The 130,446-nt window shown below is 45.3% G+C and overlaps 2 protein-coding genes across 2 annotated transcripts; one reads left to right on the forward strand and one right to left on the reverse strand.

Moving 5' to 3' along the window:
* Window positions 1-17,344: 17,344 nt before the first annotated feature.
* Window positions 17,345-116,234, forward strand: PIGU (phosphatidylinositol glycan anchor biosynthesis class U; the record flags this gene model as incomplete). The annotated part of the gene is made up of 12 exons (XM_080716412.1): window positions 17,345-17,474; window positions 28,931-28,995; window positions 34,470-34,529; window positions 36,631-36,693; window positions 47,572-47,681; window positions 50,852-50,952; window positions 60,301-60,398; window positions 70,632-70,786; window positions 74,124-74,267; window positions 76,031-76,155; window positions 93,075-93,217; window positions 116,121-116,234. 12 exons carry the CDS (start codon window positions 17,345-17,347, stop codon window positions 116,232-116,234), a joined length of 1,308 nt encoding a protein of 435 aa, XP_080572538.1.
* An 893-nt stretch (window positions 116,235-117,127) lies between these two features.
* Window positions 117,128-117,917, reverse strand: MAP1LC3A (microtubule associated protein 1 light chain 3 alpha; the record flags this gene model as incomplete). The annotated part of the gene is made up of 4 exons (XM_080716647.1): window positions 117,128-117,290; window positions 117,471-117,577; window positions 117,646-117,701; window positions 117,878-117,917. The coding sequence occupies 4 exons, from the start codon at window positions 117,915-117,917 to the stop codon at window positions 117,128-117,130; spliced, it is 366 nt and encodes a 121-aa protein (XP_080572773.1).
* Between the last annotated feature and the right edge of the window lie 12,529 nt (window positions 117,918-130,446).

Consider the following 130,446-nt stretch of genomic DNA (forward strand, 5'->3'; position numbering starts at 1 on the left):
ATAAAAATAAAATTAAACCGGGGATGGTGGCACACTCTTATAATCCCAGTTCTTGGGAGGCTGAGACAGGAGAATCACAGGTTCCTAGCCAGCCTCAGAAACTTAGTGAGGCTCTTCAAAACTTAGTGAGACACTGTTTCCAAATAAGAAGGGCTGGGAGTTCAACTCAGAGGTAGAAGGCCTCTGTATCAATCCCCAGTGCCACACACGAAAAATAAAAAATAAAATAGAGTTGGGAGTATAGCTTAGAAGTTCCCTGGGTTCCATCCCCAGTGTTTAATAATAATAATAATAATAATAATAATAATAATAATAAATAAATAAAAATAAGCCCTGCACGGTGGTGCACACTTGTAATCCCCACACTTGGGAGGCGGAGACAGGAGGATCGCACAGGATCAAAGCCAGCCATGCGTGCACTGGCTTAAGAGACCCTGTTTCCAAATAAAAAGTATAAAAATAGGTCTGGGAGTGTAGCCTGGAGGTAGAAGGGTTTCCAGGAACTCCAGTACCACCAAAAAAAAAAAAAAAAAAAAAAATTAAATTAAAATAAAATTGGGCTGGGGGTGTACCTCAGAGATAGAATGCCCCTGGGTTCAATGCCTGGTAGCACACACACACATAAAAGCAAACGCTCTACTACTGAACTACACCTTTAGTCCACCTTGCCCTCTTTAATTAACTAGTTAATTTATTTTTTCAGTGTGTATGTGTATACTGGGGATTGAACCCAGGGTTATTCTACCTCCAAACTACATCCCCAGTCCTATTTTATTATTTTATTTAGAAACATGTGTCACTAAGCTGGGCGTGGTGGCACACGCTTGTAATCCCCGCGCTTGGGAGGCGGAGACAGGAGGATCGCGCAGGTTCAAAGCCAGCTGTGCTGGCTTAAGAGACCCTGATATATATATATATATATATATATATATATATATATATATATATATATAAAAATAGGTCTGGGAGTGTAGCCCAGAGGTAGAAGGGCTTCCAGGAACCCCAGTACCACCAAAAAAAAAAAAAAAAAAAAGAAAGAAACATGTATCACTAAGTTGCTGAGAGCTTTTCACTAATTTATTCACACTGCTCTTGAATCTGTGATTCTCCTATTTCAGCCTCCCAAGTACTGGGATTACAGTCATGCACCACTACACCTGGCTCAGTTTGGATTTTAATATGTCCCACAGACCTCATGTGGCAGACAAGGTAGCCATGTTGGAGGAAAGACTTGACTGCTGAGGAAGAGTCCCTGAGAGCATGTTTCTTTGACCCTTTCCTCTCTGTCCCCCACCAGGATTATCTGAGGACCTGCGGCCCCAGCTCCTGCTTGGTATAAAATGGACTGAAATCTCCAGACTGTGAGCAAATAAACTTCTTCCAAGCTTTGCTTGTCAGGCGTTTGAGTCACAGTATTGCAAATGCTGACTAAAACAACAGCCTCTCTAAGGCGAAAGGCCACCTAGGAGGAGGTGGGGTCCTCCCCACAGCCAGAAGTATCCAAGTGGACGGATGTTCAGTATCAACAAATATGTTCAACATTTACTCTGTGCCGGGTCTTGGGCCCAGTGTTTCATCCGAGAGATGAGTCAGCCTCAGTCCCTGCCCTCCCGATGCTTGATAGGGTGAAAAGAGACAAGTAAACAGACGTGACAACCAAGTCCACCAAGGATTAAGTTGAACTTCCTTTTCTGATATTATCTGGAACTTCCTGCTTCATAATGCAGGGAAATGCTGGAAACAAAAGCAACAAATATCCTTTTAAATGTACAGCTGAGCCGGGCGTGGTGGCGCACACTTGTCATCCCAGCATTTGGGAGGCTGAGACAGGAGGATCACATGGCCAACCTCCGCTACTTAATGAGGCCCTCCATGATGTAGTAATATCCTATTTCAAAATAAAAGAATAAAACATGGGGCTGGAGGTGGAGGTGTAGCTCAGAGGTAGAATACCTCTGGGTTCCATTCCCAGTACTGCAAATAAGATATAGGGCTGGGAGTTTAGCTCAGGTACAATGCCCCTGGGTTCCATCCCTAGTACTGCGAAAAAAACAAAACAACAACAAAAAAAGCACGACTGGGCCAGCAACATTTTGGGTTTTAGCAGGCATCTGGGAAGATGAAATCTTGAGCTTGCAGAAAGTTAGGGATTGGAACTAAGACCCTTCGTCAGTCCGGGATCTTTGCGAGATCATGGCGGAATGCCTGTCACCCTCCCAGAACATGAGCGGATGGGAGTCAACGCTGAGGCCATCTCCCACTCTCCTCCCATCTCCTCTGGGAGGCTGACTTGAGCACTTTATGGCTTCCCGGGTTCTGATGCGGCATGAGGTTTTCTATTCCACCCTATTTGGGATGTAGCCCGGAGAATATGAAATTTAGCCAGGTGTTGTGTCGCACGCTTGTAATCCCGGTACTTGGGAGGCTGAGACAGGAGGATCGCAGGTTCGAGGACAGCCTCAGCAAGCAGTGAGACTCTTATCAACCTAGTGAGACCCTGTTTCCAAATAAAAATAAAATAGGGCCGGGAGCGTGGCTTGGAGGTAGAATGCCCCTGAGTTGTTCCATCCACAGGAGAGAGAGAGAGAGAGAGAGAGAGAGAGAGAGAGAATGATTATGAAATTTCATGGCTACAATCTAGAATCAGCATCTCAGTGATCCCAAAACTTGGTGACTAGTGTTATTTGTTTGGGTGTCATCCCATTGTTTTGTTTTTCTTTTTGGTGCTGGAGGTTGAACTCAGGTCATTCTACTTCTGAGCTATACCTCCAGCCATAATAATAATAATAATAATAATAATAATAATAATAATAATTGTTATTATTATTATTATTTTTTTGGTGGTACTAGGGGTGGAACCCAGAGGCTTTCTACCTCCGGACTATACTCCCAGGCCTATTTTATATTTTATTTGGAAACAGGGTCTCACTAAGTTGCTGAGAGCCTCACTGAGTAGCTGAGGCTGGCTTCGAACCTGTGATCCTCCTGTCTCCGCCTCCCAAGCGCGGGGATGACAGCGTGCCCACCGCGCCTGGCTTCTTATTATTATTATTAACAGAGTTTTGCTAAGTTGCTGAGGGTCTCTCTAAATTGCTGAAGCTTCAAACCTACAATCCTCCTGACTCAGCCTCCCAAATATTTGGGATTACAGATGTGTACCTCCATGTCTGGCTAGCATCATCCTTCATATATTTTTTATTTTTTAAATTAAAAAAAATTTTTGCAGGTCTGGGGCTAGAACCCAGGGGCATTTGATCTCTGAGCTACACTCTCTGCCCTATTTTTTATTCTTTATTTTGAAACGGGGTTTCACTAAGATGCAGAGGGCCTCACTAAGTAGCCGAGGCTGTCCGCGAACCGCGATCCTCGGGTCTCAGCCTCCCGAATGCTGGGGTTGCAAGCGTGCACCCCCCGCCCGGCTAGTGTCATGATCCTAGGATCATGAGTAGCCGCTTGTTCCGCGGTCTATGCAAGTCCCAAACTGTGTGTCTACAAGTGACTCATGGATCTTTCCTCGTAGAATTTGTTGGAGTTTGGCCTTGCCCTGTCTTTTATTAATAACCTTGACAAATGGTTGCCAGCTGCTCCTGGGGCTAGGTGCTTCCCAGCTCAAACCCAGCAAAAAAGAATGTGCCCATTTCCATCGCTGCCTCAATCCCAAATCCAGAATTGAGTTTTATTGGCTCTGATTGGCCTGAGGTGAGTTATATGTTCACACCTCAACCAGTGAAGATGGCCAGGGGTTTGGCAGCTACTGGCTAGTTTAAGTCATTCAGGGCCCATTCTTGGAATGAGCTCAAGGTCAACCCCTCTGAAATCATATGGCTGAGCAATGAATTCCAGGTTAGGAAGGAAGGAGGGCTGGATACCAAAAAACAAGCAAAGCCTGTCTTTCTTTCCCAGAGCAGGGAAATGTGTGTATATTTGGTGGGGGGTAATGAGGGACCTGGGTGCATATCTGGGGGGTGTGACTCTCGGGGAGCGAGAGGGGTTCTCAGAGAGGAGGGTGGGGTGGGCAGCCGATCTCGTCTTTGGATTTCAGGCCCAGCTTACGTCTTGGTCTTGCTTTCCTACACTTCTGGGTAGAGGATGGGAAGAAAATGAATCGATAGAGTACCGGCATTTGGGAGGCTGAGACGGGAGGATCGCGGGCTCGTGGCCAGCCTTAGCTACTTGGCGAGGCCGTCCACAACTTAGCAAGACCCTGGTTCAAAATAAAGAATTGAAAATAGGGCTAGGAGCTGGGTGTGATGGCGCACGCTTGGAATCCCAGCATTTAGGAGGCTGAGACAAGAGGACTGTGGTTCGCGGACAGCCTCAGCTACTTAGTGAGGTCCTTTGCAACTCAGTGAGACCCTGTTTCAAAATAAAGACTAAAATATAGAGCTGGGGGTGTAGCTTGTAGGTAGAATGCCCCTGGGTTCCTTCCCCAGTAGGAGAAAGAAAGAAAGAAAGAAAGAAAGAAAGAAAGAAAGAAAGAAAGAAAGAAAGAAAGAAGGAAGTAGGGCTGGGGTGTAGCTCAGAGGTAGAATACCCCTGGGTTCCATCTCCAGTACTGCAATAAATAAATAAATAAATAAATAAATAAATAAATAAATAAATATTAAAGCTAAAAAATAGGGCTAGGGTATAGCTTGGAAGTACAATGCTCCTGGGTTCCATCCCTGGTACTGAAAAAAAAAAAAAATTGGGGCTGGGAGCTGGGTGTGGTGGCACATGCTTGTAATCTCAGCACTTTGGGAGGCTGAGACAGGAGGATCGCAGGTTCACAGTCCGCCTCAGCTACTTACTGAGGCTCTCAGCAACTCAGTGAGACCCTGTTTCCAAATGAAATATAAAATAGGTCTGGGAGAGCCGGGCGTGGTGGCACACGCCTGTAATCCCCACGCTTGGGAGGCTGAGACAGGAGGATCGCACAGGTTCGAAGCCAGCCTCAGCTACTTAGTGAGGCTCTCAGCAACTTAGTGAGACCCTGTTTCCAAATAAAATATAAAAAAGATCTGGGAGTATAGCCTGGAGGTAGAAAGCCTCTGGGTTCCACCCCCAGTACCACCAAAAAAATAAATAAATAAAATAGGTCTGGGAGTATAGCCAGTACTACACACACACACACACACACACACACACACACACACACGGACTGGGGGTGTAGCCTGGAGGTAGAATGTTCCTGGGTTCCATCCCCAGTACCCCCCACACACACACACATTAGTAGAGCTGGGGTGCTAGGTGCCAGAAACCTGTCCTCAGGACATTATGAAGTCCAGTTCCTGGTTCCTTTGGGGGCCCTCAGTAGTTGGGTGGAAGGTTGGGGAGGAAGCTGTGTGTGTGTCTCCCAGGGGGCCCCTCCGGAACCCCAGCCCAGGCACAGGGGCCACTAGAATGGGAGCCTCACAGCAAGAACACTGTTTCTGGGATCAGTGCTGCCCCTGCTGCTGTGTGACTTGGGCCTGTGCTGCTACTTTCTGGGCTTCGGTGTCCACATCTCTGCAGTGGACTAGGCCAGGCCCTTCCTACTTTTTCAATCTCAAGGGAACCTTTAACTATCTTTCCCTACATGCTACTGCCTTCCACCCCCCACGGGAGTTGTTAGTGTTTTTAAGTGTTTATATAGTTTGTTGTCTTCTGATGAAAAATCTGCATTGTTACTATAGATCAATCCCAGTACTTAGGAGGCTGAGACAGAAGGAACACAGGTCCATGGCCAGCTTTAGCAACTTGTGAGGCCCTGTTTCAAAATAAAGAATAAAAGCTGGGCGTGGTGGCGCACACTTGTAATCCCAGTGTTTGGGAGGCTGAGACAGGAGGATCGCAGGTTCATGGCCAGCCTCAGCTACTTAGAGAGTCCCTTTGCAACTTAGTGAGACCCTGTTTCAAAATAAAGAATAAAAAAAAGGGCTGAAGGGTATAGGTTGGAGGTAGAATGCCCTTGGGTTCCATCCCTGGTACCTGAAAAAAAAAAAGATTAAAACATCAGCCAGGCGTGGTGGCACGTGCTCGTAATCCTGGCATTTGGGAGGCTGAGACAAGAGGATCGTGGTTCGCGGACAGCCTCAGCTACTGCTTAGTGAGGTCCTCTGCAACTCAGCGAGACCGTTTCAAAAATAAAGAATAAAAAATAGGGCTGGGGGTGTAGCTCAGAGGTGGAATGCACCTGGGTTCCATCCCAGTACCACAAAACAAACAAACAAACAAAAATCAGGTTGAGGGCACAGCTCAGAGGTAGAGTGCTCCTAGATTTAATTCAATTTCTAGAAATACACACACACACACACACACACACACACACACACACACACACACTAGTTATTTTGTCTGCTTACATTTATCTATCTATTTATATCTTTTTTATTTTTTAATTTTTAGCTGTACTGTATTGGGGATTTTTGAACCCAGGGGCATTCTACCTCTGAGCTATACCCTCAACCCTAATTTTTATTCTTTATTTTGAATCAGGGTCTCACTAAGTTGTGAAGGGCCTAAGGAACTGGGGCTGGCTGCGAGCCTGCAAGCCTCCTGTCTCAGCTTCCAAAGTACTGGGATTACAAACATGTGCCACTATGCCCGGATTGCTCACTCTATCATCTATCTGTCTGTCTGTCTATCTATCTATCCATCTATCCATCATCTATCTACTTACCTACCCATCATTTATTCATTTATTTTGTGATACTGGGGATTGAATGTAGGGGCATTCTTCCTCTGAGCTACACCCCTGCCCTATCTTATTTTTTATTTGGAAACAGGGTCTCCTAAGCCAGCGCGCGCAGCTGGCTTCGAACCTGCGCGATCCTCCTGTCTCCGCCTCCCAAGCGCGGGGATTACACGTGTGCACCACCATGCCCGGCTGTTTGGAAACAGGGTCTGAGTTTCGAGGACCTCATGAGGTTGCTGAGGCTGATCTTGAACCTACTATCCTTCTGTCCTTCTGTCTCAGCCTCCCAAGTACTGGGATTACAGGCATGTGCCTGTCTTGCTTTTTTTAAAATTTCATTCCAGCATCAAACACCTTTTGCCTTCACTGACCTGCGATTCTTCTGTCTCAGCCTCCCAAGTACTGGGATTACAGGCACATGCCACCCAACCCAACTTCTATTTTTTTTTTTTTTTTTTTTTTTTTTTTTGGTGGTACTGGGGTTCCTGGAAGCCCTTCTACCTCCGGGCTACACTCCCAGACCTATTTTTACATTTTTAATTGGAAACAGGGTCTCCTAAGCCAGCGCGCGCGGCTAGCTTCGAACCTGCGCGATCCTCCTGTCTCTGCCTCCCAAGCGCGGGGATTACAAGCGTGCGCCACCACGCCCGGCCTCCAACTTCTATTTTATTTAAAAATTTTTTGTGGCACTGGGAATTGAACCCAGAGGCATGCTACCTCTGAGTTACACCCCCAGCCCAATTTTTTTTTCCCAGTACTGGGGATGGTACCCAGGGGCATTCTACCTCCAGGCTCCACCCTCAGCCCTATTTTTAATTCTTTATTTTTATTTTATTATTATTATTATTTTTGCGGGTCTGGGGATGGAACCCAGAGGCATTTGACATTCTAGCTATACCCCCTGACCAATTTTTTATTCTTTATTTTGAAATAGGGTCTGACTGAGTTGCGCAGGGCCTCACTAAGTAGCTGAGGCTGTCCATGAACTGCAATCCTCTGGTCTCAGCCTCTCAAATGCTGGGATTATAAGCATGCGCCACCACGCCTGGCATATTCTTTATTTTGAAACAGGGTCTCACTGAGATGCAGAGGGCCTCAGTAAGTAGCTGAGGTTGTCCGGGAACAGTGATGCTCCTTTCTCAGCCTCCCAAATGCTGGGATTACAAGCACACGCCACCATGCCTGGCTCAATTTTCTTTCTTATTTGGAAACAAGTCTCAGTAAGTTTGGAAGGGCCTCACTAAATTTTTGGGGCTGGCTTTGAACACCTGACTTTTGTGTGTGTGTGTGTGGTACTGGGGATAGAACCCAGAGGCTTTCTACCTCCAGGCTATACTCTCAGACCTATTTTTTTTTTTTTTTTTTTTTTTTTTTTTTGGGAAATGGTTTCACAAAGTTCCTGAGAGCCTCACTAAGTAGCTGAGACTGACTTCGAACCTGTGCGATCCTCCTGTCTCAGCATCCCAAGCGCTGGGATTACAAGCGTGCCCAGCTCCTTATTTTTTATTTTTAAACAAGGTTTCAGTAGGTTTTCCTGTGCTGATCTCAAACTTTCTATCCTCCTGTCTCAGTACTGGAGTGTGTGCCACTGAGCCCGGCCACTTAAGATCTTAGAGCCTAGCCGGGTGTACGCTTGTAATCCCAGCACGTGGGAGGCTGAGACAGGAGGATCGCCCAGGTTCGAAGCCAGCCTCAGCTACTTAGTGAGGCTCTCAGCAATTTAGTGAGACCCTGTTTTCAAATAAAATATAAAATAGGTCTGGGAGTGTAGCCTAAAGTTCCACCCCCAGTACCACCAAAAAAAAAAGAAAAGAAAAGAAAAAGCTCTTAGAGCCTCCATTTCTTCCTCTCTGGGCAACCCGCACATTATTTGGGACTTTTTTGTTTCTCAGGAGAGGAATCACCTTGCGTGCTCCCTCCTTTCTATTCTCTACTTTTCTTCCTCAACAACAACGAAACAACCCAACCCAAATTCCTGGCATTTTCTTGGGGACCGCGGCTGGAGCTCAGATTCTGCTTCTGCCTCTGCTCGTGTGACCTTGCGCGAGTCTGGGAGCCTCAGTCTCCTCCATGCTCACTGGAAGGGCAGCCCCCGAGGTAGCCCTGGGCGTGGCGGCCCTCAGCGCAGCACTCGGCTCGCAGGAAGCGCTCGACCTCTGCTGCTATTATTACTAGGCTCCCCTATTTGTTACCTAAGCTCCTGGGTAGCATACCTTCAAAATTACGTTTTTCTAGGTATGGTTCTGAATCACGACGGCTGGAATTACCCGGAGAGGTAAAGAATGCAGCTGCCCGGGATCGTGAATCACGGTCTCTCGGGCAGACCCAGGAAGTTGTTTTTAGGAAAATACAACCCCTGAGCTGGGCGTGGTGGCACACGCAGCTGTTTAAAATCAGTGTTTTCCCATCTTCCCAGAGTAGTATGACCAGCACCAGAATCTAATTTTAGAACATCTTCATAACTTCAAAAAGAAACTGTCTAGCCTCTGCCTCCGGCAGCCATCAAGCCACGATGCTTCAGTGCCTGTCCCGAGGGCACTGGGCCGCTCGCCAGCTCCTCACTGGAGGCCTGTTCTGCGGATTTTTTTTTTTTTTTTCTGGTACAGGGATGGAACCCAGGGGTATTCTACCTCCGAGCTACACCCCCAGCCCTATTTTTTAGTCTTTTTCTTTTCTTTTTTTATGGTACTGGGAAAATGAAACCCAGGGGCTTTCTACCTCCAAGCTAAGCCGCGGATCCTATTTTTTATTCCTTTTATTTTTAATTTATTAATTAATTTATTTTGCGGTACTGGGGACAGAACCCAGGGGCATTCTACTTCCAAGCTACACCCCAGCCCTATTTTTTATTCTTTATTTTGCAACAGGGTCTCACTGAGTTGTGGAGAGCCTCACTAAGGAGCTGAGGCTGTCCGCGAACCGCGATCCTCCGGTCTCAGCCTCCCGAATGCTGGGGTTACAAGTGTGCGCCACCACGCCCGGCTCTCTGTGGATTATTTAAAATTAATTAATTAATTTTTGTGATACTGGTGATTGAACCTAGAACAATCTACCTCTAAGCTCCATTCAACCCTACTTTATTATTATTATTTTTGTTTGTGTGGTACTGGGGATGGAACCCAGGGGCATTCTACCTCCAATCTACACCCTATCCCTATTTTTTAGTCTTTATTTGAAACAGGGTCTCACTGAGTCCCAAAGGGCCTCACTAAGTAGTAGCTGAGGCTGTCCTCAAACTGTTTTCCTCCTGTCTCCGGCTCTCGAATGCTGGTATTACAAGCGTGCACCACCACGCTCGGCTATTTATTTATATTGGTATTTGAGATTGAAGCAAGGGGCATTCTACCTCTGAGCTACACCCCAACTCTTTTATATTTTTATTTTGAAACAAGGTCTTGGTAAATTGCTGAGGCTGACTGGCCTCAAGCCTGTGATCCTCTTGTCTCAGCCTCCCAAGTAATGGGGAGTCTAGGGACTCCACCAGGGATTTTCTTTCCGTCCTTCCTTGTTTCTTTCTTTCTGCACTACTTGGGATGGAACCCAGGGTCATTCTACCTCTGAGCTATACCCCCCCCCCGCCCTATATTTTATTCTTTATTTTGAAATAGGGTCTTACTGAGTTGCAAAGGGCCTAAGAAGCTGAGGCTGTCCGCGAACCTTATTCTCCGGTCTCAGCCTCCTGAATGCTGGGATTACAAGCATGTGCCATCCTGCCAGTTTACACTAGGGATTTTCACTAGGTATTACAGGTATATGCCACCATGCCTGGTGTGTGTGTGTGTGTGTGTGTGTGTGTGTGTGTGTGTTGTTTATTTACTTTTTTTTTGGTGGTACTGGGGATGGAACCCAGAAGCTTTCTACCTCTGTGCTACACCCCCAGACTTATTTTTTATATTTTATTTGGAAACAAGGTCTCACTAAGTTGCAGAGAGCTGACTTCAAACCTACAGGATCCTCCTGTCTCAGCCTCCCAAATCCTGGGGTTATAAATGAGTGCCACCTGGCCTCTGGTTTACATTTTTTAAATTTGAGACAAGATATAGTAAAATTGTCCAGGTGGCCTCCAACTTGCCAACCTTCAGCCTCAGCCTCCTGAGTTGCTGGGATTACATGCACCACTACGCCTGGCTAGCAGAATGATTCCTTTCTTCTTTCTTTTTCTTTCTTACTTTTTTTTTTTTTTTTTTGGTACTGTTGATTGAACTCAGGGAATTTCTACCTCTGAGCTACCCCTCTACCACTACTCTTTTTTCAAGATAAATAAAAAATAGGGCTGAAGCCGGGCATTGGTGGCACATGCTTTTAATCCCAGCATTCGGGAGGCTGAGACAGGAGGATCACGGTTTGCCTCAGCTACTTAGTGAGGCCCTTTGCAACTTAGTGAGATCCTGTTTCAAAATAAGGAACAAAAAAATAGGGCTGGGGGTGTAGCTCGGAGATAGAATGGCCCTGGGTTCCGTCCCACACTGGAAAAAAATTTTTTTTTTCTTTTGAAACAGAGTTTACTAGGTTGAGAGCCTCCCTAAATCGCTGAGCTGGTCTTACACCTGCGATCCTCCTGTCTCAGCTTCCCAAGGACTAGGATTACAGGCGTGCGCCACCGCGCCTGGTTAGTATAATGTTTTCAAAGTTCCTTCAGGATGTTGGGCATCATGGCCAACATTCCAGTATTTGGAAGGCTGACACTGGTACAAAGACAGTCTCAGCCAGTAGGAAGACCTTAGCAACCTAGCGAGGTCCTGTTTCAAAATAAAAATAAAAGCCGGGCGTGGTGGTGCACGCTTGTAATCCCTGCGCTTGGGAGGCGGAGACAGGAGGATGGCGCAGGTTCAAAGCCAGCCTCACTGGCTCAAGAGACCCTGTTTAAAAAAAAAAAAAAAATATATATATATATATATATATATAGTCTGGGAGTGTAACCCGGAGGTAGAAGGGTTTCCAGAAATTCCAGTACCACCACCAAAAAAATAAATAAATAAAATAAAATAAAATAAAGCTGGGCGTGGTGGCGCATGTTTGTAATCCCAGCATTGAGGATTCGGTTCACGGACAGCCTCAGCTACTTAGTGAGGCCCTCCGCAATTCAGTGAGACCCGGTTTCAAAATAAAGAATAAAAAATAGGGCAGGGGCTGTAACTAGGGAGGTCGAATGCCCCTGGGTTCCATCCCCAGACACGCAAAAAAAAAAAAAAAAAAGCGTACCTGTTTCAAAATAAAGAATAATAGCCAGGCGTGGTGGCGCACGCTTATAATCCCAGCATTCGGGAGGCTGAGACAGGAGGATCGCGGTTCGCGGACAGCCTCAGCCACTTAGTGAGGCCCTCCGCAACTTAGTGAGACCTGGTTTCAAAATCAAGGATAAAAAATAGGGCAGGGGGTGTGGCTCAGAGGTCAAATGCCCCTGGGTTCCATCCCCAGACCTGCAAAATAAATAAATAAATAAATAAATAATAAAAAATAAATAATAATAATAATAAAGGCTGGGGGTATAGCTTAGAGGTAGAATACTCCTGGGTTCCATCCCCACTACTGCAATAAATAAATAAAAAATAAATAAATAAAAGAATAACAGGGCCAAGGTAAAATGCCCTGGGTTCAATTCCCAGTACCATATGCGTGTGTACACACATACACACACACACATACACACGTTCATGCATGTTGTTGCATATATCAACATTTATTTATTTATTTATTTATTTATTCTTTTGGAACTGAGGATTGAACCTAGGGTCACTCTATCAGAGATAGATCTATCCCCAGCCTTTTTATATTTATTTATTTATTTATTTATTTATTTATTTATTTAATGGCACTTGGGATGGAACCCAGGGGCTTTCTACCTCTGGGCTATACTCTTAGACCTATTTTATATTTTCAGAAAATATAAAATTTTATATTTTCATAAAATATAAAATAGGTTGAATCTCTGTGTTCAGTCCTCAGTAAAACACACACACACACACACACACACACACACACATTGAGATATAATACAGTGGTGTTTGAGAACCTTTTTTTTTTTTCAGCACTGGGGACTTAACCCAGGAGGATTTTGCCTCTGAGCTATACCCCCAGCCCTATTTTTATTCTTTTTTTGGAGGTACTGGGGATGCAGGGCCATTCTAACTCCGAATTACACCCCCAGCCCTATTTTTTATTCTTTATTTTGAAACAGGGTCTCACTGAGTTGCAAAAGGCCTCACTAACTAGCTGAGGCTGCCTGCAAACCAGAATCCTCCTGTCTCAGCCTCCCAAATGCTGGGATTACAAGAATGTGCCAGCATGCCTGGTTTATTTTTTATTCTTTATTTTGAAACAGGGCCTCACTAGGTAGCTGAGGCTGGTCCTGAACCTGTGATCCTCCTGTTAAACAAAACAGGTTCTTGGCCAGCCTCAACAATTAGCAAGGGCCCTGTTTCAAAATAAAAGATAAGCTGGGCATTGTGGAATATACCTGTAAGTCCAGTATTTCAGAGGCTGAGACAAGGAAGATCCCAACTTCCTAGTCAGCCTCAGCAACTTAGTGAGGTCCTCAGCAATTCAGTAGAACTGTTTCAAAATAAAAGCCAGAGCCGAGCCTCGTGGCACACGTTTGTAATCTCAGCATTTGGGAGGCTGAGACAGGAGGTTCCAGGTTCACAGACAGCCTCAGCTACTTAGTGAGGTTCTTTGCAATTCAGTGAGACTCTGTTTCAAAATAAAGAATAAAAATTAGGGCTGGGGGTGTAGCTTGGAGGTTCCATCCCCAGTATCGCAATAAATAAATAAATAAATAGCCAGGCGTGATGATGCATGCTTATAATCCCAATACTTGGGAGGCTGAGACAGGGGGATTACAGGTTTGCAGCCACCCTCAGCAACTCCTGAGGCCCTCTGCAACTTAGTGAGATCCTGTTTCAAAATAAGGAATATGGCCTGGCGTGGTAGTGCACACTTGTAATCCTAGTACTTGGGAGGCTGAGACAGGAGGATCTCAGGTTTCTGGTCAACCTCAGCTACTTAGTGAGACCCTGTTTCAAAACAAAGAATAAACTGGGCGTGGTGGCGCACACTTGTAATCCCAGCATTCGGGAGGCTGAGACCTGGAGGATTGTGGTTCACGGAACAGCCTCAGCTGCTTAGTGAGGCCCTCTACAACTCAGTGAGACCCGGTTTCAAAATAAAGAATAAAAAATAGGGCGGGGGGTGTAGCTCGGAGGTCGAATGCCCCTGGGATCCAACCCCAGACCCGGAAAAAACAAAACAAAACAAAAAAACAACAACAAAAAAAACACACCAAAGAATAAAAACTCAGGCTAGTGGTGTAGGTGGGAGGTAGAATGCCCCTGGGGTCAATCCCCAGCATCACATAAAAAAAAAAAAAAGAAAGAAAATAGGGGTAAGGGTATAAGCTCAAATAGAATGCCCCTGGGTTCAAGCCTCAGTAGTACACACACACACACACACACACACACACACACACACACACACACACAATAAAAACCAGGCGTGGTGGTGCGCATTTGTAATCTCTGCATTTGGGAGATTGAAACAGGAGGATCACAGTTGACAGCATCAGCTACTCAGTGAGGCCCTTTGCAACTCAGTGAGACCCTGTTTCCAAATAAAAATATAAAAAATAGGTCTGGGAGCATAGCCCGGAGGAGGTAGAAGGGGTCCATCCCCAGTACCACCAAAAAAAAAAAAAAAAAAAAAATTAAATTAAATTAAATTAAAAAGCCAGGTGTGGTGGCACATGCTTGTAATCCCAGCATTTGGGAGGCTGAGACATGAGAATCCGGGTTATGGCGAGCCTCAGCTACTTAGTGAGGCCCTTTGCAAGCCAGTGAGACCCTGTTTTAAAATAAATAATAAAAAGTAGGGCTTGGAGTATAGCTTGGAGGTAGAATGCCCTTGGTTCCATCTCTAGTACCACTAAATAAATAAATAAATAAATAAATAAATAAAAATAAAGGGAATCCAGGAAGGGTGGCACAAGCTTGTAATCCCAGTACTTGAGAGGCTGACACAGGAGGATTGCAGATTCATGGCTAGTCAGCTACATGGTGAGGTCTTTTGCAACTCAGTGAGGCCCTGTCTCAAAATAAAGAATAAGAAGTAGGGCTTGGAGTATAGCTTGGAGGTAGAATGCCCTTGGGTTCCATCCCTAGTACCACAAATATAAATAAATACATATACATACATACATACATACATACATACATACATAATCAGAGAGCCGGGCCAGGTGGTGTATATTTGTAACCCCAACACTTGGGAGGCTGAGACAGGAGGATCAGAGTTCACGGCCAGTCTCACCTACTTAGTGAGGCCCTTTGTAACTCAGTGAGACCCTGTTTTAAAATGAAGAATAAAAAATAGGGATGGGGGTCTAGCTCGGAGGTAGAATGCCCTGGGTTCCATCCCCAGTACTGCAAAAAAAAAAAAAAAAAAAAAAAAAAATAGGGCCGAGGGTGTGTTCGGAGGCAGAATAGCCTGGGTTCAAGTCCCAATTCCACAGAAAACAAAACAACAAAACACAGAGGGAAGTGGTGACACACTATTGTAATTCCAGTACTTGAGAGGCTAAGACAGAAGGATCGTACCTTTGAAGTCAGTCTCAGCAATTTAGTGAGGCTTTCAGCAACCTAATGAGACTGTGACCAAATAAAAATATAAAATAGGAGCTGGGTGTGGTGGCACACGCTTGTAATCCCAGTATTTGGGAGGCTGAGACAGGAGGATTGCGCAGGTTCGAGCCTCAGCTACTTAGTGAGGCTCTCAGCAACTTAGTGAGACCCTGTTTCCAAATGAAATATCAAATAGGTCTGGGAGTGTAGCCTGAAGGTAGAAAGCCTCTGGGTTCCATCCCCAGCACTACCCAAAAAAAAAAAATATATATATATATGTATATATATACATATTTATATATTTATATTTATATATATTTACTTATATATTTATATATAATATGTATTATATATATAATAGGAATGGGAGTGTATCTTGGAGGTAGAATGCCCTTGAGTTCAATTCCCAGCACCACAAAAACAAAACCAATACACACACACACACACACATACACACACACGAATTTAATTCATATATCTAAAATTAGCTCACAAATCTGGCATGGTGAGGCAGGTTTGTAATCGCGGAACTTGGAAGGCAGAGACAGGAGGATTGCAGGTTCGAGGACAGCTTCATCAGGTAGTGAGACTCATCAACGTAGTGAGACCCTGTTTCAAAAATAAAAATAAAATAGGGCTGAAGGTGCAGTTTGGAGGTGGAATGTTCATGAGTTCAAACCCCAGTACACACGCACACACACACAAAATCACTCACACTGGGTGTGGTTGTGGACACCTGGACAACTTCAGCAACTTAGGGACCTTCTAGAAACCTAGCAAGACCCTGTTTCAATTCTTTCCTCCCTTGCTCCCTTCCTTCCTGGTACTTCGGATAGAACCCACGGGCATTCTACCTCTGAGGTATACCCCAGCCCTATTTTTAAAATTTTTTCTTTCTTCCTTTTTCCTGTACTGGGGACTGAACCCAGGGGCAATTTACCACTGAGCTACATTTTTTATTATTTGTTTTGAAACAGGATCTCACTAAGTTATATAAGTTATGGAGGGCCTCACTAAGTACATGAGCCAAGCCATAAACTGAGCTCCCAAGCGCCGGGTTACAAGCGTGCACCACCGCACCGGGCTCCTTCCTTCCTTTCTCTCTTTCCTTCCTTCTCTTTCTTTCTTTCCCTCCTTCCTTTTGTCTCTCTTTCTCGGGTCTGGGGATGGAATCCAGAAGCATTTGACCTCCGAGCTACACCCCCTGCCCTACTTTATTCTTTATTTTGAAACAGGGTCTCACTGAGTTGCGGAGGGCCTAAGTAGCTGAGGCTGTCCGCGATCCTGCGGCCTTAGCCTCCCAATGCTGGGATTACAAGCGTGCGTCACCACGCTCGGTTCACTTCTTTATTTTATTTTATTTATTTATTATTCATTTATTTATTTTTGTAGCACCGAGGATGGAACCCAGAGGCTTTCTACCTCCAGGCTACACTCCCGGACATATTTTATTTGGAAACAGGGTCTCACTAAATTGCTGAAAGCCTCACTAAGTAGCTGAGGCTGGTTTCGAACCTGTGCGATCCTCCTGTCTCAGCCTCCCAAGTACTAGAATTACAAGCGTGCGCCACCACGCCCGGCTCTCACTTCTTTATTTTTGAAACAGGTTCCAAGCTGTGGACGGCCTCACTTAATTACCTGAGGCTGGTCATGTACGTGGGATCCTCCTGTCTCAGCCTCTCAAGGACTGGGATTAACCAGCCTGCGCCACCACGCCCGGCTACAGAGTAAAAAAATAAAAACGGCTGGTGGTGTATCTCCGAGGTAGAACACCCTTGGGTTCAATCCCCAGCAAAACAAGATAACAAGCAAGCAAGCAAGGAAGCAAGCGAAGACCCGCTCCCAATCCCAGAAAAACGGGCAGCTGGTCTTTCCCAGAGGCTCAGCCTGCGCGCACTCTCGGCCCCGCCGCCGCCGCCGCGGTGCCTGCTGGGAGCCGTAGTTCCGGGTTCCGCCGCCGCAGTGCCTGCTGGGAGCTGTAGTCCCGGTTCCGAACCCGGGCGGCGGCGGCGGCTGCGCGCAGGTCCGAGGCCCTTCCGCCTCGCTCTCCTCCCCGCCTGCGCGGGTCCGGGACGTCATGGCGGCCCCCTTGGCCCTGGTGCTGATGGTGGCCGTGACCGTGCGGGCGGCCTTGTTCCGCTCTAGCCTGGCCGAGTTCATTTCCGAGAGGGTGGAGGTGGTGTCCCCGCTGAGCTCCTGGAAGAGAGGTGAGGCCGCCGGCCGGAGCAGCGGCAGCCCGGCGCTGTCACCGCTCTGTGAATGGAGGCGGGCGGCTGGTCGCCAGCGAGCGGCTCTCCGGGAGCAGACTCCAGGGGTCTCGGGGCTGGAGGGCCGACCGTGCAGCCCGGGGCTCGGGAAGGTGGCGGGGCCTGGGCCGCCGGGGCTGGAACACCTGAGGTGTGGCTATGGAGGGGGCGTGCCCCGGTCTGCGGAGCCCAGGCAGGGTGGTGGGACTCGGGGTTAGAGAGGAGAGGGTGCTGTGTGCGCGGGGCTGGGGAGAGGGGACCAGTGTCCTAGCGAGATGTCTGTGCATGAATGTGCTTAGCCCCCCTCTGCTCACTCCAGGACTTACGGTGCATTTTCCCTACCGTTTCTTTTATAAGTTCTCCCAACTTTATGCTTAGAGTCTACAATGAGATGCAGAATTTGGGCCGAACGAGCCACAGGCCTGTGGGGGAGACAAGTTATAATTACTTAAAGTCCGCTTTCTCAGCTGGGCGTGTTGGCGGCACGCTCGTAATCCCAGTACTTGGGAAGCTGAGACAGGAAGATCGCAGGTTCTCGGCCAACTTCACCTACTTAGGCCCTTGGAAACTTACACGCTGTTTCAAAATAAAGAATAAAAAATAAGGCTGGGGGTATAGCCCGGAGGTAGAATTCCCCTGGGTTCCATCCCTAGTACTGCAAAAAACAAAAACAAATTTTCTTTTTGCTAAAGTATAATATGCATACAGTGCACAAGTGATGTGTAGATAACAACTTTATGACCCATGTAGCAAGCAACCAGATTGAGACACATTATCAGCATCCCAGAAGTCCATTCCTATCCTTTCACTAATTTACTTACCTCCCTCCCTCCCTCCTCCATCTCTTCCTTCCTTGTGGAACCCAGGGGCATTCTACCCCTGAGCTACACTGCCAGCCCTATTTTTCTGTGTGAGCTACTAGGATTCAACTCAGGGCCATTCCACCTTTGAGCTACACTCCCACCCCTATTTTTTATTCTTTATTTTTTTGTGGGTCTGAGGATGGAACCCAGAGCCATTCTACCCCCAAGCTACACCCCCAGCCCTATTTTTTATTCTTTATTTTGAAACAGGGTCTCACTAAGTTGCAAAGGGCCTAAGTAGCTAAGGCTGTCCATGAACCGCAATCCTCCTGTCTCAGTCTCCCAAATGGTGGGATCATAAGTATGTGCCACCATGCCTGGTTTATTCTTTTTTTTTTAATTAAAAAGATAGAAATACAGAAAATAGAAATACAGAAAATAGTTACAGCCCCATGCCAAAATGGCATGAGGGGGGAGGGTGGCCCAGGCCAACTCACCACTCCCCCCTGGTTTATTCTTTATTTTGAGAAAAAGTCTCACAAGTTGTGGAGGGCCTCACTAAGCAGCTGATGCTGCTGTGAACCTGCGATCCTCCTGTCTCTGCTTCGCAAGTGCTGGGATTACAAGCCTGTGCCACCATGCCCAGCTGTTTTTTTGTTTGTATTATTTTTAGCTTGAAATAGGGTCTCACTAAGTTTCAAGGTGCCTTGCTAAGTTGCTGGCATTGGCTGCAAACCTGTGATCCTTCTGTTTCAAGCCTCCCAAGTAGTGAAATATATATATTTTTAATCTTTTGTGTGTGTGTGTGTGTGTGTGTGTGTGTGTGTGTGGTACTGGGGAATGAGCCCAGGGGCATTCTATCTCTGAGCTACACCTCCAGCCCTATTTAATTTTAATTTAATTTAATTTTCCAGGTCTGGGGGTGGAACCCAGGGGCATTTGACCTCTGAGCTATACCCCCCTGCCCTATTTTTTTTTTTTTTTTAGTCTTTTATTTTTGAAACCGGGCCTCACTGAGTTGCAGAAGGCCTCACTAAGTAGCTGAGGCTGTCCGTGAACGGAGGTACTCCTGTCTCAGCCTTCCGAATGCTGGGATTGCAAGCGTGCGCCACCACGCCTGGCTTTTATTTTTATTTTGAAACAGCATGTCACTGGGTTGTTGGGAGTCTCACTACTCGAGGCTGTCCTGAACTTGTGATCCTCATGTCTCATCCTCCCAATTACTGGGATTACAAGAGTGAGCCACTATGCCTAATTGAAATATACTTTAAATGGGATTCTGGTTTTTTTTTTTTTTTTTTTTTTGCAGTACTGGGAGTGGAACACAGAGACATTCTACCTCTAAGCTACACCCTCAGCCCTGTTTTTTATTCTTTTTTTTTTTTTTTTTTTTGCCAGTTTAGAGATGGAACCCAGAGGCATTCGACCTCCAAGCTACACCCCCTGCCCTATTTTTTATTCTTTATTTTAAAACAGGGTCTCACTAAGTTGCAGAGGGCCTCACTAAGTAGCTGAGGCTGTCTGCGAACCTCTATCCTTTGGTCTTAGCCTCCTGAATGCTGGGATTACAAGTGTGCGCCACCACGCCTGGTTTATTCTTTATTTTTGAAACAAGGTCTCACTGAGTTGCAGAGGGCCTTACTAAGTAGCGGAGGCTGGAGGCTGGTCACAAACCGTGATCCTTCTGTCTCAGCCTCCCAAATGCTGGGATTACAAGTGTGCGCCACCATGCCTGGCTTTAAATGGGATATTTTATTTATTTATTTTTGTGTGTGGGTCTGGTGATGGAACCCAGGGTCTCACTGATTTGCGTATATATTTCTTTTTGGTGTGTGGTATTGGGGATTGAACTCAGGGGCATTCTACCTCCAAGCTACATACCCAGCCCTATTCTTTAGTCTATTCTGAAATAGGGTCTCACTGAGTTGCAAATGGCCTCACTAAGTAACTGGAGCTGTCCTGTCTCAGCCTCCCAAATGCTGGGATTACAAACATGTGCCACTATACCTGGCTCCCAGCTGGATTTTTTATTCTTTATTTTGAAACAGGGTCTCACTAAGTTGCAGAGGGCCTCACTAAGTAGCTGACTGGCCATGAACCTGTGATCCTCCTGTTTCAGCCTCCCAAGTACTGGGATTACAAGCATATGCCACCACACCTGGCTCATGAGACCCTGCTTCAAAAATAAAGAATAAAAAATAGGGATGGGAGTGTGGCTGGGAAGTAGAATGCCCCTGAGTTCAATTCCCAGTACTGCAAAAAAAAGAAAAAAAAAAAGGCAGATGATTATAGTAAACCCTAAAAGGCATTTGAAAAATAACTGCAAGCTGGGTGTGTGGCCTATGCTTATTATCCCAGTACGTGGGAGGCTGAGAGAAGAGGATGCAGGTTCTGGGCCAGCACCAACAACGTAGTGAGGCCTTCTGTAACTTAGTGAGACCCTGTTTCAAAATAAAAAAAAGTGGGGTGTGATGCCCCATGCTTGTAATCCCAACATTTGAGAGACTGAGACAGGAGAATTGCAGTTTGTGGACAGCATCAGCTACTTAGTGAGGCCCTTTGCAACCCAGTGAGACCCTGTTTCAAAATAAAGAATAAAGAACAGGGCTGGGGGTGTAGCTCATGGTAGAATGTCTCTGGGTTCCATCCTCAGTACTGCAAAAAAAAAAAAAAAATTTAAAAAGAATAAAATAAGCCAGACATGGTGGATGGTGCACACCTGTCATCTCAGTAATTGGAAGACTGAATACAGGAGGATCGCAGGTTCGTGGCCAACCTCAGCTACTTAGTGAGGCCCTCTGCAACTTAGTGAGAGCCTGTTTCAAAATAAAGAATAAAATAGACTTCCGGGAAGATGGCGACCGAGAAAAGCGGGGCTTAAGAGTCCCGCTAACAACCAATCTCCATTACCACAAAAAGAGCGCCTTTCATAGCCAGAAAACACCATCACCAGAAAAACAAAAAAACCCACCAGGCTCCAGAGAGAAAGCGGACTGAGAACAGAGCTCAGGGCCACAGAGGAGACACACGCGCCCGAGGACGCGGCAGCAGCGCCATACTGCCGGCGGCAGCGGCGAACTCAGCGGACGGCTACAGCAAGCCAGGTGAGCCGCTGCGGAACAGCCAGGCGGGATCTTTCGGCGCAGACAGCATTTAAAGCTTCCAGTGGCTGAGCTCAGCACACGCTGCAGGGATTCAGAGTGGAAATCAAAACCAGAGAAGAAAAAATACGTCAGCCTCATGGCCGAGGGCGTGGCAGAGGCGCCATATTGCCACCGGCGGCGGCAGCAGCAGTGAATTCACCGAGTCCAGTACAGCTACATCTGCGTACTCAAGAACAGTGAGTCAAATTGCGGGCCACAGAGGAGAAATCCCACTACTGTACTCCCTGGGACTTGACCCAGTGAGGGAGTGGTGGTGGCAGAGATATCACACCATAGGAGAACGTGCAACCTGGCACCCCCCATAGTTTAAAGCAGCCTCTATCGACTCCCTGGGTCGGAGACTCTGTGATACAACCCAGTAAAGGAGTAGTGGGGTCTGAGATAATACAGACTCGAGATCCAGAGCACCTTAAGTGAAGCCATAGTGACCCAAGGGAAGAACCCAGAGAAGGCACAAACCTCCGAAATCATGGGAAAGAGGAATAACACTGGAGTAATAAATGTGCACAACCCCACAACATCAGAACCTGATAAAACAGAAAATCAGAGATTTCTAGAAGATCAAATCAGGAAAATAACTGTAGAAATAATAGAGATGCTTCGAAAAGAACTCAGAGAGAGCCAAAAAGAGATAAAGGATGCAATTAATGAAGTAAAGGCCTCAATTCAAAGCACAAACAACCGATTAGAACACATGGAGAACAGAATCTCGCTCTTAGAAGATGAGCAATCCAAAAATGAATGCATAGTTTCTAATCTAGAAAAAAATATCCGACAGCAGGAATCTGACATTGAAGAAATATGGGCCCATCTTAAGAGAGCTAACCTAAGAATAATTGGAATAGAGGAGGGAAAAGAAAGTGATACCAAAGGGATCAACAATCTCTTCAAGGAAGTAATAGCAGAAAATTTTCCAAATATAGAGCAAGAGGTTGATACACAGATCCAGGAAACTTATAGAACTCCCTTTAGACAGGATCGGAGAAGAGGATCCCCACGCCATATAATTGTCAAAATGACCAATGTGGAAGCCAAGCAGAGAATCTTAAAGGCAACAAAAACAAAGGGCCAACTGACATTCAGAGGCAAACCAATTAGAATCACTCCAGACTTCCCAAACCAAGTCATGAGAGCCAGAAGGGCTTGGAGTAACATATTCCAAACTCTGAAAGAAAACAACTTCCAGCCAAAAATTTCCTATCCAGCAAAACTTTCTATCAAATTAGATGGAGAAATAAGAAGCTTCCATGACAAACAGAAACTGAAGGAATTTATGTCTTCAAAACCAGCGCTAGAGAAAATACTCAAAGAGATTAACTACAAAGAAGAAATAGGTAACACTCACCAGAACCAGAGAAACAAGAGTTTCCATCCAACAGACAACTAAGATTGGTTATCTGTGGAGATTCATTATTTATGTTAGTCTTTTACTTATCTCTAAGTTGTATTGTTTGCCTTTATTGTTAATTTCTAGGATTTCTAGTTGGAATATTAATATACCTTCAGATATAGCATTTGGAAATATTTTATCCCATTCTATTAGTAACTGTTAACTCTGTTTACATTGTCTTTGGATATACAATATTTTCTTTTATTTTTTAGGGAGTTTGTATATTCTGCTGTTGCCTGTGCCATTGAAATCATATCCAAGAAATCACTGCCAATTTCAATGTTGTGAGGTTTTATGACCCAGATTTTCTCCTAAAAGTTTATAGTCTTAAGATTTATATTTAGGTCTTTTATCTATTTTGAGTTAATACTTGTATATGGGATTAGGTAAAGGTCCAATTTTATTCTTTTCCATGTAATTATTATTTTTCAACAATACTTAGTTAAAAGATTATTATTTCCACCACCAAATGTTCGTGGAAACCTTGTCAAAAATAACTTGACAATATAGGGAAGAATTTAGCTCTAGGCTTGTATTTAACTCCAATGGTCTATATATCTGCCTTTAGAACAGTACTACACTGTTTCAATTATTGTAGCTTTATATGGTTTGAAATCAGAAAATATATATCTGCTATCTTTGTTCTTTTTCAAGATCGTTTTGGGTATCTAGAATTCATATTCCATATTAGGATAGATTTTTTTCTGAAAAATAAATATATAAATATATGATAGTTTCACCTAAAAAAACAGAAAAAAATATGCTCTAGTAAGAAAGAAAGCAAAAAGAAATATTGAAATGCTATCTTTAAATCATCAAACGCTTGGTATCAGACAAATGAAACTGTTATGTGAGATTATCATTTTTAATTTTGGATAAATTGCTATAATACTAGATGTCAACCACTAAGCCAAGCATGGGAAGGAGGGATGGGGAGAGAATGGGGTGGGGATCGGGTGGGGGCTGACTGGGCGATGTGTGCATGTATGTCTACAAAAGTTTGTATCCCACTATGATGTATGAATACAGTGCACCAATAAAATAAAATTTAAAAAAAAAAAAAAAAAAAGAATAAAATATAGGGCTGTGGGTGTAGCTCAGAGGTAGAATGCCCCTGGTTTTGATTTCTAGTATTGCCCCCCCCCACAAAAAAAAATAGAGCCGGGGTGTAGCCCAGAGGTAGAATCCCCTGGGTTCCATCTCAAGTATCACAATAAAATAAAATAACTGCAGTAGAAGCTTTTGTGGTTTCACTTGCTATTATGAGTTATTTGAGTGACTAGTTCTTTGGGTGAAGAGCTCTGAATCCAAATAGATATTGATTGGCTGTAATATGGGCTGATTTTTCATTTTATTTTATTTTGAGTATTGAGGTTTGAACCCTGGTAGAATGCCCCTGGATTCCATCCCCAGTACCAGCCCCCCGCCACCCCCCCCAAAAAAAGGGCAGCCTTAGCAAGTAGTGAGACTCTTATTAATCTAGCAAGACCCTGTTTCCAAATAAGTAAAGCTGGGCGTGGTGGCATACGTTTGTAATCCCAGCATTTGGGAGGCTGAGACAGGAGGATCGCGGTTCACAGAGAGTTTCAACTACTTAGTAAGGCCCTCTGCAACTCAGTGAGACCTTGCTTCAAAATAAAGAATAAAAAATAGGTCTGGGGTATAGCTTGGAGGTAGAATGCCTCTGGGTTCAATCCCTAGTTTAAAAAAAAAAAAAAAAAGTGGGTGTGATGATGCATGCTTGTAATCCCAGTATTTGGAAGGCTGAGACTGGAGGATCACAGGTTCACTGAGCCTCAGATACTTAGGCCTTTTGCAACTTAGTGAGACCCTGTTTCAAAATAAAGAATAAAAAATAGAACTGAAGGTGTTGCTCAGAGGTAGAACTCCCCTAGTATGGCAAAAAAGTAAAATAGGCCCAAGGATGTAGATAGGAGCTAGAATTCCCCTGGATTCAATCTCTAGTTTCCCCCCAAAAAAATAAAGAAAGGAAGAATTTATTGGCCTTCTAAACTGAATAGTCCAAGGATAGACCTGAATTCAGGCTTAGCTGGATCCAGAGACTCGGTGAGCTCATAAAGACTAATTCTTTCTCTGGCCTTACATTGACTGCATTCAGGCAGGTTTTTTTCCAGGTTTTGTAAAAGTAGCCAAGAGTAGCCCCTGACTTGTGTATCCTTTCAGTTTCAGGCTAGTGGAAAGACAATGATTCTTCAACCAGTTGCTCTGTTTAGCCCAATTTATGTTTCTACCTCTTGAAGATGAGGCGGCATGACCCAAAGCATCAGAGGGGTTACCCCATGGGAGCACTAGGGTGCTATTACCAGAAGAGGGGAAACTGACACTTGGCAGGCAAAAACATCAGATGCTATTACAATATGAAAGAAACCTTTTCTGTTTCACCCATTTCTACAAACTCAGGAATATGATAGTCTAACTATAATAAATTAGAACTGCCTATTTGATGATGCAAACATGGGCTTCTTGGTCTTTTTTTTGTTGTTGTTGTTGTTGTTGGTACAGGGGATGGAACCCAGGGGCCTTCTACCTCTGGGCTACACTCCCAGACCTATTTTTTATATTTTTATTTGGAAACATGGTCACTTAAGGCAGCAAGGCTGGCTTCGAACCTGTGCAATCCTCCTGTCTCCGCCTCCCAACAAGCATGGGGCTACAAGCGTATGCCAACACACCCGACAATTGATCTAATAAAAATAATAAGAATTAACATTGATATAATGCTTTCTACATGCCAAGTACTGTTCTCTCTCTCTCTTTCTTTTTCCTGTGGTACCAGGGATTGAACCCAGAGGCATTCTACCTCTTATAGAGTGAATAAAATCCTAGCCCAATTTTATTTGAAAACAGGGTCTCACTAGGTTGATGAGAGTCTCACTGCTTGCTGAAGCTGGTCATGAACGTGAGATCTTCCTGTCTAGCCTCCTAAGTACAGGGATTACAGGCACAGGGATTGTGCTGCTACCACCATGGCCTGCCTGCCTGCCTGCCTTCCTTCCTTCCTTCCTTCCTTTTTTCCACTAAAGATTGAACCCAGGGGCATTCTATCTCCGGGCTACACCCCCAGCCCTATTTTATTTTTATTTGGAAACAGGATCTGGCTAGGTTGTTGAGAGTCAGTACTTGCTGAGACTGTCCTTAAATCTGTGATCGTTCTGTCTCAGCCTCCCAAGTACTGGGACTACAAGTGTACCACCACACCTGGCTCAGGCACTGTTGTAAATACTTTAGATATGTTAGTAAGCTGATTTCTATAATTGTCTTATAATGTCAATATTTTGATTAACTTCATTTTATAGATGAGAGAAAACTGAGGCACGAATTAGTCACTTGCCAAGGATCACCTAGTGTTTTCACATGAAGGGCTAGTGATCTTTAGGCAGGCCGTTCCACCAGAGATCACTCTGTGCCATCTTGTTTAGAAATATGTTAGGAAGCCGGGCATGGTGGTGCACACTTGTAATCCCCACGCTTGGGAGGCGGAGACAGGAGGATCGCGCAGGTTCGAAGCCAGCCGCGCTGGTTTACGGGAACCCCAGTGCCACCAAAAAAAAGAAAGAAATCTGTTAGGAATTCTGTTGGAACCTTTTTGTCATATTTTGGTTTTTCTTCAGCATTTGCTGAACAGATTAGGAATTAGCATGGATTTAGTTTCTTGAGTTTCTTAGTTTCTTGTGTTAGGGTAGAGCCTAAGCTATTGGTGCTTATCTAGAAACTCGCCTTTAATGGCAACTGTGAGACAGGAAAAGTCTTCCAATATGACTACTTATAAAACACAAAAACTGGCTGTATATGGTGGCATATGCCTGTATTCCCAGTACTAGGGAAGCTGAGACACAGGTTCTTTTTTGTTTTGTTTTGGTGGTACTTGGGGTGGAACCCAGGGGCTTTCTACCTCTGGGCTATACTTCCAGACCTATTTTATGTTTTATTTGGAAACAGGGTCTCACTAAGTTGCTGAGAGCCTCACTAAGTAGCTGAGGCTGGCTTCGAACCTGTGCGATCCTCCTGTCTCAGCCTCCCAAGTGCGGGGATTTTTAGGGTGCGCCACCACGCCCGGCTCACAGGTTCTTGAAAAGCTTCAGTAGTGTAGTAAGACTCAGCAACCTCAGGAGACCCTGTTTCAAAACAAAAAATAAAAAAGACTGGGCTTGTAGCTTGGATTCAGTTTCATTACCACCACTGCCACAACAACACACACACACCTTTCTTATTATATAAAATACAAAATCAGCAAACAACACTTAACAATGTATATTGTACAGTGGATTGTTGACTTGCAAACTTTTTTTTTTTTTTTTTTTGGCAGTACTGGAGATTGAACTCAGGGGCATTCTACCTCTGAGCTACACCCCAGCCCTGTTTTATGAACCTAGCAAGACCCTGTTTCAAAATAAAAATAAAATAGGGCTAGGGGTATAGCTCAGAGGTAGAATGCCCTTGGGCTCAATCCCCAGTATCACTAAAACAAAAAACAAAACTTGCAAAATTACTGGGCAGGGTGGTCCACGCCTGTAATCCTAGTACTTGGGAGGTGGCGACGGGAGAATTGCAGGTTCATGGTCAGCCTCAGGAATTTAGTTAGGCTCTCCACAACATATTGAGATCATGCTTTAAAATAGGGCTGGGATTGTAGCTCAGAGATAGGATACCCCGTACTTCACAGACATGCACAAATACGCATGCACACACACACACAATTGTAAATATTGTGAATAGAATTCCTGTTTATTCTTAATCCAGCTTCGAATGTTACCATCACATCCTATATTATAGAAGTATTATGCCCTACGTCAGAAAATTAGCATTGACTCAGTACTATTACATAATGTACAGACCTTATTAGAATTTTATCTTACTCTGCATTTAGCTCTTTGTCTCCTTTTTCTCTTCCAATCTGGGACGCTCCTCTTGATTTGGGTTTGCCTGATGTTTTCTCATGATTAGATTGAAGTTTTAGTTTTTGTCAAGGATACCACAGTGTTGGCACGAGGATCACAGAAAAGTTCTTATCTGCAGCTCAATGAATTGTCAGGTACTTGGTGTTAATATGTGGACATATTACTGATGTTGCTAACTTTGGTCACATGATTAAGATAGTGAACGTTAGGGTAATCTGTGTAAAGTAATTATTCTTCCCCTTGAAAATACTGTTTTTTATCATGTTTTTGCCCACTAATTCTAGTATTCACTGATCTAGTTGCCCTTCACAGTTATTACTGTGGGTCTGCCAAATGGTGCTTATTTTTCTGTTCTTTTCTTCTTCTTCTTTTTTTTTTTTGTAGTACTGCAAAATAGTGAGACTGCAACTTAGTGAGACTGTTCCAAAATAAAGAATAAAAAAGAGTGCTGGGGAGGTTGAATTCCTCTGAGTTCAATCCTCAGTACTACAAAAAAAAAAGTGTGTGTGTGTGTGTGTGTGTGTGTGTGTGTGTGTGTGTGTCTACTGGGGTGGAACCCAGGGGCTTTTCTACCTCCGGGCTATACTTCCAGACCTATTTTATACTTTATTTAGAAACAGGATCTCACTAAGTTGCTGAGAGCCTCACTAAGTAGCTGAGGCTGGATTTGAACCTGGGTGATCCTCCTGTCTCAGCCTCCCAAGTACTGGGATTATAAGTGTGCACCACCACGCCTGGCTAAATAAAAATAAATTTAAATTAAGATTTACAGAGCCGGGCATGGTGGCGCACGCTTGTAATGCCAGCATTAGGGAAGCTGAGATGGGAGGATCGCCGTTCGCGGACAGCCTCAGCTACTTAGTGAGACCCTTTGCAACTCAGCGAGACCTTGCTTCAAAAAAATAAAGAATAAAAAATAGGACTGGGGATGTAGCTCAGAGGTAGAATGCCCCTGGGTTCCATTCCCAGTACCGTAAAAAAAGAAAAAAAAAAAAAGACTGACAGCCACTTGCTAGGGATAAAGTAAAAGGGATCAGACAGGCGATGAGGGCCTCTCGGTCCTGGGAGTATCTAACATGTTAGTTTATGACGTTTCCTGATGTCTGTAATGTCTGAGTGTCCTTGGTGTCTTGCTTTTCAGTGGTGGAAGGCCTTTCACTATTGGACTTGGGAGTATCTCCGTATTCTGGAGCAGTATTTCATGAAGTAAGTATTCTTTTCTATACATACATATATATATATATATATATATATATATATATATATATATATATATATATATTTTTTTTTTTTTAATGGTACTGGGGATTGAACCTAAGGGCATTCTACCTCCATGCTATACCCTCAGCCCAATTTTATTTTTATTTTGAAACAGGATCTCACCAGGTTGATGAGAGTCTTACTATTTTCAGAAGCTGTCCCTGAACCTGCAATACTCCTGACTCAGCCTCCCAAATACTGGGATAAGGAGCATGTGCCACCATGCCCAGCTCTTATTTTTTTATTTTGAAACAGGTACTACTAAGTTGCTGAGGCTAGCCACAAACCTGCCATCCTCATATCTCAGCCTCCTAAATACTTGAGTTTACAGCCATGAGCCACTACACCAGACACACACAAAAATCCCCAGTACAAAAAAAAAATCTGTTTTTGGAAATTATATTTAGAAACAGCCCCTTTTTTAGATATCCACTGGATAAGTGATCCAGATTAAGATCGTAATTTAGGGAAACAGATGAGGCTTCTGTAGAAATGATTGTGTGTCGGGGGTTTTGGAGATGGAACCCAAGGTCTTCTAACTCTAAGCCTTATTATTTTTTATTTTTTTGCGGGTCTGGGGATAGAACCCAGGGGCATTTGACCTCTGAGCTACACCTCCAGCCCTATATTTTTATTCTTTATTTTTGAAACAGGGTCTCACTAAGTTGCGGAGGCCTCACTAAGTAGCTGAGGCTGTCCGCAAACAGCGATCCTCCAGTCTCAGCCTCCCGAATGCCAGGATTACAAGTGTGCGCCACCACGCCCGGCTATTTTTTATTTTGAAATAGTCTCATTAAGTTGCACAGGGCCTCACTAAGTAGCTGAGGCTGGCTTTGTCATGCCTAGCTGAAATTATTGTTTATTTTTTGTATGGGGATTGAACCCAGGGGAATTCTAACTCCAAGTTCTATCCTCAGCCCCCTTTTTTTGGTTTTATTTTTTGTTTTGAAACAATGTCTTATTAGGTTGTGGAGTCTTGCAAGCTTGTTGAGACTGGCTTTGAGCCTTGGATCCTCCTGTCTCAGCTTCTTCTGAGGCTGTCCTTGAACCTCTGGTCTCGGCCTCCCAAGTATTAGGATTACAGGTTTGTGCCACCACACCCAGCTGAAGTGTGTGTGTGTGTGTGTGTGTGTGGTGCTACGGGTTGAACCCAGAGGCATTCTACCTCCAAGCTACACCCTCAGTCCTATTTTATTTTTATTTTGAAATAGAATCTCACTATATTGCTGACAGCCTTAATAAGCTGAGGTCTTCGAACCTGTGATTTTCAGTCTTTGAAGTACTAGCATTACAAGCATGTGCCACCATGCCTGGCTGAAATGTTTGTTTGTTTTTTTCTTTCAGTACTGCAGATGGAACCCAGGAACATTCAACCTCTTAGCTACACCCCCAGCCCAATTTTTTTTATTCTTTATTTCAAAACAGGGTCTCACTGAGTTAGAAAGGGCCTCACTAAGTAGCTGAGGCTGTCCGTGAACCTTGATTCCCCTGTCTTAGCTTCCTGAATGCTGGGATTAAAAAAAAAATGTACAGACTAGAATCTGGGCTTAGTGGCGCATGCCAGTAATACCAGTATTTGGGAAGCTGAGGCAGGAGGATTGTAGGTTCAAGATCATCCTAAGCAACTTAGGGAAACCCTGTTTCAAAACAAAATAAAAAAGACTGGGATTTAAAGCTGGGCGTGGTGGCGCAGGCTTGTAATCCCTGCACTTGGGAGGCTGAGATAGGAGGATCGCACAGGTTCGAAGCCAGCTTCAACTGGTTTAAGAGACCCTGTTTCCAAATAAAAATATAAAATAGGTCTGGGAGTATAGCCCGAGGTAGAAGGCCCCTGGGTTCCATCCCCAGTACCACAAAAAAAAAAAAAAAAAAAAAAAAGACTGGGATGTATCCTGAGTTCAATCCCCAGTACCCAGTACGAAAAAATAAAAAATATATAAAAAAGAATGTAATTCTATTTGAATGATAGAAAAAAAAATGCCCTCTAGCATAAAAAATCTTGTGTGATGCATCTAAAGCCATACTCAGAGGGAAACTTTTTGCTTAAATATAGAAACTAAAATATAAACAATCTTAAGTTGGGCATGGTGGCACACACTTGTAATACCAGTACTTGGGAGGCTGAGACAGGAGGATACAGGTTCCACGCCAGCCTCAGCTACTTAGTGAGGCCCTCTGCAACTTAGTGATACCTGTTTTAAAAATAAAGAATAGAAAGGGCTGGGGTTGTAGATCAGAGGTAGAATGCCCTGATGTTACACATCCTGTTACACATCCTGGTGTTACACAAAAATGTGTGTCTATATATATTATAAATAATCTTATATCAATGAGATGAATTTATTTTTGTGTGGTACTGGGAATGGAACCCAGGGGCATTCTACCTCTGAGCTATATATATCCCCCAGCCCTATTTTTTTTTTTTTTTTTTTTTTTTTTTGGTGGTACTGGGTGTGGAACCCAGATACCTCCGGGCTATACTCCCAGACCTGTTTTTTAAAATATTTTATTTGGAAACAGGGTCTCAGTAAGTTGCTGAGAGCCTCACTAAGTAGCTGAGGCTGGCTTCGAACCTGTGTGATCCTCCTGTCTCAGCCTCCCAAGCATGGGGATTATAAGTTTGTACCACCATCCCCGGCTGAGATAAAAATTTAAATGAAATGTACAAATGTCTTGAAAAATACAATTTATCTAAGAAAAAAGACAAAGAAAATTGACAGAGAAAATACAGCAAATCTTGCCAGGTGGAATGGGATATACCTATAATCCCAGTACTTGGGAGGCTGAGACAGGAGGCTCTCAGGTTTGAGGCCAGCCTCAGTAATTTAGTTAGACCCTCAGTAACTTATCACTGAGGCCCTGTTTTAAAAAAAGTAGAAGGAGCACAGGATGTGTAGCTCCCAAGGTAGAATGCCCTGGGCTCCCCAGACATGGTGGCGCCTGCTTGTAATCCCAGCATTTGGGAGGCTGAGACCTAAGGATCCAGGTTCAGGGCCAGCCTCAGCTACTTAGTGAGGCTCTTTCCAACACAGTGAGACCCTGTTTCAGAATAAAGAATAAAAAATAGGGCTGGGGGTGTAGCTTGGAGGTAGAATGCCCCTGGGTTTCATTCCTAGTACTGCAAAGAAAGAAAGAAAGAAAGAAGAAAAAAAAGAAAGAATGCCTCTGGGCTGAAGTCCCAGTGCCAAGACAACAAAAAAGAAAGAAAAGAAAATAGGTCAAGTCTGGGTAGGCGTGAAGGGCGCCCTGTAACCCCAGCCCCTGGGAGGCTGAGGCAGGAGGGTGGCAGACTCCAGGGACCACCTCAGCGACTTAGTGAGGCCTGTTTCCAAATAAAAATAAAATACAGCTGGGAGTAGATCCTGGCGAGAGAAGGCCCCATGGTTCCACCTTCAGTACCACAGAGAGAGAGGGAGGAAAACATGTCAAGTGTGGATAGTGTTTTATGTTTGAAAAAAATTGAATCTGTAGCCAGACATGGCGTCACTTGCTCCTAATCTCAGTACTTGGCAGGCTCAGACAGGAGGGTCTGAGACAGGAGGATGGCAGGTTTGAGGACAGCCTCAGCAAGTAGTGAGACTCATCCACCTCGCCAGAGCCTGTTTCCAAATAAATAAAATTGGGCCGGGGGATAGCTCAAAGGTAGGCTGCCTCTAGGTTCAATCCCCATCATCTATCTCTCATCTATCTATTCCTCTATCTAACACACACACACACACACACACACACACACACACACACACACACACTCTATCCCTCTATCTAACACACACACACACACACACACACACACACACACACACTCTATCCCTATCCCTCTATCTAACACACACACACACACACACACACACACACACACACACACACACTCTCTCACACACTGAATCCATAATTTAAGTCTCAAACTTCAGGGCAAGGTGGCTTAACAGTATGGAAATTTTCCCAAAATTTTAAGGAAAAATAACTTTTTATGTTAACTTCTCAGAAAATAGAAGAAGGAAAAACACTTCCCAGTTCTCAGTTCATTTTCTGAGTTCAGCATTTTTTTTATTTTTATTTTTTTTGGTACTGGGGATTGAACCCAGGGGCATTCTACCTCTGATCTACATCCCTAGCCCCATATTTTATTCTTTATTTTGAAACAGAGTCTCACTAAGTTGCAGAGGGTCTCACTAAGTAGTTGAGGCTGGCTACTTACCTGCAGTCATCCTGTTTCAGCCTCCCAAGTTCTGGGATTACAAGCATGCACTGTCACATGGCCCAGCTATTCAGCAGTCTCCTTCCTTCCTTCCTTCCTTCCTTCCTTCCTTCCTTCCTTCCTTCCTTCTTACTTTTGTGGTGCTGGGATTGAACCCAGGGGCGCTCTAGGCTACACTCCTACCCCGATTTTTTATTCTTTATTTTGAAAAAGGATCTCTAAGTTGCAGAGGGCCTCACTATGTAGCTGAGGCTGGCTGTGAACCCCCAATCCTCCCATCTCAGTCTCCCAAGTACTGGAATTATACGCGTGTGCCATCACGCCCAGTTCGGCAATCTTAATACTAAGTTCTCCTTGGCTGTTAGATGTGTTTTAGTACTAAAATTCACTCATAACTTTAGTATTTTAACAGTTTCTAAAGTTATTATTTGTTTGCAGTATTGAGGATTGAACCCAAGAACAGTTTGCTACTGAACTACACCTTGAGCTTTTTTATATATATCTTTTTATTTTGGAACAGGTTCTCACTAAATTACCACAAACTGGCCTCAAACCTATATCCTCCTGTCTCAGCTTCCTAAATACTGGGAGTCCAGGCATGTGCCACCGCACCCAGCTTATTTATTTATTTTCTAAGACAGGGTCATGCTTCATTGCTGGCCTTGCACTCTTGGGCTTGAGTGATCTGCCTCGACTTCCTAGGTAGCTGAGGCCACGGGCCTGCGCCACTGCGCCAGATGGAGCGCTTAGCACCCGCGAGGTTTTGCTCATTCCCTTCACTCAATCCAGCAGACAGCTCCAGTGTCATAAAGTGACCCTGGCCACTAAGTTATCCTCTCTTATATGTGCACTGGCCAGTTAGGATAGAACAGTATTCCAGGAAGGAAACAGACTTTTCTTATTTATTTATTTATTTTTGCGGGTCTGAGGATGAAACCCAGAGGCATTTGACCTCCGAGCTGCACCCCCTGCCCAATTTTTTATTCTTTATTTTGAAACAGGGTCTGACTGAGTTGCAGAGGGCCTCACTAAGTAGCTGAGGCTGGCCACGAACCGCGATCCTCCAGTCTCAGCCTCCCAAATGCTGGGATGACAAGGGTGCACCACCACGCCCAGCCAGATTTTTCTTGAAGAATAATTTTTCCCCGATGTTCAACTCAAAAACCAATAGCTCATACTAAGGTTTAACTTTACTTTTTGCATGTTTGTTTCTCTCCTACAGACTCCATTAATAATATACCTCTTTCATTTCCTAATTGACTACGCTGAGATGGTATTTATGGTAAGTAAACTTCCAGATAAAATTAATATGTATGCTTTTTTTTTTTTTTTTTGGTGGTACTGGGCTTCCTGGAAACTCTTCTCCGGGCTACACTCCCAGACCTATTTTATATTTTTATTTGGAAATAGGGTTTCTTAAGCCAGCGAGATCTTCCTGTCTCTGCCTCCCAAGAGCGGGGATTACAAGTGTGCGCCCCCACGCCCGGCTATGTATGCATTTTTAATATGCAGTTTGTTGTCTTTTTTTTTGGTGTGTGGTTCTGGGGATGGGAACCCAGGGGCTTTCTACCTCAGGGCTATACTCCCAGACCTATTTTATATTTTATTTGGAAACAGGGTCTCACTAAGTTGCTGAGAGCCTCACAGGTAGATGAGACTGGCTTTGAACCTGTGCAATCCTCCTGTCTCAGCCTTTCAAGTGCTGGTATTACAAGCGTGCGCCACCACATCTGCCTTGTCATTTTATTTTTAAGGAAAAAATCTATGTTAGGAATTTGGGGATTTCTCAGGAAACGAAAGCAAAAACTTTTACTTTTGAAATTAAGAAACTGTAGAAGTATACGGAGCAGTCTTTAACTTCTGACCAGTTCCAATTCCTTACTCTTCATTAGAACTTGAACCATGTAGTTGTGAGTTTTCTAGCTCCAAGATTCTGTGATTGGCTTTAATTGTGCCTGTAAAGGGCATGCTGTGTTTCCCCAAGTATTCTTTTATTTATTATTTATTATTATTATTTTTTTTTGTGGTACTGCGGATGGAACCCAGGGGCCTTCTACCTCTGGCATTCTACACTCCCAGACCTATTTCTATATTTTATTTGGAAATAGGGTCTCACTAAGTTGCTGAGAGCCTCACTAAGTAGCTGAGGCTGGCTTTGAATCTGCGTGATCCTGTCTCAGCCTCCCAAGTACAAGCATGCACCACCACACCTGGCTTTTTTTGTACTGGGGCTTGAACCCAGGAGCGTTCTACTTCGAAGCTCTAACCCCAGCTCTATTTTTATTCTTTCTCCCCTTATTTATTTTGTGGTACTAGGGATTGAACCCACAGGCATGCTACCTTTTAACTACACCCCCAACACAATTTTATTTCTTATTTGGGAACAGTTTCTTGGTAGGCTGATTGAATTTCACTATTTGCTGAGGCTGTCCTTGAACCTGTGATCCTCTTGTCTCACCCTCCAAGTATAGGGACCACCACACCTGTTTTTTATTTTTTTTGATACTGGGGATAGAACCCAGGAGCATTCTACCTCTGAGCTACAACCCCAGCTCTATTTTATATTCTTTATTTTGAAACAAGGTCTCACTGAATTGGAAAGGGCCTCACTAAGTAGCTGAGGCTGGCCAAGAATCCAGATCCTCCTGTCTTAGCCTCCTGAATGCTGGGATTACAAGTGTATGACACCACACCCAGCTTTTTTTTTGTGTGTGTGTGTTACTGAGGATTGAACCCAGGCGCATTCTACCTCTGAGCTACATCCCCAACCCCTGTATTTTATTCTTTATTTGGAAACAGGGTCTCACTAAGTTGCTGAGGGCCTCACTAAGTAGCTAAGGCTAGCTGTGAACCTGTTATCCTCTTGTCTCAGCCTCCCAAACACTGGGATGATAAGCATGTGCTACCACTCCCAGCTATTATTCCCATTTTATAGAGAATCTAAGTAACTTATAATTTTAGAACAAATAGAGATGCCAGAGTGAAGTGGGCCTAGAGAGGTCCTGATCCTCAGGGTTTTCCGTGGGACCTTCCTGAATGGGCCCTACCCTTTAGTAGTTAAAGTCAGGGGTGACCTTCTACCCGACACCGGTTCCCAAACTTATTTGGCTTACTGCCTCCTTTTCAGAAAAACAAAATAATCAGTGACCCCTGGAAATCTACCTTAAGTGAATCAACAGAAAGAGACGGTGACAAATTTTTGGCCTTTTATGTATCTGTATTTCATTTCAGTCCTGCCCTGGGGTGGGGGTGGTATGGCCCAGTGGGGCACCTTGGCACAGGTGTGTAGTACTGGGTATCCCAGAACTGCAGAGCCTGGCAGCGTTCCATTTCTCCTGAGTTAACAGGCTTCTGTTTCCTCTTCCTTCTCTTTCTCTTTACAGATAACTGATGTACTCACTGCTATTGCCTTGTATTTTGCAATCCAGGACTTTAATAAGGTTGTGGTAAGTTGTTGGTGGGACAAAGTCTGTGGAATTCAGTAGCCTTTGTTACTGAAAGAATCAAAAGGTTCTGTACTTAAGGATCCACCTGTTTTAAAATGCTGAGAAGTGGGCCGGGCGTGGTGGCGCACGCTTGTAATCCCCGCGATTGGAAGGCGGAGACCGGAGGATCACGCAGGTTCGAAGCCAGCCTTGCTGGCTTAAGAGACCCTGTTTCCAAATTAAAAAGTATAAAAAAGGGTCTGGGAGTGTAGCCCGGAGGTAGAAGGGTTTCCAGGAACCCCAGTACCACCAAAAAAAAAAAAAAAAAAAAAAGAATGGTGAGAAGTGGGAGTTAAGCAAGTCCTGAAATGATGACCCACAAAATAGTATTAGTAATAGATATAAAAAGGTCAATTTAATTTATGTAGGCTTTTTGTTTGTGTTTATTTACTTATTTATTTTTGGTACTGAAGATTGAACCCAAAATTGCTCTACTATTGAGTTATGCCCCCACCCCTTTTTACTTCTTTATTTTGAAGTTGGGTTAAGTTGCTGAGGCTGGCTTTAAACTTTCAATCTTCCTGTGTCAGCCTCCCAAGTAGTGGAATTACAAGTTGGTGCCATTGAACCCAATTATGCAGTTTATTAATAACTGCATATCTGTGTAAGTTGAGACTTTCTTGAATAGAGTTCAGTGACATTTAATGAGGCATCTTAAAATTTTCTATCACCAGTTTTTCTTTTCCTTTTTTTTTTAACAATACAGAGGATGGAACCGTGGGGCATTCTGCCTCCAAGAGCTACACCCTTAGTTCTATTTTTTTGGTACCAGGAATGAAACCCAGGGGCATTCTACCTCTGAGCTCCAGCCCCAGCCCCAGCCCTAGTTTGTTTTCTTTCTTTTCTTTTCTCTTATTTTCTTTTCGTGGTACTGGGGATGGAACCCAGTGGCATTCAACCTCTGAGCTACACCCCCAGCCCTTTTTTTTTTTGTGTGTGGTATGGGGATGGAATTCAGGGGCATTTGACCTCTGAGCTACACCCTCTGCCCTATGAGTTGCAGAGGGCCTCACTAAGTAGCTGAGGCTGTCCGCAAACTGCGATCCTCCAGTCTCAGCCTCCCAAAAGCTGGGATTACAAGTGTGTGCCACCACGCCCAGCTCCTATTTTTCATTTTTTATTTATTTTTATTTTTATTTTATTATTATTGTTTTTGGTGGTATTTGGGGTCGATCCCAGGGGCTTTTCTATCTTCGGGCTATACTCCCAGACCTATTTTATACTTTATTTGGAAACAGGGTCACACTAAATTACTGAGAACCTCACTAAGTAGCTGAGGCTGGCTTTGAACCTGTGTGGTCCTCCTGTCTCAGCCTCCTAAGCACTGGAATTACAAGCATGCAGTCACCATGCCTGGCTCATTCTTTATTTTGAAACAGGGTCACATTGAGTTGCAAAGGGCCTCACTAAGTAGCTAAGGCTGTTCGCGAACCCTGATCCTCCGTCTCAGCCTCTCAAATGCTGGGATTATAAGTGTGCGCTACCATGCCTGGCTCCAGTTTTTCTTTTAAAAGGAACATGAATATAGCTTTTAACTTGGGTCTACTAAGACAAAATTAGATTCCAGGTGTTGATTGTTTTCCCAAAGAATAATTTAGAAAGATGTTTTGGTGGTGTTGGGGATAGAGTCCAGGAAGTTGCACATGCTAGCAAACACTACTTCTGAACTAAATTCCCAGTCCCTAAAATTAATCTTAGTCAGAAAATGTGGCATATATTAAATGCCTGTTGAAAGTATTAATGTGTGAGTCAAGTATGGTAGCACATACCTGTAATCCCACTACTTGGGAGGGCAAGACAAAGAATCACAGGTTTGAAGCCAGCCTCAGGAACTATGTGAGACCCTGTTTTAAAACAAAAAAATGAGCTGGGTGTGGTGGCTCACACTTGTAATCCCAGTACTTGGGAGGCTAAGACAGGAGGATCGTGTAGGTTCGAAGCCAGCCTCAGCTACTTAGGTCTGGAAGTGTAGCCTGGAGGTAGAAAGTCTCTGGGTTCCATTCCCAGTACCATAAAAAAAAAAACAAGCCTGGCACATGCTTGTAATCCCAGGACATTTGGGAGGCTGAGACAGGATTGCAGATTCATGGCCAGCCTCAGCTACTTAGTAAAGTCCCCCACAACTTAGTAAGACCCTGTTTCAAAACAGAGAATATAAGCTGGGCATGGAGGCACACGCTTGTAATCCCAGCATTTGGGAGGCTGAGACCAGAGGATCGCGGTTCATGGACAACCTTAGCTACTTAGTGAGGCCCTTTACAACTCAGATCCTGTTTCAAAATAAAGAATAAAAAATTGGGCAGGGGAGGGGGTGTAGCTTGGAGGTCAAATGCCTCAGGGTTCCAGCCCCAGACCAGCCAAATAAAAAATAAAAAAATAAAAATAGAGGGTTGGGCATGGTGGCACACACTTGTAATCCCTGTGCTTGGGAGGTGGAGACAGGAGGATCGCACAGGTTCTAAGCCAGCCTTGCTGGCTTAATAGACCCTGTTTCCAAATAAAAATATAAAATAGTTCTGGGAGTGAACCCCAGTACCACCAAAATAAATAAATTAATTAATTAAAAAATTTAAAAAGATAGAGAATATAAAATAGGGCTGGGGGTATAGCTGGGAGGTAGAATGCCTATGCCCCTGAGTTCAATCCCCACTTCCAAAAAAGAAAAAAGAAGAAGAAGAAGTAAAAGGGCTGGGGGTGTAGCTCAGAAGTAGAATGTTGGTGTTGCTGGGTTCAATCTCTAGTACCACAAAAAAGAGAGGAGAGAGAGAGAGAGAGAAGAGGGAAGAGCGAAGAGAGAAGGAGAAGAAGAGAGAAGAGAGAAAGAAGCCATGCATGCTTGTAATCTTTGTACTTGGGAGGCTGAGACAGGAAGATCACAGGTTCAAGGATAGCCTCAGCAATTTAGTGAGGCTTTCAGTAACCTAGTGAGGTCCTGTTTTTATTTATTTATTTATTTATTTATTTATTTATTTATTTATTTATTTATTTATTTATTTATTTTGGTGGTACTAGGGGTAGGAACTATTAGGAGGTAGGAACCCAAGGGCTTTCTACCTCCTAGCTATACTCCCTGGCCTATTTTATATCTTATTTGGAAACAGGGTCTCACTAAGTTGCTGAGAGCCTCACTCAGTAGCTGAGGCTGGCTTCGAACCTGTGTGATCCTCCTCTCTCAGCCTCCCAAGCGCTGGGATTACAAGCGTGCGCCACCATGCCTGGCTGAGGTTCTGTTTTTAAATAAGAAAATCAGTCTAGTAGTGTAGTTCCGAGATAGAATATCTCTCATTCATATGGATATAAAGTTTAGTCTTAATCCATATGTAATACCAAGAGGAATTATATAATGGGGCCATCCTCCTCCTCCTGGGATCTGAGAGAGTTTAACAGATTAAACATGTGCACTATCTATGTAGTTATTAAGAAAGAAGTTGGCTATTGTCCTCCTTTGTTGGCTGGGAGCCCCTGAGAGGATGCCAGCTAAGGTGAGATAAGGTTGCCTGTGGTTCATTTTCACTTCTATTACCAAGTAATAGAACTAGAAATAGCAGGTTGCCTTTCTGTGATCAGTAACAAATAGACTTTAGAGATTTTTAAATTATCTTAACTGAAGGTTCTTAAGTTTGGGTTCATTTATAGATTTAATTGGCCTATAAAACTCTTGAGATAGTATGAGAAGTTGTGTGTATATCTGCATGTGTTGTTTTTTCCGAGAGTTCATAGCTGTTATGGACTCTATTGGTCGTATTCTTCGCCTCTTCCTCTAAAGGATTACGAACTGCATTTCAGAGGCTTAGTATCACTAAGGCTAGAAGAGAGCACAAATTACAATAGAGCATAACTTGAAAATGATGGAGGCTGAGAAGAAATGCTCTAACAGATTCCCTTGAGGACCACAAATGAAATAGCAAATGAGCCGGGCGTGGTGGCGCACACTTGTAATCCCAGCATTCGGGAGGCTGAGACAAGAGGATCACGGTTCGCAGACAGCCTCAGCTGCTCAGTGAGGTCCCTTGCAACTTAGTGAGACCCTGTTTCAAAATAAAAAATAAAAATAGGGCAGGGGGTGTAGCTCGGAGGTCAAATGTCCCAGGGTTCCATCCCCAGACCCACAAAAAAAAAAAAAGAAAAAAGAAAAAGTTCATAAATTGAGGACTTAGAAATGATCAGTGGCACCGGGTGTGGTGGCGCCTGCTTGTAATCCTAGTACTTGGGAGGCTGAGACAGGAGGATCTAGGTTTGAGGCCACTCTCAGCTACTTAGTGAGGCCCTCCCAACTTAGTGAGACCCTATTTCCAAACAAAGAATAAAAAAAATAGGGCTGGGAGTGTAGCTCAGAAGTAGAATGCCTCTGGCTGCAATCTCCAATCACACACACACACACACACACACACACACACACACACACACACACACATGAGCAGTGGCTATTTTCTTTTCCAATATAGGTTATGTATGTAGATCACAGTCTTTATCTGAAGTTATATATATGCTAAAATATCTAGGGATAAAGTAGCACAGCTTACTTTCAAGTGGGTTTGCAAAACAAATTTCACTCATGTGTGTATGTGTAGAGATTAAAGAAATGTCTCGAAATGTTAACAAATGGTCTTCCAACTTTTTCATGGTTTGAAATAAAGCACTAGGAAAATAAGTCTGTGTATATGCATTTGTGTTATTTATGTTAGAGAAATATGTGACACACACACACACATGAATTTTTTTTAAGGATGGAACCCAGGGGTGTTCTACCTTCAAGCTACACCCCCAGCCCTATTTTGTTTGCTTGTTTGTTTGTTTGCAGTACTGGGGATGGAACCCACGGGCATTCTACCTCTGACCTACACCCCTAGTCCTATTTTTTAGGACTTTATTTTGAAACAGGGTTTCACTGAGTTGCAAAAGGCCTCACTAAGTAGCTGGGTCTGTTTTTGAACCACGATCCTCCTGTCTCAGCCTCCCAGATGCTGGGATTACAAGCATGGGCCACTACGCCTGGCCAGCCCTATTTTTTATTCTTTATTTTGGAATAGGGTCTAAGTGGCTGAGGTTGTCAGCATCTAAGTTGCTCAGGATCTCAAACCTGTGATCCTCCTGTTTTAGCCTCCTCAATACTTGTGTGTGTGTGTGTGTGTGTGTGTGTGTGTGTGTGTGTGTGTGTGTGGTCCTGGGGATGGAACCCAGAGGCAGTCTACCTCCTAGCTACACTCCTAGCCCTGTGTTTTATTCTTTATTTTGAAACAAGGTCTCACTGAGTTGCAGAGGGCCTCACTAAGTAAGTGAGGCTGGCTGTGAAACTGGATCCTCCTGTCTCAGCTTCCCAAATGTTGGGATTACAAGGGTGTGCCACACATCCAGCTCCCTATTTCATTTTGAAACAAGTCTTCATAGGTTGATGAGAGTCTTATTACTTGTTGAGGCTGTCCTCCAACCTGCGACCCTCCTGTCTCAGCCCCTCAAATACTGGAATTGCAAATGTGTGCCACGACACCTGGCTATTTTTTATTTTTGAAACAGATTCTCACTTGGTTGCTGAGTCTTGCTAAATTGCTGAGCTGGCATCTAAATTGCTTTGAATAGCGTCTAAGTTGCTGAGGTTGTCCTCAAACCTACACTTCTGTCTCAGCCTCCCAGGTATTGAGATTACAGGTTTGTACTACCCTGTCCAGCTGCAGTGGAAAGTTTTTGAAGGGTTTTTTCCTTTTGCTTGGGAAGCTGATGTTGGGCCTTGAAGCCAGCCATGATGGTGGTTGTGCTGGTTTGATTGAGGGAGACAGTAAAAGATGGAGCATAGAATGTGCTGGCCTGAATGTCCTTCCTTCCTAAGATTGCCATTTCAGAAGGTCCTTCTGTTTTAAGATACTGTATTTGAGAAGATTGAGGTTACAGGGAAGTCCTTTTCTTCTACTGCTGGCCCAGTGTCCCCTTTGTCCAGGATCTACAAGTCCCTGGTGGACTCTAGTTGTCAGTGCAGCTTCAAGCCTGGGGAATGGTCTGCAGTTCCACTGCGGCTCTGGCTGCCCCTGGATGGACTCTCTATTCCTTCCTCCCCTCCCTCCCTTCCTTCCTCCCTTCCTCTCTTCCTTCCTCCCTCTCTCCCTTTGTTCTTTCTTTTGACCTACTAGGGATTGAACCCAGGTCCATTCTACTTCTGAGCTATTATATATATATATATATATATATATATATATATATATATATATATATACACACACACACACACACACACACACACACACACACACATACATACACACACACACATTTTTTTTTTTTTTGGTGTGATACTGTGAATTGAATTCAGGTGCATTCTACCTTTGAGCTAACTCCAGCCCTATTTTTGTTTGTTTGTTTGTTTATTTATTTATTATATTTTTGCAGTACTGGGAATGGAACCCAGGAGCATTCTATTTCCGAACTATACCCCAAGCCCTATTTTTTCTTTAAATTTTATTTATTTATTTACTTTTTGTGGTACTGGGGATTGAACCCAGGGGCATTCTACCTCTGAGCTACACCCCCAGCCCTATTTTTTATTTTTTATTTTAACTTATTTTTTAAAGGGGTTCTTTTTGTCTTTTTGGAACCGGGGATCAAACGCAGAGTGCTACACCCGCAAAGCAAGCACTTTGCCACTAAGCTACATCCCGGCCCCTTATTCTTTATTTTGAAACAAAATCTCACTGAATTGCAAAGGAACTCACTAAGTAGTAGCTGAGGCTGGCCTCGAACAGTTATCCTCCTGTCTCAGCCTCCCAAATGCTGGGATTACAAACTTGTATTACCATGCCCAGTCCTGTAAAATCCTATTTCAACATAAAAATAAGCCGGGCACTTTTTGTGAAAGGTACATTGAAGTCTGTAATCAGTCTGCATATTTAATCACTATCATCACTAAATCTTTTTTTTTTTTTTTTTTTGGTACTGTGGATTAAACCCAGACATACTACCTCTGAGATATAGCCCAACTCTATTTTTCATTTTTCTTTTGAAACAGGGACTCACTAGGTTGATTAGCGTCTCACTATTTGCTGACGCTGTCCTTGAACCTACAATCCTTTCCCAGCCTCCTAAGTACTGGGATTTCAGGCATATGTCACCATGCTGGGATCCTCATAAAATCTTTAATCCTGCATAGATAGTTAAGTGCTTACTACTTTGGCTACTCTGAAATACTCTCATAACTTCAGCATTAGTTTTATACTGTCTAAAGATTCTCTGATTATTAAGTCAGCAAATCTATCTGTGTGTGTGTGTGTGTGTGTGTGTGTGTGTGTGTGTGTGTGTGTGTGGTACTGGGGATGGAACCCATGAGCATTCTACCTCCAAGCTACACCCTCAGGCCTATTGTTTTTTTTTTTTGTTGTTGTTACTGGGGATGGAACCCAGGGGCATTCTACCTCTGAGCTACTCTCCCAGCCCTGATTTTTTATTCTTTATTTTGAAACAGGGTTTCACTGAGTTGCAAAGGGTCTCACTAAGTAGTAGCTGAGGTTGCCCACGAACCGTGATCCTCTTGTCTCAGCCTCCCAAATGCTGGGATTTCAAGCATGCACCACCACGCCCAGCTTAAAAGCTATCCATTTAATGTTCAGAGGTGTTTTCCCATCTATATTTTGACCCATATTTGCTTATAAGGTTGCCTTTTTTTTCATTCTGGAACACACCTATGGACTTGTTGGGACAAGTTGAAGTCATGGTTTCTATCCCCATCCCACTGCATCTTAACTCTACTTGCTGAGCTATACCCAGCTCTCTGATTTCTTTTTCTTTTTTTTTTTTTTTATCTTGACCCTTTGACACCTCTATGAAAGTTAAAACAAAACAAACAAAAAACACATTGAAACAGGAGAATGAAGGAAAAATCAAAATACTGTAACATTTGGGATCATTCTACCTTGCTTGGACATATTTCACTTTGCAGATGAATTTTTTTCTCCTTTTGTTTGGTGTGTGCTACTGGGGATTGAACTCAGGGGCATTCTACTTCCAAGCTACACCTGCAGCCCTTTTACTTTTTGCTTTTGAAACAGAGTCTCATCCCGGCATGGTGATGCACACCTGTAATCCTAGTACTGGGAGGCTGAGACAGGAGGATCAAAAGTTCCAGGACAGCCTCGTCAAGGAGTGAGATGCTTATCAACCCAGGGAAATCCTGTTTCAAAATAAAAAAAAGGGCAGCGGTGCGTGGTGGCACACGCTTGTAATCCCTGCCCTTGGGAGGCTGAGACAGGAGGATCACGCAGGTTCGAAGCCAGCCTCAGCTGGTTAAGAGACCCTGTTTCCAAATAAAATATAAAATAGGTCTGGAAGTGTAGCCTGGAGGTAGAAGGCCCCTGGGTTTCATTCCCAGTACCAACTCCCCCCAAAAATTAAAAAGATAAAAATAAAAAAAGGGCCGAGGGTGTAGCTTGGAGGTAGATTGCCACTGGATTCAATCTCTAGCACCACATACATGCAAAAACCAAAACAAACAAAAAAATAAAAGAGCTGAGCATAGTGGTGCAGACTTGTAGTCCCAGTACTTGGAAGGCTGAGACAGTAGAATCACAGTTAATTAGCAAGGCCCTCTGCAACTTAGTAGACCCTATTTCCAAATAAAAAAATAAAGTAGGTCTGGGAGTATAGCTCGGAGGTAAAGTGCCACTAGGTTCAATCCCTAGTATCATAAAAATAGATAAATAAATAAGTAAACAGATAAACAAATAAACAGTCTTGCTAGGTTTTTGATAGTCTTGCTACTTGCTGAGGCTGTCCTTGAACCTCTGGTCCTCTTAACCTCCCAAGTACTGGCTATGTTGATGAAAGTGAGTCCTAAGACCACTGCTGATAAATTTTTTTTTTTTTTTTTTTTTTTTTTTGCGGGTCTGGGGATAGAACCCAGGGGCATTCGACTTCTGAGCTACACTGCCTGCCCTATTTTTTATTCTTTTTTTTTTTGTGTGTGTGTGGTACTTGGGGATGGAACCCAGAGGCTTTCTACCTCTGGGCTATACTCCTAGCCCTATTTTATATTTGGAAACAGGGTCTCACTAAGTTGCTGAGAGCCTCACTAAGTAGCTGAGGCTGGCTTTGAACCTGTGCCCTCCTCCTGTCTTAGCCTCCAAAGTGCGGGGATTAGAAGCATGCGCCACCACACCCGGCTTTATTTTTTATTCTTTATTTTTAAACAGGGTCTCACTAGGTTGCGGAGAGCTTCACTAAGTAAGTAGCTGAAGCTGTCCTTAAACTGTGATCCTCCTGTCTCAGCCTCCCAAATGCTGGGATTACAAGTGTGCGCCACCATGCCCGGCTCTGATAACTCTTAAAAATGACTAAGAACTGGCTTTGTTATTGTATCATTCATTCAGCCATTCAGCACATTTTTCTTCTGTGCCCTTTGTGTTAGCTCTTAGGCATACATGATAAGCAAATAACATGGTCCCTACTCTCATGGAACTTTAGGTAGGGAGCCAGACATTAGTCAATTGCAAAAGCTGTGAGTATTGTTATGAAAAAAAGTATAGGGGAATTTTACTTAGGTGGTACAGGTAAGGGAGAGTTTGCCTTCTGAGGAAGTGATAATTTGTTTTTCTTTTGTGGTACTAGGGATGGAACCCAGGGTCGTTCTACCTCCAAGCTACACCCCCAGCCCTATTTTTTATTCTTTATTTTGAAACAGGGTCTCACTAAATTGCAGAGGGCCTCACTAAGTAGCTGAGGCTAGCCAAGAACCTGCGATCCTTCTTGTCTCAGCTGGGATTATAATCATGTGCCACCACACTGGCAGGAAGTGGTCATTTGTACCAGGGATTGGACCCAGAGGCATTCTACCTCCAAGTTAAATCCCAGCCCTATTTTTAACTTTGTTTTATGACACAAGGTCTCACTAAGTTGCAGAGGGCCTTACTAAGTAGCTGAGGCTGGCTGAAAGCCTGTGATCCTCCTATCTCAGCTTCCCAAGTAGTAGGATTACAAGCATGCGCCACCACACCTGGCAGGAAGTGATAATTTAACTGAGGTCTAAAGGTGTAAGTTAACTAGGGAAAGAGAAGACATTAAATACAAAGGCCTGATGGTTGGCGATGTGGCTCAGTGGTAGAGTGCTTGCCTAGCATGCATGAAGCTCTGGGTTCAATCACCAATACTGCAAGAAAACAAAACAACACAGTGTATGGTGGTGCATGCCAGTAATCCCAGTACTTGGGAGGCTGAGACAGGAGGATCTCAAATTCAAGACCAGTCACAGCAACTTAGTGAGACCTTGTTTCAAAATAAAAAGGACTATGGGTCTAGCACAGAGACAGACTACCTAGAATGCAGCTGGGTGTGGTGGCACATGCTTGTGATCCTGGTACTTGGGAGCCTGAGACAGGAGGATCTCAGGTTGACAGCCAGCTTCAGCTATTTAGGCCCTCTGCAACTTAGTGAGACCCTGTTTCAAAATAAAGAATAAAAAAATATCAGGCTGGGGGTGTAGCTTGGAGGTAGAATGCCCCTGGGTTCCATCCCCAGCACTGCCAAAAAAAAAAAAAAAATAAAGAAAGAAAATAAAGGATACTGAGAATGCCTCTGAGTTCAGTTCCCAGTGCCCAAAAAATAACAGCTGGGGTTGTAGCTTGGTGGAAGAATGCCCCTAGGTTCAATCCCTAGTACCAGAAGAAAAAAAAGCCAAGGCCTTTTAGCAGAAGTGTCCACATGTTCATGATACTGAAACTTAGAAAGTGAGGAATGGGGGAGAGTGAGAAGTGACATTAGACAGAGGGCCAGACCAGGCAAGGCCCTGTGACCCATGGCACGGACTTTTGTTTTCATCCTAAAAACAATAGAAACTTATTTGTTTTATCTTTTCTTCCCCCCCAGTTTAAAAAGCAGAAACTCCTCCTAGAACTGGACCAGTATGCCCCGGATGTGGCTGAACTCATCCGAACGCCTATGGAGATGCGCTCTATCCCTCTGAAAGTGGCCCTGTTGTAAGTATTTCCTGACAAATCAGGGCTCAGTGCCAACGAGTGCGAGGAACATCTGATGAGAATTTCCTGTGTTGTTTGTTGTGTTTATGGAGGTTTGCAGTCTTAGTCATCAAGTATGCTATAGTTCTGTTGCACAACTGGGGTTCTGGTCAGTGAAAGAGACAGCCATCCTGCCACTGTTGGGACAAAGACTCACAGAGTCATGCACAATCAAAGCCTTCACAAATGCTTTTGACTGGCTCTGATCTTGCCTCCAGCTTACTTGTGACTAGTGTTTAAAAGAAAAGTTCTTCATTGTGATGTGTGGATTGGATAAAATTCTGGTCTTTATGTGGCTATTGTTTCAAGCAGCTCCTGTATTTCTTTTTCTTTTTCTTTTTTCTTTTTTTTTTTTTTTTGCGGGTCTGGGGATGGAACCCAGGGGCATTTGACCTCCGAGCTACACCCCCTGCCCTATTTTTTATTCTTTTTTTTTTTGTGGTACTGGGGGTGGAACCCAGAGGCTTTCTACCTTCGGGCTATACTCCCAGACCTATTTTCTATTTTATTTGGAAACAGGATCTCACTAAGTTGCTGAGAGCCTCACTAAGTAGCTGAGGCTGGCTTTGAACCTGTGCGATCCTACTGTGTCAGCCTCCCAAGCGCAGGGATTATAAGTGTGCGCCACCACGCCCGGTTTATTCTTTATTTTGAAACCAGGTCTCACTGAGTTGCAGAGGGCCTCACTAAGTAGCTGAGGCTGTCCGCGAACCGCGATCCTCCAGGTCTGAGCCTCCCGAATGCTGGGATTACAAGCGTGCGCCACCACGCCCGGCGAGCTCCTACTTCTTGAACATCACATTCTGTTTAGAAATGGCTTGTTTTTCATCCTTCTAAACAATTTTGGAGTATCAGTTCATGTCCATGTATTTCAGAAATATTGATGGGAACTTCCTTAATAGAACCAGAGGTGAGCAACATTATGAGTTCTATGGACTTGTGTCTCTTTTTTTTTGGTGGTACTGGGGGTAGAACCCAGAGGCTTTCTACCTCCGGGCTATACTCCCAGACCTTTTTTATATTTTATTTGGAAACAGGGTCTCACAAAGTTGCTGGAAGCCTCAATGAGTAGCTGAGGCTGGCTTCGAACCCGTGCGATCCTCCTGTCTCAGCCTCCCAGGCGCAGGGATTACAAGTGTGCGCCACCACGCCCGGCTCCAGACTTGTGTCTCTTGAGGGGAGTTTTGTAATAGCAGCAACTGCTTCTTTAAAGATTGTGTAACAGTACCTAGGTGTGGTGGCCCAAGCTTGTAATCCCACTACTTGGGAGGTTGAGACAGGAGGATCAGGTTTTACAGCCAGCCTCAGCTACTTAGTGAGGCCCTCTGCAACTTAGACCCTGTTTCAAAATAAAGAATAAAAACTCAAGTTGGGCATGGTGGCACACGCTTGTAATGCCAGCATTCAGGAGGCTGAGATAGGAGGATCACAGGTTCACAGACAGCCTCAAGTACTTAGACTCTCTGCAACTTAGTGAGACCCTGTTTCAAAAAAAGTATCAAAAAGTAGGACTGGGGGTGTAGCTCAGAGGTAGAATGTCGCTGGTTCCATCCTCAGATCCGAAAAAAATAAAATAAAAAATCAAAGCCAGGTGTGGTGGTGCACTCTTGTAATCTCAATACTTGGGAGGCTGAGACAGAGGCGGGGGATCGCAAGTTCACAGCCAGCCTCAGCTACGTAGTGAGGCCCTCTACAACTTAGTGAGACCCTGTTTCAAAATAAAGAATATAAAATAGGGCTGAGGGTATAGCTCAGAGGTAGAATGCTCCTGGGTTTGATCCCAGTATTGTAAAAAATAAAAATAAAAAAAGAATAAAAAATCAGGCTGGAGGTGTAGCTTAGAGGTAGAAGACCCCTGTGTTCAATCCCAACACCACACACACACACACAAAAAGAAAGATTGTATAACAAGCCTATTTGTAATTACTGGAAGCAATTTCTAGGTCTTTGGTTTAGGACTGCTAATCTTATAGTCGTGTGTGGTATTGCATTTGAGGGCTTTGGTTAATAATAATTATAATCTCTCCCTGAGACACTGGTGTATTTCTTCCTAACTGATAATCAGAATTATGTAACTGGCCTTCCTTTTACTTTGCCAGGAAACTCAAAGCCAGATTTGAAGCTAATTATAATGCTATAGAAGACCCATTTGGTCTACTTTGTTTTGCTTTACTTTCTCCATTTATTTATTTATTTATTTATTTATTTATTTATTTATTTATTTATTTATGGTGCTACTGGGGTTCCTGGAAACCCTTCTACCTCTGGGCTACACGCCCAGGCCTATTTTATACTTTTTTAAATTTGGAAACAGGGTCTCTTAACCCAGCGTGGCTGGCTTCGAACCTGCGCTATCCTCCTGGCTCCGCCTCCCAAGCATGCGCCACCACGCCCGGCTACTTTCTCCTTTTATTTATTTTTTCCCTTTGATCTTGATCATAGCTATTTTAATTTTATTACTATTTTTGTTATCTTTTCTCAAGTCCTTAGTAGAAGCAGAATAGAAATAGATAAAAATAATTCATTAATGACCATATAAGGTTTCCTAATTCACAAGCATTTCAGATTTATTTTCCCAGTTTATTCCTTCCCACATCAGGAAAAGACGAGGTGTTGTGACTTAGCTCTGTCCCAGTGGGAGGGCAAGGTGTCCTGTGAGGTTCTCTGGCCATTGGCTTTGAATTCAGTGGATACCTATTCCGTCCATAGGGTCTGGCTTAGTGAACACTGCTTGGCTACCAAGAGGGCTAAGTAGCAGCAAGAATGTTGGCCTTAGAGACAGACGTCATTTTAAATGTATGTATTAGCCCATAAATACTCAGTCAAGTTACTTAACCACTCAATTTCAGTTTTCTCATTTGCAAAACTGGAAGAGTATTAGTGCTAGTTTGTAGAATCTCTGTGATGATTCATTATGGTGGTTTTCCGTATGCCACATAGCATGACGTTCAGTATGCTTCATTCATTGACCCCCAACCCTTATTCCATTCCCTTTTGGAAGAACTTATTTCTAAGAACTTGCCTTCCTTTATGTATATTTTTAGTAAGTCTCTTAAACTTCTTGGCTATGATAGCCAGGACTCCCTGTCCAGTCTAGATTACTAATACCAAGTATGTGTGTTCTTCCCCAGCTATCTCTTAAATCCCTACACAGTCTTATCTTGTGTTGCCAAGTCCACCTGTGCCATCAACAACACCCTCATTGCTTTCTTCATTTTGACTACAATAAAAGGTAAGGCCCTGAAGTAAAGTATATAAAGCTCAGTCCATGATTTATGTAGGCTTTTTTTTGTATATGTGATGCTGGGGGTTGATCCCCAGCATTCTATCTTCAAGCTACACCCCAGCCTGATTTTATTTTATTCTTTATTTTGAAATAAGGTCTCACTAAGTTGCAGAGGGCCTTACTAAGTAGCTGAGGCTGGCCAAGAACCCGGATCCTCCTGTCTCAGCCTCCGAAGTACTGGGATTACAATCGTAAGCCACCATGCCCAGCTCTATGCAGGGTTTTTTGTTTTTTGGTTTTTGGTTTTTTGTGTGTGGTACCGGGGTTCCTGGAAACCCTTCTACCTCTGGGTTGCACTCCCAGACACCTATTTTTTTATATTTCTATTTGGAAACAGGGTCTCTTAAGCCAGCAAGGTTGGCTTCGAACCTGTGCGATCCTCCTGTTTCTGCCTCCCAAGCGCGGGGATTACAAGCGTGCACCACCACACCTGGCTATGCGGAGTTTTTATTAACTTTTGTTAGTGCTTTTTCTAAAGCAATACTTAATTTTTTATTTCAAAATTAATATAAGATTATTATGGGATATTTAGATAAGCCAAGAGAAAAAAATTAAACACTCTGAGCTGAGCATGGTGGTATATACCTGTAGTCCTAGTATATAGGAGCCTACAACAGGAGAATCGCAGGTTCAAAGCCAGTCTCAGCAACTTAGCGAGACCCTGTTCTCAAAAAATAAAATAGGCCAGGCGTGGTGGCGCACGCTTGTAATCCCCGGGCTTGGGAGGCAGAGACAGGAGGATCGTGCAGGTTTGAAGCCAGCAGCGCGTGCTGGCTTAGGAGACCCTGTTTCCAAATAAAAAATATAAAAATAGGTCTGGGAATGTAGCCCGGAGGTAGAAGGGCTTCCAGGAACCCCAGTACCACCAAAAAAAAAAATAAATAAAATAATAATATAAAATAGGTCTGGGGAAGTATCCAAGAGGGAGAAGGCCCATGGGTTCCATACACTCACCACACACACACACACACACACACACACACACACACACACACACACACTAATACACACAATAAATAAATAATTAATTAATAAGTAAATGTAAAATATAAAAAGACTTATAATGAAGCTGGATATAGTGACACACACCTGTAATCCTAGTACTTGGGAGGCTGAGACAGGAGGATATCAGGTTTGAGGCTATCCTCAGTAACTTAGAAGCTCAGCACCTTAGTGAGACCTTATTTCAAGTTATAAAATAAAATGGGGCTTGGGTATACTTCATAGTTAGTACTGGGGATTGAACCCAGAGGCATTCTACCCGTGTTACATTCCCAGTCCTATTTTCGTATATTCTTTATTTTGAAACAGGGTCTTACTAAGTTGCAGAAGGACTTACCAAATGGCTGAGGCAAGCTGCACACCTGTGATTCTTCTATTTCAACCTCCCACGTACTGGGATTACAAGTCATGCACCACCACGCCTGGCTTTTTTATTTTGAGATAGTCTCCTTAATTTACTCAGGCTAGGCTTGGATTTTTCATCCTCTTGCCTCAGCCTCCCGGTCCTAGGATTACAGGTGTGTGCCACTGCTCCTCACCTAATCTTACTACATTTTAGCTTGTACTTCTCACATGTTTTTTTCTTTTCTTTTTTCCTGTGGTACTCATTATTGAACCCAGGGCACTCTACCTCTGAGCTATATCCTTAGTCCTATTTTATTTATATTTTATTTTTCACTTTTATTTATTTATTTTTGCAGTACTAGAGATGGAACTCAGGTGCATTCTACCTCTGGGCTATGCCCCCAAATCTATTTTATTCTTTATTTTGAAACAGGGTCTCACTAAGTTGCAGAGGGCCTAAGTATGTGAGGTGGCCATGAACCTGCGATCCTCTTGTCTGAGTCTCCCAAGTATTGGAATTACAAATGTGTGCCACTACACTCAGCATTTTATTTATTTATTTATGTATTTATTTATGTACATATGTATGTATGTATGTATGTATGTATGTATTTATTTATTTGGTGGTACTGGGGTTCCTGGAAACCCTTCTACCTCCGGGCTACACTCCCAGATCTATTTTATATTATTTTTATTTGGAAACAGGGTCTCTTAAGCCAGCGGGGCTGATTTAGAACCTGCGCGATCCTCCGGTCTCTGCCTCCCAAGCGCGGGGATTACAAGCGTGTGCCACCACGCCCGGCCTGTCTTTTTATTTTTTGAAGCAGGGTCTCACTGAGTTGTGCAGGGCCTCATTAAATATATGAGGCTGTTCATGAACCGTGATCCTACCGTCTCCACCTCCCGAATGCTGTGATTACTAGCATGTGCCACCATGCCCAGCTGCTGAGGCTATTCTTAAACCTGTAATCCTTCTGACTCGGCCTTCCAAGTACTGAGAGTACAAGTGTGTATCACCATGCACAGTTTCAAAATTTCAAAAAGGGCTGGATGTGTAGCTCAGAGGTAGAATGCCTCTGGGTTCAATCCCTACTGCCACTCAGAAAATAAAGCTCAGGCTCCTCTTCTCTGATGTTCAGTAGACCTGGTCACTATCCCAGCTGCACTGGTTTCCTGGCTGTTTTACCGTGAGCAAGTCACTTCATAGCTCTGGGCCTTAGTTTCCTTATCTATAGCATTCGGATTGAAATAGCCTCTATTTATAGAGCAAATATGAAGAGTAAATGGATCAATCCCTAGTACTGTGGAGAAAAAATAAATAATGGGGTGATGCACAATATAGGGGCATGTACTAAGTGCTGGTTGTTACTATTTTTTAATACCGGGGATGGAACCCAGGGCATTCTACCTCTGAGCTACACCCACAGCCCGAGTTTTTATTCTTTATTTTGAAACAGGGTCTCACTGAGTTGGAAAGGGCCTCACTACGTAGCTGAGGCTGTTCACAAACCGTGATTTGGGAGGTTAAGACAGGAAGATCACAGGTTCCAGGACAGCCTTAGCAAGTAGACTCTTATCAACTTAGGGAGACCCTGTTTTCCAGGTAAGAAATAAAATTGGAGCCAGGCATGGTGGTTCATGCTTGTAATCCCAGTATTAGGGGGATGAGACAGGAGGATAACAAGTTCATGGCCAGCCTCAGCTACTTAGTAAGGTACACCAAAACTTAGTAAGACCCCCTCTTTCAAAAATAAAGAATGAAAAATAGGCTTGGGGTGTAGTTTGTGGGGTGTAGTTTGGAGGTAGAATACCCCTGATTTCAATCCCCAGTCCTGCAACAAAAAGAGAAAGAAGGAAAGAAAGAGAGGGAGGGAACGCTGGCGTGGTGGCGCACTCTTGTAATCCCCACGCTTGGGAGGTGGAGACAGGAAGATCATGCAGGTTCGAAATCAGCCTCGCTGGCTTAAGAGACACTGTTTCCAAATAAAAAAGATATAAAACAGGTCTGAGAGTGTAGCCCGGGAAAGGGTTTCCAGTAACCCCAGTACTACCAAAAAAAGAAAGAAAAAAAGAAAGAAAGGGAGGGAGTAAGGAAAAGAATGAATAAAGTAATATAAAAGAGAGGTAAGGATATGGGTCAAAGGTAGAATGTCACTGGGTTCAATCCCCAGTACCACTAAAAAAAAGGAAAAGGAAAAGAGCCTCAGGATTGATAGGATCTCCTTGAGCCTCCTGGGGAGGCTAGAGAGAAGGTTAGAACGAGAGGTTCTCCTCCAGGAGCCCAGCCTTGGAGAAGCAGTGCAAGAGTGGGGATCCTGAGGCCTGGTGTTCCCAGTGTTCCCATCCTGTGGAGCTTCATAGAAGATTCAAGACCCAGAAAGAGAGCAGCAGCCCAGGGCGGAATTTGTCAGTTTGAGCCTGTTTCAAAGCCTGCTTATTCTGATTACCAGCTCTCTAGTTTTGAGCAAATGATACAGAGAGGTAGCTTCACTTGATCAGTGGTATCTGCCTCCGAGAGTTAGTGGAGGAGTAAGTGAGAAATACCCAATGCTCAGCTTCCTTTCTTAGCAGAACCCACTCAACAAGTAGTTGCTCTGCTTATTGTGACTTTGTGGTTCCGACATAGGCTGAGATTAAGAGGGTGGCAATATAGTGTAGCTAAGGAGTGGTGGCCTATGCCTGAAATCTCAGTACTTGGGAGGCTGAGACAGGAAGATTGTGGGTTCAAGGCCAGCCTCAGCAACTCAGTGATGTTCCCATCAACTTAGTGAGACCTGTTTTCAAATAAAAATAAATTAGGGCTAGGGGGTTTAGCTCGAATGTAGACTGCTACATTCAATCCCCAGCACTACACCACCACCCCTCACACACACACCCTACACACAAACACACACACACTCACACTCTCTCTCATTCTCTCTCTTTCTATCTCTCTCTATCTTTTTCTCTTTTTCTGTCAAAACAAAAACAAGTACTAGAGAGCCGGGCGTGGTGGCGCACGCTTGTAATCCCAGCATTCGGGAGGCTGAGACCGGAGGATCGTGTTTCGCGGAAAGCCTCAGCTACTTAGTGAGGCCCTCTGCAACTCAGTGAGACCCTGTTTCAAAATAAAGAATAAAAAATAGGGCAGGGGGTGTAGCTTGGAGGTCGAATGCCCCTGGGTTCCATCCCCAGACCCACAAAAAAAAAAAAAAAAAAAAAAAACCACAAAAAAAAACCAAGTACTAGAATTACAGTTGTGCACCACCACGCCTGCTCTGTCTTTCATTTTCTTCATCTGGAAGATGGGGATAGTAACAGGACTGACTTCCTGGAATTATGAAAGGACTAAGTGACTTAAGACATAAGAAGTGCTCACAGTTGGGGCTGGTACAGAGCAGGTGCTCAGCGAAGTTTCTTCACTGTGGCTGGTGTAGACGGGCAGCTCAGGGAGAGCCTGTCCTGTTGAAAGAGCACACTTGGCAAGGGATGCAGTGTGTGTGCCCTCCCCAGCATCACCTCCTCTTCCTAGGCTGTCTTACTTGTTGCCTCAGACTGTGGTGCAACTTCCTCTTCTGATAGCCCTGAGGACCTTGGCCCTTTGGCCACGTTCTAGTCCATCTCACTGCCTGTCGTGGACAGGTCACTGGCTGTGACCCAGTCTCTGACTTTGCTCACTCTCCTGAAAGTCTATATTCCGAACGAGTCCTCGTGGCCCTTTCAGCTCCTCGTGGCCCTTCCTACTCTGCCTGCAGCTGAGCCACCGGCTCAGGCTGGTCAAGGTGCGGAACCTGGAGGCACAACATTATCCCCGAGTTTGCCAAGGCTTGCCTTGGCCCCCACCCTGACGCTGAAGTGGAAAACAGATTAGGAGATAGTGGGTAGATACTGACGTTCCCTGATGCTACAGCCAGTACACCTACCCACTTGACAGCGTTATTCTAACATTCCTGTGACTAGGCCCAAGGCCGGGCCCGGGTCAGAAAACCTGAGTGCCTGAGTTTCTGGCCACACTAGCAAACAATGGCATTTGTATCATTTTGGGGTAAAAATCATGTTCTTGGCATAGTTCCTCCTTGGCTGGGCCTGCAGGCTGCCCGAGGTCTTGCCCACACAGGGTTGTGTCTCAGGTGTTGTTTCACCTCTTGTTTGGGCCTGTAGATAAATTGTTTGGATAATTGTGCAAGCTAAGCCCTCCGTGATCTGACCCCTGGGGATTGAACCCAGGGGCATTTTTAAATTTTATTTTGAAACAGGGTCTCACTCAATTGCTGGGGCTAGTGGAACTTTTTGTTGAAGTATAACATGTATACAGAAAAATATAGAAATCATTAGTATACCCATAAGTGAATACTTACAAAATAACACGTCCCGGCACCCAGATCACAGGCACATTGTTACCTGCATCCACAAGAGCCCATTTTGGGGTCCTTTTCCAGCCACTCCTTTAGCTCTCCCCTTTGCCACACTGAGTAGTCACCACCCCCACCCACGCACCGCACACCATTCCCTGGTTCTCCTGCCCCAGCACATACTTATGCTTGGCCAGCCCTTGCAGTCGTCTACTGGGAGCTCCCCGAGGACAAAGACTGAGTCACCAGTCTCCCTGGTCCCCAGCACATGCCTGGCATAGAGCAAACTCTAGTAGTGTTTGCTTATTGCACAGTTTGTTTAAAATGTTTGAAGTCACCTTTTACTTTTATCTTCCTTGCTCCTGCCCCAAGCACGTATCATTCCAACACTCTGCTTTTCTAACCTGTTCTTCTTGACCTTTCTAGCTTTTCCCAAAGCATATTAGCTCTTCTGAGTCTTGTGTGCCTCTGTACTCCCTCTCATTTTTGTTCCAGCTGTGCATATGCCCTGTCCACAGCTGTCTGTACATCCCACACACAGACTGCCCACACCAGGCTTTTGACTGTTGTAGTACTTATGTTTATCCTTTTCGTGTGTGTGTGTGTGTGGGGGGTACTGGGGATGGAACCCAGTACCATTCTACCTCTGAGCTACACCCCCTGCCCTATTTTTTATCCTTTATTTTGAAACAGAGTCTCACAAAGTTGCGGAGGGCTTCACTAAGTAGCTGAAGCTGGCTGGGAACCTGGATCTTCCTGTCTCAGCCTCCCAAGTACTGGGATTATAAGTGTGCCCCACCATGCCCGCCCGGCTCTTTCTTTTTCTTTTTGATACTGGGGATTGAACCCATTCAGTCTACCTTGAACAATCTACCTTTCAGCTATACCTCTAGGCCCTTTTTTTTTTTTTTTTTTTGGTGTTACTGGGGTTCCTGGAAACTCTTCTACCTCTGGGCTACACTCCCAGACCCTTTTTTATATTATTTATTTGGAAACAGGGTCTCTTAAACCAGAGCGGCTGGATTTGAACCTGTGCGATCCTCCTGTGTCTGCCTCCCAAGCGCGAGGATTACAAGTGTGCGCCACCACGCTCGGCCCACTTCTCAGCATTTTCAAACAGGTGGATCCTTAAGTACAAGACCTTTTGATTCTTTCAATAACAAAGGTTGCAGAGGGACTCACTAAGTAGCTGAGGCTGGCCCTGAACCTGCGATCCTCCTGTCTCAGCCTCCCAAGTACTGGAATTACAAGCATGCACCACCAGGCCTGGCATATGCTTGCTTTTTTTTTTTTTTTTTTTTTTTGGTGGTACTGGGGTTCCTGGAAGCCCTTCTACCTCCGGGCTATACTCCCAGACCTATTTTTTTACATTTTCATTTTGGAAACAGGGTCTCCTAAACCAGCGCGCGCGGCTGGCTTTGAACCTGCGCGATCCTCCTGTCTCTGCCTCCCAAGCGCGGGGATTACAAGCGTGCGCCACCACGCCCGGCTATGCTTGCTTTTTTAAAGGATTTTACATGTGTCACTGAATATATTCATTTAGTCATGCATGCATTTAACACATGTGCCAAGTACAGAATATTCAAAATTCAGAGAAGCTGTTGCCCTTGAGCAGCTTTCAACACAATACGGGTGGTGGGCGACTCTCGCAGTGACCAGAGAACATCAGTGGAGTGGTGCCATGAGGCCCACTGACAAGGGTCAAGAGGATGGCACCAGAGACGGGTGTGGTTTTAGGCTCATTACTGACCTTATTTCTCCTTTTTGGTTTCTTTACCTGTAAAATGAATATAATATGTGATTTTCTTTTTTTTCCCTAGTCCTAGGGATGGAGCCCAGGGACACTACCACTGAGCTGTATATCCCCAACCCTTTTTACTTTTTATTTTGAGATAGGTTCTCACTGAGTTTTTCACACTGGCTTTTTTTTTTTTTTTTTTGGTGTGTGTGTGTGTGTGGTACTGGGGGTGGAACACAGGGGCTGTTCTACCTCCAAGCTACAGCCCCGACCTATTTTCTATTTTATTTGGAAACAGGGTCTCACTAAGTTACTGAGAGCCTCACTAAGTGGATGAGGCTGGCTTCGAACCTGTACAATCCTCCTGTCTCAGCCTCCCAAGTACTGGGATTACAAGCGTGCGCCACCACGACCGGCTTCACACTGGCTTTGAATTTGGGATCCCCAGCCTCCACTTCCCGTGTGGTTAGGATTACAAGTGTACAATACCACTCCCGGCAAGTGTATGATTTTTTTTTAATCTCAGATACTCTATTACAAAAAAATGAGCTGAAAAGTAGGACTTTCCCAAGCTTGTTATGATGTTTCCTGGAGAGTCGTTGAGGCTGGCATATTGTCGATGTGGAGGGTGCAGTGTAGTGCCTGACACCTCCCAAATGGACAATGCCTGCTAGCTGCAGTGGCCATCGGTAACTCTGCTCAGCTTCATGGAGGAAGTGTCATTTCATCTTGCAGCAAGGGTGGGTTTCTGCTAGAAGTAGTGCAGGGAAGGACTGCGCAGGCAGAGAGAATAGCCTGACAGCAGACACAGAAATGAAAGGGCATGATATTTTTAGAAACTGGGGAACGGCAGGGTGTGTGCAGGCGGTAGTTAGGAGTAAGGCTGGAGAACAAGACCCAGGTGGTGAGGGTCTGGCTTACTGTTGAAGTTTGGCCACGAATTTGTAATCTTCCTGTCTCGGCTTCCCAAGTAATGGGATTGCAAGTGTGTGCCACCATACCTGTCTTGTATTTGAAAATTTTACAAGGAGCTGGGTGTGGTGGCAGATGCCTGTAATCTCAGTACTTCAGAGTCTGAGATGGGAATATGACAGGATTGAGGGCAGCCACAGCAACTTAGACCCTTTTAAAAAAATAAAATAAAATAAAATAGAGCTGGGAGTGTAAATTTGGAGATAGAATGCCCCTGGATTTAATCCTCAGTACCACACACAAAAAAATATTTACAAGAAATATCGATGTGGAGCCGGGCATGGTGGTGCATACTTGTAATCCCAGTACATGGGAGGCTGAAACAGGAGAATCATGGGTTTATGACCAACCTCAGCTATATAGTGAGGGTCTTCACAACTTAGTGAGACCCTGTTTCAAAATAAAGACTAAAAAATAGGCCTGGGATATAGTTCAAAAAAAGAAATCTGAGCCATGTGTTGTGGCACACACTTGTAATCCCAGTATTTGGGAGGCTGAGACAGGAGTATCTTAGGTTTGTGGCCAGCCTCAGCTACTTAGTGAAGCTCTACAACTTAGTAGTGAGATCCTGTTTCCAAATAAAATATAAAATATGACTGGGAGTGTAACCCAGAGGTAGAAGCCCCTGGGTTCGATCCCTACTACCACACACGCACAAAAGAAATATGTCTGTGGTATCATGGGTTGCTAACTATAGATGATTTTTACTTTCTTGGTTTCTTTCATGAGAAATCAAGCCAAGGAGTTCTTGCTCTGAGTTTGCATAATGTCCTGTGCACCAGGAAGCGCGTGGCAGGTGATTGTTTGAAGAGTTATGGAAACTTTTGTGTCAGCTGGGACTTGCTGAGTCTAATCCTGATTGATGAGGCTAGATTATCCCATGCCTTTTTTTCTCTCTTTTTATAGGTAGTGCTTTCCTCAGTGCTATTTTCCTTGCCTTAGCAACATACCAGTCTCTGTACCCAATCACCTTGTTTGTCCCAGGACTCCTCTATCTCTTGCAGGTAAGCAGGTGCTGGTCAGAAGCCAGTGCCCAAGTAACATTGAGTATATAGCCTGGTCCCTGCTGTGGGGGAGGGAAAGGCATGAATCCATTAGAGGCAATGGGACTGTGACCCCAGCTCATACTTGCTTGTTTACACTTGAAAAAATAAAGAAGCCTAACTAATTTTAGACAAAGTGTACCTAACAGTCATTAAGTTCTAACTATGCTTGTCAGTGCTAATGTATAAGTGTGCTTTATTTTTCATATTTGTAGTTTGGATCGACAAACTTTCATGCATTCTCCATTTTTTTGGTAAGGTTCTTATGCAGATTAAATGTAATGGGTAAAGCTGGGCATGGTGGTGTGCACTTATAATCCCAGTACTTAGGAGGCTGAGAAAGGAGGACCATAGGCTCAAGACTACCCTTGGTGCGCACCACCACGCCCCGCCAAACTACAAAAAAGGGCCTCACTAAGTAGCTGAGGCTGTCCGCACGGGAACCACGAACCTCCTGTCTCAGCCTCCCAAATGCTGGGAGTACAAGTATGCTCCACCACACCCTGATGAGATATGTATTAACTGTCACAAATATGCATGGTTTAGGAATTTGTTGCCAGGTGTGGTGGTGCACGCCTGTAATCCTAGTACTTGGGAGGCTAGACAGGAGGACCACAGGTTCACAGCCAGCCTCAGCAACTTAGTGAGGCCCTCCAAAACTTAGTGAGACCTTGCTTCAACATAAAAAATAAAATAGGGCTTGGGGTGTTGCTCATAGAATGCTCCTGGGCATTACCACAAAAAAAAGGAATTTGTTTTTCTTTAAGCTATAGTCTTAATTATGTTCATCCAGCTGAATCATTGGACCCAAGGCTGTGAAATTTTATAGTTCTTGTTATGCAAGGTGAGATTGTTCACCACACAGCGGAGCCTGTTGCAGTGCCATCATCAGTATCTCCGGAGCAGTGGACCAGCTGCTTCCCATTCTGCCAGCACTGGCTTTTCATGTTGGATCCATGATCCTAGTTCAATAGATGTGTCACCATATGGTCAACCTGTTTTGTTTTTTTCTATGTTTGTGCTTAATTCAAGCCTTTTTTACATAACAATATTCTGTCTGCATTTTCTTTCTTCTTTTTGGTACTGGGGACTGAACCCAGGGGCATTCTAACTTTGAGGTACACCCTCAACCCTATTTTATTATTTGAAACAGGGTCTCACTAGGTTGATGAGAGGCTCACTACTAGCTAAGGCTGTTTTTCTTTTTTTTTTCCTTTTGGTGGTCTGGGAATGGAACCCATGGGCATTCTACCTCCGAGCTACATCCCCTGCCCCTATTTTTATTCTTTATTTTGAGACAGGGTCTCACTAGGTAGCAGAGGGCCTCACTAAATAGCTGAGGCTGTCCACGAACCGTGATCCTCCAGTCTCAGCCTCCCAAATGCTGGGATTACAAGTACACACCACCACGCCCAGTGTCTGAGGCTGTTTTTGAGCCTACAATCTTCATGTCTGATCCTCATGTCTCAGCCTTCCAAGTACTGGGATTACAAGTATGCACCACCATTCCTGGCTGTGTTTCCTTTTTTACATAATATGTATAGTTTATTCATTAGAAAATCTGAAGCTGGACATGGTGTTACACACCTGTAATTTCAATGTTTGGAAGGCTGAAACAGGAGAATCACAGGTTCAAGACTAGCCTCAGCAACTTAGCAAGGCCTTCTGCAAATTAGTGAGACCCTGTTTCCAAAAAAAAAAAAAAAAATAGTACCATACCAAAAAAAAAGGGAATCTGCAGCCATTATTTAAGCCACATGGTGGTACATACCTGTAATTCCAGTACTTGGAAGGCTGAGACAGGAGGATTGCAGGTTTGAAGCCAGCCTCAGCAGTTTATCAAGACTCTCAGCATCTCAGTGAGATTCTGTTTCAAAATAAAAAATAAAATAGGGCTAGGGGTATATCTCAAAGTTAGAATGATCCTGGGTTCAATCCTTAGTACCACACACACACACACACAAAGTCTAAACCCTAAGGAGAATGCATGCAGCCAGAATTTTTGTTTAACTAGTTATCAAATAAGTAATATAGAAGAAAGAGCAGGGATATAGCTCAGTGATAGAGTGCTTGCCTAGCAATATACAAGGCCCTGCGTTTGATCCTTGGTATGACCAAAACCAAACAAACAAACAAAAAAATCTTATACATATGAACTGATCAGAAAATTCAAAATAGTTTGTTAGGCCAGTTTCTTTTCTTTTTTTTTTTCTTTTTTTTTTTTTTTTGTGTGGTACTGAGGATGAAACCCAGGGGCATTCTACCTCTAAGTTGCACCCCCAGCCCTACTTTTTATTATTTATTTTGATGAAACAGGGTCTCACTGAGTTGCAAAAGGCCTCACTAAGTAGTAGCTGAAGCTACTACTGATCACAAACCGCGATCCTCCTGTCTCAGCCTCCCAAATGCTGGGATTATAAGCGTGAAACACCACGCCTGGCTTGTTAGGCCAGTTTCTAAATATTGCTGTATGTCAAATAACTTTTGTTTTTAAGTCAGGGAAACTTCTTGTCAAAGAACAGTACAACTGAATCATGAGGTTAGCTCATGCAGTCACTCTATTTAGTTTAGTCCCCTGTCCTAATGTTGAGTGCTATTTACTGAGCACCTACATTGTGCTAGGCACCACGCTACACTCTGCAGAGATAAAACAATTGAGGTTGCCAAGCAGGGAGTCCTTGTGTTAAGAGGGGAGTAGGAAGCACTGAAGCTGGAACAGTCCATGTGTCCTGGTGTGCTTGCACCAGGCCAGGTTCAGCTTGGAGCTGAAACCAACGCAGGAGAAAAGGAGAACTGAGAGACTGATGCAGGGAATGCTAGAGGTAGTATCGGCTGGGTTGGCAGCAGTCTTTATGTAAGGAGTAGGAGCAGGAGTTTGAGATGAATTTATTTAGAAATTCAAATTCCATCCCACCCTAGTTTTTATATGAAAGGCCTTGTTATTCATGGTGTAGAGTATTTGAAAAATCAGTCACACCCAGAAACAAACCCACCTGTTTAAATTTGAGAGAGGGAACAGAAGAGGAAATTATTCTTTAGGACTAAGTTCCTCTCAGACCATTATGTGGACCCTTCGGGCCTGAGTTTCTGAGAGTCCATAGCGGTTAAGAAGGTAGAAATAATGAGCTCCGCGTAGGAATGGGATGTCCCAAGTGAGGCCCGCTCCCTGTGAATCAGTGTTTAGGCCCATAGCTGACTGGCCCTTGTTGGGAAGTCCTCGCAGTGCTCGTACACATGAGCACAGGTGGCTGGACAGGGTGGTCCTAGATGTCCTTCCAGCCTCTAACACAAAATGTTTTTGTTTTGTTTTGTGATACTGGGGATTGAACCCAAAGACAGTCCACCTCTGAGTTACAACTCCAACTTTTATATTTTACTGTTTATTTTGAAACAGAGTCTCCCTAAGGTGCTTTGGGCCTCGCTAAGTTGCAGAGCCTGTCCTCCAACCTGTGATCCTCCTGGCTCAGTCCTACAAGTACTGGCATTGTAGGCATGTGCCAGCACGCCAGCTTCAGAATAGTTTGATAACCACCGAGACATGGTGGATCTACTCTTGAAGTTCTGTTTTCTCAAAGTTTTTTTTTTGTGTGTGTGTGTATGTGTGGTACTGGGGTTCCTGGAAGCCCTTCTACCTCTGGGCTACACTCCCAGACCTATTTTTTTTTTTTTTTTTTGAAACAGGGTCTCTCAAGCCAGCATGGTTGGCTTCGAACCTGCGCGATCCTCTTGTCTCCGCCTCCCAAGCGCGGGGATTACAAGCGTGCGCCACCACGCACGGCCTTCTCAAAGTTTTTTCAAGCCCTCTGCAGGCACTCATCCCTCCTGGAAAGATATTGTAGCGTACAGTAGGTTTGCCTGGCATATCACATTAAGACAGAAAGCAGAGTAGTTGCAGAGGCTCAGGGGACAATGTTGAAACCCTGCAGCCAACCAAAGGGGCTACTTTACTGGGCCTTTGGATTCTGAGTATCAAGAGTGCAGACCAACTGGATGAGGTTGGCACCCCAGGGATCCCAGTGCTTGGGAGGCTGAGACAGGAGCATTGGAGGTTCGAGGACAGCCTTGACAATGTAGCTAGACTCTCAGCAGCCTAGTGAGACCCTGTTTCAAGGAAAAAAATAAAATAGGGCTTGGGGGTGTCTCAGGCGTAGAACTCGCCTGAGGGTTCAATCCCTAGTACCTCAAAAATAGAGTAAATAAAATGAAAAAGGTCTGGAAGTATAGCTCACTGGTAGAATGCCTCTGGGTTTGATCCCTAGTAGTGAGGGGGTGCTGGGGATGGGCTGCGGAAACTAAGCAGTTACGTTGCGTTTTTAAAAAGCAGCGGCCAGGCGTGGTGGCACACGCTTGTAATCCCCGCGCTTGGGAGGCGGAGACAGGAGGATCGCGCAAGTTCGAAGCCAGCCTCGCTGGCTTAAGAGACCCTGTTTCCAAATAAAAATATGTAAAAATAGGTCTGGGAGTGTAGCCTGGAGGTAGAAGGGTTTCCAGGAACCCCAATACCACCCAAAAAAAATAAATAAATAAAATAAAAAGAAATTTAAAGCCGGGTGTGGTGGCGCACGCTTGTAATCCCAGCATTTGGGAGGCTGAGACCAGGAGGATCGCGGTTCGCGGACAGCCTCAGCTACTTAGTGAGGCCCTCTGCAACTCAGTGATACCCAGTTTCAAAATAAAGAATATGAATTGGGCAGGGGTGTAGCTCGGAGGTCAGATGCCCCTGGGTTCCATCCCCAGACCCGCAAAAAAAAAAAAAAAAAAAAAAAAAAAAAAAAAAAATTTAAAAAGCAGCGCTGTGTGTGTGTGTGTGTGTGTGTGTGTGTGTGTGCGCGCGCATGTATATGGGAGGGGGGTGCAGGCAAGCAGGCAAACACTAGGGATTAAGCCCAGGGGCATTCTACCTCTGAATTATACCTCCAGCCCAATTTATTATTTTTTTTTCTTGGTACTGGGGAAGGAACCCAGGGGCATTGTACCTCTGCGCTATACCCCCAGCCCTGTTTTTTTTAGTTTTTTGTTTTTTTGTTTTTGGTTTTTTTGGTACTGGAGGTGGAGCCCAGGGACTTCTACCTCTGGGCTACACTCCCAGACCTATTTTATATTTTATTTGGAAACAGGGTCTCACTAAGTTGCTGAGAGCTTCACTCGTAGCTGAGGCCGGCTTTGAACCTGCGCAATCCCCCTGTCTCAGCCTCCCAAGTGTAGGGATAACAAGCGTGCACCACCATGCCTGGCTTTAGTTTTTAAAAAAATTTTTTTTGAAACAAGGTCTCACCAAGTTGCAAAGGGCCTCACTAAGTAGCTGAGGCTGTCAGCAAACTACAGTCCTCTGGTCTCTGCCTCTCAAGTGCTGAGATTACAAGTGTGCCCCACCACACCTGGCCTCTCCAGCCCAATTCTATCGATTGGTTGATTGATTGATTGATTGAACAACTAGGGATTGAACCCAGGGGCATTCTATCTCCATAGAGGTGCCCCAAACCCTATTATTATTATTATTTTTTTTGTACTGGGGATTGAACTCAGGGGCATTCTACCTCTAAGCTACACTCTCAGCCCTATTTTATTCTTTATTTTGAAATAGGTCTCACTAAGTTGCAGAGGGCCTCACAAGTTGCTGATGAGGCTGGTCGCAAACCTTCAATCCTTCTGTCTCAGCCTCCCAAGTACTGGGATTACAAGCATGCATCACCACACTCAACCCAATTTTATTTTTATTTTGAAACAGGGTCTCTCTAGGTTTATGAGAGTCTCACCACTTGCTCAGACTGTCTTTGAACCTGTGATCTTCCTGTCTTGGCCTCCCACACACTGGGATTACAGGTGTACTAAACCATGGTATTCTAGGGAAGCTCTTCTTTACAGAAGAGAGCCAGTCTATAAATGTAGGAGTATAGCTGAGCTTGGTGACACATGCCTGTCATCCTAGTACTTGGGAGACTGAGACAGGAGGATCACAGGTTTGAGGCTGTCTTCAGCAACTTAGTGGAAGGTCACCTAGTGAGACCCTATTTCAAAATTAAAAAATTAAACAAGACTAGGATTGTACAGAAGTAGAATGCCCCTGGGTTCCATCCCTAGTACCAATATATATATGTATGAGTGATAGAATAGCAGATTGCCAGTGAAACTATTGAATCTAGCAAAGATCATCAATGGATGCTAATATCATTAGGTGAATGGTTTTTGGAGAACAGCACATTTTCATTTCATGGTGCCAAAATAAAATTCCTATTCTCTACCCTCTAAATAATTTGCTACCAACAAATGGAAAAATATATCTTTACAAAGAAATGTTTTTTTGTGTGTGTGGTACTAGATATTGGAACCAGGGAATTCTACCTCTATGCTATACTCCCAGCCCCGTTTTATCTTTTATTTTGAAACAGGGTCTCACTAAGTTGAGAGTCTCACTCAGTAGCTGAGGCCAGCCTGGAACCTGCGGTCCTCCTGTCTCAGCCTCTCAAGTAAGTACTAGGGTTACACGCATGTACCAGAGCGGCCAGCCAAAGCAAGCTATCCATTCACATCACTTACAGCAGCACAACCGGACAGATACACTTCCGGGAGTGATGCAGTTCAGGGTACACACATTGACTTTCAGATATTCTTTTTTTTTTTTTTTTTTTTTTTTTTTTGCGGTACTGGGGATTGACCTCCAAGCTACAACTCAGCACTATTTTTTATTCTTTATTTCGAAACAGGGTCTCACTAAGTAGCTGAGGTTGGCCACGAACCTGCGATCCTCCTGTCTCAGCCTCCCAAGTACTGAGATTACAGGCGTGCACCACCACGCCTGGCTAGAATTGTTAATTTCTTATTCCCACCGGGTGTGGTGGGATAATAGTATTGTGATATGAAGGAAAATGTCTATATTTTCAGTAGGTACATGATGTGTTTTGGGGAAAAGTGTCGTGTACAACTTTTAAATAAATCAGCAAAAATAAATTTATATATTTAGATAAAAATAATATGGCAAGAACTCTGGGTATGGTGGTGCACACTTGTCATCCCAGCATTTGGGAGGCTGAGACAGGAGTATCCCAGTTCGTGGACAGCCTCAGCTACTTAGTAAGGCCTTTGCAACTCAGACCCTGTTTCAAAATAAAGAATAAAAAATTGGGTTGGGGTCTAGCTCAGAGGTAGAATGCCACTGGGTTCCATCCCCAGTATCGCAAAAAAAAAAGTAATATAATACAAGCGTAAATACATATCAAGTATCTTGAATAGAACCTGATAAGAGCTTACTAAATCATACCTGTCATTATTAGTATTCAGATATTCTCTGAAAGAACATGGCCACCAGTCTGTAATTACATGGGCCCATAATGGAAAAAGAAAGTTAATCCTTATTTGGAGTCAGAGGAACTTTTAGTTTGCACATCCTCTTTTGACACTGAACACTTGCTCCCATTCTGCTGGTAGTTCCTAGAGACCGCAAAAGGCAGATGGTGAACAAGCCCTGTCTCATCAGTGCTAGTTGAAGCTTCTCCTCCCGATGAGGCATCCAGGGCAGAGCTGCTGCATCTGGCTCCCCTGTCAGCCACCGAGGAGACTTGTCCTTTGAGCCCATCTGGTTCCCTCCCAACTCTGCTCTTCTCTGACCTTGGCTTGGAGCCTAGTTTCCAAATTAGAGAGTTTACAGTGTTCTGACCTGGTCACACACAGAATCAAACAGAGCCCTGACGCGCACAGGGTGAAGGCAGGACAGCCAGGAGAACCAAGTGCAGGGGGAGCTGAGGCCCTGAGGCTGGCGAGGGCATCGCTGGGGTTGCTGAGACGCTGAGTGTAGCCCAGGAAGCTTCTAGTTCCCGCCTCCCTTTTGCTTGTGATTCCGAAAGCCTTACGCTCACTTGGGTGGTTTGAGGCTCTTTTCTCTCAAGAACAGTGACAGACACCAGGGGAAATTACCTTGTGAGTGCCTTTTGTGTTTGCTTTAATCCATTCTGACCTTTTCTTGCCTTTGAAGAGAAAAAGTGAATCCTGTGATTTCTATACTTTATGGAGCTTTAGGGCAGGTTGCATGACACTAGGTCACCTAAAGGAGCCAACCCCAATGAGGTCCTTCTAGACAACTGAGTTCCTCCCCAGGCCTTCCCTGGGACCCGATTTGGAGTCCTCACACTCTGCTCTTTCTTGTCCCAGCAACTTTCTCTTGCCTCTGCCGCTTCCAGGGCGCCAGGGTAGCAGTGGCAGTGCTGTTAGCTTCTTTTCTTTTTAGAACAGGTAAAAGTGAGGGTAAGAAGTTGCTTGTGCATTTACAATAAACTTTCTACCCAGTTTTGTTGCTTCTAATATACCTACCACGTAAAATATAGCCCCTGGGTCTGTCTGTCTCTGTCTGTCTGTCTGTCTGTCTGTCTGTCTGTCTCTCTCTCTCTCTCTCTCTCTCTCTCTCTCGATCGCTCTCGCTCTCACTCACTCTCTTTTTTTTTTTGTTATTGTACTGGAGATTGAACTCTGGAGCATTCTACCTCTGAGCTACACCCCCTGCCCTATTTATTTTATTTTATTTTTTTGTACTGGGGATGGGATCCAGGGGCTTTCTACCCCCCAGGCTACACTCACAGACCTTTTTTATATTTTATTTTGAAACAGGGTCTCACTAAGTAGCTGAGGCTGGCTTTGAACTTGCTAATCCTCCTGTCTCAGCCTCCCAAGTACTAGGATTACAAGCGTGGCGCCACCACATCTGGCTTTATTCTTTTTTTTTTTTTTTAAAACAGGGTCTCACTAAGTTGCAGAGGGCCTCACTAAGTAGCTGAGGCTGGCTGCTAACCTGGATCCTCCTGTCTTAGCCTAAGTACTGGGATTACAAGCGTGGGCCACCATGGCAGGCTTGATATTTCCCTTTTCAAACCATGAAAGAAAATGGTTTCTTTAGAAGAAATATTTTTCTTCCTAATGCTTTAGAGATAAATTTCTCCTCTTCTGAGGGAAAGAGGTGTATGTAGTGCAGTGGTAGAGTTCTTGCCTAAGCAATTTGGGAAATTGCTTCCTCTTCCCTAATTTTTTTTTTTTTTTGTGTGTGTGGGGGTATTGGGAGTCGAACCTAGGATTTTTCTACCTCTGAGCTATATCCCCACATAATTTCATTTTTATTTTGAAACAGGGTCTCACTAGGTTGATGAGAGAGTTTCACCACTTGATGTGGCTGTCCTTGAATCTGCGTCTTCCTGTTTCAGCTTCCCAATACTGGGATTATAGGCATACACCATGATGTTCAGTAATTATGTGTGTGTGTGTGTGTGTGTACCGAGGAGCTACACCCCCCAGCCCTATTTTTATTTTTATTTTATTTATTTATTTATTTGGTGGTACTGGGGTTCCTGGAAGCCCTTCTTCATCCGGGCTACACTCCCAGACCTATTTTTACATTTTTTATATTTGGAAACAGGGTCTCCTAAGCCAGCGCGCGTGGCTGGCTTCGAACCTGCGCGATCCTCCTGTCTCTGCCTCCCAAGCGTGGGGATTACAAGCGTGCGCCACCACGCCCGGCTTTTTTATTTTATTTTATTTATTTATTTGCAGTACTGGGAATGGAACCCAGGGTCATTCTACCTCTGTGCTACACCCCCAGCCCTATTTTTTCTATTCATTTTGAAACGTTCTCACAGAGTTGCAGAGGGCCTCACTAAGTAGTTGAGGCTATCCTTGAACCTGTGATCTTCCTGTCTCAGCCTCCCAAGTACTGGGATTACAAGACTTCACTACCATGTCTGACTACTTCCTTTTATTACTAGGTAGTTTTTCTTTTCAACAGGGTCTCACTGATTTGTAAAGGGCCTCACTAAGTAGATGAGGCTGTCCTCGAACTGAGATCCTCCTGTCTCAGCCTCCCAAATGCTGGGATTACGAGCATGCACCACCACGCCGGGCTGTTTTTTGTTTTTCATCCTTTATTTTGAAACGGGATCTCACTAAGTTGTGGAGGCCTCACTAAGTAGCTGAGGCTGGCCATGAACCTGGGATCCTCCTGTTTCAGCCTTCCAAGTACTCGGATTCCAAGAGTGCTCCACCACACCTGGCTTAACCCCTCTCAAGTGCTAATGTCTCTCTTGTTTAGTTGGAGATGCAGCACAGTGGTAGCCCTGCGTATTCTAGCGTGGTCTTGCAGGAAGGGCCTTTGTGTTTAAGCTGATGGCGTCTGTCTGTCCTGAGCGTCCCTAATGTCCTGTTCTGCCTCTCTCCTAGCGGGAGTACATACCCGTGAGAGTGAAGAGCAAAGCCTTCTGGATATTCTCTTGGGAGTATGCCGTGATGTATGTGGGGAGCCTCGTGGTAATCGTGTGCCTCTCCTTCTTCCTTCTCAGCTCCTGGGATTTCATCCCTGCAGTCTACGGCTTCATGTAAGTAAAGCCCTCATTAGAAAACTCTGCAAGTGATTTTGTTTTCATAACTCCTGATGAAATCAGGCGGAGAGGGCCAGAGGCAGCGTCTATAGCAGGGGTCGTCAAACCTTAAGGGGCCTCAGAGCTCCTGTAGGACTCGCTAAACCCTGAGTGCTGGTCTGACCCGAGGCCCTGATGAGGCAGCACTGAGGCGGGGACCAAGAATTTGCAATTCTCAAGTTTTCCGGTGCTGCTGGTGGTGCAGGAACATACTTTGAAAATCAGTGCTCTAGAGCACAGGTTTGATTCAGTGAAAGAAAAGAGCACCCTTGAAACATCCAGAGCAACTACCACACTCCAGATTGGAGTGTGAGTTCAATTTCAAAGAGGAATGGATATGTTTCTTTACTGCAAGAGTATCTCTGACGTTTTACTTTGAAGCCACCTGGCCAACTGCAGACCTTTAGAGAAGGTCCAGATAGCTACACAGTATTTGCAGCCTTGCCCAAGTGTATGTTCAGGAATTGTGCAAACATTTTCTTTTTTTTTCTTGGTGGTACTGGGGGTGGAACCCAGGGGCTTTCTACCTCCGGGCTATACTCCCAGACCTATTTTATATTTTATTTGGAAACAGGGTCTCACTAAGTTGCTGAGAGCCTCACTAAGTAGCTGAGGCTGGCTTCAAACCTGTGCAATCCTCCTGTCTCAGCCTCCCAAGCGCGGGGATTACAAGCATGCACCACCACGCCCGGCTTGCAAACATTTTCAAATCCTTGGTGTCAGCTCTGTGTGCGTGCTAAGGGGCTGGTTGCTGCCTAAGCCGCGAGGAGCTTGCAGCCCAGTAGGAGAGAGACTGAAACCCGTGAGGGTGAGAAGGGAATCCAGAGTTAGAACCCCATGTGGCTGCTGGTTGCTCCCTTGTGTTGAGTCCTGCCCAAGCATAACGATGACTTATTCGCCGGGCGTGGTGGTGCACGCTTGTAATCCCAGCATTCGGGAGGCAGAGACTGGAAGATCGTGGTTTGTGGACAGCCTCAGTTACTTAGCGAGGCCCTGTTTCAAAATAAAGAATAAAAAAAATAGGGCAGGGGGCGTGGCTGAGAGTTCTAGTGTCCCTGGGTTTCATCCCCAGTACTGCAGAAAAGAAAAAAAAAAGACTTACTTCAAGTCCTTTATGCTCTGCCTCGGATAGGAGTTCGTGATGCCTGCTAAAGAGCTCGCCTGGCTTTTTGCTGAGCCAAAGATTCTGTTATTTACCTCATGTCATAGGAAAGGAAGTAGAGTTGCCACAAAAGGTATAGACCTCTGTCAGGGAATTCTGACAGAACCTATTACCTGTCTCTTCCTCTCTGTTCCCCAATTCTTGTCCTTTTCACATTGTGATTGAGATCACTTTCTTTCTTTTTTTTTGGTGGGATTACAAGCATGTGCCATCATGCCCAGCTTGGGAGAACTTTCAATTGTATGGGTTTTTTTTTTTTTAATAAAAAAAAATTTTCTTTTTTTGCGGTACTGTAAAATCAAAATTCTACTGTAGGGGTGGGGATGTAGCCAGTGGTAGAGCATTTCCATAACATGCTTAGAGGCCCTGGGTGCAGTCCTCAGCACTGTAAAACAAACAAACAAAACAAGTGTATGATGTAAACTTTTAGAAGAACCAATTTCTGTGGTATTTAACTAGACAAAAAGTCTTCAGGCTGGGTGTGGTGGTGCTTACTTGTAATCCCAGTACTTAGGAGGCTGAGACAGAAGTATCACAGTTTCAAAGCCAGAGACACTCTTCAATTTAGTGAGACCCTGTTTCAAAATAAAGAATAAAAGCCAGGCATGACACCTGCTTGTAATCCCAGACTTGGGAGGCTGAGACAGGAGGATCGCAGGTTTATGGCCAGACTCAGCTACTTAGGCCCTTTTCAACTCAGTGAGACTGTTTCAAAAATAATAAGGTGGGTGTGGTGGCACATGCTTGTAATCCCAGCATTCGTGAGGCTGAGACAGGAGGATCGTGGTTCGTGGACAGCCTCAGCTACTTAGTGAGGCCCTCCACAACTTAGTGAAACCCTGTTTCAAATTAAAAGAATAAAAAATAAAACCAGGGCTGGGGGTGTAGCTCTGAGGTGGAATGCCCCTGGGTTCCATCCCTAGTACCACACACACACAAACACAAAAGTCTTCCAGTTAAACATTAATTTCTCAAATGAGCTCTGGGACCCTGGGTATACTATCAGAACCTTCTGCTGGTTCCAGAAGCCCCTAGAATTCTCAATGTAGGCACTCTGTCTTCTGGCTCCTGTTGTAGAAATGTAGAACAAGAATGGGGAGGAGCAAAATCTTTGAGCTTATTCCTTTTGAATCTTTGGAATGACCAAGATAGATATTATTTAAATCTTCCTTCTTCTTTATTACACTCCTAGGTAACTCCTGATTGTAAACTGTCCTAGGCAATAAAAGAGTGGCTGCTCTCTTGACTTCTAGGATAAATCCTTGCCTAGTTTCAGATTTGTTTGGCTTAAGCCTGGTATGGTGTCCCACGCCTATAAATCCCAGTACTTGGGAGGCTGAGACAGGAGGATTGCAGGTTTAAGACCAGCCTTAACAATTTAGCAAGATCATCAGCAACTTAGTAAACTTGTTTCAAAATAAAAAATAAACAACCTGGCGCAGTGGCACATGCTTATAATCCCAGCATTTGGAAGGTTCAGATGGGAGGATTGGGGTTCGCGGACAGCCTCAGTTATTACTTAAGCCCTTTGCAACTCAATGAGACCCTGTTCAAAATAAAGAATAAAAAATAGCTGGGAGCCGGGTGTGGTAGCGCACGCTTATAATCCCCGTGCTTGGGAGGCGGAGACAGGAGGATCGTGCAGGTTTGAAGCCAACCTCGCTGGCTTAAGACACCCTGTTTCCAAATAAAAAATATAAAATAGGTCTGGGAGTGTAGCCCAGAGGTAGAAGGATTCCATCCCCAGTACCACCAAAAAAAAAAAATAGGGCTAGGGGTGTAGCTCGGAGGTAGAATGCCCCTGGGTTCCATCCCCATACCCCCCCCAACCAAAAAAAAAAAAAAAAAAACCAATAATAATAAATTTAAAAAAATAGAAAGGCTAGGGGCATAGCTTGGTAGAATACCCCTAGTGCCACCAAAACAAAACAGAATTGTTTGGCTTAACTAATATTTATTATGGCTTCTTACTCTCTGTGTCTCTAATGTACCTGGAGAATGTTTCACGTCCTGATCTCTATAGGAAGGAAGTTGTCCTCAGCTGCCAGCAGTGGCCCAACTCTTGAGGAGAAAACAAGGGAAAGCAGATCATTTGTAACTTTTTTTTTTCTCCCTGTGTTTTCTTAATTCCAGACTTTCTGTTCCAGATCTCACTCCAAACATTGGTCTTTTCTGGTACTTCTTTGCAGAGATGTTTGAGCACTTCAGCCTCTTCTTTGTCTGCGTGTTTCAGATCAACGTCTTCTTCTACACCATCCCATTAGCCATCAAGCTAAAGTAAGTGGGGGACCTGCTCCGCCTGTGCCTTCATAGGTGCTCTTCAGACGGAGCTCCTGCCATCAGGCTTATGCAGCCTCTGCTCAAGGATCCCTCTCCTTGGTCACCTGGGGCGCCGGGCTCACTCGTGAGTACAGGCTGTGTGCACGTACAGTGTGCTTCAGAGCCCCGATTGCACTTTGAGCTGCCCAAGCCCATTGCTGTCAAGCCCACTCTCCATTCAGGGAAGCAGGGGCTACACTGTGACATCTTTGGAAAAAGTGGATCTGTTTGGAAGTCTTCCGTCATCTGCCCAGGGCTGTTATCTGGAGGGACTGGGGATGGATTAGTTAGAGGCTGGCCACCTATAGCTCTGTTTGATCTTCTGATTATTTTCCCAAAAAGGGATTATCTGTGGAGTTATTTGTAGTATAGAAGACCTAACATGTGAGCTTTCGCCATCCCAGGCACCTTTCTAGGCTTTATGAAACAAATCATACCTAACTCAGAGACTTGAGAGATCTCTGAGAATCTTAATGCTGTTATCTCCTCTCATAGATGAGGAAATGGACGAGAGAAAGGTAGAATGAGTTCCCTGTTCACACTGCTAGTAAGCAGTGGGGCTGGAATTCAAGTACAGGTTTGTCTGGCTCTTGAATCTGCGCTCTTCCCATTGTACCGCTGCAGGCTGCTGAGGGAGAGCACTTTCAGTAACCCCAGAAGTGGTCACCCTCCTGGCTCAGACCCCGGCCTCTGAGGCAAGCCTTGCACAGCAGGCATCCAGGTTCTGTGCAGAAATAGGCTCTGTGCACGTACTTAGGTGTTGCTAAGGAGGATCTAGAGCTGGCCTCTTCCTGTTCGCCTCTCTCCAGCACTCATCCGGCTCTTGGGGGAGCATGGAGGCGCACTCTGTCTCCGTCCTCCCTAAGCAGGGCTGCGAGGAGGGCTGTGGAGCACTCAGGAGATCAGTGCCAGGCAGCCATTAGGAGCTCTGGAGACAGCTCCATCACTTAAAGATGCAGGCAACTTGCTTCACTTCTCTGAACCTCAGTTTTCTCATTTGTGAAGTTCAGGAGACAGGACTGCCCACCTTAGGGGGGTGGTTACAACGTGGCAGGACCACCTGAGATGATGCCAGCTTCTCACAGAATTTAGCTCAGAGTGAGGTCTGAAGATGGGAGCTTTGCTATCCCTTATTATTAAATTAAAATTATGGTTCAACCTGTTATTAATTTAAGGTATCAAGAATGCCAGTTCCAGCCCCAAAGAACTGAAAAGCTTTTTGTAGCATTCAGTTATCTTTCTGAACTTGAAGGGCCTGCAGACCTCACTGACCATATTGTCAGAGAGCAAAGTGTCAGCCAGAAAGTACTTCCTGCCCTGGGCCCGTCGTCATAGAAGCCCTTGGCAAGGGAGGCTGCCTGGTGGCTGACCAGCAGTCACTTGAGCCTGGTAATAAGGAGCTGACGTCATTTGTTTTCTCCCTCCAGGGCTCCTAGGGGAAGGCCTGGACTGGTAGAGGCAGGGGTGGCTGCTGATGGGAAGTGTCTCTGTGGGCTGGTTATCTGGTATTTGCCAGGCCCTCCTTATCACTTCTGGGCATTTCTGGATCCCTGTGGTGTTCTATTCTGCTACTGGGGCCCGGCACATCTGTGTCTTGTGGGTAGTAAGCCAGCTCCTGCCCCGGGTCCCCTGGGAGTATTTTGGGCCTGTGGGGTGGACCAGGAGTTTCTGGGCAGGTGTGATCCCTGGCTGATCTGTCTGTCTTCTCTGCCTTGCTGCAGGGAGCACCCCATCTTCTTCATGTTCATCCAGATTGCCGTCATCTCCATCTTCAAGTCCTACCCAACAGTGGGGGACGTGGCCCTCTACATGGCCTTCTTCCCTGTGTGGAACCATCTCTACAGATGTGAGTACTCCGGCTGTCACTGCTGGTGACAGATCATGTCAGTCTACCCCTGGATGAAACACTGAGGGATAAAGGAGTTGAAAGGCATTTGCTAAGTACCATCAGTTTAGGCAGCACTAGGAGAGAGGGGACCCCTCCACCTAGGTGCTAAGATTAATGATAAATACAAATACCACTTACCAAGTATTTACCGTGTATCTAACCACTGTTGTTATCCTCACACCAGCCTTTCAGGTAAGTATTCCCATTGTGCAGATGAGAAAACTGAGGTAAAGAAAGGTAGAGCCATTCATTCATGGTCACATGACTGTTAGCTGGAAGGGCTGGGATTAGAATCCAGATCCGTGATCCCTGCCCAGTGCTGTCCTTCAGAGCTTTCTGTGGCAGTGGAAAGGTCCAGAATCTCTGTAGCCTAATACAGTAGCTACTAGTGGAACCAAGGAGTAGCGGTGCACACTTATAATCCCAGTACTCGGGAGGCTGAGACAGGAGGATCTCGGTTCACTGACAGTCTCAGCTATTTAGTGAGGCATTCTTCAACTTAGGGAGAACCTGTTTCAAAATAAAGAATTTAAAAATAGGGCTGGAGGTATAGCTCAGAGATGAATGCTCCTGAGTTCAATCCCTAGTACCCTGCAAAAAAAAAAAAAAAAAAAAAGAATTTTTAAATTTAAGAAGCCACGTGTAGCTAGGTACAGTAGCACACACCTACCTGTACTTGGGAGGCTGAGACAAGTTAGTGGTCAGCCTCAGGAATATAGTGAGGCCCTCAGAAACTTAGTGAAACCCTGTTTCAAAATAAAAAATAAAATGTGGCTGAGGTATAGCTCAAGATGTAAAATGCCCCTGGGTTCAGTTTCCAGAATCACACACACACAAAAGTCACATATGGTTAGACATGTTGTCACATGTGGCTGAGCACATATTGCACAGCACGACCCTAGCCTTGGACTCTGAGCCATTTCCCAGAGGTCCTAAAAGCTGATGGTAACAGCAGATTTCCTGCCTCCTGTAATGACCCCTCTCAGGGCTGCCCATCCCATCCTCAGCAGATGGCTCAGTGCTGGCCTGCATACACTCCCAGGCCTGTGCTTCTCTCAGGTGGACTCAGCCCTCTCTAGTGGTTCTTTTCAGTGCCTGGGGACTCCCTTGGAGCAGATATGATGATTCCTTCACCTCTGTGTCCCCACATCCAGGGCAGAACCTTACACACAGAAGAATTGGCAAATGTCAACGGAGAGTGTGTGTGTGTGTGTGTGTGTGTGTGTGTGTGTGTGTGTGTGTGTTAGTGTTACTGGGGATGGAACCCAGGGACTTTCTACCTCCAAGCTACACTCCTAGACCAATTTTGTATTTTATTTAGAAACAGGGTCTAACTAAGTTGCTGAGAGCCTCACTAAGTAACTGAGGCTGGCTTCCAACCTGTGAGTTCTCCTGTCTCAGCCTTCTAGGTACTGGGAGTACAAGAGTGCACCACCACATCTGGCTCCTGGAGGGGCTTTTTAAACCTTCCTAAGAGCGACACATGGTGGCACATGACTGTAATCCCAGTAGTTGGAAGGTTGAGACAGGAGGATCGCAGATTTGAGGACAGCCTTAGCAAGTAGTGAGACTCTCATCCATTTAGAAAGACCCTCTTTCAAAATTAAAATAAAATAAATGTAGAGGCGTAGTTCAGAATGAATGAATGAAAGAATGAACAAACGAACCTCCCTAAGCAGGAGGCAGTGTTAGTGATGCACCTGATTCTGCACATTAGAATGGGAAAGGGAAGGCCGAGCGTGGTGGCACACGCTTGTAATCCCCGCACTTGGGAGGCAGAGACAGGAGGATCGCACAGGTTCGAAGCCAGCTGCGCTGGCTTAAGAGACCCTGTTTCCAAATTTAAAAAAAGTATAAAGTAGGTCTGGGAGTGTAGCCTGGAGGTAGAAGGGTTTTCAGGAACCCCAGTACCACCAAAAAAAAAAATATATATATATATATAGAGAGAGAGAAAGAGAATGGGAAAGGGAGCCGCTGAACTTTCTTTACCCACTGTGAGTGCGTGGCGGCCAGTCTGGGCTGACTGGGAGGAGGAAGCAGTGTCTTCTGTCTGTGATATCCTCATTGCACAGACAAGAATCACCCAGTCTGGTGGGCTCAGAATCAGAGCGAGTCCCCCAGCAGAATGGCCAGTGACAAATCATGAGGTCACTGCAACTTGGACCACTCTAGGCTGGGGAGGTTTTGGAGGCACTGGTTTGTTTTTATTTTGTTTTGCGTTGGTCCTGGGAATTGAACCCAGGGGCATTCTTTATTTATTCTTTATTAATATTTATAAATATTCTTTATATTTATTCTTCATTTTTAATTTTTTTTTACTATTAATTTATTTACTTGTTTATTTATTTATTTATTTTTGTGGGTCTGGGGATGGAACCCAGGGGCATTTGACCTCTGAGCTACACCCAACCCTATTTTATTTTTTATTTTGAAACAGGGTCTCACTTGGTTGCTGAGGTTGGCTGTGAACCTTCGATTCTTCTGTATTCACCTCCCAAGTGCTTGGATTACAGGTGCCCTGATCTTCTTTATCTAAGAGTAGGTTTACCTTAGCTGTCTGTCCCATATTCCCTCTGTTTTTCTTTTTATTCTCTTTCTTTCTTTTCTTTTCTTTTCTTGTCTTTTCTTTTTCTTTTTTTTTTTTTTTTTTTTTGTCCTAGGGATTGAACCCATGCCCTTCCCAGCTTTATTTATTTATTTTTTTCGGGTCTGGAGATGGACCCCAGGGGCATTCGACCTCCAGGCTACACCCCCTGCCCTATTTTTTATTCTTTATTTTGAAACTGGGTCTCACTGAGTTGCAAAGAGCCTCACAGAAGCTGAGGCTGTCCTCTGGTCTCAGCCTCCCAAATGCTGGGATTACAAGCGTGCGCCACCATGCCCGGCTCCCAGCCCTATTTTTTAATTCTTTATTTTGAAACAAGATCTCATTAAGTTGCAGAGGGCCTCTCTAAATAGCTGAGGCTGGCTGAGAACCTGTGATCCTCCTGTCTCAATCTCCCATATACTGGGATTACAAGTGCACCGCCATGCCCAGCTCCACACTCCTACTTTCACCCCACATTTTTTTTTTTTTTTTGGTGGTACTGGGGTTTCTGGAAGCCCTTCTACGTCCGGACTACACTCCCAGACCTACTTTATATTTTTTTGAAACAGGGTCTCTTACACCAGCGCGGCTGGCTTCGAACCTACGCAATCCTCCTGTCTCCGCCTCCCAAGTGTGGGGATTACAAACGTGCGCCCACTCCACATTTTTGAACCAGTCTGCACACAGGCTGACTTGAGTATGCATTCTGGCTTTCTCATCACTAGTTCTATGTTCTTTAGCAATGCATTTAGCCTTTCTAAGCCTCATTTGTTTTCATCTATCAAATAAGAAGAATCTCTTTCAGGAGTGTTTTAAGTTTTTTTTTTTTAATTTTTTAATTTTTATTTTTTGTGGGTCTAGGGATAGAACCCAGGGGCATTTGACCTCTGAGCTACACCCCCTGCCCTATTTTGTATTCTTTTTTAAAATTTTTTTAAATTTTTATTGGTGCACTGTATTCATACATCATAATGGGATAAAAAGAAAACTTTTATAGACATACATGCACACATTGCCCAGTTAGCCCCTACCCGATCCCCACCCCGTTCCCTCCCTATCCCTCCTTCCCATGCTTGGCTTAGTGGTTGACATCTAGTATTATAGCAATTTATCCAAAATTAACAATGATAGTCTCACATAACAGTTTCATTTGTCTGCTACCAAGCTTTTGATGACTTAAAGATAACATTTCAATATTACTTTTTGCTTTCTTTCTTACCAGAGAAATTTTTTTCTTTTTTTTTTTTAGGTGAAACTATCATACATTTATTTATTTATTTATTTTTATTTTTTATTGGTGCACTGTATTCATACATCATAATGGGATAAAAAAAATACTTTTGTAGACATACATGCACACATCACCCAGTTAGCCCCTACCCGATCCTGACCTCGTTCCCTCCCCATTCCTCCTTCCTATGCTTGGCTTAGTGGTTGACATCTAGTATTATAGCAATTTATCCAAAATTAACACTGATAATCTCACATAACATTTTCATTTGTCTGATACCAAGCTTTTGATGACTTAAAGATAACATTTCAATATTTCTTTTTGCTTTCTTTCTTACCAGAGAATATTTTTTTCTTTTCTTTTCTTTTTTTTTAGGTGAAACTATCATACATTTATTTATTTATTTTTCAGAAAAAATTATCCTAGGCCAGGCGTGGTGGCGCACGCTTGTAATCTTCGCGCTTGGGAGGCTGAGACAGGAGGATCATGCAGGTTTGATGTCAGCCTCAGCTACTTACTGGGGCTCTCAGCAACCTAGTGAGACCCTGTTTCCAAATAAAATAGAAAATAGGTCTGGGAGTATAGCCCAGAGGTAGAAAGCCTCTGGGTTCCACCCCAATACCACCAAAAAAAAAAAAAAAAAAAGAAAGAAAAAATCTATCCTAATATGGAATATGGACTCTAGATACCCAAAATGATCTCAAAAAAGAACAAAGCTAGAAGATGTATATTTTCTGATTTCAAACCGTATAAAGCTACAATAATTGAAACAGTGTAGTACTGTTATAAAGGCAGATATATAAACCATTGGAGTTAAATAAAAGCCTAGAGATAAATTCTTCCATATATTGTCAAGTTATTTTTGACAAGGTTTCCACGAACATTTGGTGGAGGAAATAATAATCTTTTAACTAAATATTGTTGAAAAATAATAATTACATGGAAAAGAATAAAACTGGAACCTTACCTAACACCATATACAAATATTAACTCAATATAGATAAAAGACCTAAATATAAATCTTAAGACTATAAACTTTTAGAAGAAAATCTGGGTCATAAAACCTCACAACATTGAAATTGGCAGTGATTTCTTGGATATGATTTCAATGGCACAGGCAACAAACGGGTAAACAAACTCCCTAAAAAAAAAAAAAAATTGTATATCCAAAGACAAAGTAAACAGAGTTAAAAGTTACTGATAAAATGGGATAAAATATTTCCAAATGCTATATCTGAAGGTATATTAATATTCCAACTAGAAATCCTAAAAATTAGCAACAATAAAAGCAAACAATACAATTTAGAGATAGGTAAAAGAGGAACATAAATAATGAATCTCCACAGATAACCAATCTTAGTTGTCTGTTGGATGGAAAATCTTGTTTCTCTGGTTCTGGTGTGTGTTACCTATTTCTTCTTTGTCGTTAATCTCTTTGAGTATTTTCTCTAGTGCTGATTTTGAAGACATAAATTTCTTCAGTTTCTGTTTGTCATGGAAGCTTCTTATTTCCCCATCTAATTTGATAGAAAGTTTTGCTGGGTAGGAAATTTTTGGCTGGAAGTTGTTTTCTTTCAGAGTTTGGAATATGTTACTCCAAGCCCTTCTGGCTTTCATGACTTGGTTTGGGAAGTCTGGAGTGATTCTAATTAGTTTGCCTCTGAATGTCTCTTGGCCTTTTGTTTTTGTTGCCTTTAAGATTCTCTGCTTGGCTTCCGCATTGGTCATTTTGACAGTTATGTGGCGTGGGGATCCTCTTCTCTGATCCTGTCTTAAGGGAGTTCTATAAGTTTCTTGGGCCTGTGTATTGACCTCTTGATCTATGTTTGGAAAATTTTCTGCTATTACTTCCTTGAAGAGATTGTTGATCCCTTTGGTTTCACTTTATTTTCCCTCCTCTATTCCAATTATTCTTAGGTTAGTGCTCTTAAAATGGGCCCATATTTCTTCGATGTCAGATTCCTGCTGTCGGATTTTTTTTTTCTAAATTAGAAACTATGCATTCATTTTTGGAGTGATCATCTTCTAAGAGCGAGATTCTATTCTCCATGTGGTCTAATCAGTTGTTTGTGCTTTGAATTGAGGCCTTTACTTCATTAATTGCATCCTTTATCTCTTTTTGGCTCTCTCTGTATTCTTTTCGAAACACCTCTATTATTTCTACAGTTATTTTCCTTATTTGATCTTCTATAAATCTCTGAATTTCTGTTTTATAGGTTCTGATATTGTGGGGTTGTGGGCATTCATTGCTCCATTGTTATTCCTCTTTCCCATGATTTTGGAAGTTTGTGCCTTCTCTGGGTTCTTCCCGTGGGTCACTACGACTTCACTTAAGGTGCTCTGGATCTCGAGTCTGTGGTATCTCAGTCCCCACTACTCCTTTACTGGGTTGTATCGCAGAGTCTCAGACCCAGGGAGTCAATCGAGGCTGCTTTAGACCATGGGGGGAGGGTGCCAGTTTGGGCGTTCTCCTCTGGTGTGATATCTTTGCCACCGCCACTCCCCCACTGGGTCAAGTCCCTGGGATTGCAGTACTGGGATTTCTCCTCTAGGGGCCGCAATTTGACTCACTGTTGTTGAGTGCGCTGATGGAGCTGTAGTGGACTTGGTGAATTCGCTGCTGCTGCCGCTGGTGGCAATATGGCGCCGTTGCCATACCCTCGGCCATGAGGCTGGCCTATTTCTTCTCTGGTTTTGAGCTCCGCTCAGAGTCCCTACAGGGTGTGCTGAGCCCAGCCACTGGGAGCTTTAGATGCTCCCTGCGCCAAAAAATCTGCCTAATTCTGCCCGGCTGTTCCACAGCGGCTCACCTCGGCTTGCTGTCTGCCGCTTCTCTCTGGAGCCTGGTAGGCTGTTGAGTGTGTTGGTCCGAAGCCGTCTGGTGAATTCGCCGCTGCCGCCAGCAGTAAAGCACTGCTGCTGCATCCTCGGGCGTGAGGCCAGTGTATCTCCTCTGTGGCTCTGAGCTTCGTTCTGAGTCCCCCACCTCTCTGGGTCCTGGTGCTGCGAGGAAAGATGGCATCCGCACCTTTCCGCTCCGCGGCTCCAGCCACAGCACTGCGGTCTGGTTTCTTTCTGGTGTCTCGTTTTTCCAGCCCTCTTTTTCTCTGTTCCTTGTAATTACATTTTTTGTTTCTCTGCTGATGGTGTTTTCTGGCTATGAAAGGTGCTGATTTTGTGGTAATAGAGATTGGTTGTTAGCGGGGCTCATAAGCCCTGCCATCTTCCCGGAAGTCCTCGTAAATATTTTCCTATTTGTGTGTGTGTGTGTGTGTGTGTGTGTGTGTGTGTGTGTGTGTATATATACACACACACAACTTTTTTTTTTTTTTGTCGGTCTGGGGATGAACCCAGGGGCATTTGACCTCTGAGCTACAGCACCTGCCCTATTTTTTTATTCTTTATTTTGAATCCGGGTCTCACTGAGTTGCAGAGGACCTCACTAAGTAGCTGAGGCTGTCCATGAACCGCGATCCTCAGGTCTCAGCCTCCTGAATGCTGGGATTACAAGAGTGCGCCACCACACCCGGCTTGTATTCTTTATATTGAATCAGGGTCTCACTAAGTAGCAGAGGGCCTCACTATGTAGCTGAGGCTGTCCACGAACTTTGATCCTACGGTCTCAGCCTCCCGAATGCTGGGATTACAAGCGTGCGCCACCACGTCCAGCTTAAGTTGTATGTATGTATGTATGTATGTATTTTTGTGGTACTGGGGATTGAACCCAGGGGCATTCTACCTTCAGCCCTATTTTTTTCCCCTGTATTTTGGTTTTTTTTTTTTTTTTTTTAATTTTATTTTATTGGTGCACTGTATTCATACATCATAGTGGGATACAAACTTTTGTAGACATAAATGCACACATCGCCCAGTCAGCCCCCACCCGATCCCCACCCCATTCTCTCCCCATCCCTCCCTCCCATGCTTGGCTTAGTGGTTGACATCTAGTATTATAGCAATTTATCCAAAATTAAAAATGATAATCTCACATAACAGTTTCATTTGTCTGATACCAAGCTTTTGATGACTTAAAGATAACATTTCAATATTTCTTTTTGCTTTCTTTCTTACCAGAGCATATTTTTTTCTGTTTTTTTGGTGAAACTATCATATATTTATATATTTATTTTTCAGAAAAAAATCTATCCTAATATGGAATATGAATTCTAGATACCCAAAACGATCTTGAAGAAGAACAAAGCTAGCAGATATATATTTTCTGATTTCAAACCATATAAAGCTACAATAATTGAAACAGTGTAGTACTGTTCTAAAGGCAGATATATAAACCATTGGAGTTAAATACAAGCCTAGAGCTAAATTCTTCCCTATATTGTCAAGTTATTTTTGACAAGGTTTCCACGAACATTTGGTGGTGGAAATAATATTCTTTTAACTAAATATTGTTGAAAAATAATAATTACATGGAAAAGAATAAAATTGGACCCTTACCTAATCCCACATACAAGTATTAACTCAAACTAGATAAAAGACCTAAATATAAATCTTAAGACTATAAAATTTTAGGAGAAAATCTGGGTCATAAAACCTCACAACATTGAAATTGGCAGTGATTTCTTGGATATGATTTCAATGGCACAGGCAACAGAAGAATATACAAGCTCCCTAAAAATTAAAAGAAAATATTGTATATCCAAAGACAATGTAAACAGAGTTAAAAGTTACTAATAGAATTGGATAAAATATTTCCAAATGCTATATCTGAAGGTATATTAATATTCCAACTAGAAATCCTAAAAATTAACAACAATAAAGGCAAACAATACAATTTAGAGATAGGTAAAAGACTAACATAAATAATGAATCTCCACAGATAACCAATCTTAGTTGTCTGTTGGATGGAAACTCTTGTTTCTCTGGTTCTGGTGAGTGTTACCTATTTCTTCTTTGTAGTTAATCTCTTTGAGTATTTTCTCTAGCGCTGGTTTTGAAGACATAAATTCCTTCAGTTTCTGTTTGTCATGGAAGCTTCTTATTTCTCCATCTAATTTGATAGAAAGTTTTGCTGGATAGGAAATTTTTGGCTGGAAGTTGTTTTCTTTCAGAGTTTGGAATATGTTACTCCAAGCCCTTCTGGCTCTCATGACTTGGTTTGGGAAGTCTGGAGTGATTCTAATTGGTTTGCCTCTGAATGTCACTTGGCCCTTTGTTTTTGTTGCCTTTAAGATTCTCTGCTTGGCTTCCACATTGGTCATTTTGACAATTATATGGCGTGGGGATCCTCTTCTCGGACCCTGTCTAAAGGGAGTTCTATAAGTTTCCTGGATCTGTGTATCAACCTCTTGCTCTATATTTGGAAAATTTTCTGCTATTACTTCCTTGAAGAGATTGTTGATCCCTTTGGTATCACTTTCTTTTCCCTCCTCTATTCCAATTATTCTTAGGTTAGCTCTCTTAAGATGGGCCCATATTTCTTCAATGTCAGATTCCTGCTGTTGGATATCTTTTTCTAGATTAGAAACTATGCATTCATTTTTGGATTGCTCATCTTCTAAGAGCGAGATTCTGTTCTCCATGTGGTCTAATCGGTTGTTTGTGCTTTGAATTGAGGCCTTTACTTCATTAATTGCATCCTTTATCTCTTTTTGGCTCTCTCTGAGTTCTTTTCGAAGCACCTCTATTATTTCTACAGTTATTTTCCTGATTTGATCTTCTAGAAATCTCTGATTTTCTGTTTTATCAGGTTCTGATGTTGTGGGGTTGTGCACATTCATTACTTCAGTGTTATTCCTCTTTCCCATGATTTCGGAGGTTTGTGCCTTCTCTGGGTTCTTCCCTTGGGTCACTATGGCTTCACTTAATGTGCTCTGGATCTCGAGTCTGTATTATCTCAGACCCTACTACTCCTTTACTGGGTTGTATCACAGAGTCTCCGACCCAGGGAGTCGATAGAGGCTGCTTTAAACTATGGGTGGTGCCAGGTTGCACGCTCTCCTATGGTGTGATATCTCTGCCACCACCACTCCCTCACTGGGTCAAGTCCCAGGAGGCACAATACTGGGATTTCTCCTCTGTGGCCCACAATTTGACTCACTGTTCTTGAGTACGTAGATGTAGCTGTACTGGACTCGGTGAATTCACTGCTGCTGCCGCCGCCAGTGGCATTATGGCACCTCTGCCACGCCCTCGGCCATGAGGCTGGCGTATTTTTTCTTCTCTGGTTTTGATTTCCACTCTGAATCCCTGCAGCGTGTGCTGAGCTCAGCCACTGGGAGCTTTAAATGCTGTCTGTGCCGAAAGATCCCGCCTGGCTGTTCCGCATCGGCTCACCTCGGCTTGCTGTAGCCGTCCGCTGAGTTCGCTGCTGCCGCCGGCAGTATGGCGCTGCTGCCGCGTCCTCGGGCGCGTGTGTCTCCTCTGTGGCCCTGAGCTCTGTTCTCAGTCCGCTTTCTCTCTGGAGCCTGGTGGTTTTTTTGTTTTTCTGGTGATGGTGTTTTCTGGCTATGAAAGGCGCTCTTTTTGTGGTAATGGAGATTGGTTGTTAGTGGGACTCTTAAGCCCCGCTTTTCTCGGTCGCCATCTTCCCGGAAGTCGGTGGTTCTCCCCTGTATTTTGAAACAGGATCTCACTGAGTTGCAAAGGGTCTCACTAAGTATTTGCGGCTGTCTGCAAACCGCGATTCTCCCATCTTAGCCTCCCAAATGCTAGGATTACAAGCATGCGCCATCACGCCTGGCTTTATTCTTTATTGTGAAACAGGTGCTTGCTAAGTTTCAGAGGGCTTTACAAGTTACTGAGGCTGGCTACAAACTTGCAACCATTCTGTCTCAGCCTCCCAAGTACTGGGATTACAAAGCATACACCACCACCCCCGGCAGTGTTTTAAGTTATAGAAAGAAAATGTGTTAATGGCACTTCAGTTATCATCATCAGGAATATTTATGCAGGGAGATCCCCTACATATTTCCAGTATCAAAGCTTTTGTTAGCTGGGCGTGGTGGCACTCATTTGTAATCCCAGCACTTGGGAGGCTGAGACAGGAGGATCACACAGGTTCGAAACCAGCCTCAGCTACTTAGTGAGGCTCTCAGCATCTTAGTGAGACCCTGTTTCCAAATAAAATATAAAATAGGTCTGGGAGTGTAGCCCAGAGGTAGGAAACCCCTGGGTTCCACCCCAGTACAAAACAAAACAAAACACAAAACCCAAAACTTTGGATTTTGTAGCCAGAGTCATTGGAATAAACATTTTCAAAACCTGAAATAAACTATTTAATGCCCTCTGGTGATGTGACATGAAGAAGTATGAGATTTCCAGAAACCTGGATGATCTAATTGATGTTGCTGGCTGGTTGGGCAAGGATTTTACAGGCTTAGCTCATCCAAAACACCTACAAAGAAAGGCCGCCGCCCTCTCTCCGCTGCACCTGCAGCAGGGAGCACTCACGTTTGCGGTACCTATTTGAGACTCGAGGCTGAGTCATTATCCTCAGCCACAGTGTCTTCAGCTCTGGACCTTATGACCGCTGAGTAGAAACGAGATGTTTGTAGGCCTAGTTGAATATATTTAGTGTTTTTGGAAATCCAGTTTAAGCCCTAGTTCCTGGTTGACATGTCTACCCTCACATCACTTTTTACTTTGCAGTACTAGTTGTGGGAGGAAAAGAGGAATGGGGCTCTACCCTGAGCGCGGCCTCCAGATGCTGGCCTCCGTGGAGCCTGGGGCCAGTGTGAGTCAGACAGGTGCCCTAGGAAGGCAGGGAGCAGCCTGCTGGTACAGCCAGTGCTGGCCTTCAGTGGTCCACCTACTAAAGAGTCAAAAGCCCAAGGGTTAGAGTGAAGTCTGTGTGTGGTATATTGTTTTCTTTTTCGTAACTATTGTATAGAGATAAAATAATATTGATAAAATACAAATAATGTGCCTGGTGTGTTGGTGCATGCTTGTAATCCCAGTACATGGAGGAGGATCACAAGTTCATAGCCAGCCTCAGCCACTTAGTAAAGCCTTCTGCAATTTAGTGAGACCCTTTTTTAAAATAAATAAAATAGCCAGGCATAGTAGTGTATGCTTGTAATCCTAGCATTTGGGAGGCTGAAACAGGAGGATCACGGTTCGCGGCCAGCCTCAGCTACTTAGTGAGGCCCTTTGCAACTCAGTGAGATCCTGTTTCAAAATAAAGAATAAAACATAGGGCTGGGGTGTAGCTTGGAGGTAGAATGGCCCCCTAGGTTCCATCCCCAGTACCACAAACAATAAATAAATTAAATAAATAATAGGGTGAGGTAGAATAAATAGAGGTAAAATGTCCCTGAGTTCAATCCCTAGTATACACACAAAAAAAAACAAAAAAAAGAATAATTATACAGCTATTCATGGTGGCACACGCCTGTAATTGTAGTACTTGGGAGGAAGAAATAGGACGATTGAAGGTGTGAGACCAGCCTCAGCAACTTAGTGAGACTCTTAGCTAGTGAGACCTTGTTTCAAAACAAAAAATAAAAAGGGCATGGTGCACTGGGCATGGTGGTGCATGCTTGTAATCCCGGTACTTGGGAGGCTGAGACAGGAGGATTGCAGGTTTGCAAACAGCCTCAGCTACTTAGTGAGGCCCTCTACAATTTAGTGAGACCCTGTTTCAAAACAAAGAATGAAAAATTAGGGCTGGGGATGTAGCTTGGAGGTAGAATGCCCCTGGGTTCCATCCCCAGTACCACAAAAATAACAAAACAAAAAGAGCATGGTCAGCCGGGCGCAGTGGCACACATTTGTAATCCCAGTACTTGGGAGGCTGAGACTGGAGGATCGCACAGGTTCGAAGCCAGCCTCAACCAACTACTTAGTGAGGCTCTCAGCAACTTAGTGAGACCCTGTTTCCAAATAAAGTATAAAATAGGTCTGGGAGTATAGCCTGGAGATAGAAAGCCTCTGGTTCAACCTTCAGTACCACCAAAAATAAATAAATAATAAAATAAAATATAAAAATTAGGTCTAGAAATGTAGCCTGGAGGTAGAAAGCCCCATGGTTCCATCTCCAGTACCATACACACACAAAAAAGGGCATGGTAGCACATGCCTGTAATCTCAACATTCATAAGGTAAAACAGGATGATTGTAGGTTCAAGAACAGCCTCAGCAGGTAGTGAGACTCATCAACCTAGGAAGACCATTTCACAATTAAAATATAAAAATAGGGCATGGAGTGTAACTTGGAGGTAGAATGCCACTGGGTTCAAACCCCAGCACCACCAAAAAAAAAAAAAAAAAAAAGAAAGGATTGAGTTCAATCCCTAATATCTCAAAAAAAAAAAGTTAAGAAAAAGAAAGGCGGATGTGGTGGTGCACACTTGTAATCCCAGCATTTGGGAGGCTGAGACAGGAGGATTGTGGTTTGCGGACATCCTCCGCTGCTTAGTGAGGCCCTCTGTAACTCAGTGAGACCCTGTTTCAAAATAAATAATAAAGCCGGGCATGGTGGCGCACGCTTGTAATCTCCGTGCTTGAGAGGCAGAGACAGGAGGATCGTGCAGGTTCGAAGCCAGCTGGCCTCGCTGGCTTAAGAGACCCTATTTCCAAATAAAATATGAAATAGGTCTGGGAGTGTAGTCCGGAGGTAGAAGGGTTCCATCCCCAGTACCACCAATAAATAAATAAATAAATAGATAGATGATTGATAGATAGATAGATAGATAGATAGATAGATAGATAGATAGGGCTGGGGTGTAGCCCAGAGGTAGAATGTCCCTAGGTTCCATCCCTAGTACCACACACACAAAAAAAAAAAAAAAAATTAAGAAAAAGAATATTTGTACAGTAAGTTCATTTTTTTATAAGTTCATTTACTTAGCCTATAGTTTAAGAGAACATCGCCTTGACCTTTGAAACCCCTTATAGTCCCCTTTGTGCTATATTCCTGATGTGACCAGAATTTTCAAGTGAAATTTTATTTCTGAATGCCTGAGGCTCAGAGAGGAAGAGCGACTTGCCAGAAGTTGGAGTTCATCAGTAGTGGTGCCAGAGCTTGGTTAAGCCACCGATGAATGCACTGGGAAACCTGACTCCCTCTGGCCCGGCAGGTCTGATACAGGGAGAGCCCTTTTGATTTGTTAGGCCCAGGTCATCTCTGACGCCTCCTGGTGCCTGGAACAAGCTGTCCTGTGCCCCAGGTCCCCAGCTTTAATGTTCTGGCCTACAGAGAGTAGCAGCTCCCTGTTCCTGCAAAGGTCACCACAGGCCAGAAGCCAACTGGATGCTGGGGACAACCTACGCACACGGGATGTCTCTCAGCAGCCCAAGCTGCATGTGAGCCTTGCTGGTCTCTGCACCTGGCCTTCCTGTCACCCTGTCTGAAGTCTCTGTCTGTAGCTGGAGGCACAGGACCAAGAACTACCTAAGCTGTCAGGCCCCAAGAGTTTTATTTTAGGAAAAGTGTACTTTTTTTTTTTTTTAAGCAAAATAACTCCCAGAGTGGGTGGGCCATTCATTTGAACCACCACCACCCCCATGCCATTCTTGCATGGGGCTGTAACTGTCTTCTGTATTTTTATCTTTTTAATAAACTTCTTTAAATCTTTAAAAAAAATAATTCCCAGAGGATGAGAAAGAACCAATGAGAAATGAATAGTGATGTTAGAGTAGGGAGTGTGATCTGATTTCTTCTTCTTTCTTAAAGTTGTAAATTTGCTTAGTAGCCAGGCGTGGTAGCACATGCTTGTAATCCCAGCATTTGGGAGGCTGAGACAGGAGGATCAGGGTTCATGGGCAGCCTCAGCTACTTAGGCCCTTTGCAACTCAGTGAGACCCTATTTCAAAATAAAGAATAAAAATTAGGACAATAACAACAATAATTCTCAATGAAGATATCCCTATGGGGTTCATGCCCTGAGGAGTAGAGGAAGAGGCAGCAGCAGCCTGGACATCTTAGGAAGTTTGTGCCAGAGCTTTGACCTCAGCTCTGTCGATCCAGCAGCATGGAATGTCAGATCAGGAAAGAGGACCTTGAAGGCCCTCGTGTCCAAGTTGTGAGGTTTCACAGACCACCAGCCTTTTGAAAACTCCCTTGAGAGCTGAGCATGGTGGCACACACTTGTAATCCCTGTATTTGGGAGGCTGAGACAGGAGGATCGCAGTTTGTGGCCAGTTTCAGCTACTTAGAAGGCCCTTTGCAACTCAGTGAGATCCCTGTTTCAAAACAGAGAATAAGAAATAGGGCTGGGGATGTAGCTCAGAGGTAGAATGCTTCTGGGTTCCATCCCCAGTACCTCCCCCCAAAACAAACTCCCATGAGCTGGACATGGTGGCACAGAGACCTGTAGTAATCTCAATATTTGGGAAGCTGAGACAAGGGGATTGTGCAACTTAGACCCTGTTTCAAAATAAGGATTAAAAAAAGTGGGGCTGGGGGTATAGCTCAGAGGTAGAATGCCTTTGGGTCCCATCTCCAGTACCACAACAAATTAATTAATTAATTAATCAACTATCAGCCATTCATTTCATTTCATAGAAGAAAGGACTGTGTGTGTGTGTGTGTGTGTGTGTGTGTGTGTGTGTGTGTGTTACTGGCAATTGAACCCAGGGCATTCTATCTCCAAGCTATACCTTGCCCTATTTTATGTTGGTTTTTTTTTTGTATCACTATATTTTTGAGGCTGTCCTTAGCCTGTGATCCTCTTGTCTCAGCTTCCCAAGTAGAGATAATAGGTGTGTGCCACCATGCTCAGTAAAGGAAAAGACTTTTTTTTTTTTTTTTGCGGGTCTGAGGATGGAACCCATTTGACCTCCGAGATACCCCCCGCCCTATTTTTTAATTTCCTTCCTTCCCTCCTTCCTTTCTTCTATTTTTGTGGGTCTGGGGATGCAACCGAGAGGCATTTGACTTCCTAGCTACACCCTCTACCCTATTTTTTATTCTTTATTGTAATCTGAGCATTTGGGAGGCTGAGACAGGAGCATTGTAGTTTGTGGACAGTCTTAGCTACTTAGGCCCTTTGCAACTCAGTGAGACCGTTTCAAAATAAAGAATAATAAATAGGGCTCAGGGTGTAGCTCAGAGGTAGAATGTCCCTGGGTACCATCTCCAGCACTGAAAATAAATAAATAAATAAGTAAAAAAGGCCACGCTTAGCCGGGCATGGTGGTACACGCTTGTAATCCCAGCATTCGGGAGGCTGAGACCAGAGGATTGCGGTTTGCGGACAGCCTCAGCTACTTAGTGAGTCCCTCCGCAACTCATTGAGACCCTGTTTCAAAATAAAGAATAAAAAAAAAAAAAAATAGGGCAGGGGGTGTAGCTCGGAGGTCAAATGCCTCCAGACCCACAAAAAAAAAAAAAAAAAAAAAAAAAAGGCCATGCTTGTAATCCCAGCATTTGGGAGGCAGAGACCAAAGGATCGCAGTTCCAGGACAGCCTCAGCTACTTAGTGAGGCCCTCCACAACTTAGTGAGACCCTGTTTCAAAATAAAGAATAAAAAATAAGGCATGAGGTGTAGCTCGAAGGTCAAATGCCCCTGGGTTCCATCTCCAGACCCGCAAAAATAAATAAATAATCAAACAAATAAATAAATAAATATAGAAAATAAAAAATAAAAGAATGAAGGACAAAGTGAGGCAGGAACCTGGAGACACTAGTGAAGGAGAATGGAATACCTGTTTCTAAGATGCCAAGACAGAACCATGGGGACCCACTGTGCTGTTCACATCCCCCTGATTGGTGCCGTGCTTTCCATCTGTGGCCTTCTGTGACCAGATAGCTCCTGTGTCAGGAGAAGGGAGGAGCTACTTTGCACCCTGTGAGATTGGGGTTGGAGGCCAGTCTTCCTGAAAGGACCTCTGCAGAGCCCAGAGGCATTCATGGCATTGCTAACTGTAGTTGGTCTTTGGCTAGCTAAGCCCACAGCAGGAACTCCCACCACCTCTGCGCATGGGGAACCATTGACTCGGGGGCCTGAAGTTTGCCCTCTGGGACCCCAGTGCTTCTGGAGGTACTCTGCCTTTGAAGCACAAGAACCTCTCCCTAGGTCTCTGTCCATCGGGCCATCCCAGCAAGGTGAGGGTGCTAGAGATAGAGCCTGGGGCTAATCGAGACCCTCTTTGTCTTTCAGTCCTGAGGAACATTTTCGTCCTCGCCTGCATCATCATTGTCTGCTCCCTGCTCTTCCCTGTCCTGTGGCATCTCTGGATTTATGCGGGAAGTGCCAACTCTAATTTCTTTTATGCCATCACACTGACCTTCAACGTAGGTCAGGTAAGAGTCAAGGGCAGTTTGGGCTCAGGGATTCAACCAAGGGCCTGGGTGGCACATCCTGGGAGTCTGGACATGACGGAGGGATGGCCCCTCCCTCATGTCGCTCAGAGGGGATGGGGAAGTATGAGTGGAGAGAACTGATTCTGACACTTGCTGGGCACCATACTGAGCCGTCGCCTCATGGAATCCTCACAGCACACCCCTGAGACAACTAGTGCTATGCCTAGTTTACAAATGAGGAACTGAGGCTCCTGGTGGCTGGCTTCTGACCGAGGTCAGTGGAGGAGCCAAGAACCAAGGGCAGATAAGGCCTGACTTGTGACTTCCTCTTTCTGTAATAGTGCCTGGTGGCACCTGTTCTGGTTTCACTAAGTGAGGTGGGCCAGGGGAGGAGAGGGTTCTGCCTCTGAGGACCACGGGAGCAAAGGCAGGGAGCTGAGGAATGGGGCAGGCCAGCTGAGGGCAAGTTGAGTGAAAATGTGCAGCTAGGTGTAGTGGAGTGCAGGCTGCAGACACAGCCTAGGGACTGCCGTGAGGAGCTCAGCCCTTCCTCTGACGGGAAGACCTATTTCTCGGTTCCACGGAGCAGCATCTCAAGTGTCAGAATCTCCAGCAAAACATGTTGGATACGCAGGTTCACTGTGGTGACCACCACAGTTATTCTTTAAAAAAAAAAAAAAAAAGCAAGCCAGACATGGTAGTGCACACCTTTAATCCCACTACTAGGAGGCCAAGACAGAAGGATCACAGGTTAGGCTAGCTGTAGCAACTTAGCAAGGCTCTTAACAACTTACTAAGATTCTGTTTCAAAATAAAGAATAAGCCGGGAGTGGTGGGAGTGGTGACACATGCTTGTAATTCAGCATTTGAGATGCTGAGACAGGAGGGTTGCAGGTTCACAGCCAGCCTCAGATACTTAGTCCCTCCACAACTTATTGAGATGCTGTTTCAAAAATAAAGAATAAGCCAGGCATGGTGGTGCACACTTGTAACCCCAGCATTTGGGAGGCTGAAATGGGAAAATCGTTGTTCGTGGACAGCTTCAGCTACTTAGTGAGGCCCTCTGCAACTTAGTAAGACCTTGTTTCAAAATAAAGAATAAAAAATAAAGCTGGGTGTGGTGGCACAAGCTTGTAATCTCAGCATTCGGGAGGCTGAGACTGGAGGATCGTAGTTCATGGACAGCCTCAGCTACTTAATGAGGCCCTCTGCAACTCAGTGAGACCCTGTTTCAAAATAAAGAATAAAAAAGAAAAATAGGGCAGGGGGTGTAGCTCGGAGGTTGAATGCCCCTGGGTTCCATCTCTAGACCCCCCCACACACAAAAAAAAAGAATAAAAAAGAATAAAGAATAGGGCAGGGGATGTAGCTCGGAGGTCAAATGCCTCTGGGTTACATCCCCAGACCAGCAAAAAATAAAAAAGTAAGCCAGGCATGGTGGCGCACATTGTAATCCCAGCATTCAGGAGGCTGAGACCGGAGGATCACAGTTCGTGGACAGCCTCAGCTACTTAGTTAGGCCCTCCGCAACTTAGTGAGACCCTGTTTCAAAATAAAGAATAAAAAATAGGGCAAGAGGTGTAGCTCGGAGGTCAAATGACCCTGGGTTCCATCCCCAGACCTACACACACACAATAAATAAAAATAAATAAATAAATAAATAAATAAATATTTTAAAAAAAAAGAATAAAAAATAAGACTGGGAGCCAGGCGTGGTGGTGCATGTTTGGAATCCCAGCATTCAGGAGGCTGAGACAGGAGGATCACGGTTCGCAGTTCGAGGACAGCCTCTCCTTATTTAGGCCTTTCGCAACTCAGTGAGACCCCATTTCTAAATAAAGACTAAAAAATAGGGCTGGGGTTGTAGCTTGGAGGTAGAATGCCCCTGGGTTCCATCCCCAGTACCACAGAAAAATAAATAACATGAAATAAAATAAACAATAAGCCAGGTGTGGTGGTGCATACTTATAATTCCAGTACTTGGAAGGCTGAGACAGGAGAATCACAGGTTTTTGGCCAGCTTTGGCAATTTAGCAAGGTTCTCAACAACCTCGTGAAACTTTTTCCAAATAAGAAATAAAAGAACCAGGTGTGGTGGCACATGCTTGTAATCCCAGCATTTGGGAGGCTGGGACAGGAAGGTTGCAGGTGTGAGGACAGCCTCAACAAATAGTGAGTCCGTCATCAACCTAGTGAGATCCTGTTTCCAGATAAAATAGGCTGGAGGGTGTAACTCAGGTTAGAAAGCCCCTGAGTTCAATCTCCAATGCTGCAAAATAAAATAAAATCAGGCTGTGGGTACAGCTTGGGGGTAGAATGCATCTAGGTTCAATCCCCAGTACCAAAATAAACAAACATTAAAAAGAGCTGGGAGAGCTGGGCACAGTGGTACACACCTGTAATCCCAGTATTTGGGAGGCTGAGACTGAAGGATCACGGTTTTGAAGCCAGCCTCAACAACTCAGACCTTATTTCCAAATATAAAATAAAATTGGTCTGGGTGGCCAGGCGTAGTGACACATGCCTATAATCCCAGTACTTGGGAGGCTGAGACAGGAGGATCGTAGGTTCACAGCTAGCCTCAGCTACTTTGTGAGGGTCTCAACAATTTAGCGAGACCCTGTTTCCAAATAAAATATAAAATAGGCCTGGGAGTATAGCCCAGAGATAGAAAGCTCCTGGATATCATCCCCAGTACCCCCCCCAAAAAAAAAAAATTGATCTTAGCCGGGCGTGGTAGTAACCCAGCACTTGGGAGGCTGAGACAGGAGGATTTTATAGGTTTGAAGCCAACCTCAGCTACTTAATGAGCCCCTTTGCAACTCAGTGAGACCCTCTTTCAAAATAAAGAATAAAAAATAGGGCTGGGGGGTGTCACTCAGAGGTAGAATACCCCTGGGTTCCATCCACAGTACTGCCAAAAAAAAAAAAAAAATTGGTCTGGGTGTTGGTCTGGGTGTAGCTAATAGGTATAAAATCCCTGGGTTTAATCCCTAGTACTACCAAAAAATAAAAATTGAGAGAAGAAAAGAAAGAAAAAACAGTCAGATTCACCTATAATCCCATTATTTGAAAATTTTTAAAATCTTTTTTTTTTCAGGGGGACTGGGAATGAAACCCAGAGAGGCATACCCCCAACTTATACTCTCAACCCTATTTATTTATTTATTTATTTATTTTGTGGGTCTGGGGATGGAACCCAGGCATTCAACCTCTGAGCTACACTTCCTGCCCTATTTTTTATTTAATTTTAATTTTAAATTTTTTCCGGGTCTGGGGATGGAACCCAGGGACATTCGACCACCGAGCTACATCCCCCGTTCTATTTTTTATTCTTATTCTGAAACAGGATCTCACTAAGTTGCAGAGGGCCTCACTAAGGTAGCTGAGGCTTTCTGCAAATTGCTAGGCTGGCTGCAAACCTGTAATCCTCCTGTCCCTGCCTCCCATGTACTGGGATCACAGTGTACACCTCCATGCCTGGGATGCTGCCTTCTTTCAGGTCAGGCTCGGTCCTCATTGTGGTCTTGGGAGGACCTGTTGTACCATCCACCGACTCCACCATTGGCATAGTCAGGTATTTTCTGTGTGCTTTGGGCCGGATGGAAGCAGGGCTGGCTGGAAAGACTAATGATGCCAGAGGCAGTCCCCAGGGAACCTCTTGCCTCCAAGATTAGCTGCTAGGAGAGAAGGGAGCTCGGGCTTTTTTTCAGTATTTTACGGGAATAGTGTTTCTTGCATGGACTCTGGAGGATTTACGTCCAGCCTAGCCACTCAGTTTGGTCTGTGAACAGCAAAGAGAGAGATGGGGGCCCGTTCCCTGTAGCAGCTACTGATGGTGAATAGGCAGCACCTCCTGTCTCTGTCTAGTGCAGATAGAAATCTGCAAGAACCTACAAGCTCTTGCTCTTCTTTCTTGCTGGACTCTTCTTACTTTTCCCAATATCCCAGTGGCTGGCATGTGAGGGTATTGGTCCTGCTCTGGGCCTCTGGGGAGATTGGTGATTACTACAGAAATAGTCGTCAGCCTTTTGTCTTGAGTGTACTTTTGGTCAGAAGATATGGTTGCAATGTCTATGAAGCATCCATGGAACTTGCTACCTGATAGCTTTCTCCCTTGCAGCAGTCTCATGAGAGAAAGTCTCTGAATGGCAAGGGGATGTTTACACATGGTAGGTGCTATTGAAGGCAGGAAAGGCTGAATTATTGGAAAAGAGGACTGGGGTTAGGCTGGAAACCAAAGGCCAAAGGGTCAAGTGTGTTAGTAGCTCAACTACAGAGGAAAACCAACTGATCTCATAGCAATTTGTGTGTTGTGTGTGTGATATTGTAGATTGAACCCAGGGGTTTTCCACCTCCAAGCTACATTCCCACCCCTGTTTTATTTTTTATTTTGAAACAGGGTCTCAATATGTTGCAGAGGGGCCTCACCAAATTGCAGAGGCTGGCCGAGAACCTGCGATCCTCCTGTTTCAGCCTCCCAAGTACTGGGATTACAAGCATGCACCATCATGCCTGGCTTGCATTATTTTACTTTAAAAATCTTTTTAGCCAGATATGGTAACACATGGCTCTAATCTCAATCCTTAGGAGGCTGAGACAGGAGGATCACAGATTTGAGGGCAGTCTTAGCAACCTACCAAGATCCGATATCTTTTTCTTCCTTTCCTCTTTCTTTCTTTTGTTCATTCTTTCTTTTCTTCTTTCTTTTTTTTTGTGTTTATGAGTGTGTATGTGTGGTACTGGAGGTGGGACCCAGGAGCATTCTACCTCCCAAGCTACAACCCTAGCCCTATTTTATTAATTAATTAATTAATTTCTTTATTTGTTTTTGTGGTACTAGGGGTTGAACCCAGAGGCATTCTACCTTTGAGCTATACCCCCAGCCCATTTTTTAAAATGTATTTATTTTTTAATATATTGGTGCATTGTAGTCAAACTTCTCAATCGAATACAAGACTTGTGAGCATATAGAAGGACACATCACTCAATTAGCCTTTATCCAATCCCCATCCATTCCTTCCCCGTCCCTTGATCCCATGCTTGATTTAGTGATTGACTTTGATATGTTTGTTTAAGTACATCATGTGCTTTAGAGAGATTCCATCTTCCCTCCTCCCCTCTTCTCTGATAGGTCACCTTAATTGCTCCTCCATGGGGCCCTTTCTTCAACTAGATTTCTTCCTATTACCCATTTCTTCCTAGTTTTTGCATATTAGGAAAAGCATCTGATTTTTTATTTTCTATGATATTTCCCTGTGGATGCCATATTGCAGGCTCTGATCCCACTCTCGAAGGCCCCGGCACCGGCCTCACCACACAGCAGGCTCTGATCCTGGCCTCGCTGGCCCCAGCACAGGCCTCGTCACATGGCAGGCTTCGATCTAGCCTTGCAGGCCCTGCCACCGGCCTCACTGCACTGCAGGCTCCAATCCCGACCTCACTGGCCCTGAAACCAGCTTCACCTCATGGCAGGCTTTAATCCTGGCCTCACAGGCCTTGGCACCAGCCTCGCCACCCAGCATTCTCCTATCCTGGCCTCGGAGGCCCCGGCACCGGCCTCACTACAAGGCAGGCTCAGATCCCAGCTTTGGAGGCCCCTTCCCGGGCATTGCCTCAGGGCAGGCTCTGATCCTGGCCTCAGAGGCCCTGGCAACGGCGTTGCTGGAGGGCAGGCTCTAATCCCGGCCTTGCTGGCCCCAGCACCAGCCTCACTGCCTGGCAGACTCCAATCCCAGCTTCTAAGGTCCTGGCAACTGCCTTGCCTCACTGGCAGGCTCCGATCTTGGCCTCACTGGCCCAGGCACTGGCTTCCCCGAATGGCAGTCTCCTATTCTGGCCTCGCAGGCCCTGGTACCAGCCTTGCCACACGGCAGGCTCTGATCCCAGTGTCGCTGGCCCTGGCACCGGCCTTGCCTCATAGCAGTCTCCAATCCTGGTCCTCGGAGGCCCCAACACCACCCTTGCCTCACAGCAGGCTCTGATCCCAGCCTTGCTGGCCCTGGCACCGGCTTCGCCAAATGGCAGTCTCCCATTCGGGCCTCGCAGACCCCAGCACCAGCCTTGCCACACAGCAGGCTCCGATCCCGACCTTGCTGGCCCTGGCACCAGCCTCGCCTCACGGCAGGCTTTGATCCCGGCCTCGCTGGCCCCAGCACTGGCCTTGCTACAAGGCAGGCTCTGATCCCGGCCTTGCTAGCCCCAGCACCAGCCTCACCTCACAGCAGGCTCCAACCCCGGCCTCACCCCCAGCCCAATTTTATTTCATATTTGGAAACAGGGTCTTGCTAGGTTGATTAGAGTCTCAGCTGAGGCTATCCTTGAACCTGTCATCCTCCCGTCTCAGTCTCCTCAGTACAGGGATTGGATTACAGGTGTGCATCATCATGCTTGGCCCCCTATTTTATTCTTTTATTTTGAAACAGAGTCTAAGTTGGTGAGACTGGCCACGAACCTGCAATCCTTCTGTCTCAGCCTCCCAAGTACTAGGATTACAAGCTTGCACCACCCTGCCCAGTTTTCAGACCCTATTTGGATACCAAAAATAAACCAGGGATGATGGTACACACCTATAATCCTAGTTCTTGGGAAGCTGAGACAGGAGGATTGCAAGTTCATGGCCAGCCTCTCCAACTTAATGAGGCCTTCCATGACTTAGTGTTTCAAACTAAAAATATAAAATAGGACTAGGAGTGTAGCTTGGAGGTAGAATACCCCTGGGTTCAATCCCCAGTATCACAAAAATAAAATAAACAAAATGCATTTTTTTTTCCGGTACCAGGAATGGAACCCAGGTGCATTCTACTTTCAAACTACGCTTGCAGACCTATTTTTTTATTTATTTATTTATTTATTTTTGGTGGTACTAGGGGTGGAACTCAGGGGCTTTCTACCTTACCTTTGGGCTATACTCCCAGACCTATTTTTTACATTTTATTTTAAAACAGGGTCTCACTAAGTTGCTGAGAGCCTCACGGCAGGCTGAAATTGGCTTTGAATCTATGCAATCCTCCTGTCTCAGCCTCCCAAGCGCAGGGATTACAAGCATGCACCACCATACTCAGCACAAAATGCATTTTGTGTGTGTGTGTGTGTATGTGTGGTATTGGGGGTGGAACCCAAGGGCTTTTCTACTTCCAGGCCATATTCCCAGACCTATTTTCACACAATATTTAGAAACAGGGTCTCATTAAGTTGCTGAGCCCCTCACTAATTAGCGGGCTTTGAACCTGTGCAATCCTCCTGAATAAGCCTCCCAAACACTGGGATTACAAGTGTGTGCCAACCAGCCTAGCTACAAAATGCATTTTAAATCATATAAGTAACCCATGGTTTCATTACTGTTGGGGAAAGAAGTAAAAAAATAGAACAATGTTAAATGGAAAGTGTAGAACTGAGCTGTACCTGTAATCTGAGTACTGGGAGGCTGAAGCAGGAGGATCACAAGTTGGAGACCAGCGTGGGCAACCTAGTGAGACCCTGTCACAAAAGGAAATAAAAACAATTTGGAGTGTAGCTCAGTGGCAGAGCACTTGCCTAGCATGAGCAAGGCCCTGAGTACACTCTCCAGCACCTCAAGAAAAGAAATATCTACATCATGCCGGGTGTGGTGGCGCATGCTTGTAATCCTCACGCTTGGGAGGCTGAGATAGGAGGATCGTGCAGGTTTGAAGCCTCAGCTGATTTAAGAGATCCTGTTTCCAAATAAAATATAAAATAGGTCTGGGAATGTAGCCCGGAGGTAGAAGGCCCTTGGGTTTCATCCCCAGTATGAAAGAAAGAGAAAGAAAGAAAGAAAGAAAGAAAGAAAGAAAGAAAGAAAGAAAGAAAGAAAGAAAGAAAGAAAGGAAGGAAGAAAGGAAGAAAGGAAGAAAGGAAGAAAGGAAGAAAGGAAGAAAGGAAGAAAGAAAGAAAGAAGGAAAGAGAAGGAAAGATCTATTTCAATTCCCATCCCTTCTCACATGAGCAGATGTGGTCACTAGGTCTGTTTGGTTGTGTCCTACATTTTGAAAACAGGGTCTAGCTAGTTTGCTGAGGCTGTCCTCAAACCTGCAATCTTCCTGTTTCGGCCTCTTAAATACTGGGATTACAGGTGTGTGCCATCACACCTGGCCAAGATCTTTTTTTATATATATACTGTGGATTAAAACTAAGGGCATTCTACCTCTGAGCTATATCCCCAGCCCTATTTCATTTTTTATTTGGAAATGGGGTCTTGCTAAGTTGCTGAGAGCCTAAGTTGCTGAGGCTGGCTTTGACCTGTGATCCTCCTGTCTCAGCCTCCCAAGTCCTGGGATTACAGCCTGTACCATCATCATGGCTGGCCCAAGATTTTTTCTTTTTTTTTTTTTTTTTTTTTGTAATGGTACTGTAGATTGAACCCAGAGCCATTCTACCTCTGAACTACACTCCCAGCCCTTTTTTCTTTCCTTCCTTCCTTCCTTCCTTCCTTCCTTCCTTCCTTCCTTCTTTTCTTTTCTTTTCTTTTCTTTTCTTTTCTTTTCTTTTCTTTTCTTTTCTTTTCTTCCTTTGCGGTACTGGGGATGGACCCAGGCATGGTGGCGAACACTGTAATCCTAGTACTTAGGAGGCTCAGGCAGGAGGAACAGAGGTTCACGGTCATCCTCAGCAGCTACTTAGGTCCTCTGAAACTTAGTGAGACCCTGTTTCAAAACAGACTAAAAATAGATATAGGCCTTCTAGTAAGGATCTAGGTTCCCCTTCAGCTGGCACATCATTTAGGCATCTACATACCAGTATCATCAGCCTTCTTATATCTGAGCTCTGTGGCTCTGAGCCATAGACAGCTCTGTTTGGGTCTGATGCTTCTTTATGGCACTGGGGATTGAACCCAAGTACATTCTACCTCTGAGCTATACTCCTAGGTTTATTTTATTTTTAATTTTTTTTTTGGTACTGGGGATGGAACCCCGGGGCATTCTTCCTCCGAGCTACACCCCGGCCTTATTTCATATTCTTAATTTTGAAACAGAGTCGCACTGAATTGCAAAGGGCCTCACTAAGTAGCTGAGGTTCTTCACAAACAGCAATCTTCCTGTCTCAGCCTCCCAAATGCTGGGATTACAAGTATGCACCACCACGCCCAGCTTCTATTTTATTTATTTATTTATTTATTTATTTATTTATTTATTTATTTGTAGTAGTAGGGATGGAATCCAGGGCTTTCTACCTTCAGGCTACAGCCCTAGACCTATTTTCATATTTTATTTGGAAACAGGGTCTCACTAAGTTCCTGAGAGCCTCACCAAGTAGCTGAGGCTGGCTTTGAACCTGTGCGATCCTCCTGTCTCAGTCTCCCAAATACTGGAATTACAATATGCTCCACCATGCTGGGCTTCTATTTTAATTTTTATTTTGCAACAAATCTAAGTTTCTGAGAGCCTTGCTAAATTGCTAAGGCTGGCCTCAAATCTGTGACCTATCCAGGTTTGAGGACAGTGTCAGCAATAGTGAGATTCTCATCAATTTAGCAAGACCCTATTTCAAAATTAATTAAAAAAAAATAGGGCCGGGGTGTAGCTTGAAGGTAGAATGCCTTGGGGTTCAATCCCCAGTACCACCACCACAAAAAAAAAGAAAAAAACAATTATTTTTCAGCTTCCCAAGTACTGGTATTGCCAGCATTATTGGCATGTGCCAGCATGCCAGGCTGCATCTAATGCTTCTGAAGAGTGCTGGTCTTGGTCTTTATCGCTACTGCCACTAGATGACTAAAGGAGTGTGCCAGGTGGGGCACTTGCTCACCAGGCAGTCCCTGAGGTTGTATCATTGTTTGGAGCACTGTAAAGTACAGGAGTCCCTTCATCAGGAAGGTTGTACTACCCCTTCCCTAGGGCTTGTTGGAGCCACAGAATTGAAATATGGGACATTAAAATGTTATGACAGCCGAGTGTGGTGGTGCACGCTTGTAATCCCCACACTTGGGAGGCTGAGACAGGAGGATCGTGCAGGTTCAAAGCCAGCCTCAGCTACTGAATGAGGCTCTCAGCAACTTAGTGAGACCTTGTTTGCAAATAAAATATAAAATAGGTCTGGGAGTATAGCCTGGAGGTAGAAAAGCCCCTGGGTTCCACCCCAGTACCACAAATAAATAAATAAATAAATAAATAAATAAATAAAATGTTATTACAAATTCACTATCACTTCAGAGAGGCCTTTTGTGAGTGCTTCTGCCCTGTTGTTTCTTTCCTAGTCCCTGTTTGTTTCCTTCTTTACAAATTTCCTACAGATCTGTAATTTGTTCTGTCTCCCCCATTGCCTGCGAGCCTCACACAGGCAGAGGGCTGCCTGTCCTCTCATTCACTGCAGGGCCCCCAGCTGCCAGATTCCGTGCTTGGCATAGAGTAGCTGCTTAGCAAGTAATTGCTGAATGAATGGATGAACCAAAGAGAGAGAGCAGCATGCGATTCTTGGCCAGATGTGCAGAGTAGCTGCCGAAGAATCCAGCAAGTGTAAGATCAGCTCCCTGTTGAGTGTCAGGGAAAGCTGGGTGTAGTGGCACTCGCCTGTAATCCCAGTACTTGAGAGGCTGAAACAGGAGGACTGCAGGTTCAAGACCAGCCTCAGCAATTTAGACTCAGCAACCTAGTGAGACCCTGTGTCAAAAGAAAAAAATAAAAAGGACTGAGGGGAGCTGGGCATGGTAGTACACGCTTGTAATCCCAGTACTTGTGAGGCTGAGACAGGAGGAGCACAGGATCGTGACCAGCCTCAGTTACTTGGTGAAACCATCTGCAACTTAGACCCTGTTTCAAGCTATAAAATAAAAACAGGACTGGAGTGTATCTCAGAGGTAGAATGCCCCTGGGTTAATTCCTCAGTACCACCAAAAAGAAAAAAAAAGGTAGAGTGTCCCTGGGTTCAATCCCCAGTAAAACAACAAAAAACAAAACAAAACAAAACAAAAAAAAACAATTTAGGATGTAACTCAGAGGTAGAACACCCCTGGATTAGATCCCTAGTGTCCCCCCACACACAGGGAGGGGAGGGGGGAACTAAGTCACGCTCACTCCCTTGCTTGAGACTGATCAGAAGCTCTGTTTCCACCCATCTCTGGCCTCCTCCAGGACCTGGGCTCTGTGTGTCTTAAAGGGTCCAGCCCAGCCGGGCGTGGTGGTGCACTTAGGAAGCTGAGATAGGAGGGTCGCAGATAGCAGCAATTACTAGTGAGGCCCTCTGCAACTCAGTGAGACCCTGTTTCAAAATAAAGAATAAAAAATAGTGCTGGGGTGTAGCTCAGAGGTAGAATGCCCCTGTCCATCCCCTGTACCGCAAAACAAAACAAAACGACAAAACCACACAGCCCAGCCCAGTCCTGCTTACTTATCTACAGTAGCATTTCCTTGACATTTGGGGACAGGTGCTTGTACCACAGCCTGCTCGTTTGAGCCCTTCTAGCCAGGAAATTGCCCTCTATTCCCCTTGCTTCATTCTCCTTCCTGGGCAAGGCTTTTTAGAACTGTCATGGGAACCAGCTGACTACAGATTTGAAGCAGGCATCCAGAATATGGACCATCATTGCTTAAATAAGGGGCTTTATTTATTGGCCTATTGATTTTTGAGTTGATTAATGCCCTACTCTATTACAGAACAAATCATGTGTAGTTTATTAGTTATTCCAGCAGGTACATCAGTGACTGAGGCCCAGTCCTCTCTCCTGGGGACTATTAGTATTTTTTAGCACACGATACACATCATTTGCTAATTACAGCTGTAACTCAGAGTCAGTAACAGGAAACGACAGTAGTGAGCCATCCACGGGGCTTTCTTTATGCGTGTGAGGGAAGGGGTATTGAGACTGAGGTTGAGTGATGGCTTGAGGTCCCACCCACTTCCTTACTGTGTGACCCTCAGCCAGTAATTTAACTTCTCTGGGTGACAGCTTTCCAGTCTAAATCCAGGGTGCTGAGCTCCAAGTGGGTGTTTAGTGACTCAAACATAATCATGGTCCTATTATCATTAATCATGTGTTGACATGGGAAGTCAGAATAAGCGAAGTCCAAAGCAAACTCTTGGAGTAGCATTCTATAAATATAATTATAAATCTTTAAACCATCGTTCTTTCTTTTTTTGTGGTACTGCTGGTGATTAAACCCAGGGGCAGAATTCTACCTCCAAGATTCAAACCCAGGCCCACTTGATTTTTTTTTATTTTTGAATTAGAGTTTTGCTAAATTACTGACAGCCTTGCTAAGTTGCTGAAGCTGGCTTTGAACCTGCGACCTTCCTGTCTCAGCCTCCCAAGTACAGGGATTACAGGTATGTGCAACCTTTTTTTTTTTTTTTTTTTTTTTTTTCTGGTACTAGGGATGGAACCCTGGGGATCTACACCCCCAGGCTGATATTTTGAAACAGGGTCTTACTGAGTTGCAAAGGGCCTCACTAAGTAGCTGAGGCTGGCCGCGAGCCCTGATCTCCTGTCTCAGCCTCCCAAATGCTGGGATTACAAGTGTGTGCCACCAGGCCTGGCTCCTTTTTTTTTTTTTTTTTGAAACAGGGTCTTGCTATGTTGAGGCTGTCTATGAACCTACGATCCTCCTGTTTTAGCCTTCCAAGTACTGGAATTACAGTATGGGTTGTGCCACTACACCTGGCCGCTTTTTTTTTTTTTTTTTTTTTAACCCTCTATGGGTCAGTGAGCAACAGAAGAAAAATATTGATTAAGTGTAATATATGAGCTTGTTTAAACTTAGCCTTTTTAAAACAGTAAAGTCATATGTTACAGTCACCCTAAATAAACTTAAAAACAGGGAACATAAGGAAATATTCCCTTAAAATCATAATTAATAGTGGCTCATGTTTAAGGAGCGTTTATTACAGGTCAGCCCCATGTGATCCCTTTAATCTTCTGGATCCTGTGCTTATTTGGCCTTCTGGACTTTTCTCTGTGTAGTACAAATACTCATGTGCTCATGAAGAAAGGTGTGTGCTCTGTGTGTGTGTGTGTGTGTGTGTGTGTGTGTGTGTGTGTGTGTGTGTTTTACTGTCATGATGGAATATGAAGTTTTCTTTCTTTTAATGAAACACCTGGTGAGCCGGGCGTGGTGGCGCACGCTTGTAATCCCAGCGCTTGGGAGGCTGAGACTGGAGGATCGCACCGGTTCGAAGCCAGCCTCAGCTACTTAGTGAGGCTCTCAGCAACTTAGTGAGACCCTGTTTCCAAATAAAGTATAAAATAGGACTGGGGTGTAGTCCAGAGGTCGAAAGCCCCTGGGTTCCACCCCCAGTACCACAAAAGTAAAAATAATAATGAAACACCTGGTGATCTTCCCTTGCTCATCTGTGCGAGGGCCCTCCTTTTTGTCAAGTCTTGTATATGTAAATTCAGTACACTTTTAGGTTGCTATCTTTTTATTGTTGTCTTAAAGGGATTCCTTTGCTCTCATTGCAGCGCTTGGGAAGCACTCTACCATCCCCAATGCAGATGAGGAAGCGGAGGCTGGAGGGTGAGGGGCTGAGCCTGAGTCACAAAGCTAGGGGCTGTGTGTTTCTTGTTCACCACCTTTTCTGAATAGACGGCAGGTTCCATTAAGTCAGGCCCTGTATCCATCTGGTTCTTGGCTGCATCCCCAGCACTAAGGGGAGACTATTGAGGGACTAATTTCCAATGCCTGGATGACGTGAGCTGGGATCAAAAACCACATTTTATGCCAGTGGTGTTGCTCAGTTCTGTGCACACCGACGTCCCAGGTCCCCTTTCCCACTTACCCTGGTGGCTGGCCCTGAGAGCCCCACTCCTGCTCATGTCTGCATCCAGCGTGGACTCCTCAGCTGCCTTGCCTCTGCACTGCCAGGTGGGTCCTGGAAGTCTGGAATGCTGCTCCACAAGTGGCAACTTCTGTTGAGAGAGGTCACCCACCCTCCGTCATGGCAGGCCCCTTGGCCACCTGCTCTGTGCTGCTGAGGAGGCCTGCGGCCCTGGGTCTGGGTGCCAACCCTCCAGCACAAGTGGATCCCCAGGCCTGTCTTCTGGAATTGCGTCTAGTTGGCCTGTCAGGCCTTGCCAGGCATGGCGCTGGTGGAGGTGTCTGGGCCGTGTCCTGTAGTGCCACCCGTGGCTGGGTGGCGTGTAGATGCCGTTCCTGTTCAGCTGGGCCCTTCTCAGCCGCACTCCCGTGGGTTACGTGGGATCCGGGTCTGAGTAGGGAAGCACCACCTCTCCTGACCCGAGGCGCCCTGGCCCGCTGGAGCCTGGTCCTCGTCAGCTGGGTACGCACGTTCACTTTTGTCTTCAAGTGGTAGCAGTTGTCAGCGTCTTGGCTCATTCAGGCTCTCCCCAGCCTCTCCCCACAACCAGAGTGATAAGAAATGCCTGGATTGCAAACGGCAGGCACAGCCCGCAGGGAGGCCTGGCTTTGGAAGCCCCTCTGTCCCAGCTCGCCGGCCTCAGGCAAACTGCACAACTCCTTGTAACTTATGTATTTACAAATATGAGAGGATTGTGGTTTGTGGACAGCCTCAGCTACTTACTGAAGCCCTTTGCAGCTCAGTGAGATCATGTTTCCAAAAATAAAGAATCAGCCGAGCGTGGTGGTGCACACTTGAAATCCCAGCATTCAGGAGGCTGAGACAGGAGGATCTGGGTTCGCAGCCAGCCCCAGCCACTTCGTGAGGCCCTCTGCAAATTAGTGAGACCCTGTTTCAAAATAAAGAATAAAAAATAGGGCAGGGGTATAGCTCAGAGGTCGAATGCCCAAGGGTTTCACCTCCAGACCCACAAAAAAGAAAAAAGAAAAAAAATATATATATATATATGGCTGGGAGTGTAGCTTGAAGGTAGAATATCCCTGGGTCCCGTCCCCAGTACTGCAAAAAAAAAAAAAAATAGGGCTGGGGGTGTAGCTTGGAGGTAGAATGCCCCTGGGTCCCACCCCCAGTACTATAAAAATATATATATGTGTGTATATATTTATATATTAGTACCTACCATGAGCCAAGCACTCCTGTTTCCAAGGAGCCCACAGTATGGGAGAGAGAAGCAGAAACAGGCAAGACAGGGAGGCACAACGGGGCTGGTGGGAAGCTCTTCCAGGAAGGTAGCGTCCTGAGGGACTTGTAGAATCTAACCAGGTTCCAGGTATTGAGAGACAGACCTGGGAGAGGAGAAGGGAAAGAGGACCGCTGTGTGTGCTGCAGGGCTTGTGTGGGACAAGAAATGAGTGATAAGAAATGAGAACATTTCAGGACAACAGTGGTCAGAGCCACGTGGCCTTTGGGGCCCTCATGATGCCGAGGGTCACGCTGAGCCTTGGTTTTAAGCTAAGGACAAATATAATCAGGTTTGTGCTCTGCAGACTTCACTCTGCCAGGAAGGAAGGAGGTGAGGAGCGTGAGCCCAGAATCCGGGTTGCGGGGAGGAGGCTGCAGACTGGAGAGAGATAGCAGCAGACTTGGTTCCCTGCCGTGGAAGAGTGGTTGTGAGGACTTGGGATGGAGTTGGACAGAAATGCTTTGAGAAGCCAGGCCTGGTGGCTCATGCTTAACATCCCAGTACTTGGGAGGCTGAGCCAGGAGGATGGCGAAGGTTCAAAGCCAGCCTCAGCTACTTAGGCTCACTCGCTCTCTCTCTCTCCACTATGTAGTAAAACCATATTTCAGAAATAAAGAATAAAAAATAGCCAGCATTCAGGAAGCTGAGACCAGAGGATCACAGTTCGTGTACAGCCTCAGCTACTAAGCAAGGCCCTTCACAACTGAGTGAAACCCTGCTTTGAAAATAGAAAGAATAAAAAAAATAGGGCTGGGGGTGTTGCTCAGTGGTAGATGCTCCATCCCTGGTACCCCCCCCCAAAAAAAAGAAAAGAAAATAGGACTGAGGTGTAACTTGGAAGTAGAATGTCCCTGGATTCCATTCCCCATATCACAAAATAAATAAATAAATAAATAAATAAATAAATAAATAAATAAACAAACAGATGCCAGGCATGGTGGCACACCCTTATAATCCCAGTACTTGGGAGGATGAAACAGGAGGATTGAGGTTCATGGACAGCCTCAGCTACATAGTGAGGCTCTTTGCAACTCAGACCGTATTTCAAAATAAAGATTTAAAAATAGGGCTGGGGTTGTAGCCTGGAGGTAGAATGCCCCTGGGTTCCATCCCCAGTATGGCTAAATAAATAAATAAATAAACAGGCCAAGGTCATTCTCTGAAGGCACAAGGGAACAGACATGTTCTGGCCTCAGTTGAAGGCAGCGACTAGGGCCATGGTTGCATGATGAGCTGGAGCTCAGCCAGGCCTTGTGTGCATGCTTGTGATCCCAGTGCTTGGGAGGCTGAGACAGGAGGATCGCGGGTTCAAAACCAGCCTCAGCAACTTAGTGAGGTTCTATTTCCAAATAAAAAATAAAATAGGTTAGCCAGGCGTGGTGGCACATGCTTATAATACCAGCGCTGGGGAGGCTGACACAGGAGGATCGCATAGGTTTGAAACCAGCCTCAGCTACTTAGTGAGGCTCTCAGCAACTTAGACCCTGTTTCCAAATAAAGTATAAAATAGGTCTGGGAGTATAGCCTGGAGGTATAAAAGCCCCTGGGTTCCACCCCCAGTACCACCAAAAATAAAATAAAATAAATAAAATAGGTTTGGGAGTGTAGCACAGAGCTAGAACACCCATGGGTTCTACCTGTCAAACACACACACACACACACAAATAAAACAATAAAATAAACCTCAGCTTATTACTAGTTGTACAAGTGAGAGAAATGAGTTGAGTGGAAGGAAGTGACGTACCGGAGCCACGCGGCTGCTGGCTTGCCATGGCGTCTGCCTGCCTCTTGCCCAGATCGCCCTGCCTGTGTGGCAGAGGGCCGTGGGTTTTCAGCCGCTGTGGCTGAGCCCCAGCTCCTCTGGAAACTCCCTTCTCACAGCCCGGGTGGAAAGCCGAGGTCAGAAGCCGGCCTTCAGGCCGGGATGCAGCTCAGTGGCAACGCACCTGCTTTGCAGGTATGGTGCTCTGGGTTTGATCCCCGGTTCCATAAAAGACCAAAAAAAAAAGAAAAAGAAAAAAGAAGCCGGCCTTCCACCAGCCACGGGGTTCCCTCCCCAAGAGCCAAGCTCCAGCCCAGCCTGGCGTCTCCTCTCAGAACTGGTGACTCGGGGCTGTGTCCAAGCAAGCAGGGCCTTATCCACTATATATTTATTTGTTTATTTAGTGCTGGGGATGGAACCCAGGGGCATTCTACCAAGCTATATCCCTAGCCCTATATTATTATTATTTTTATTTGGAAACAGGTCTCGCTACATTTCTGAGGCTGGTTTCAAACCTGTGATCATCCTGTCTCAGCCTCCCAAGTACTGGGATTACAGGCCTGTTCCACTAGACTTGGGGCCTCACACCCCCTTAGTATGCAATTCTTCACACGTTGAACACCTGTGACCTACTACCTGGAAGCCACAGTTAGCACTCTGCTGCACTTGCGTGACGAAGTAGGCCATCCTCTAATCCATACCCATCTTTTTGGGGGGTACTGGGCATTGAACTGACAGCATTCTACTTCCAGGCTACCCTGGTTTATTGTTTTCAGCACTGGAAATGGAACCCAGGGGCATTCTCTTTGTGCTACACCCCCAACCCTATGTTTATTCTTTATTTTGAAACAAGGCCTCACTAAGTTGCAGAGAGACTCACTAAAGAATTAAGGCTGGCCGTGAACCTGCGATCCTCCTGTCTCAGCCTCCCAAGTACTGGGATTACAATCATGTGTCGCCAAGCCTGGAAAACTACCTTATTTAATTTTTATTTTGAAACAGTCTTGCTAAGTTGCTGAGGCTGGCTTTGAACCTACAAACTTTCTGTTGCAGCCTCACAAGTGCTGGGATTATAAACTTGCATCATCATGTCCAGCTGTATATTACATAAAACTTCTGACAGGAAGATTTGTCTCTTCTCTTTGTTTTTTTATTTGTGTATTTATTTACTTTTGTGGTTCTGGGGATTAAACAGGTTACATTCTATCTCTGAAATACACCCTCAGCCCTATTTTATTTGACTTTATTTTTTATTTTTTTGCGGTACTGGGGATGAAACCTAGGGGTATTCTACCTTGGAGCTATATCGCCAGACCTATTTTTTATTCTTTATTTTGAAACAGGGTCTTACTAAGTCACAAAGAGCCTCACTTAGTTGAGGCTGTCTGTGAACCACAATCCTCCTGTCTCAGCCTTCCAAATGCTGGGATTACAAGCGTGCACCACAACGCCTGGCTTTTATTTTATCATTTATTTGTTTGTGTGTGTGTGTTTATGTGTGTGATACTGGGGATTGAATCCAGGGACATTCTACCTCTGAGCTACACCCCAGTTCTATTTTATTTTTATTTTAAAACAGGATCTTGCTAGGTTGATGACTCACTACTTGCTGATGTTGTCCTCGAACCTGCGCTCCTCCTGTCTCAGGCTTTTAAGTATACTGGGATTACTAGCATGCACTACTATGCCTGGCTTACTTTTTATTTTGAAACAGGCTCCCTGTCTATTTATTCTTTTGTGTGTATGTGTGGTATTAATGGAAACCAGGATCATTCTACCTCCAAACTACACCCCCAGCCCTATTTTTTATTCTTTGAAACAGGGTTGAGTTGCAGAGGGCCTCACTAAGTAGCTGAGGCTGGCCAAAAACCTATCTCTGCCTCCGAAATGCTGGGATTACAAATGTGTGCCACCATGCCCAGCCCTGTTTATTTGTTAATTTCATCATTTATTAGCTGATTGGTTTTCCTTCTTTTTTTTTTTTTTCTGGTACTAGGATGGAACTCAGGGTCCTTCTACCTCTGGATTACACTCCCAGACCTATTTTATACTTTATTTGGAAACAGGGTCTCACTAAGTTGCTGAGAGCCTCACTAAGTAGCTGAGGCTGGCTTCGAACCTATGCGATCCTCCTGTCTCAGCCTCCCAAGTGCTCAGATTACAAGTGTACGCCACCACGCCTGGTTTGCTGATTGTTTTTGTTATTTTTTTATTTGTGGTGCTGGGGATTGAACTCAGGGACATACCACCTGAGTTACACCCCAGCCCTATTTAATTTTTATTTGGAAACAAGGTCCCACTAAGTTGCTGAGTCTGGCCACGAACCTGTAGCCCTCCTGTCTCAACCTCCCAAATACTGGGGTTACAGGTGTATACCACCACACCTGGCTGAGTTTTTGTTTGTTTGTTTGTTTGTTTGCCACAATGGGGATTGAACGTGTGGCAGAAGAAAAAGCGACATTCTACCTCTGAGCTACACCCACCCCCAGCCATATTTTTTTATTATTTTATTTTGAAACAGGGTTTAAATTGCAGAGGGCCTCACTAAGTAGCTGAGGCTGGCCAAAAACCCGTGATCCTCCTGTCCTCAACCTCCCAAGAATTTGGAATTACAAGTGTGCACACCGTGCTTGGCGAGTTTTTATGTATGTATGTATGTATTTTTAGTGGTACTTGGGGTGGAACCCAGGGGCTTTTCTACCTCCAGGCTATACTCCCAGACCTATTTTATATTTTATTTGGAAACAGGGTCTCAGTAAGTTGCTGAGACATCACTCAGTAGCTGAGGCTGGCTTCAAACCTGCGCCATCCTCCTGTCTCAACCTCCCAAATGCGGGGATTACAAGTGTGCGCCACCACGCCAGGCTGTAGTCACACATTTTAATGATGTACAAGATGGTAGGTAGAGGCATACATGCACACACACATCACTCATTTAGCCTTTCCTCACTTCCCACCCCATTGAAATTGGCACACTCTTGTAATCCCAGCATTTGGGAGGCTGAGACCGGAGGAGTACAGTTCGCGGACAGCTACAGCCACTTAGTGAGGCCCTCTGCAACTTAGTGAGACCCTGTTTCAAAATTAAAAATTAAAAATAGGGCAGGGAATGTAGCTCGGAGGTCAAATGCCCCTGGGTTTCATCCCCAGACCCACAGAAAAAAAGAAAACTGGCAGTTTCTTTTTTCTTTTTAATTTTTTTTTTTTTTTCTGGTACTGGGGATGGAATCCAGGGGCATTCTACCTCTGAGCTACACCCCTAGCCCGATTTTGTATTCTTCTTTGAAACAGGGTCTCACTAAGTTGCAGAGGGCCTCACTAAGTAACTGAGGCTGTCCGTGAACTGCGGTCCTCCTGTCTCAGCCTCCCAAATGCTGGGATTACAGGTGTGCGCCACCACGCCCGGCTCAAAAATGGCAGTTTCACATGGGTCAGCTAGTAACCTAACAGGTCCACTTCGCCAGCTGTTTTGAGGCACTGAGTTGCTTCATTCTGTTTGGTTGTGAATTGTGATGTTGCATCTGCCCTTATCTGACCTGGTCAGAGACCCGGGACCTCTTCCCACACAGAGCATCTTGAGGCCTGGGTGAGAAAGGGTGCCCGGGTACAAGGGCAGCCTTTGCGGGGTCACTGCTTGTCCCGCCGGGTGGCTGGGCATGATGGACAAGGCCTTGAGCTGCCAGGGTTCTCTGCTCTGTGGATCCCCGCACAGTCCTGCGCGCTGCCTTGCCACGGCCACTAGTCCAGCTCTCCAGGCGGATGTACTCTTATGCCAGCTGTTTGAACCTCCTCGGCCTCAATCTCCCTATCAATAAACTGGGGAATAGCACACCTTCCAGAGGAGTCCTGTGGTGACGGTATGGCAGGTGTGCATCCTGAGACCATCAGTGCTGTTGGCCCCAAGCTGCACAACAGGATTCTATTTTATTTGGAAACAAGGTCTCACTAAATTGCTGAGAGCCTCACCAAGTTGCAGAGGCTGGCTGAGAACCTGTGATCCTCCTGTCTCAGCTTCCCAAGTACTAGGATTGCAAGTGTGCGCCACCACACCCCGCCTCACCCAACTTCACATATTCTCTCTCCCCCTCCTCCTTTCTTCTTCCTCTTCCTCCTCCTCTTGTTTTGTTTTGATTTTGGTGCTAGGATTGAACCCAGGCGCATTCTACCTCTGAGCTATACTCCCAAGCCCTTTTTTATTTTGTAACAGGGTCTACGTTTCTGAGGCTATCCTCAAACTTGCGATCCTCTCATCTTAGCCTCCCAAATACTGGGATTAGAGATGTGTGCCACCATGCCCAGCTTCTGGGGCCCTTTTAATTCTGTGGCCCAGAATGGGACAGGGTGAGCTAGGCACAGAGATACCATAGTAACAGAGCCAGTCAGGGCCTCTGTCCTCAGGGAGCACGCCATCCAGCAGAGGAGACATGGCCACCAGGCAGCCACAGTTTAGATGAATTTGTACCAGCTAATGGAAGTTGATGGAGCCAGGACCTGAGGGATAAGTGATACTGCCTGAGACCTGAAGGGCAAACAACTGTTGACTAGATGAAATAATTTATTCCAGGCAGAGGAACTAGTAAAGATCCTGCATCTGAGTGAGGTGGTACAGGCAGAGGTGATGCATATAGCAGTGACCCAAGTGTAAGGCCCTGGGGACATGATCTTCACCTGAGATCTTCACCAGGCGCCTTTAGAGGAACAAAGACAGTAATATGATCAGATTTGTGGGGTTTTTTCTTTTTCTTTTTTTCATTCTGGGGATGGAACCCAGTATTCTAACTCCGAGCTACACCCCCAGCCCCCTTTTTATTCTTTATTTTGAAACAGGGTCTTACTGAGTTGCAAAGGGCCTCACTGAGTAGCTGAGGCTCTTTGCAAACCTGGATCTTCCTGTCTCAGCCTCCCAAATGCTGGGATTACAACCTGCGCCGCCACGCCCAGCCAGATTTGTGGGGTTTTTGTTTTGGTTTGGTTTTTTTGCGGTACTAGGGATGGAACCGCGGGGCATTCTAACTCTGAGCTACACCCCCAACCCTATTTTTTATTCTTTATTTTGAAACAGGGCCTCACTCTGAGTTCCAAAGGGCCTCACTAAATAGTAGCTGAGGCTCTCCTTGAACCGCAGTCCTTTCTCAGCCTCCCAAATGCTGGGACTGCAAGCATGCGCCACAATGCCTGGCGAGATTTGTGTTTTGAAAAGTTCCCAAGCCAGTAATCCCAGTACTTGGGAGGCTAAGACAGGAGGATCACAGGTTTGAGGATAGCCTCATCAACCTAGCAAGACCCTGTTTCAAAATAAAAATAAGCCGGGCGTTGGTGGTGCATGCTTGTAATCCCAGCATTCGGGAGGCTGAGACCAGAGGATCGTGGTTCATGGACAGCCTCAGCTACTTTAGTGAGGCCCTCCGTAACTTACTGAGACCCTGTTTCAAAAATAAAGAATAAAAAATAGGGCAGGGGGTGTAGCTCAGAGGTAGGTGTGGACGGTCGGCAGCTTTGCCAGATGCAGGCCGTGTAGGAGACATGGCTGATGTAATTGGCAGGCCTCTCTGACTTCTTGTGGACTGGGCTCCTGGATGAGATGGCTTCTCAGTTGGAGAAGCAGGTTTGACCAGGGAAGATGAGGCCTTTGATAGGGGCCTGGCTGGATGAGTATACCTGTCTAAGAGTTGAGGCATGTGGGCCACTGGGCACACCTGCACTGGTCTGGAGTCCAGAGGTCAAGTTTTTGGATGGAGGTAGATCAGGAAGAGCGGGCAGGAGGCAGAGTGCTGGCAACCACTGAGGGACCAGAACAATCTTTCAGGGTCAAGCGTGGGCAGGGCTTTTTTTGGTCCAGGGACAGACTGGAACTTCTTTCTTTTTGGTACTGGCTTTGAACCCAGGGGCATTCTACCTGTGAGCTACACCTTCAGCCCTATTTATTTATTATTTTAAAACAAGGTCTCACTAAATTGCAGAGGGCCTCGCTGTGAACCTGTGCTCCTCCGGTCTTCAGCTCTCAAGCACTAGTATTACAGACATGTACCCAGCAGTCTCTCTGGTCTCCCAGCATCTGCCTACCCCAACCCCAGCAGGGGCCCTGGTTCAGGGAGGCTCCTGCCGCTTCTCACCTCTTTCTCTCCTCCCAGATCCTGCTCATCTCTGATTACTTCTACGCCTTCCTGCGGAGGGAGTACTACCTCACACACGGTCTCTACTTGACCGCCAAGGACGGCACGGAGGCCATGCTTGTGCTCAAGTAGGCCTGGCTGGGCACAGGGCTGCACGGACTTCAAGGGGACACAGGCCAGAAGCTGGGCAGGTCTCACATCAGGTTGCCAGAAAACCAGTCCTCAGGCCAAAGAGGCTCGCATCCAGAATCACAAATCTTTGGCACCAAAGGGGACCCATGACTGGCAGCAAGGCCTATGGGGAACAGCTGGGAACACCCACTCAGACCCCTGCTTTGTGGCTCTACACACTAAAGAGCCCCCTCAGGAGAAGGGGGAAAACAAGTGAACAGGGCTGGACAGGTTGTGGCTACTTAATAAATGTTTTGTTATGAAAATTATCTATCCTGAGACCATGTCCACGTCACAGCCCCCAGTGCTGTCACAGCACACTATGAAGAGGTGTGGGTTTCCAGAAGGAACACAAGTCTGTGTTGGTGAGCTGAGACTGGCTCCAGACAGCCCCCAGCATCCCTCCCCATTCCCAAGCAGGCAGCTGGAGGCAGAGGGCCAGGCAGGCCAGAGCAATCTTTATTCTGCAGAAGGACAGTGACAAACAGATCCATACACCATGTGGAGGTGGGGGAGCCAAGGGCCAGTCTTTCAGGGTGACAGGTCCAGGCAGGGGCAGAGCCGCAGCGGGGTGAGGGGCAGGTGGGCAGACAGGCAGGGGCCTAAAAAAAAAAAAACCACAGAGCAGGGGTGCTGAGGGCTGCTCCCTACGATCCCATCCAGCCAGCACCCAGCGGGGCAACACTAACAGGACTGGCCCAGAACCCACCAGGGGCTGGTGGGTGCCCCCTAGCTCCAGCCGCATCCCTGCCCAGCCCACCAGGGGCAGAGGAGCTCAGTTCAGGAGCCAGGGGCTCCCTGGGCAGAGCCTGACCCGGCCCCCCACTCCCAGGCCAATCCCCCCTACTGCTGGCTCAGAAGCCGAAGGTTTCCTGGGAGGCGTAGACCATGTAGAGGAATCCATCCTCATCCTTCTCCTGCTCGTAGATGTCTGCGATGGGCGTGGACACGCTGACCATGCTGTGCTGGTTCACCAGCAGGAAGAAGGCCTGCGTGGGGTTCAGCTGCAGGCGGCGCCTGAGGGGGCAAGGGGACCCCCAGCTCTGAGCGGGCGCCTCGCCCGACCCCTCCCAGGCTGCCGCGGAGCCCCTCGCCGTGCCAGGGCCTCCCTCTAGGCTCCGACCTTGACCTTTTCGCTGGCCTCGCAGCTCCCGCCCGCCGCCCCGTCCCCGGCGCGACCCGGCCGCCGCCACGCACCGGATGATCTTGACCAACTCGCTCATGTTGACATGGTCCGGGACCAGGAACTTGGTCTTGTCCAGGACGGGCAGCTGCTTCTCGCCCTTGTAGCGCTCGATGATCACCTGGGGGCGGGAGGGGCGCTGAGCCGGGGCGGGGCGCGCGGGGCGGGGCGGCGCGGGGCGGGACTCACCGGGATCTTGCTGGGGTGCTGGTCGCGGATCTGCTGCACCTCCTTACAGCGGTCGGCTGCGGACAGCGGGGGGTGAGAGAGCGGCGGGAGGCCCGCCCGCCCGGGGCCGGGGGGGTGGGGCGGCGGCGCCCGGAGCGGGCTCGCGCCGGCCGGTCGGCCGCGCGTCACGGGCTGACGTCACCGAGCGCGGCCGGTGGGCGCCGCCGCCCCCCCAGTGCCCGCGGGGCCTCACCGAAGCTCCGCCGCTGCTTGAAAGGCCGGTCCGAGGGCATCGCGCGGGCCCGGCGGGCGCGCGGCCGGGTCGGGGCGCGCGGCTGGGCGGTGCGGCTGCGGCGGGCTCCGGGGGCTCCGGGGCTGGCGCTCAAGGGCTCCGAGCTCGCGCTGAGCCGGGCGGCGGCGGCGGCGGGAGGTAACTCGCCCGGGTGACGTCAGGTCACAACATTCCTTAAAGGGGAGGCCGGCGCGCCGCTCCCATTGGGCCGACGCAAAACCCGCCTGCCCGGCCCGTGACGTCACGGCGCAGAGACCCTGGGTTCCCGGCGCGGGGCGCGAGGGGGTGGGGCCAGGGCACGTCACAGTCGTGTGACGTCACGGCCAGGGAGGCTGGCCCCACCCGCGCCGAGGCGAGGCGGCGGCGGAGCGGCGCGGGCCGGAGCGCCCCTGTGCCGCCCAGGAACGCGAGGGGCGCGTGAGGCCCGCGAAGGAGCAGGACTCCAGGAAGGAGGCCGGGCTTTCAGAGGACGCTGGGACAGAGCCGTGGAAGACCTCAGGTGCCCACAGGAGCCGCAGCTTCAAGGCCAGCTGCAGCAGTGTAGCGCGGCCCTCAGCTACCTGGGAGACCCCGTTTTAAAAGAAAACAAAAGCCGGGCGTGGTGGCGCACGCTTGTAATCCCAGTACTTGGGAGGCTGAAACAGGATTGCAGGTTCGAGGCCGGCCTCAGCTACTTAGTGAGGCTCCCTGCAATTTAGTGAGACCCTGTTTCAAAAGGCGCACGCCTGACATCCCCGCGCTTGGGAGGCTGAGACAGGAGGATCGCACAGGTTCGAAGCCAGCCTCAGCTACTGAGTGAGACCCTGCTTCCAAATCAAGTAAAAAAAGGTCCGGGAGTATAGTCCGGAGGTAGAAAAGCCCCTGAGTTCCACCCCAGTACCACACACAAAATAAATAAATAAAAAGATAAAGAATAAACCGGGCGTGGTGGCACAGCCTGTAATCCCAGCATTTGGGAGGCTGAGACAGGAGGATCGAGGTTCCTGGACAGCCTCAGCTACTCTTAGTGAGGCTCTTTGCAACTCCATGAGACCCTGTTTCAAAATAAAGAATAAAAAAATAGGGCTGGGATGTAGCCCGGAGGTGGAATGCTCCTGGATTTCATCTATAGTGCCGCAATAATTTTTTTTTTTTTTAAATAAGAATAGAGCTGGGGGTATAGCTCAGGGGTAGAATGTCCCTGGGTTCAATCCCCACTACCAGAGAGAGAGAGAGAGAGAGAGAGAGAGAGAGAGAGAGAGAAAAGGAGAGAAAGAGAAGAGAAAGCAAGACAAAATAGAAAGTATAATGAGAAGTTAGCAGGTCCATCACAGTGGGAGATTATTAAAACCTCTCGTAACGAATGCACCAAAAAAAGTACATAGAATATTTTTATACAATTAATAACCCTGCTCACTGGACCTCTATAGAACCCTGAACCCAATATATTACTTTCAAACACAAGGAACTTTTACAAAAAATTAGCCAAACTACTAGGCCTCAAGACAAATCTTGACAGATACCAAATAGTAAATTTCTTTTTTTTTTTTTTTTTTTTTGCAGGTCTGGGGATGGAACCCAGGGGCATTCTACCTCCAAGCTACACCCCCTGCCCTATTTTTTATTCTTTATTTTTAAACAGGGTCTCATTGAGTTGCAAAGGGCCTAAGTAGCTGAGGCTGTCTGCGAGCCTGATCCTCAGGTCTTACAAGGGTGCGCCACCACACCTGGCCACTCCTCTTTTTTATTTTTTATTTTGAACCAGGGTCTCACTCGGTTGCTGATTGCCTCACTAAATTGCTTTGGCTGGCCTTGACCTTGAGATCTTCTAGCCCTGTAGTCCCAAGTAGCTCAGATTACAACACTGTGCCACCCTGCTTGGCTAAACCTACTTCTAAATAAGTTTATTTGTGTCACTAGAGATGGAACCCAGGGGCATTCTACCTCCAAGCTACACCCCCAGCCCTACTTTATTTTTATTTTTATGTTTACATCTTTTTTTTGGTGCACTATAGTCGCACATCATAATGTGGCTCATGTTGACAATGGCGTATATTCACACAGTACTTGGTGCCTCCCCCACCCTGCTTCCCTTTCCTTCCCTCCTAGACTGAGTGTCCAGGTTAACAGTGTTATATCCACATTTATACACATATTGGAATGTAGCCAGGTTAAGCTGGGCGTGGTGTCACACACTTGTATTCGCAGCATTTGGGAGGTTGAGACAGGAGGATCGCAGTTCGCAGCCAGCCTCAGCTACTTAGCGAGGCTCTTTGCAACTCAGTGAGAACCTTTTTCAAAATAAAAAATAAAAAAAGAATAGGACTGGGGGTGTAGCTCAGAGGTAGAATGCCCCTGGGTTCCATCCCTAGTACCACAAAAAAAAAAAAAAAAAAAAAAAGAAAGAAAAGAAAGAAGGAATAGAAGGAAAGAAAGAAAGAAAGAACTGGATGTAGTGGCACACGCTTGTAATCCCAGCATTCAAGAGGCTGAGACTGGAGAATCATGGTTCACGGCCAGCCTCAGATACTTAGTGAGGCCCGGTTTCAAAATAAAGAATAAAAAAATAGGGCAGGGGTGTGGCTCGGAGGTCGAATGGCCCTGGGTTCCATCCCCAGACCCGCAAAAAAAAAAAAAAAAAAAAGAGAGAGAGAGAGAGAGAGCTAAGCAAGGTGGCACAAGCTTGTAATCCCCGGGCTTGGGGGGCTGAAACAGGAGGATCGCACAGGTTCGAAGCCAGCCTGTTCCAAATAAAATACTAAATAGGTCTGGGAGTGTAGCCCAGAGGTAGAAAGCCACTGGGTTCCATCCCCAGCACTACAAAAAGTGCTCAGAGATAGAATGCCCCTGGGTTCTATCCCCAGTAGCGCAAAAAGAAAAAAAAAATTAAAAAATAAGGCAGAAGGTGTAGCTCAGAGGTAGAATGCCCCTGGGTTCCATCCACAGTATCACTGAAAAAAAAAAAGTGGGAAACATTTATTTATTATTTTTGTGGTACTGGGGGTTGAATCCTGGGGCATTCAACACCTGAGCTACTCCTTGAGCTCGATTTTTTATTTTTTATTTTTATTTTTTGCAGTAATGGGGATTGAACCCAGGGGCATTCTACCTCTGAGCTATACCCCCAACCCCATTTTTTAATTTTTTTATCTTGAAACAGGGTCACCCTAAATTGCAGAGGGCCTCACTAAGTAGCTGAGGCTGGCTGTGAGCCTGTGATTTATCTCACTGTCTCAACCTCCCATGTACTGGGATTCCTGTTTTTTGTTTTTTATTTTGAAACAAGGTTCTCATTAAGTTGCAGGGGGCCTCACTAAGTAGTTGAGGCTGGCCATGAACCTGCGATCCTCCTGTCTCTGGCTCCCAAGCACTGGGATTACAAGCATGGACCACCATGCCTGTAAAGCCACACATTTAAAACTCTGATGAAATGGACAATTTCCTAGAAATGGATAGTTTGGGGCTGGGTGTGGTGGTGCACACCTGTAATCCCAGTATTTGGGAGGCTGAGACAGGAGGATTGCAGGTTCATGGCCAGCCTCAGCTACTTAGTGAGGCCTTCTGCAACTTAGACCTTATCTCAAATAAAGAATAAAAAATCGGGCTGGAGCCGGGCATGGTGGCGCACACTTGTAATCCCAGCATTTTGGAAGCTGAGACCGGAGGATCGCGGTTCGCAGACAGCCTCAGCTACTTAGTGAGGCCCTCTGCAACTCAGTGAGACCCTGTTTCAAAATAAAAAAAGAATAAAAGATGGGGTAGGGGGTATAGCTCAGAGGTCAAATGCTCCTTAGGTTCAATCCCCAGTACCGCAAAAAATAAAATGGGCAAGGGATGTAGCTCATAGATAGAATGCCCCTGGGATCCATCTCCAGTATCAAAACAAATAAAAAAGCTCACCTCAATGTACAGCAAACATTACACTACAGCCGGGCGTGGTGGCGCACACTTGTAATCCCCGCGCTTGGGAGGCTGAGACAGGAGGATCGCACGGGTTCGAAGCCAGCCTCAGCTACTTAGTGAGGCTCTCAGCAACTTAGTGAGACCCTGTTTCCAAATAAAGTATAAAATAGGTCTGGGAGGCCTGGAGGTAGGAAGCCTCTCGGTTCCACCCCCCAGTACCACCAAAAAAAAAAAAAAAAATCACGAAATGGTAAGCATAATAGCATAATTTCTTTAAAGCCAGGAACAATGGTTGTTCAGCAGAAGTCAGTACTGCGTGGAGGCTCAGAGCACAAACTGTCATTCACAGCAGCGATACCACAAGGGATGAGAGGATGGTAACTAATAAAATATGACCACAGCTGATACAAAGTTTTAGAAGAATATGGAAAAAATGGGAACTGCCTGTTGCTGCAGTGCAGAGGACTCCAGCCACACGGAGAGCAACATGGCACATCTACCCGCGCTGAGGGAGATGCCAGGCCCTACGACCAGGAGCCCCGAGGCTGTGCACAGGTGCCAAAGAAACATGGTTAAGAATGTTTACTGTAGCCGGGCGCGTTGGCCCACGCTTGTAATCCCAGCTTTCAGAAGGCTGAGACAGGAGGATCGCAGGTTTAAGGCCAACCTCTGGTACTTATGAGGCACTTTGCAACTTAGTGAGACCCTGTTTCCAAATAAAGAATAAAACATAAGGCTGGGAGCCGGGCGTGGTGGCGCACACTTGTAATCCCAGCATTGGGAGGCTGAGACAGGAGTGTCCAGGTTTGCAGCCAGCCTCAGCTACTTAGGCCCTTTGCAACTCAGTGAGACCCTGTTTCAAAATAAAGAATAAAAAAAATAGGACTAGGGGTGTAGCTCGGAGGGAGAATGCCCCTGGATTCCATCCCCAGTACTTCAATACCAGAAAAAATAACTAAATAGATATATCTTTTGTGGTACTTAGGATGGAACCCAGGGACATTCTGCCTCTCAAGCTACACCCCCAGCCCTATTTTATTCTTTAATTTTGAAACAGGATCTCACTAAGTTGTGGGGGCCTCACTAAGTAGCTGAGGGTGTCCACAAACCGCAAACCTCCTGTCTCAGCCCCCGGAATGCTGGAATTACAAGCATGGGCCACCTCACCCAGCTTATTCTTTATTTTTGAAACAGGGTCTGAGTTTAAAAGGGCCTCACTAAGTAGCTGAGGCTGTCCTTGAACTGCGATCCTCTGGCCTCAACCTCCCCAACGCTGGGATTACACGCCTGTGCTACTATGCCAGGCTCAGCCCTTTTTATTTTAAGACAGGGTCTCACTATGTTGCTGAGAGTCTCATTAAGTTGCTGAGGCTGTCCTTGAACCTGTGATCCTCCTGTTTTATCCCCCCCAAGCACTGGGATTATAGGCGTGCACCACCACACCTGATTCTGTTTTGGTAGCTCTTAAGATTTCTTTCCAGGCCTTATGGCCTGCACCTGTGACCCTGGTGACCTATGGGCTGGGCGTGGAGCTCAGGTGGCGCATCCCTGAGTTCTAGCTTCTACCACAAAGAAAACAAATATAGAAATAAATATCTTGCTCTGTGTTCCTGTAACAGAACAACATTTTTGTGTGTGCGTACACCTCCAAGCTACACCCCCAGCCCTAATTTTTATTCTTCTTCTTTTTTTTTTTTTTTGGGTGGTACTGGGGTTCCTAGAAATCCTTCTACCTCCGGGCTACACTCCCAGACCTATTTTTACATTTTTATTTGGAAACAGGGTCTTCTAAGCCAGCGCGGGTGGCTGGCTTAGAAACTGAGCGATCCTCCTGTCTCTGCCTCCCAAGTGCGGGGATTACAAGCGTGCGCCACCATGCCCAGCTAATTTTTATTCTTTATTTTGAAACAGGGTCTCACTGAGTTGCTGAGGGCCTAAGTATCTGAGGCTAGCTTCAAACTTGTGCAATCCTCCTGTCTCAGCCTCCCAAGCACTGGGATTACAAGCATGCACCATCACGCCCAGCCTAACTTGTGTGTGTGTGTGTGTGTGTGTGTGTGTGTGTGTGTGTGTGTGTTGCTATGGATTGAACCTCCGAGCTACACCCCCAGCCCTATTTTTTACTTTCTGTTTGGAAACAGGGTCTCACTGAGTTGCGGAGGGCCTAAGAAGCTGAGGCTGTCCGCGAACCCGGATCCTCCTGTCTCAGCTTCCCAGGTACTGGGATGACAGGTGTGCGCCACAGCACCCGGCTTCAGTTTGCTCGATACAAAGCTGTGTGTCACAGTGCACAAACCTCACCATGGTCACAAGAGACTGATCAGAGCCGTCAAGGGCAGGAGAAAGAACTGGGTCAGCCCTGGCCCTGGGGAGGCGGTTCCAGCTGTCTCTTGTTAGACTTGCTGCGGTGGGGAGGAGGCCGCGCCCCAGGGCCCAGGTGCTAGCGACCCACCTCCATTAGCCCGTGCGCTCCCTCTAGCCCTGTTTCCACTGCTCGCTCCCGCATCGCCCCCAGATCTAGTTACCTGGCCTCAACGGCCATATCTGTGCTTAAATGTCTCACACCCCTTAGACTTGACCCACCCAGAGCAAGCCCACTGTTTCGGTCTGTGATGATACGGCTTGAGAATATGTTACGGTTTCGAGAATATGTTACGGTTTGGGGAAATGTCCCCGGGGACCCCTGTTAGGGTCCTGGACACAATTTCCCTCAAAACACTACAAAACCCCAAACCAGAAAAAACCCACGGGTTCTTGTCCTGATCTAAGGATTAATGCACATTAGCCCAGACTCTTGAAGATTTAAAGAAGTTTATTAAAAAGATAGAAATACAGAAGATAGTTACAGCCCCATGCCGTTCTTGAATGGCATGGGGGGTGGTTCGAGTGAATGCCCCACCACCAAAGATACAGCTCGTGGACCAGACCTTTTATACCCATGACCTCCATCTTGTTTATGTAATTCTGACCAGTAAAGGTCCCTGTAAGGTACCCCCCAAAGGTGTCTTTCACAAAGGTCAATCCCTCCTCCCATCCTAGCTAGATTATTATGTAGATCTGTCTTTAGAAAGAGGAAGCCCTAGCTCCCCTCTCCTATGTGATAAGTAAAATAAAAAATTAATGCGAGTAAAATAAAAATAATGTGCATACGGCGGAGTGTGAAAAACATGAGAGAGGTCCGGTACACGTGGCATGTAAAGTTTTAATGGCACGGCTCTCCCGGGGATCAGGGCGAGGCACCGTGGGGCCCGTGCGCCTGTCCGAAGCTTGAGGACGCGGGCTCTCCTTTTCAAGGTATGCATCTCGCGAGATGAGGGTTTGCTCGCGGGAACGCCCAATTCTCGCAGGGGTTTCAGCCCCTCCCTTGCCCTGCAGAGGTCATGTGACACAAAGTCACATGAGTGAAGGACCCAACTTAACACTATGGACTTGCTAATTACTTTTAGATAAGTCAATCTAAGTTTCAATAGCTGTTTGCTTCCTGACCGAAACCAAGACCAAGTCTTCCTTTCCCCAGGTCTGCCATTTTGACACAATTATTTTTTATTTTTTATTTTTTTTTATTTATTTATTTTTTTTTTGGTGGCACTAGGGGTGTAACCCAGAGGCTTTCTACCTCCAGGCTATACTCCCAGACCTATTTTATATTTTATTTGGAAACAGGGTCTCACTAAGTTGCTGGGAGCCTCACTAAGTAGCTGAGGCTGGCTTCGAACCTGCGCGATCCTCCTGTCTCAGCCTCCCAAGCGCGGGGATTACAAGCGTGCGCCACCACGCCCGGCATATTTTTTAAATATATCTATTAATAATCAGAGCTTTCTCAAATCTTCCCAAGCCATTCCCAATACTGGTACACTCACTATCTTGCCTCAAGTGTGCTCAGATTGTAAAACCTCTCTGGCGCTGGGGATGGAACCCAGGGGCATACTCACTCCGAGCTACACCCCCACCCCCAGCCCTATTTTATCCTTTTTTAAAAAAAAATTATTTTTGGTGGTACTGGGGTTCCTGAAAACCCTTCTACCTCCACGCTACACTCCAAGACCTATTTATATATATATATATATATATATATATATATATATATATATATATATAATTTTTTTTTTAAATTTGGAAACGGGGGTCTCTTTTTTTTTTTTTGGTGGTACTGGGGATGGAACCCAGGAGCCTTCTACCTCTGGGCTACACTCCCAGACCTATTTTATATTTTATTTGGAAACAGGGTCTCTTAAGCCAGCCGAGGCTGGCTTTGAACCTGTGTGTTCCTCCTGTCTCCGCCTCCCAAGCGCGGGGATTACAAGGTGTGCCACCATGCCCGGCTATCCTTTATTTTGAAGCAGGATCTCACTAAATTGTGGAAGGTCTAAAAAGTTGCTGAGGCTGGCCGCCACCTGTGATCCTCCTGTGTCAGCCTCCCAAGTACAGGGATTACAACTGCGCACCACCACACCCGCTCCTAGCTTATTTGTTTTTAAATTTTGGGTGTGGCACTGAGGATTGAACCTAGAAGCATTCTACCTCTGAGTTACACCCCCCAGCCCTATCTATCATCTATCTATCTATCTATCTATCTATCTATCTATCTATATATATATATCTATTTACTTATTTATTTAGCGAGTCTGGGAATGGAACCCGGGGGCATTTGACCTCCAAGCTATAACCCCCCAGCCCTATTTTTTATTCTTTATTTTGAAACAGGGTCTCACTAAATTGCGGAGGGCCTCACTAAGTAGCTGAGGCTGGCCGCAAACTGCAATCCTCTGGTCTCAGCCTCCCGAATGCTGGGATTACAAGCGTGTGCCATCATGCCCGGCTATTTTATATTTATTTTGAAACAGGGTTTTCTAGGTTGATGAGAGTTTCTCTACTTGCTGAGGCTGTCCTCAAACCTGCGATCCTCTTGTCTCAGCCTCCCAGGTACTGGGATTAAAGTGTGGGCCACCAGGCTCAGCTCCTTCATCTCACTGTAGCGATAATGTTGTTTGTAGTGGTATCTCATTGTGGTTTTAAATTTAACATGTTGTGGCTGGATGTGGTGGCACACGCTTGTAATCCCAGCATTTGGGAGGCTGAGACCGGAGGATCAGGGTTCGCAGGCAGCCTCAGCTACGTAGGGCAGGGGGGTAGCTTCTTTTGGGTTTTCTACAGTTGAACTGCATCCTAATTCAAACAGTTTCTGAGACTCTAGAAGGGTGTCCAGGGGATACCTCTATCTCCTCTTTTCTTCCAGTACATTCTTTTGAAGCTTCAGATTCCAACCACAGGCTAACCGCTGTACACCTAGAGCCCAGCAGACTCCAGGATTGTGTATTCAGCGACTTACTCCATATTCTCTAGTGGACACGCGGGCATCTCACAGGCTGGCGTTGAGCAGGCCATTTCAAAACATCCACCCTCCGTCTCCAGAGCTCCCCATCGCCATCTCAGGAACGGAGCACCTGGCGCTCAGGGCCCATCACTCCATGATCTCATCCTCTGCTGAAAGGGAGCGGAGACTGGCGTGCGGCAACACCTGTGATCCCAGCACTGGGAGGCTGAGACAGGAGGATCGCAGGCTCAGGCCAGCCTCAGCTACGTGGGAGGCTCCCAGCGCCTTAGGGACACGCTCAAGATAAAGGATTGAGCCACGTGTTGTGGTGCATGCTTGTAATCCCAGTACTTGGGAGGCTGAGACAGGGTGACTGCAGGTTCAAAGCCAGCCTCAGCTACTTGGTGAAACTGTTTCCAAATAAATAAGGCTGGGGGTGTAGCTTGGAGGTATAATGCCCCTGGATTCACTCTCCAGTACTGATGAAAATAAAAAGCCGGGCGTGGTAGCGCACGCTTGGAATCCCAGCATTCGGGAGGTTGAGACCTGGAGGATCGTGGTTCGCAGACAGCCTCAGCTACTTAGTGAGGCCCTCTGCAACTCAGTGAGACCCGGTTTCAAAATAAAGGATAAAAAATAGGACAGGGGGTGTAGCTTGGAGGTCTAATGCCCCTGGGTTCCATCCCCAGACCCGCAAAAAAAAAAAAAAAAAAAAAAAAAAGAAAAAAGAAAATGAATTAAAAATATGATAAATGGATAAATAAATGGGCTGGAGATGTGGCTTAGTGATAGAGTGCTTGCCTGGCATGCATGAGGCAGGTTAGAGCCAGAGCATCACATAAAATAAAAAACAAAAATTACTTTAAAAATACACACAGCTGTTCCACCTCCTCCTCCTATTTTTCCTGTGGTACCGGGCACTGAACCCAGGGCACTCTACTAATGATTTTAAAATTTTAAAACAGGGTCTCCCTAAGTCGTCGAGGCTGGCCTCGAACCTGTGATCTTCCTGTCTCAGCCTCCCAAGTGGTGCACCAGCAGGCCGAGTTTGAGCTCTTCCTTCTGAGCACTGTGGGACCCTGGATTTACTTCCTTTGCTTCGTTTCCTTGTTTTATTACACCCTTCCATAGCTTCCTGAGAAAGGGCACGCGGGGGTGCAGGCACACAGCCCTCTGTACTGAAAATATTTTACATTGAATAGTATGGCTGGTTAGAGAACTCTAGCTTATAAATGTTTTTTTCAGAGTATTTTGTTTTGGGTACCCTACAGGCCCAGCCAGGACTGAACACAGGCAGTCTACGTCTAAGCTAAATATTCAGCCTGGTTATTTATTTATTATTTATTTTGTGGTAATAGGGATGGAACCCAGGGGCATTCTACCCCCGAGCTATACACCTACTCCTATTTTTTATTCTTTATTTTGAAACAGGGTCTAAGTTGCAGAGGGCCTAAGTACCCGGGGCTGGCCTCGAACCTGCGATCTTCCTGCCTCAGCCTCCCAAGTACTGGGATTACAAGTGTGCACCACCACTGTGACTTCCTTCCTATTCTTAAAAATTTATTTATTTATTTATTTTTTGCGGGTTTGGGGATTGAACCCAGAGGCATTTGACCTCCAAGCTACACCCCCTGCCCAATTTTTTATTCTTTATTTTGAAACAGGGTCTAAGTTATAGAGGCCTCACTAAGTAGCTAAGGCTGTCTACGAACTGTGATCCTCCCATCTCAGCCTCCTGAATGCTGGGATTACAAGTGTGCGCCACCACGCCTGGCTCTATTATTTGTTCTTTATTTTGAAACAGGGTCTCACTGAGTTGCAGAGGGCCTCACCGAATAGCTGAGGCTGTCCACAAACTGCGATCCTCTGGTCTCAGTCTCCCGAATGCTGGGATTACAAGTGTGCCGCCACGCCCGGCTCAGGCTTTGACTTTATTGAAATTATTTCCCTTCCATAGGGGAAGACATCTTTTCACATTTGTCTCTCTGTAAAGATGGCTTTGCAAGCCAGGAGTGGTGGCACACACTTCTAATCCCAGTCCTTGGGAGGCTGAGACAGGAGGATCGCAGGTTTGTGGCCAGCCTCGGCTCCTTAGTGAAGCCCTCTGCAACTCAGTGAGACCCTGTTTCAAAATAATAAAAAATCCCCAATAAGTTGTATGAATATAATGCACCAATAAAAAAAATTAAATTAAATTAAAAAAAAACAAAAAACAAAATAATAAAAAATATCGCCAGGTGTGGTGGCGCACACTTGTAATCCCCGCGCTTGGGAGGAGGAGACAGGAGGATCACGCATATTCGAAGCCAGCCGCGCTGGCTTAAGAGACCCTGTTTCAAAAAAAAAAAAAAAAAAGGTCTGGGAGTGTAGCCCTGGCGTAGAAGGGCTTCCAGTAACTCCAGTGCCACCTAAATAAATAAATAAATAAATAATAGTAATAATAATAAATAGGGCTGGGGGTGTTCCTCAGGGGTAGAATGCCCCTGGGTTCATCCCCAGCACATCCCCCCCGCCACAAAGATGGTTTTGCAAGGGTAAGTCATGTCCAAGACGAACTAATAGCCCAGATATTAATCATATAATGAGGGAAAAATATATCTACAAGATACCTTTGATTTACTGGACTGAAAACTTTCAAAATTCTACTTTGTGATCTATGCAAGTCAGTTATGAAAGGCTACATTTTGCAGCGTAAGATAAATGGAGTAATCTTCATTATCCCTCAAGGATGAGTAAACTAAAAATATATTATTCCAGGTGCCATGTCTTAAAGTGTGTTTCTAAGAGCATTTGGAAATTTTTATGTGCATCTTGATAATTTTTTATTTTTTGCAGTACCGGGGATGGGAACCCAGGGGCATTCTACCTCTGAGCTACACCCCAGCCTTATTTTTTTATTCTTTATTTTGAAACAAGGTCACAGAGTTGCAAAAGGCCTAAGTATTAGCTGAAGCTGTCCTAGAACTGGGATCCTCCTGTCTCAGCCTCCCAAATGCTGGATTACAAGTGTGTGCCACCAAGCCTGGCCCAGTATCTAGAAAATTTGTAAGGCTACTGTGATCTATAATTCAGGAAATCACATTGTTATAACTTTTTTTTTTTTTGCAGTATTGGGGATTGAACAGAGGCCACACCCCCAGCCTGTTATTTTATTTATTTTGAAACAGGGTCTCACTAACTTGTGGAGGGCCTAAGTAGCAGAGGCTGGCTGTGAACCTGGATCGTCCAGTCTCAGATTCCCAAATACTGGGTTACAACTGTGCACCAACATGCCTGGCTTCCCAGCTCTTTTTATTTATATTTATTTATTTTTGGTGGTACTGGGGTTCCTGGA

This window comes from Muscardinus avellanarius (assembly GCF_963383645.1).
Source record: "Muscardinus avellanarius genome assembly, chromosome: 19".
Taxonomy (NCBI): domain Eukaryota; kingdom Metazoa; phylum Chordata; class Mammalia; order Rodentia; family Gliridae; genus Muscardinus; species Muscardinus avellanarius.